General features: G+C 52.0%; 2 protein-coding genes across 5 annotated transcripts; both read left to right on the plus strand.

Moving 5' to 3' along the window:
* The first annotated feature begins 916 nt into the window (after positions 1-916).
* SACK1H (scaffolding CK1 anchoring protein H) lies at positions 917-89506 on the plus strand. Of its 4 annotated transcripts, none has more exons than XM_083145034.1 (5): positions 917-983; positions 36684-37169; positions 73498-73662; positions 84640-84764; positions 85501-89506. In XM_083145034.1, exons 2-5 carry the CDS (start codon positions 36717-36719, stop codon positions 88136-88138), a joined length of 3381 nt encoding a protein of 1126 aa, XP_083001160.1. In that variant the 5' UTR covers positions 917-983; positions 36684-36716; the 3' UTR covers positions 88139-89506. The 4 variants fall into 4 exon arrangements, with proteins under 4 accessions (XP_083001160.1, XP_083001159.1, XP_083001162.1 ...); XM_083145033.1 differs by lacking the exon at positions 917-983 and adding an exon at positions 2830-3096; XM_083145036.1 differs by lacking the exon at positions 917-983 and adding an exon at positions 6855-6875.
* A 17917-nt stretch (positions 89507-107423) lies between these two features.
* Positions 107424-111141, plus strand: LOC146079793 (forkhead activin signal transducer 3-like). Its single transcript, XM_083186436.1, has 3 exons — positions 107424-107906; positions 108922-109026; positions 110272-111141. Exons 1-3 carry the CDS (start codon positions 107637-107639, stop codon positions 110995-110997), a joined length of 1101 nt encoding a protein of 366 aa, XP_083042562.1. The 5' UTR covers positions 107424-107636; the 3' UTR covers positions 110998-111141.
* Positions 111142-126263: the final 15122 nt, after the last annotated feature.

A 126263-nucleotide genomic window follows, 5' to 3' on the forward strand; every position in this document is an offset into this window, starting at 1 on the left:
CACCCTCTACCCATGGCTACGCCCCATTTTAATTGATTTTTGGCTATGAGATGTTGGAGGGTATGGAAAAAGTTCTACAAATGCATGTCGACCTTTCACGCGTCAACCATTACCGCATTGGATCCCATGTGTACATAAAGGGAATGTACAATTAATATATAAAAGCATACCTCCCAACTTGTGTCCGGATGAAATAGCGTCCGAAAAGGGGGCGGGGCGTATGCAAATGAGGGCGCGGCTTATGCTAATTAGCCGCGACCTAATTTTCATACGAGAATAGACGCTGTGCGCATGCGCACAGCGTCTATTCTACTAGATTGGGGGGTCTCCCAACTGCCACCCCCCGCAGCGGGACAATGCCTGCCGCGGGTGGGACGTCGGGACAGGACCCGAAAATCGGGACTGTCCCGACGGAATCGTGACAGTTGGGAGGTATGTAAAAGTACCATACCTTTTATTTGGAGAACCCATAATGCACTGCACGGGGTGCACAATCTGCAGCTGCACCCTGTATGTGGATGGCGGGCATTGCATGGTTGCCATCCACTGTGTCATGCAGGAAGTGTTTGTCCTGCAGGAAGTGTTTGTCATGCAGGAAGTGTTTGTCATGCAGGAAGTGTTTGTCCTGCAGGAAGTGTTTGTCCTACATGAAGTGTTTGTCATACAGGAAGTGTTTGTCCTACAGGAAGTGTTTGTCATACAGGAAGTGTTTGTCCTACATGAAGTGTTTGTCATACAGGAAGTGTTTGTCCTACATGAAGTGTTTGTCCTACAGGAAGTGTTTGTCATGCAGGAAGTGTATGTCATGCAGGAAGTGTTTGTCATGCAGGAAGTGTTTGTCATGCAGGAAGTGTTTGTCATACAGGAAGTGCCTCTGCAGCCATTGTTCAGAAGCAGTATCACAGCAGCCATCTTGGATTTAAACTGAAGCAGCCAATTCCATGGGAGGTGGATGAGGCTCAGAGTGTAGCCATGCCACCCAGGTGAGTGGTCCTTGTTCTGGGGGTGTTTAGTGCTGCAGCATACCTCCCAACTTTGGCATTGCAGCAGTCGGGGGCGTGGCCTAATTTGGGGCGTGGCCTATACTCACGGCTCCCCCGCGAGGCCACGCCCCCATTTTGCCGCTATGGGGGCATGACCCAGAGGCTCTGTGAGCCTCTAGCCATGCCCCCAGCCCCCTGGCTGCGGGAATAGACGCTGTGCGCATGCGGAACAATGCCTGCCGCGAGTGGGACAGCGGGACAGGACCCGAAAATCGGGACTGTCCCTCTAAAATCGTGACAGTTGGGAGGTATGGTCTCCATTTTATCACTTTTAAAGCTTAGTGCATCTGGGCCATGGTGAGGGGAAGATCATGCAGTTTGCAAACACAGTGAGGGGAAGGTAATGCAGTTTGCACACCCAGTGAGGGGAAGGTAATGCAGTTTGCACACCCAGTGAGGGGAAGGTAATGCAGTTTGCACACCCAGTGAGGGGAAGGTAATGCAGTTTGCACACCCAGTGAGGGGAAGGTAATGCAGTTTGCACACACAGTGAGGGGAAGGTAATGGAGGTTGCACACACAGTGAGGGGAAGGTAATACAGTTTGCACACACAGTGAGGGGAAGGTAATGCAGTTTGCACACACAGTGAGGGGAAGGTAATGGAGGTTGCACACACAGTGAGGGGAATATGATACACATTGCACACACAGTGAGGGGAAGGTAATGCAGGTTGCACACACAGTGAGGGGAAGGTAATGCAGTTTGCACACACAGTGAGGGGAAGGTAATACAGTTTGCACACACAGTGAGGGGAAGGTAATGGAGGTTGCACACACAGTGAGGGGAATATGATACACATTGCACACACAGTGAGGGGAAGGTAATGCAGGTTGCACACACAGTGAGGGGAAGGTAATGCAGTTTGCACACACAGTGAGGGGAATATGATACACATTGCACACACAGTGAGGGGAAGGTAGTGCAGGTTGCACACACAGTGAGGGGAAGGTAGTGCAGGTTGCACACACAGTGAGGGGAAGGTAGTGCAGGTTGCGCACACAGTGAGGGGAAGGTAATGCAGGTTGCACACGCAGTGAGGGGAAGGTAATGCAGGTTGCACACGCAGTGAGGGGAAGGTAATGCAGGTTGCGCACGCAGTGAGGGGAAGGTAATGCAGGTTGCGCACGCAGTGAGGGGAAGGTAATGCAGGTTGCGCACGCAGTGAGGGGAAGGTAGTGCAGGTTGCGCACGCAGTGAGGGGAAGGTAGTGCAGGTTGCGCACGCATTGAGGGGAAGGTAGTGCAGGCTGCGCACGCAGTGAGGGGAAGGTAATGCAGTTTGCACACACAGTAGGGGAAGGTATTGCAGGTTGCACACGCAGTGAGGGCAAGGTAATGCAGGTTGCACACGCAGTGAGGGGAAGGTAATGCAGGTTGCACACACAGTGAGGGGAAGGTAATGCAGGTTGCACGCAGTGAGGGGAAGGTAATGCACACACAGTGAGGGGAAGGTAATGCACACGCAGTGAGGGGAAGGTAATGCAGGCTGCGCACGCAGTGAGGGGAAGGTAATGCAGGCTGCGCACGCAGTGAGGGGAAGGTAATGTAGGCTGCGCACGCAGTGAGGGGAAGGTAATGCAGGTTGCACGCAGTGTGGGGAAGGTAATACAGGCTGCGCACGCAGTGAGGGGAAGAGAATGCAGGTTGCGCACGCAGTGAGGGGAAGGTAATGCAGGTTGCACACACAGTAGGGGAAGGTATTGCAGGTTGCACACACAGTGAGGGGAAGGTATTGCAGGTTGCACACACAGTGAGGGGAAGGTATTGCAGGTTGCACGCAGTGAGGTGCTGCACCTAGGTGTGGGAGAGACAGGCAGATGCACTGGGTGAGAGTGAGTGGGGGAGGAGAGGGCTGGGTCAGCCTCAGGAATGTCTCTTTATCTGACAGCTCTGTAGTTACTGCTGCTCAGCAAACAGCGCAGCCTGCCAGCCTCTGACTAGTCACTGGCTCTGGGTGGGGTTACACTTCTCTTCCTGAGGGAGTCTGTCAGGGAGTGAGACCCAGGAAGAGACAGGCTCAGCTGCAGAGACCTCGCTCCCCACCACCTGCCAAGGTAGGACCCCGGACCCAGCACTTCCACAACTTCTCTGGAACTTTCCCTGTGTTGTCCCATTAGTGCTCTGCTCCCATTCAGCCTGCTGCTGCCGGTACTGTGTGTCAGCGTATTCTGTGGATATGTATATATGCTGCTGCTGCGGTGTCGGTACTGTGTGTCAGCGTATTCTGCGGAATATCTATGTATCTATGCTGCTGCGGTGTCGGTAATGTGTGTCAGCGTATTCTGCGGAATATATGTATCTATGCTGCTGCGGTGTCGGTACTGTGTGTCAGCGTATTCTGTGGAATATCTATGTATCTATGCTGCTGCGGTGTCGGTACTGTGTGTCAGCGTATTTTGTATCTACGGTGCTGCTGCGGTGTCGGTACCGTGTGTCAGCGTATTCTGCGGGATATCTATCTATGCTGCTGCGGTGTCGGTACTGTGTGTCAGCGTATTCTGTATCTACGGTGCTGCTGCGGTGTCGGTACCGTGTGTCAGCGTATTCTGCGGGATATCTATCTATGCTGCTGCGGTGTCGGTACTGTGTGTCAGTGTATTCTGCGGAATATATGTATATATGCTGCTGCTGCTGCGATGTCGGTACTGTGTGTCAGTGTATTCTGCGGGATATTGATGCTGCGGTGTCGGTACTGTGTGTCAGCGTATTCTGTGGAATATCTATGTATCTATGCTGCTGCGGTGTCGGTACTGTGTGTCAGCGTATTCTATATCTACGGTGCTGCTGCGGTGTCGGTACTGTGTGTCAGCGTATTCTGCGGAATATCTATGCTGCTGCGGTGTCGGTACTGTGTGTCAGCTTATTCTGTGGAATATCTATATATGCTGCTGCGGTGTCGGTACGGTGTGTCAGCGTATTCTGCGGAATATCTATCTATGCTGCTGCGGTGTCGGTACTGTATGTCAGCGTATTCTGTGGAATATCTATCTATCGTGTTGTTCTAGTGGTATTGAAATTAAATAGCAGAGAAAAGGGACATCCTGAAATCCTGCCAGGTTCTCTCTGCGTGATTTGTGAATCTGACTTTTATCTGCATTACTAGAAGCTTATTCTGTATGTTGCGTGACACTAGAACATACATGTCACTTATTGGAATGGTTCTTTCCATGTTTTCCGCATTTCCCTTTCTGGCACATGTAACTGTCAGTGGAACCAGAGGCTGGGGGAAGGCTGTGAGTCCGGGCCACCATGAGCGTTGGTGTGGGCTAGTTATCCCGACGCCATGGCACCGCTCAGATCTGGTCCGACTTGGCACTGGTGACAGTACAGGTTTTCATGATGTACTTGTTTAGCCAAACGTCCAGATCAGTAATGCAGGAGTAATGATTCCCTGCCAGTGACTGGTATATCTGCCAGCTGCGTGTGTGCACTATGACTATTATATACTGTATACTGGTATATCCCTGTATACTATTACAGTGTTTATTGTCTATATCTGAGCGTGAATTACGTGAGTGTGAGTGTGTGTGTGTGTGAGTGTGACCCTGGTAATTCCAGCAGGGCTGTGTGTATTGAGGTGTACACCAAGAGGTGACGTAGACCTGGGTTTTGGGGTAACTGCCCCTTATTCTGATCTGTGTAATACCCCAGGGGTGGTATTGGGGTATCCTGATCTTTGGTTTCTAGAATATTGTCCCACCCGTTATTTGCCCCATAGGGGTCAGGAACCCTCCGTTTATGAATGAAGGTGGCATTGTGCCCCGTTGTGCCAGGAGGAGACGGTGCAGAGAATTATCCAGGAGATTTAACGAGCGGTTCCCAGGCTGGCACCAGCAATTCCCTGTATAACAGGGGAGGGACCCTGCCTGATCCATCTCCTGATTATCACCCTCAGGTGGTTGCCCACATTGTCCTGTGGCTTATGGTTGGACAATGCTGGGACTTGTAGTTCTGCTGTGACGAGATACCCTATGTGTTGCTGCAGTATATATGTGTATGTATTATAGTTAGAAAGACGGCTATCTATAGATAGAGACCCAAATGACTGAGCAATTGCTGCGCTGCCTGTGGGCAGATTCTCCGGTGACTCATTAGGGGGAGGGGTGGCGGAGCGCGGTAGGACAGGTTAGCCCACTCCTCGCTCAGGAGACACCTCGGGCCCTGAACGCTGCCGTTTGGAATTGGATCGAGAAGCTCACGCTCATTTACCCGCCCCACGTGGAGGGCCGTGACCTCTTCCTGTGGAACGTGTGACTCTACGGGTGCTCATTAAATATGTGGTGATTAACCTGTTAGTCAGCGACCATCCCAGTCGCTCCCGCGGTGCGGGCACAGGAGGCGTTAGACGCGGGCACGTCCGCATCCTCCTGGCATACACTGGTTGAGGTTCCCTTATCCGAAATCCAGACTGTTCTGAGTGTGAGGGAGGTGGGGAAATGGTTATATATATATATATACACTGTATACATCCCCGGGGTGTGTGGGGAACATGAATGCATGGCGTGTGTAGACCCATCCCCAGATATCTCATTATTATGGTATGTAAATCCGCAAATCCGCCTGCTGCCAGCATTTTGTATATGGGAGACTGTAACGACACAAATCCCCATCCCGAGGTCCGCGCCCATTGCCGCGCTTGTACCTGAGATGTTGTGGACGTACACGCGATGCACTGGGAGTACCCACGTTCTATTTATGTCAGCTGCCATTCCAACGGCCGGGGAAAGCCTGTGACACTCCCAAATGCCTGGGGCCTGTCCATCCCCTTCTAAGCTGCCAGCGAAGGCTATCCTTCGCATGGTCTGTTCGCAAGGGGACCCCGCTCATGCGCACTGCGTATCGTGTGCATGCGCGTTTATTGGTAATCGGCAGGACTGCATGTCCGCAGCCATGTGAATGAATCTGAATTGGGTGGTGATGCAATTGTTTTTCCTGCATCTGCCACTAGATGGGGCCAGATATAACAATTCATTTGGTAGCGAGTGCCGGGGGGCTGGCAGAAACGTGTGAATTCTGTGGTTTGCGCGCCCTCCCGCTGCATCCTGCTATACCAGGTCCATTTCCGCAAGGCACTGACCATATCAACGGGCGCCCGGAATAATTGAATTGCTCTGTTAGGTCCACATTATTTAGCGATGCCTGTAAAACCATTCCCCCTCGCCATGCTTAACATAAATGGATGTCATAAGTTTCTTGATCAGCCACTCTTTATCTACTGAAGGGTGCTGATAACAGAGGACAATAGCTTGTGCATATTGTATATAGTATAATATGGTAAACCAGAGATACTCTGAAGCCACGGCCTGCACTGACCCATTGTCTCTTTGGATGGCCGGATTCTGCAGCCTCCATGGATTAAGGAACAATGGGCAATGATTTATTCTTCTCCTCCCAAGTGTCATCATAGCCCCATACAGTTGGAGTAGACTGCGGAACTGTCTATTGACTTTTCATTGTGCACAGAGCTGAGCGCTCGGCCTTCATCCTGTATCAGCGTCATCTCCTCCGTGTCGGCAGCTGTAGTAGTCGGCAGTAGCTCATTATGTATTCTATATTATCCATATACTCGGTGCTAAGAGTGTGAGTTGGGGACGGGGTAGGTGTACATACGGATATAGTTTGGTTTGGAGAAATTTTGCCTCCAATATTGAACTGAGGTTTTTTATTTTTTTTTGCCTTCATTTCCCAGATTTTTACTTTCTACCAATATCTATAATACATTTCCATTCTGTGATGTCATGAGGCAAAGCAGTTACCACTAAGTGGGCAGTGTTGGAGACAGCAACGGCTGCAGGCTCTGTGTTACTAGAGAAGAAGCTATACTGGAGGGACAGTAGGTGGCGCTGTGTCTTTGGTGGTTCCTTTGTAGTCTCTCTGTGTTGTGCACTCTTTAGTATAGAACAGTGGTTCCCAAGCTGTGTGCCTCTTACCCTGGGGTGCCTTGGGGGACATGCAGGGGTTCCCCAGGTTGGTAGTACAAGACCAGATCAGGTTATTTATGTCCAATATAATAGTGAAATTGTGGACACACAGAAGGGAATCCGGCCCATTACTGACCGTAAGGATGAGATAAACACAATTTATGTAACGTAATATTTGTTTCTGACTTTCTTGGTGAGATACCTTTACCCTAAGGGGTGCCGCAAAAACATTTCTAATATTTCAGGGTATTTTCATTCAAAAAGTTTGTGAACCCCTGGTCTATAATCTTCTTTGTAATACTTAATATGATTGTATGTCTTGTACTTGTCACAATATAATTGAATCTTGTATGTTTCATGCGACAGGTAACCGTCAGGATGATGTAATTAGTATGGCCATACACTTTGCCCTGCTGCCCGGTATATGGCGGCTTCATCGGGATACTCCCAGCTATTCTCTCCTCACTTCCTTACGGCGCCTCCTGCAGGAACAATAATAACAATGATACGGCGATAATTGTCTGTAATTCCCTGTAGAAAGCACAGAAACACACTGTTGTGATCCCCACTTCCCTTAGCAACGTGACCTGGCCACAGTTGGTGCACAGTTTATTGCCCTGTTTGCAGATGGATTTCAGCTATTTACACTGGATCACACAGAAGATTTCTGAGCAGCGTTTACAGTGCAGGAGGCGGCCTTTGTGCCTGGGCCAAGTGCATTGGCAAACGCTTCGTAGCTGCAGCTCATTGCATACAAAATGTGCTGTGCAATGTGCTGCAGGACGGGAGTTCCTCACACGCGGTTACATAGCAGCAGCAGCAGTGTGTTTCAGAGTCATTATCAGGCTGTATCGTTTGCAGCGTCTTCCATGAAGTCTCGGTTCCCCTCAGTGATTGTAATTAGGGAAATGATCTCTACAGTTCTACTTTAACACAACCAATAAATCTGCTTAATGTGAAGGATGGCGGCTCTGCGTTTCCATGTCAGCAGTATAATGTATGGGATACAATAGGGATAGCCTTAAAGCATGGCCTGCTTGTGATAGCAGGGAACCTGTGGGACATACGCAGGGTTAGTACATAGCGGAGCAATGCCATAGCTACCATACTCTGTGCGATTAGTGCAGACAATGGATGTATCGATAATCGGAAGTCCCTCTATACCCTGTATGCCAGCTAGCTTCATGCTGACCAGCCGATGCATCGCTCATTGTATGTCCGCTGGGCAGGTCTGTGTGGGCGACGGGCAGTGACGTAGAGGAATACTGATGGCGTGAATCTGGATCATGAGCTCCGCATTGCGCATATTGGTAGGGATGGTCCTGGTGAATTGCCGCCATAAAACAAGTAGCAGCCATGTTGTTGGAGACCTCTGCTATGGTGCACAAGATGGACGCAGCCTCTGCTTGTGGCTGGTTCTATATTGCCCTACTTACACCTGATATCCCAGCGATCACCCCTGTGGCCTGGGCACCTTTATAGCCAGTTATTAGGGGCAATGGGTCATTAGGTTTACACATGACATAGGTCGACACAAGCATTAGGTCCACAGTGGCTAGGTTGACAGTCAAATTGTCGACATGTGTTTTTCACTTTTTTTTTTTTGTCTCAAATGTCGACATGGACACTGTGAAAGCGTATCCCGTCCCTACTATTATATTCTCCCTCCACGCTGTAGTGGGTGGTAGGGCAGAAAACACCGCCTGTCGGCACATGTCGGCAAAATCACTGAAAAACCCCATGTTGACCTTGGACTGTCGTCGAAACCATTGCCAACCTAATGCTTGTGTCACCCTTCCAACCATGTCGACCTAGTTCATGTCTTGACCTAAGCCATGTTGACCCAATGCATGTCAACCTTTGCTGTGTCGACCTAACGGCTGTCTAACATTATCAGGTGTCGGTGACATTGTCTGAGACTATAGCGCCTCCTCTTATAAAGGATTGTTTCTGTGCAGGGTAAATACTGGCTGCTTTATTCCTACACTGCAATATAGGTACCCCATCCAAATCTAACGCTCTCTGCACCTGTTACATCTGCCCCACCTGCAGCATGGTGTAACCCAAGTCTCTCTGCATGTGTTACATCTGTCCCACCTGCAGTGCAGCATAGTGTTACCCAGGTCTCTCTGCACATGTTACATCTGCCCCCTGCAGTGCAGCACGGTGTTACCCAGGTCTCTCTGCACATGTTACATCTGCCCCACCTGCAGCGCAGCATAGTGCTACCCAGGTCCCTCTGCACATGTTACATCTGCCCCCTGCAGTGCAGCATAGTGTTACCCAGGTCTCTCTGCCCATGTTACATCTGCCCCACCTGCAGCGCAGCATAGTGTTACCCAGGTCTCTCTGCACTGTTACATCTGCCCCACCTGCAGTGCAGCATAGTGTTACCCAGGTCTCTCTGCCCATGTTACATCTGCCCCACCTGCAGCGCAGCATAGTGTTACCCAGGTCTCTCTGCACTGTTACATCTGCCCCACCTGCAGTGCAGCATGGTGTTACACAGGTCTCTCTGCACCTGTTACATCTGCCCAACCTGCAGCGCAGCATAGTGCTACCCAGGTGTCTCTGCACATGTTACATCTGCCCCACCTGCAGCGCAGCATAGTGTTACCCAGGTCTCTCTGCACATGTTACATCTGCCCCACCTGCAGTGCAGCATAGTGTTACCCAGATGAACCTGTTACATCTGCCCCACCTGCAGTGCAGCATGGTGTTACCCAGGTCTCTCTGCACATGTTACATCTGCCCCCTGCAGTGCAGCATGGTGTTACCCAGGTCTCTCTGCACATGTTACATCTGCCCCCCTGCAGTGCAGCATGGTGTTACCCAGGTCTCTCTGCACATGTTACATCTGCCCCCCTGCAGTGCAGCATGGTGTTACCCAGGTCTCTCTGCATATGTTAGATCTGACCCACCTGCAGTGCAGCACGGTGTTACCCAGGTCTCTCTGCACATGTTACATCTGCCCCACCTGCAGTGCAGCATGGTGTTACCCAGGTCTCTCTGCACATCTTACATCTGCCCCACCTGCAGCGCAGCATAGTGTTACCCAGGTATCTCTGCACATGTTACATCTGCCCCACCTGCAGTGCAGCATAGTGTTACCCAGGTGAACCTGTTACATCTGCCCCACCTGCAGCGCAGCATGGTTTTGTCCATTTTGATAACAAAGTTACCCTGCGGTCAGGTCTGAATTGGGCCCAAAGTGACGGAAACAACAGAACAGTAATGGCAGCGCCGGCGGCTGTGGTGCACGCCCAAATGGCGCAGCATTTCATCTAGTGACCACCAGCATGCAAAAGACCTGAATCCCCCCTGTAGATGTGTGGAGCAGCGTTAGCCTGTAATTATATAGGATGTATAAGGAATTGCCATCTCCGGTGACCGGTGACGTGGTCATTGTCCTGGCCAGCAAGCCGTTGTTCTATATAATGCACCCCGGGGGGGGGGTTTCCTGTGCTGTGCAGCCATGTAAGAAGAAAGCAGGAAATTGTTCAGGTCCTGTGTAATGTGGTCCTAGTGGTATATCAGTCCTAGAGGTATATGGGGTAGGATTACCGCCTCCTGATATCAGATAGGGCTGATACAGGAAAACATATCCCCAAGGGTTGTACTTCTCACTGTGCGGGACCTCGGGGGAGATGGATCAAACATCAGAGAGAGAGAGATAAAGTACCAACCAATCAGCTGCTACGTGTCATCTTTCCAACGCAGCCTGTAAGATTACACTTATCTGGGTACACATTAACCCTGTGAGCGCCAAGTGCGTTTGTAGTGATACAGAATCTATTTTTACACAACATTTTTTAATTTATATAACAAATGTGAGCGACGCCGGGATATTTACACATCTCACAAATGCAGGCACTCAAAGGGTTAAGCGATATCGTTCCTGATTGATATCGCTGACATTTTTCCCTTTCATGCCTTTATTGTTAACCTCTAAAATGAGGGTTTTTTTGTGCCACCCTGTACTTTATTTCTCTCCACTTTATTTCTCATCACATTTCCCCCTTAAAGACCTGACTTCTAATTAACCTCTTCCCTGTAAGACTTCTGCATCTGCTGTATCCTGTGACCGCCGGACTAGCACAGAATGCTGTTATGTTCTCTGGGGGTATGGGCTGAACCCTCTACCGGCCATCCTGCGAGCGGGTCCACTACCTGGGAGGTGTCGCTGCGGTGCGTCCGCTCGTACTGTGTAGTAGGTGGGACCGGCGGGCACTACCTGGGAGGTGTCGCTGCGGTGCGTCCGCTCGTACTGTGTAGTAGGTGGGACCGGTGGGCACTACCTGGGAGGTGTCGCTGCAGTGCGTCCGCTCGTACTGTGTAGTAGGCGGGACCGGTGGGCACTACCTGGGAGGTGTCGCTGCACTGTGTCCACTCGTACTGTGTAGTAGGCAGGACCGGTGGGCACTACCTGGGAGGTGTCGCTGCGGTGTGTCCGCTCGTACTGTGTAGTAGGTGGGACCGGTGGGCACTACCTGGGAGGTGTCGCTGCGGTGTGTCCGCTCGTACTGTGTAGTAGGTGGGACCGGTGGGCACTACCTGGGAGGTGTCGCTGCAGTGTGTCCACTCGTACTGTGTAGTAGGCGGGACCGGTGGGCACTACCAGGGAGGTGTCGCTGCAGTGTGTCCACTCGTACTGTGTAGTAGGTAGGCAGGACCGGTGGCCACTACCTGGGAGGTGTCGCTGCACTGTGTCCACTCGTACTGTGTAGTAGGCAGGACCGGTGGGCACTACCTGGGAGGTGTCGCTGCACTGTGTCCACTCGTACTGTGTAGTAGGCGGGACCGGTGGGCACTACCTGGGAGGTGTCGCTGCACTGTGTCCACTCGTACTGTGTAGTAGGCGGGACCGGTGGGCACTACCTGGGAGGTGTCGCTGCGGTGTGTCCGCTCGTACTGTGTAGTAGGTGGGACCGGTGGGCACTACCTGGGAGGTGTCGCTGCACTGTGTCCGCTCGTACTGTGTAGTAGGTGGGACCGGTGGGCACTACCTGGGAGGTGTCGCTGCAGTGTGTCCACTCGTACTGTGTAGTAGGTGGGACCGGTGGGCACTACCTGGGAGGTGTCGCTGCAGTGTGTCCACTCGTACTGTGTAGTAGGTAGGCGGGACCGGTGGGCACTACCTGGGAGGTGTAGCTGCAGTGCGTCCGCTCGTACTATGTAGTAGGTAGGACCGGCGGGAACTACCTGGGAGGTGTCGCTGCAGTGTGTCCGCTCATACTGTGTAGTAGGTGGGACCGGTGGGCACTACCTGGGAGGTGTCGCTGCAGTGTGTCCGCTCATACTGTGTAGTAGGTGGGACCGGTGGGCACTACCTGGGAGGTGTCGCTGCAGTGTGTCCGCTCATACTGTGTAGTAGGTGGGACCGGTGGGCACTACCTGGGAGGTGTCGCTGCAGTGTGTCCGCTCGTACTGTGTAGTAGGCGGGACCGGTGGGCACTACCTGGGAGGTGTCGCTGCGGTGTGTCCGCTCGTACTGAGTAGTAGGTGGGACCGGTAGGCACTAACTGTGAGGTGTCGCTGCGGTGTGTCCGCTCGTACTGTGTAGTAGGTAGGCGGGACCGGTGGGCACTACCTGGGAGGTGTAGCTGCAGTGCGTCCGCTCGTACTATGTAGTAGGTAGGACCGGCGGGAACTACCTGGGAGGTGTCGCTGCAGTGTGTCCGCTCATACTGTGTAGTAGGTGGGACCGGTGGGCACTACCTGGGAGGTGTCGCTGCAGTGTGTCCACTCGTACTGTGTAGTAGGCGGGACCGGTGGGCACTACCAGGGAGGTGTCGCTGCAGTGTGTCCACTCGTACTGTGTAGTAGGTAGGCGGGACCGGTGGCCACTACCTGGGAGGTGTCGCTGCACTGTGTCCACTCGTACTGTGTAGTAGGCAGGACCGGTGGGCACTACCTGGGAGGTGTCGCTGCACTGTGTCCACTCGTACTGTGTAGTAGGCGGGACCGGTGGGCACTACCTGGGAGGTGTCGCTGCACTGTGTCCACTCGTACTGTGTAGTAGGCGGGACCGGTGGGCACTACCTGGGAGGTGTCGCTGCGGTGTGTCCGCTCGTACTGTGTAGTAGGTGGGACCGGTGGGCACTACCTGGGAGGTGTCGCTGCACTGTGTCCGCTCGTACTGTGTAGTAGGTGGGACCGGTGGGCACTACCTGGGAGGTGTCGCTGCAGTGTGTCCACTCGTACTGTGTAGTAGGTGGGACCGGTGGGCACTACCTGGGAGGTGTCGCTGCAGTGTGTCCACTCGTACTGTGTAGTAGGTAGGCGGGACCGGTGGGCACTACCTGGGAGGTGTAGCTGCAGTGCGTCCGCTCGTACTATGTAGTAGGTAGGACCGGCGGGAACTACCTGGGAGGTGTCGCTGCAGTGTGTCCGCTCATACTGTGTAGTAGGTGGGACCGGTGGGCACTACCTGGGAGGTGTCGCTGCAGTGTGTCCGCTCATACTGTGTAGTAGGTGGGACCGGTGGGCACTACCTGGGAGGTGTCGCTGCAGTGTGTCCGCTCATACTGTGTAGTAGGTGGGACCGGTGGGCACTACCTGGGAGGTGTCGCTGCAGTGTGTCCGCTCGTACTGTGTAGTAGGCGGGACCGGTGGGCACTACCTGGGAGGTGTCGCTGCGGTGTGTCCGCTCGTACTGAGTAGTAGGTGGGACCGGTAGGCACTAACTGTGAGGTGTCGCTGCGGTGTGTCCGCTCGTACTGTGTAGTAGGTAGGCGGGACCGGTGGGCACTACCTGGGAGGTGTAGCTGCAGTGCGTCCGCTCGTACTATGTAGTAGGTAGGACCGGCGGGAACTACCTGGGAGGTGTCGCTGCAGTGTGTCCGCTCATACTGTGTAGTAGGTGGGACCGGTGGGCACTACCTGGGAGGTGTCGCTGCAGTGTGTCCGCTCGTACTGTGTAGTAGGCGGGACCGGTGGGCACTACCTGGGAGGTGTCGCTGCGGTGTGTCCGCTCGTACTGAGTAGTAGGTGGGACCGGTAGGCACTAACTGTGAGGTGTCGCTGCGGTGTGTCCGCTCGTACTGTGTAGTAGGTAGGACCGGCGGGCACTACCTGGGAGGTGTCGCTGCGGTGCGTCCGCTCGTACTGTGTAGTAGGTGGGACCGGTGGGCACTACCTGGGAGGTGTCGCTGCGGTGTGTCCGCTCGTACTGCGTAGTAGGTGGGACCGGTGGGCCCTAACTGGGAGGTGTCGCTGCGGTGTGTCCGCTCGTACTGTGTAGTAGGTGGGACCGGTGGGCACTACCTGGGAGGTGTCGCTGCGGTGTGTCCGCTCGTACTGTGTAGTAGGTGGGACCGGTGGGCACTACCTGGGAGGTGTCGCTGCGGTGTGTCCGCTCGTACTGTGTAGTAGGTGGGACCGGTGGGCACTACCTGGGAGGTGTCGCTGCGGTGTGTCCGCTCTTACTGTGTAGTAGGTGGGACCGGTGGGCACTAACTGTGAGGTGTCGCTGCGGTGTGTCCGCTCGTACTGTGTAGTAGGCGGGACCGGTGGGCACTACCTGGGAGGTGTCGCTGCAGTGTGTCCACTCCGAAGTAGGTGGGTTTAGAATCTTGGAGGTACCTGCCCACTACGCAGTGTCTGTATTAGATGGTTACTGCCGGTGAGGGGCAGTCCCTAGGAGTGGTGGCGTAAGCCCACTTAGGGACGAGTTACAACCCTCTACCAGTGACAGATATATGTGATGGCCCGGCGGAGCGAGGTCACTGGTCACACGTGATATTACACGGCCCGGCAATGAACCTCTAACAACACATTGACCTGACGCGTTTCGTTGAAGTTACGCGGAGTGTCATACATGTAGCACGCCACCCGCGCAGTGCGGTAATCGCCAGTAACTGGGGGTCATTGAGGCTTCCTGAGATATTGGAGGTTACAGGAGACACAAGATTGTCAGGAATGAGCCAAAGTTCATGTTCACATCTATAAATGACTCTTGTGCAGCGACTGTATGGTCGTAGGTGTCACGCAGGTGTACGGCGGACACTGGTCGCTATATACCGCTCCCGGCATATTCCCACCAATCATATGCAGCAAGTGATTACAGTGTCTACTGGGGCAATTCTCTCTGGTTCCTCTGACCCCGGTCCTGGGGCAATTCTCTCTGGTTCCTCTGACCCCGGTCCTGGGGCAATTCTCTCTGGTTCCTCTGACCCCGGTCCTGGGGCAATTCTCTCTGGTTCCTCCGACCCCGGTCCTGGGGCAATTCTCTCTGGTTCATCCGACCGCGGACACCGTCTGTGGCCCCTCTAACACTCAGCGTGAAGGCACAGCGCCGGGGTAAGTGCATGTTCTGTGCTTGAGGGGCAAACAGAAGTCTGAGGTGCCCACTGGGGTATATGACTCAGGAGTGGGGCATTGGGGCTAATTCACACCTGGCAGATGGACAAAACCATGCTGTGCTGCAGGTGGGGCAGATGTAACAGGTGCAGAGTTAGATCTGGGAGCGTTATTTTTGTTTATGTGCAGAGTAAATACTGGCTGCTTTATTCTTACACTGCAGGTTACATTTCAATTTCATTCCCCCACCCCCCCATTTCTAACTCTCTCTGCACCTGTTACATCTGCCCCACCTGCAGTGCTGCATGGTTTTGTACATCTGAATTAGGCCAATTGAATGGTGGCACCATGCAGGAGGGCCTTTGGCAGTTGGCAGTGGATGTGCCAGACTAAATACAGCTGGGCAGCATGCAGGTAGAGCAGCATTTAATGTCTGGTCTGGGATCCGCACCCAATGACTGGCCATTAGATTGTAGGAGAGTGGCACCGGCCAGTGGTACCTGAGCAGCGGCCCGTCTCTTAGTGTGATATTGGGGATCAGGAGTACTGTGGAAGTCCCACTTTAAGGAGGCGATTTAATTGCTGGTCCTGACAGGCGCGAGTAACTATGCCCACAATGCTCTCCGCGCCAGCTATGCCCAAATACACCAAGTGTAGATAAACTATTTGGCACAGCTGGAAAAATGGGCGATAACCGGGACTTTTCACCGCCTCAGGAGGGGACGAGGAGAAATAATGGGCAAAAATTGAATTACTCTGTCAGGTGCACAGTGCCAGAAGTCTGTCACCAACCCCCCCCCCCCCCCCCTCCTGTATTATGTTCCTGGCACTATACCTGAGTAATCTATGACTCTCAGCTGTTTTGGAGCTACAAGCCCCAGCTGGCCCTCTGGCAGGAAATGCTGGACTTTGTAGTTGCACCAGAGGCCCTGACTCCGGTACAAAGTCACTGGGTGACAGGGCTGTGGGCTAAAATCTGTGTCCGGCAGCACCTCGTTCCTCGATCCATCACTACCCCCCCGTTACTGACTCCACCCACTGCGCAGTGGGCAAGAAACCTGCTGCCACCACCACTGATATCCTACAGTTGTCACTTGGAACCACTTACTGCCGCCGTACCTCCTGGTTGGTGTCCTCCTGGTCCATCACCGTGGCCCAGACCGCGCAGAAAGCAAGTAGAGGGCGGAGCTTGGCGACACTGCTCGCAATCCAGAACAGCCGGAGAACAGAATAGCATATGCACTAATGTTGGCTGCGGGATACAAGATGCTTTTTGCTTAAAAAAGGCTCTTCCCCCTTACAGGTGGTGTTGGGGGTATCACAGCGTCCATGTCACAGATGAGACACATGTCAGGGGTCACATAGCAGGAGCACAGAGTACAACAGCACGACCCCCGACCTCCAGGGCATCTAGTATCTTACAACAAATACGTGTACAGCTGTAAACCATTTCCTCCTCCTATATACCTCCCAAACCAGTTTGTCCATAGCACGGTCTGATTTAGGATGTGTTGTTGTCACCAAACATACAGGAAATACCTTGCCCCAAGCCTGGGGGATACATAGGGACACAGCAGATCCCTATTGTCCATTTCCAAGGCTTAGGGTATTATCTCCGGCTGGAGCTGTCACCACTTCCCGCCCATAGCCTGACCATAACACTTCCAGCATTCTTACAGATGTAGCCGGCCTCTTCTTTAACTATCACCAGCCGCCAGGGGGCGCACGCACACAAGACGCTCGCGCACCCAGTGGCAACGGAGCTCCCCACGCCATCCGCCGCCTCCCCCGACGGTCCCCATCGCCGCCCCCTCCGTGAAGCGGAGACGGCCAGGGACCCGCTGCCCAGCCGCAGAGAGACTGGGATGCGTGTGAGACGAGGAGTCCCCGTACGCCAGCGCTCGCCAGAGGGGACGTTCTGGCGGGAGCCGTGCAAGGACAAGGGGCGCTCTATCTGTACGTTTGGGGTATTGCCGGATGTCGGAATTCCGTCAATGATATTCTAAGCGTTGCAGATGCCGACTAGGTCCCTTTTAAAATATAGCCTGTAATATACAACAGTTAGGAGCGGATTGGCTGGTACTTTATCTCTCTCACCCCTAATTTCCTTCCTGCCACAGCCGCCATCTTGGCCATGTAGGCAGGGTCTCCAGCCACAGTCCCGTGCGTTGGGTCCTCTCCTATTTCCCTCTATAGGTTCTCCTCAGCATCCACGTGGTCACCTTGTACCACTATACCGGGTAAATCTGATATCTCCGGCCCGCAATTACAGTGGCCATTATATAAGGGGGTTCTGGTCTATCACCCTGATGCTACACAACGCACGTTCCCAGGATATCGCTGGCGGTACCATAGGCTTTGCTGGGCCAGTATTGCAGGTATTCCGGCTCTGGCCTTTTATTTCCAGAAAAATATATATAAGAAAAATGTTAAAAAAACCTTAAGACCTTTTAAAAAGAAAAAAAAGTTCTCATTGAAGGCGTAAAGCATTTTTGAAAATGATTTTATTTCGGTGACAGTCAGGGTTACAGTACAAGTTATTCACATGGACGAACCTACACCTCCCATCGCCGCCGTTCTCACCGGGAGAAGATATGGGGTGCAGGCTGTCATGTTACAGGTTGGGTTTGAAAAATAACAGGTAGGAGCTGATTGGCTGGCTGTTTATCACTCTCCATTTTATCACTTTTAAAGGTTGTGACATCTGGCCCATTGTTCCCAGTTCTGGGAAGTGGCTGTATCATCCTGTTACTGGGATTACTGGGAGGAAGTCTCCTGTGCGTGGGGAACCGTCTTCCCTCATCATCAGACCTTCATCCCTGTTGCGCTCAGCTCCGATATACATCCTGTTAATACAAGCTCCCGTCGGACACACTGGATATTGGGGTTAGTGCTTCTTTAACTGGAAACCAGTGGAACGTGTTTGTGGGCAGGACGGCTGGGCCTGTACGGTGCTGTAATAACTTCCATGGAAATGTTGAGTCTGTAGGAACAGAGACTGAAATTGGGGGATGTGATGCGCTCGGCGCTGCGTCTGGAGGAGTATGCAGGGGCCTGGTGGGAGACCCTGTGCATGGATACACCAGTTGTTAATACAAGAACTCCTGTAAATGATCTAGATTTCTTTATTGCATGGCATGTTTTCCTGCAGCACTAACTAATTGCATTGTATAATCCACAGGTTCTCAAAGTCGGTCCTCAGGACCCCACACGGTGCATGATTTGGAGGTCTCTTCACAAGTGAAATAATTAGCTCAGGGTGGGCAACCCTCCCGGAATCTGGGGGACCCCCCCTGAGCCCCCCGAATTGCGGCATATACATGCCGCAATCCGCGGGTCTCAGAGGAGGGGGCGGAGCTAAAATGGCACAATCGTGTCATTTTAGCCCCGCCCCCTCCATGGATATCAGTCATTTCGCCTATTTCCCGTAATGGGGCGGGGCTTAATGACGTCACAGTCAAGCCCCGCCCCCCGATTGGGTAAGGAAAGTCTCCTCTCCAGGCTTCTCCCGGAGAGGAGCATTTAAAAGTCAGCAACCCTGAATTAGCTCCACATTTTAAAATGCATCAGTGAGTGATGAATGCACTTGTGCACCTGCCGGGAGACCTGGAAAACGCGAACTGTGTGGGGACCGAGTTTGAGAACACCTGGATCCATCCAGCTCCCTCTGTGCTCTCTAGCAGTGTATTATATCAGCAGGGAGGGCTGTCTGTATTGTATAATCCATCCAGCTCCCTCTGTGCTCTCTAGCAGTGTATTATATCAGCCGGGAGGGCTGTCTGTATTATATAATCCATCCAGCTCCCTTTGTGCTCTCTATCAGTGTATTATATCAGCAGGGAGGGCTGTCTGTATTGTATAATCCATCCAGCTCCCTTTGTGCTCTCTAGCAGTGTATTATATCAGCAGGGAGGGCTGTCTGTATTGTATAATCCATCCAGCTCCCTCTGTGCTCTCTAGCAGTGTATTATATCAGCAGGGAGGGCTGTCTGTATTGTATAATCCATCCAGCTCCCTCTGTACTCTCTAGCAGTGTATTATATCAGCAGGGAGGGCTGTCTGTATTGTATAATCCAACCAGCTCCCTTTGTGCTCTCTAGCAGTGTATTATATCAGCCGGGAGGGCTGTCTGTATTGTATAATCCATCCAGCTCCCTCTGTGCTCTCTAGCAGTGTATTATATCAGCCGGGAGGGCTGTCTGTATTGTATAATCCATCCAGCTCCCTCTGTGCTCTCTAGCAGTGTATTATATCAGCAGGGAGGGCTGTCTGTATTGTATAATCCCTCCAGCTTCCTCTGTACTCTCTAGCAGTGTATTATATCAGCAGGGAGGGCTGTCTGTATTGTATAATCCATTGTGCTCTCTAGCAGTGTATTATATCAGCGGGGAGGGCTGTCTGTATTGTATAATCCATCCAGCTCCCTCTGTGCTCTCTAGCAGTGTATTATATCAGCAGGGAGGGCTGTCTGTATTGTATAATCCATTGTGCTCTCTAGCAGTGTATTATATCAGCAGGGAGGGCTGTCTGTATTGTATAATCCCTCCAGCTTCCTCTGTACTCTCTAGCAGTGTATTATATCAGCAGGGAGGGCTGTCTGTATTGTATAATCCTTTGTGCTCTCTAGCAGTGTTTTATATCAACAGGGAGGGCTGTCTGTATTGTATAATCCCTCTGTGCTCTCTAGCAGTGTATTATATCAGCAAAGAAGGCTGGCTGTATTGTATAATCCATCCAGCTTCCTCTGTGCTCTCTAGCAGTGTATTATATCAGCAATGAGGGCTGTCTGTATTGTATAATCCATTGTGCTCTCTAGCAGTGTATTATATTAGCAATGAGGGCTGTCTGTATTGTATCATCCCTCCAGCTCCCTCTGTGCTCTCTAGCAGTGTATTATATCAGCAGGGAGGGCTGTCTGCATTGTATAATCCTTCTAGCTCCCTCTGTGCTCTCTAGCAATGTATTATATCAGCAGGGAGGGCTGTCTGTATTGTATAATCCATTGTGCTCTCTAGCAGTGTATTATATCAGCAATGAGGGCTGTCTGTATTGTATAATCCCTCCAGCTCCCTCTGTGCTCTCTAGCAGTGTATTATATAAGCAGGGAGGGCTGTCTGCATTGTATAATCCAGCTCCCTCTGTGCTCTCTAGCAGTGTATTATATCAGCAGGGAGGGCTGTCTGCATTGTATAATCCTTCTAGCTCCCTCTGTGCTCTCTAGCAATGTATTATATCAGCAGGGAGGGCTGTCTGTATTGTATAATCCATTGTGCTCTCTAGCAGTGTATTATATCAGCAGGGAGGGCTGTCTGTATTGTATAATCCCTCCAGCTCCCTCTGCTCTCTAGCAGTGTATTATATCAGCAGTGAGGGCTGTCTGTATTGTATAATCCATTGTGCTCTCTAGCAGTGTATTATATTAGCAATGAGGGCTGTCTGTATTGTATAATCCCTCCAGCTCCCTCTGTGCTCTCTAGCAGTGTATTATATCAGCAGGGAGGGCTGTCTGCATTGTATAATCCCTCCAGCTCCCTCTGTGCTCTCTAGCAGTGTATTATATCAGCAGGGAGGGCTGTCTGCATTGTATACTCCTTCTAGCTCCCTCTGTGCTCTCTAGCAATGTATTATATCAGCAGGGAGGGCTGTCTGTATTGTATAATCCATTGTGCTCTCTAGCAGTGTATTATATCAGCAATGAGGGCTGTCTGTATTGTATAATCCCTCCAGCTCCCTCTGTGCTCTCTAGCAGTGTATTATATCATCAGGGAGGGCTGTCTGTATTGTATAATCCCTCCAGCTCCCTCTGTGCTCTCTAGCAGTGTATTATATCAGCAGGGAGGGCTGTCTGCATTGTATACTCCTTCTAGCTCCCTCTGTGCTCTCTAGCAATGTATTATATCAGCAGGGAGGGCTGTCTGTATTGTATAATCCATTGTGCTCTCTAGCAGTGTATTATATCAGCAATGAGGGCTGTCTGTATTGTATAATCCCTCCAGCTCCCTCTGTGCTCTCTAGCAGTGTATTATATCAGAAGGAAGGGCTGTCTGTATTGTATAATCCATTGTGCTCTCTAGCAGTGTATTATATCAGCAATGAGGGCTGTCTGTATTGTATAAACCCTCCAGCTCCCTCTGTGCTCTCTAGCAGTGTATTATATAAGCAGGGAGGGCTGTCTGCATTGTATAATCCAGCTCCCTCTGTGCTCTCTAGCAGTGTATTATATCAGCAGGGAGGGCTGTCTGCATTGTATAATCCTTCCAGCTCCCTCTGTGCTCTCTAGCAATGTATTATATCAGCAGGGAGGGCTGTCTGTATTGTATAATCCATTGTGCTCTCTAGCAGTGTATTATATCAGCAGGGAGGGCTGTCTGTATTGTATAATCCCTCCAGCTCCCTCTGCTCTCTAGCAGTGTATTATATCAGCAGGGAGGGCTGTCTGTATTGTATAATCCCTCCAGTTTCCTCTGTGCTCTCTAGCAGTGTATTATATCAGCAGGGAGGGCTGTCTATTGTATAATCCCTCCAGCTCCCTCTGTGCTCTCTAGCAGTGTATTATATCAGCAGGGAAGGCTGTCTGTATTGTATAATCCCTCCAGCTCCCTCTGTGCTCTCTAGCAGTGTATTATATCAGCAGGGAGGGCTGTCTGTATTGTATAATCCATTGTGCTCTCTAGCAGTGTATTATATCAGCAGGGAGGGCTGTCTGTATTGTATCAGCCCTCCAGCTCCCTCTGTGCTCTCTAGCAGTGTATTATATCAGCGGGGAGGTCTGTCTGTATTGTATAATCCCTCCAGCTCCCTCTGTGCTCTCTAGCAGTGTATTATATCAGCAGGGAGGGCTGTCTGTATTGTATAATCCATTGTGCTCTCTAGCAGTGTATTATATCAGCGGGGAGGGCTGTCTGTATTGTATAATCCCTCCAGCTCCCTCTGTGCTCTCTAGCAGTGTATTATATCAGCAGGGAGGGCTGTCTGTATTGTATAATCCCTCCATCTCCCTCTGTGCTCTCTAGCAGTGTATTATATCAGCAGGGAGGGCTGTCTGTATTGTATAATCCATTGTGCTCTCTAGCAGTGTATTATATCAGCGGGGAGGGCTGTCTGTTTTGTATAATCCCTCCAGCTCCCTCTGTGCTCTCTAGCAGTGTATTATATCAGCGGGGAGGGCTGTCTGTATTGTATAATCCATTGTGCTCTCTAGCATGTATTATATCAGCGGGAAGGGCTGTCTGTATTGTATAATCCCTCCAGCTCCCTCTGTGCACTCTAGCAGTGTATTATATCAGCAGGGAGGGCTGTCTGTATTGTATAATCCATCCAGCTCCCTCTGTGCACTCTAGCATTGTATTATATCAGCAGGGAGGGCTGTCTGTATTGTATAATCCCTCCATCTCCCTCTGTGCTCTCTAGCAGTGTATTATATCAGCAGGGAGGGCTGTCTGTATTGTATAATCCCTCCATCTCCCTCTGTGCTCTCTAGCAGTGTATTATATCAGCAGGGAGGGCTGTCTGTATTGTATAATCCATTGTGCTCTCTAGCAGTGTATTATATCAGCGGGGAGGGCTGTCTGTATTGTATAATCCATCCAGCTCCCTCTGTGCTCTCTAGCAGTGTATTATATCAGCAGGGAGGGCTGTCTGTATTGTATAATCCATCCAGCTCCCTCTGTACTCTCTAGCAGTGTATTATATCAGCAGGGAGGGCTGTCTGTATTGTATAATCCATCCAGCTCCCTCTGTACTCTCTAGCAGTGTATTATATCAGCAGGGAGGGCTGTCTGTATTGTATAATCCATCCAGCTCCCTCTGTGCTCTCTAGCAGTGTATTATATCAGCAGGGAGGGCTGTCTGTATTGTATAATCCCTCCAGCTCCCTCTGTACTCTTTAGCAGTGTATTATATCAGCAGGGAGGGCTGTCTGTATTGTATAATCCATCCAGCTCCCTCTGTACTCTCTAGCAGTGTATTATATCAGCAGGGAGGGCTGTCTGTATTGTATAATCCCTCCAGCTCCCTCTGTACTCTCTAGCAGTGTATTATATCAGCAGGGAGGGCTGTCTGTATTGTATAATCCATCCAGCTCCCTCTGTGCTCTCTAGCAGTGTATTATATCAGCAGGGAGGGCTGTCTGTATTGTATAATCCCTCCAGCTCCCTCTGTACTCTTTAGCAGTGTATTATATCAGCAGGGAGGGCTGTCTATTGTATAATCCCTCCAGCTCCCTCTGTGCTCTCTAGCAGTGTATTATATCAGCAGGGAGGGCTGTCTGTATTGTATAATCCCTCCAGCTCCCTCTGTGCTCTCTAGCAGTGTATTATATCAGCAGGGAGGGCTGTCTGTCTGCGTTGATGCTGTCCCCTGATGATATGCAGACCGTGCTGAAGGGGATTTTGTAGTAACGGTTACTTATATTGCGCCAGCATATACTGTTGTGCTTCACATTTGGGAACAAAGGTTCTGATTCTGGTTGATTATGAGCATTGAAATGCTGGCCGTCGAGTGAGCGAATGCCTGCCCTGTACACTGGCGGGCATAGGGGCATGATATAGCGCTTGCAGATAAGTCAGTCAGAGCTTGGCACATGCGTATTTCACCCATAGGCATCCGCAGACCCGCAACATTGGTCTCCAGCGCGAATATCCTGGGGGCTGCGTTACTAAATTAGGCCCAAAATCAGGACTGGCTATTAACAGGCAGCCAAGGGCCCTGTTCGCAGACCATACATGCAGGGAAGGAGAGGTTCCCCCTGGGAGCAGGAGTCCGGCGACAGATGACTCCATTGCCCCGAGTTACACCTCTGCACCCATGTTAGACAGAATGTAGGTCCGGCGCTTGGTTTAGGAGGGTTCTGTAGCACGCGGCAGGGAGGGGGGTCCTTAATCCTGAAACATTCCTGCAGATTTCTCCGCGTCCCGTGGGTTATTATCCCCGTCTTGTGCCTGAGCTCTGCATAATCTTCCTGGGACTGTCATGTTCCATGGTGGGAGGTATCCGCTGACGATGGCGTCTCCCGGCAGCGCTGGTGATCCCGGCCCAGACTGGCGAATGTCCCTACTTTACTGATCATTGTCCGTATGTTCCGCTCTGGGCCAGGACATAAATGATATACATTTACCTTCTAGGCAGCGGCATTCATATAACGATGGCCGCCATTTTTCTGATGTCCCCTATTGCTGACATTGGTGCCTCCGTTATGGCGTGCCAGACTGCCGAGGTGCTTGGAGACGGTCTGGGAAGCAAGATGGCGGCCTTTGTATCCCAGCAGAGGGAGGGTGTTCCCTGTATAATGTGGGGGTGTGGATTTCTTTTTGCAGATACAAGGATTTGGGGTACGGGGGACTGCTACTGCTGGGTGTGTACATATCGCTCTCATTCTCTGAGCATCACACAAGTCACTATTTAGCACTGTGGTATTATTGGGGTCTATTTCCCATAGCAACCAATCTACTGCTACATAGATTACATAGATGTTATAGAAGGCACTTGGTCACTGCTACATGAATTGACCCCAATGTACTTCGCAATATACATGCACCCCCAAATTGCACACATCAATAGGTGCTATCATTCTGTGCTTAAAAATAAAGCGGAATACCGTGCTGATGCATAAACCACAGTAATAAACTGATTGCTGGTACCGGATGCCTACCCCGCTGGCCAGGCTGAGAGGGTCCGTACAGTGGTCCCTGGCTGATTGCTAGCACCGGATGCCTACCCCGCTGGCCAGGCTGAGAGGGCCCGTACAGTGGTCCCTGGCTGATTGCTAGCACCAGATGCCTACCCCGCTGGCCAGGCTGAGAGGGCCCGTACAGTGGTCCCTGGCTGATTGCTAGCACCGGATGTCTACCACGCTGGCCAGGCTGAGAGGGCCTGTACAGTGGTCCCTGGCTGATTGCTAGCACCGGATGTCTACCCCGCTGGCCAGGCTGAGAGGGCCCGTACAGTGGTCCCTGGCTGATTGCTAGCACCGGATGTCTACCACGCTAGCCAGGCTGAGAGGGCCCGTACAGTGGTCCCTGGCTGATTGCTAGCACCGGATGTCTACCCCGCTGGCCAGGCTGAGAGGGCCCGTACAGTGGTCCCTGGCTGATTGCTAGTACCGGATGTCTACCCCGCTGGCCAGGCTGAGAGGGCCCATACATTGGTCCCTGGCTGATTGCTAGCACCGGATGCCTACCCCGCTGGCCAGGCTGAGAGGGTCCGTACACTGGTCCATGGCTGATTGCTAGTAGCGGATACCTACCCTGCTGGCCAGGATGTAAGGGTCCCGTCAGAGGCACCAGGGTGGAGGAATGGGAATGAATGAAGGTGTACGGTGAATATAATAGTTACCCCGATCCTCTGCCCAATGACAGATGTCTCCCTAAAGAGCGTAGATTATGCCATAGAGATATAAAGTTGTCTGTGTCCTGAACATCACAGTGACCTCTTCAAAGGAGCGAACACTCATCTCAGCGGCGCAACTCCATTGAAGTTTTTAATGAGGGTTTGGGCCTAGAGTAGGGATTATGTGACATATAAGTGGCCTCCCTCCCTCTGTGTCACTGTCCCACCTATGGCTCCAGCAGTCCGCGTCTGACCATGTCCTACGGTGTATGTAAGCGCCACAGCCTGGTCATGCAGTCTCCGTGGCCGACATCCTGGGGCCTGTACCTGCCAGTGGTCCATGAAACCAGGACATGGGGGCAGAAAGTCTGGATGGCCATCTCCCCTCCACCTCTCCTGTTACACGGGGATCTACCGGAGTCCTTCAGCCCGTCCACTGGCTCCTGGAGCCGCTTTGCGGTAGGTCCGGAAGAGGCATGGGGGGGGGGGGGCCTTTGGCTACCGAGTGAAGGGGGGGGCCTTTGGCTACCGAGTGAAGGGACTACTAGACGTTTGTGGTGTATTGGGTTCTGTGATGGGATGTACTATTGAATCGTAGGCTGTGGGCTCAGCCGCATGTGTGTATCCTGCTCGTGTGTGTGTGCGATACCAGCGCATGTGCAGGACGTGTACTATGGACCACGCAACACGGTAACCCTGCTGTATCACAACACGCTATTAATAGATTACCAAGTTACACGCAGCATATGTGGAAAACTCCCATGTTAAACACTGCTGCCAGCTGTCACGTATAAGCCCGTACAGTCATATAGGAGATATATTGTTTCCAATGCACTCACGGTCATAGATCATCACAGGTGGTGCTCCCATCAGGCACATATTATTTCAATATGGTCCAAATCCACACAATTTGAAATCAGGGCACTCACCAAGCAGCAATATTTCAAGTGCTTTTTATTCCATCATAGTCAAGTTGTAGTAAGCCGACGTTTCGGGCCTGTTACAGGCCCTTAATCATGGCGTCCTGTGTCCACATAGAATGCAACTATATATATATATATATATATATATATATATATATATATATATATATATATATATATATATATATATATATATATATATATACACACACAGTGTATGTATAATATATTTGCATTGTAGGATCACCTTACATTGGGCACAGTAGTGTTATGTGGCCTGTGGTCACTTGCATTTTGCCGCGTTGTCTTGGATCCCGCCGGTATGTCAGTAATTGACCATCAGTATTTACATCCTGTACAACAGTGTCAGACAAGCGATTGTCAGTATTTCACATGTCGGTCAATCGTACTGAGCCCGTTCCCACTGTGATCTGGATCTGTATGTATGTGTGAGTGAGCACTCCGGCTACCTCCCCTGCCCGCCGCAGCATCTGCGGCTCTCCCAGCAGGTAGTGAAGGGGTTACAGGCCGGCGCTGGGAGACGCTGTGGGCCTCAGGTAGAGGCTGGTAGTGAAGGGGTTACAGGCCGGTGCTGGGAGACGCTGTGGGCCTCAGGTAGAGGCTGGTAGTGAAGGGGTTACAGGCCGGCGCTGGGAGACGCTGTGGGCCTCAGGTAGAGGCTGGTAGTGAAGGGGTTACAGGCCGGTGCTGGGAGACGCTATGGGCCTCAGGTAGAGGCTGGTAGTGAAGGGGTTACAGGCCGGTGCTGGGAGACGCCGTGGGCCTCAGGTAGAGGCTGGTAGTGAAGGGGTTACAGGCCGGCGCTGGGAGACGCCATGGGCCTCAGGTAGAGGCTGGTAGTGAAGGGGTTACAGGCCGGTGCTGGGAGACGCTGTATGCCTCAGGTAGAGGCTGGTAGTGAAGGGGTTACAGGCCGGTGCTGGGAGACGCCGTGGGCCTCAGAGGCTGGTAGTGAAGGGGTTACAGGCCGGTGCTGGGAGACGCTATGGGCCTCAGGTAGAGGCTGGTAGTGAAGGGGTTACAGGCCGGTGCTGGGAGACGCTGTGGGCCTCAGGTAGAGGCTGGTAGTGAAGGGGTTACAGGCCGGCGCTGGGAGACGCTGTGGGCCTCAGGTAGAGGCTGGTAGTGAAGGGGTTACAGGCCGGTGCTGGGAGACGCTATGGGCCTCAGGTAGAGGCTGGTAGTGAAGGGGTTACAGGCCGGTGCTGGGAGAACCCGTGGGCCTCAGGTAGAGGCTGGTAGTGAAGGGGTTACAGGCCGGTGCTGGGAGACGCTATGGGCCTCAGGTAGAGGCTGGTAGTGAAGGGGTTACAGGCCGGTGCTGGGAGACGCTGTGGGCCTCAGGTAGAGGATGGTAGTGAAGGGGTTACAGGCCGGTGCTGGGAGACGCTATGGGCCTCAGGTAGAGGCTGGTAGTGAAGGGGTTACAGGCCGGTGCTGGGAGACGCCGTGGGCCTCAGGTAGAGGCTGGTAGTGAAGGGGTTACAGGCCGGCGCTGGGAGACGCTGTGGGCCTCAGGTAGAGGCTGGTAGTGAAGGGGTTACAGGCCGGTGCTGGGAGACGCTATGGGCCTCAGGTAGAGGCTGGTAGTGAAGGGGTTACAGGCCGGTGCTGGGAGACGCTGTGGGCCTCAGGTAGAGGATGGTAGTGAAGGGGTTACAGGCCGGTGCTGGGAGACGCTATGGGCCTCAGGTAGAGGCTGGTAGTGAAGGGGTTACAGGCCGGTGCTGGGAGACGCCGTGGGCCTCAGGTAGAGGCTGGTAGTGAAGGGGTTACAGGCCGGCGCTGGGAGACGCTGTGGGCCTCAGGTAGAGGCTGGTAGTGAAGGGGTTACAGGCCGGTGCTGGGAGACGCCGTGGGCCTCAGGTAGAGGCTGGTAGTGAAGGGGTTACAGGCCGGCGCTGAGAGATGCTGTGGGCCTCAGGTAGAGGCTGGTAGTGAAGGGGTTACAGGCCGGCGCTGAGAGATGCTGTGGGCCTCAGGTAGAGGCTGGTAGTGAAGGGGTTACAGGCTGGGAGATGCTGTGGGCCTCAGGTAGAGGCTGGTAGTGAGTCACAGGGAATAAATGCAGGACAGGTAGAGGCTGGTAGTGAAGGGGTTACAGGCCGGCGCTGAGAGATGCTGTGGGCCTCAGGTAGAGGCTGGTAGTGAAGGGGTTACAGGCCGGCGCTGAGAGATGCTGTGGGCCTCAGGTAGAGGCTGGTAGTGAAGGGGTTACAGGCTGGGAGACGCTGTGGGCCTCAGGTAGAGGCTGGTAGTGAAGGGGTTACAGGCCGGCGCTGGGAGACGCTGTGGGCCTCAGGTAGAGGCTGGTAGTGAAGGGGTTACAGGCCGGTGCTGGGAGACGCTGTGGGCCTCAGGTAGAGGCTGGTAGTGAAGGGGTTACAGGCCGGCGCTGGGAGACGCTGTGGGCCTCAGGTAGAGGCTGGTAGTGAAGGGGTTACAGGCCGACGCTGTGGGCCTCAGGTAGAGGCTGGTAGTGAAGGGGTTACAGGCTGGCGCTGGGAGACGCCGTGGGCCTCAGGTAGAGGCTGGTAGTGAAGGGGTTACAGGCTGGGAGATGCTGTGGGCCTCAGGTAGAGGCTGGTAGTGAAGGGGTTACAGGCTGGGAGACGCTGTGGGCCTCAGGTAGAGGCTGGTAGTGAAGGGGTTACAGGCCGGCGCTGGGAGACGCTGTGGGCCTCAGGTAGAGGCTGGTAGTGAAGGGGTTACAGGCTGGGAGATGCTGTGGGCCTCAGGTAGAGGCTGGTAGTGAAGGGGTTACAGGCTGGGAGATGCTGTGGGCCTCAGGTAGAGGCTGGTAGTGAAGGGGTTACAGGCTGGGAGACGCTGTGGGCCTCAGGTAGAGGCTGGTAGTGAAGGGGTTACAGGCCGGCGCTGGGAGACGCCGTGGGCCTCAGGTAGAGGCTGGTAGTGAAGGGGTTACAGGCTGGGAGACGCTGTGGGCCTCAGGTAGAGGCTGGTAGTGAAGGGGTTACAGGCTGGGAGATGCTGTGGGCCTCAGATAGAGGCTGGTAGTGAGTCACAGGGAATAAATGCAGGACAGGTAGAGGCTGGTAGTGAAGGGGTTACAGGCTGGGAGACGCTGTGGGCCTCAGGTAGAGGCTGGTAGTGAAGGGGTTACAGGCCGGCGCTGGGAGACGCCGTGGGCCTCAGGTAGAGGCTGGTAGTGAAGGGGTTACAGGCTGGGAGACGCTGTGGGCCTCAGGTAGAGGCTGGTAGTGAAGGGGTTACAGGCTGGGAGATGCTGTGGGCCTCAGGTAGAGGCTGGTAGTGAAGGGGTTACAGGCTGGGAGATGCTGTGGGCCTCAGGTAGAGGCTGGTAGTGAAGGGGTTACAGGCTGGGAGATGCTGTGGGCCTCAGGTAGAGGCTGGTAGTGAAGGGGTTACAGGCTGGGAGACGCTGTGGGCCTCAGGTAGAGGCTGGTAGTGAAGGGGTTACAGGCCGGCGCTGGGAGACGCCGTGGGCCTCAGGTAGAGGCTGGTAGTGAAGGGGTTACAGGCTGGGAGACGCTGTGGGCCTCAGGTAGAGGCTGGTAGTGAAGGGGTTACAGGCTGGGAGATGCTGTGGGCCTCAGATAGAGGCTGGTAGTGAGTCACAGGGAATAAATGCAGGACAGGTAGAGGCTGGTAGTGAAGGGGTTACAGGCTGGGAGACGCTGTGGGCCTCAGGTAGAGGCTGGTAGTGAAGGGGTTACAGGCCGGCGCTGGGAGACGCCGTGGGCCTCAGGTAGAGGCTGGTAGTGAAGGGGTTACAGGCTGGGAGACGCTGTGGGCCTCAGGTAGAGGCTGGTAGTGAAGGGGTTACAGGCTGGGAGATGCTGTGGGCCTCAGGTAGAGGCTGGTAGTGAAGGGGTTACAGGCTGGGAGACGCTGTGGGCCTCAGGTAGAGGCTGGTAGTGAAGGGGTTACAGGCTGGGAGACGCTGTGGGCCTCAGGTAGAGGCTGGTAGTGAGTCACAGGGAATAAATGCAGGACAGGTAGAGGCAGGCTGTCAGGGAGGGATTATACATGCAGGACAGGCCTGGGATGGGGAGAATGTGCTCAGACAGGGATATCCTGACTGCATGTCCTCCCCTGCCATGGACTGTGCCATCCCTGTGGATTACCTGCATGCCCAATACCCCTGCAGCTCCAGGAGAAGGAGTCATTCCCATAAAGCTTGGGCTGGATGTATTAATGAGTGTGATGACGCCATGAATAATGTATCGCGCTCAGTTGGAAGCTTTGTACCAGGACCACCTGTTATACCTGCTCCCTGCCAGAGGTGGCGGGTCCTGTGCCTCCCTGCCGGGGGGTGGCGGGCCCTGTGCTTCCCTGCCGGGGGGTGGCGGGCCCTGTGCCTCCCTGCCAGAGGTGGTGGGCCCTGTGCTTCCCTGCCGGGGGGTGGCGGGCCCTGTGCCTCCCTGCCGGGGGTGGCGGGTCCTGTGCCTCCCTGCCGGGGGTGGCGGGTCCTGTGCCTCCCTGCCGGGGGGTGGCGGGCCCTGCGCTTCCCTGCCGGGGGGTGGCGGGCCCTGCGCTTCCCTGTCGGGGGGTGATGGCTGCCAGTGTGTGTAGGGGTGTCTGCGCAAAGGGGGGGGGGGGTGTTACATGTGCAGTCCCCCCCAGTCTGTAGCGCAGTATGTACTAAGTTCTGGCTCTCACACATCACTGCTCATTTCTGCCTGCGCCTGAAGCCTCTGAGTTGTTTGCGGGAAGATTGGGATTTTGGGGCGTTGGTATAAACCTTACTACATACAACTGGATCTAGAACACAGATTCTCAAACTCGGTCCTCAGGACCCCACACAGTGCATGTTTCCCAGGTCTCCTCGCAGAATCCAGTGAAATAATTGGCTCCAACTGTGGATCTTTTAAAATGTGTCAGTCAATAATGAGTGCACCTGCCGGGTGACCTGGAAAACGCGAGCTGTGTGGGGTACTGAGGACCGACTTTGAGAACCCCTGCACTATAAACCTGCTGTAGGAATATGCAGCGAGAATGAGACTTATTGTTGTGTCAACAGAAACTTCCCGGAATGAGGTTTGTGCACTTTGTACTGTGAGGTCGCAGTAAGTTTCCAGGAACCGTCCTGAGAGCAGCGGCACACGTGTAGCACACGGCCAGGTATGTACCATACATACAGACAGCTGCATCCAGGGACAGGACATGGACGCCATTATACCAGAGACCTGGGGTGAGGGCAGAGGGCCCTGCTCCTCAGTCTGTGTACACTGATGGCAGGGTAACTCTCTGTGCCACTCTCTGCATTCCTCCCATCTGTGCCCTAGGTGATCAGATCTAGGTGCCATACCTTAGAGAGGCACATGTCGCCTGGGACGTGCCTCGTGGCTCGCTCAGCCCTGTAGCTGCCTTGCGTGTTTTACAAGGCTGAGCTGTGAGTGCCATTCCTGCACTGACTGGTATTTAGGGCCCCACCCGCCCAGGAGCAAATTCCGGGTACACAGTACTGCTAATGCCTGACATTCCCAGGATGCTTTGTGTTCAGAGACGCCTGTCAGCGAGGCTTATTAACCACGTGTAAACGCTGTCCCGTTCGCATCTAGGCAATGAATGACACCATGGTGAAGACTATAACCCCCCACTGTGCCAGGACTGTACCACCATATCCACACAGCAGGGGGTGATGCAGCCGACCATACTACCGCTATGGTAGCCATACTGTGCATCATCCTTCACAGCTTGGAAAGCGCTGAAGCACAGTAGATGGCTAGGTTACCACACGTGGCCAATCGCAGCCACTATCCACGCACACTATCTGGCTGTGTCCTGTGGTTTTCTAAGTAGACCTCATCCCTCCTGGGAACCCTCCATTGGGAATGTCCCCCTGCTGTCCGGACAGTTGGACGATGTGGTTCAACGCGTTTCACTGGTTCACACGACAAGTGATGCTGCAACCAACACTGATGAAACGCGGCTGGCAGGACTGGGGGGACAAGGTTTAGGCATCTGGTGCCAATCCCGTAATCTGGTCAGTAAGGATGTGGGAGCCATGTGTCTGTCCTACTGTGCTATACTAATGACATCACTGTTTGCCCCTGCTGTGATTGGGTGGGCATCCCCTCCTACACTGTCAGCCAGATGGACCTCTGTGAAGTGGCAGTTGGGAGCTGATAGGCTGGAGCCCTATTTGTCACTCGTGATTAGTTTTATCACTGGTTGATAAATGAGCCCCATAATGTTCTCGGCCACCTCCCGTGTGCGGTGATGATGCTGTAACGTTGTGTTCTCAGCGCTGGGAGTGATGTTATATAGAGGAAGGCGGGAATGTTACATGCTGGCGGCACACACGTGTACTGGCAGGCCAGAGGAGATCGCAGAGCCGGTTGTACAGGAGATCAGGTTAGCAGCATACGCCCTCTGTGTAGGGGATGACAGTGCTGTGGATGACAATCATTCCTGACATAGTGACAGCTCTGAGAGCAGGCGATGGCTTCATCACATCTACACACTGTGGGCGATTACTGTGCCACAGGCCTCGGGGTGAGCTTGTTCTGCGCCACAGGCCTCGGGGTGCGCTGGTTCTGCGCCACAGGCCTCGGGGTGCGCTGGTTCTGCGCCACAGGCCTCGGGGTGCGCTGGTTCTGCGCCACAGGCCTCGGGGTGCGCTGGTTCTGCGCCACAGGCCTCGGGGTGTGCTGGTTCTGCTCCACAGGCCTCGGGGTGCGCTTGTTCTGCGCCACAGGCCTCGGGGTGCGCTGGTTCTGCGCCACAGGCCTCGGGGTGCGCTGGTTCTGCGCCACAGGCCTCGGGGTGTGCTGGTTCTGCGCCACAGGCCTCGGGGTGCGCTGGTTCTGCGCCACAGGCCTCGGGGTGCGCTGGTTCTGCGCCACAGGCCTCGGGGTGCGCTGGTTCTGCGCCACAGGCCTCGGGGTGTGCTGGTTCTGCGCCACAGGCCTCGGGGTGTGCTGGTTCTGCGCCACAGGCCTCGGGGTGAGCTTGTTCTGTGCCACAGGCCTCGGGGTGTGCTGGTTCTGCGCCAGGTGGCAGTGCCAGGGAGTGTTGCTGGCTGTACCCGCTGTGAGGTTCTGCTGTGTGACTGCACTGGGTGGGGACTGTATACATCTGTCATCCATGTGTCAGAATGTAGTCTGCACCTCCCCCAAAATTCCATTCATAAATCATAAATACTCTCATTGTAAACCTGCTCCACACCCTGATCCCGGTACTGACTGATGGGTCACCTGCGCTGGGGCTTGGCCGCACTACCCAGCATGCCTTGCTCTGACCCAGCGTGTCTGTAGGGATCTGCTCATATCTAGCGTGTCTGTAGGGATCTGCTCATATCTAGCGTGTCTGTAGGGATCTGCTCATATCTAGCGTGTCTGTAGGGATCTGCCCTTACCCAGCGTGTCTGTAGGGATCTGCCCTTACCCAGCGTGTCTGTAGGGATCTGCCCTTACCCAGCGTGTCTGTAGGGATCTGCACTTACCTAGCTTGTCTGTAGGGATCTGCCCTTACCCAGTGTGTCTGTAGGGATCTGCCCTTACCTAGCGTGTCTGTAGGGATCTGCCCTTACCCAGTGTGTCTGTAGGGATCTGCTCATATCTAGCGTGTCTGTAGGGATCTGCCCTTACCCAGCGTGTCTGTAGGGATCTGCCCTTACCTAGCGTGTCTGTAGGGATCTGCCCTTACCTAGCGTGTCTGTAGGGATCTGCCCTTACCCAGCGTGTCTGTAGGGATCTGCCCTTACCCAGCGTATCTGTAGGGATCTGCCCTTACCCAGCGTGTCTGTAGGGATCTGCCCTTACCTAGCGTGTCTGTAGGGATCTGCCCTTACCTAGCGTGTCTGTAGGGATCTGCCCTTACCCAGCGTGTCTGTAGGGATCTGCCCTTACCCAGTGTGTCTGTAGGGATCTGCCCTTACCCAGCGTGTCTGTAGGGATCTGCCCTTACCCAGCGTGTCTGTAGGGATCTGCCCTTACCCAGCGTGTCTGTAGGGATCTGCCCTTACCCAGCGTGTCTGTAGGGATCTGCCCTTACCCAGCGTGTCTGTAGGGATCTGCCCTTACCCAGCGTGTCTGTAGGGATCCGCCCATTACCCAGCGTGTCTGTAGGGATCTGCCCTTACCCAGCGTGTCTGTAGGGATCTGCCCTTACCCAGCGTGTCTGTAGGGATGTGCACTTACCCAGCGTGTCTGTAGGGATCTGCCCTTACCCAGCGTGTCTGTAGGGATCTGCACTTACCCAGCGTGTCTGTAGGGATCTGCCCTTACCCAGCGTGTCTGTAGGGATCTGCCCTGACCTAGCGTGTCTGTAGGGATCTGCACTTACCTAGCGTGTCTGTAGGGATCTGCACTTACCTAGCGTGTCTGTAGGGATCTGCCCTTACCTAGCGTGTCTGTAGGGATCTGCCCTTACCTAGCGTGTCTGTAGGGATCTGCACTTACCTAGCGTGTCTGTAGGGATCTGCCCTTACCTAGCGTGTCTGTAGGGATCTGCCCTTACCTAGCGTGTCTGTAGGGATCTGCCCTGACCTAGCGTGTCTGTAGGGATCTGCCCTTACCTAGCGTGTCTGTAGGGATCTGCCCTTACCTAGCGTGTCTGTAGGGATCTGCCCTTACCTAGCGTGTCTGTAGGGATCCGCCCATTACCTAGCGTGTCTGTAGGGATCCGCCCATTACCTAGCGTGTCTGTAGGGATCCGCCCTTACACAGCATGTCTGTAGAGATCCGCCCTTACCTAGCGTGTCTGTAGGGATCCGCCCATTACCCAGCATGTCTGTAGGGATCCGCCCTTACCCAGCGTGTCTGTAGGGGTCCGCCCATTACCTAGCGTGTCTGTAGGGATCCACCCTTACACAGCATGTCTGTAGGGATCCGCCCTTACCTTGCGTGTCTGTAGGGATCCGCCCATTACCTAGCGTGTCTGTAGGGATCCACCCTTACACAGCATGTCTGTAGGGATCCGCCCTTACCTAGCGTGTCTGTAGGGATCTGCCCTTACCCAGCGTGTCTGTAGGGATCTGCACTTACCTAGCGTGTCTGTAGGGATCTGCCCTTACCCAGCGTGTCTGTAGGGATCTGCCCTGACCTAGCGTGTCTGTAGGGATCTGCACTTACCTAGCGTGTCTGTAGGGATCTGCACTTACCTAGCGTGTCTGTAGGGATCTGCACTTACCTAACGTGTCTGTAGGGATCTGCTCATATCTAGCGTGTCTGTAGGGATCTGCCCTTACCCAGCGTGTCTGTAGGGATCTGCCCTTACCCAGCGTGTCTGTAGGGATCTGCACTTACCTAGCGTGTCTGTAGGGATCTGCCCTTACCTAGCGTGTCTGTAGGGATCTGCCCTTACCCAGTGTGTCTGTAGGGATCTGCACTTACCTAACGTGTCTGTAGGGATCTGCACTTACCTAACATGTCTGTAGGGATCTGCTCATATCTAGCGTGTCTGTAGGGATCTGCCCTTACCCAGCGTGTCTGTAGGGATCTGCCCTTACCCAGCGTGTCTGTAGGGATCTGCCCTTACCCAGCGTGTCTGTAGGGATCTGCACTTACCTAGCGTGTCTGTAGGGATCTGCACTTACCTAGCGTGTCTGTAGGGATCTGCCCTTACCTAGCGTGTCTGTAGGGATCTGCCCTTACCTAGCGTGTCTGTAGGGATCTGCCCTTACCTAGCGTGTCTGTAGGGATCTGCCCTTACCTAGCGTGTCTGTAGGGATCTGCCCTTACCTAGCGTGTCTGTAGGGATCTGCCCTTATCTAGCGTGTCTGTAGGGATCTGCCCTTACCTAGCGTGTCTGTAGGGATCCGCCCATTACCTAGCGTGTCTGTAGGGATCCGCCCATTACCTAGCGTGTCTGTAGGGATCCGCCCATTACCTAGCGTGTCTGTAGGGATCCGCCCATTACCTAGCGTGTCTGTAGGGATCCGCCCATTACCTAGCGTGTCTGTAGGGATCCGCCCATTACCTAGCGTGTCTGTAGGGATCCGCCCATTACCTAGCGTGTCTGTAGGGATCCGCCCATTACCTAGCGTGTCTGTAGGGATCCGCCCATTACCTAGCGTGTCTGTAGGGATCCGCCCTTACCTAGCGTGTCTGTAGGGATCCGCCCATTACCCAGCATGTAATGTATGCACAGTCCTACAGGGGGCGTCCTGGTTCTGAGGGTAATAACACTGTAATGATTTTGGTTCTCTCTTCCCTCTAGGTCCCGTCTCTCCCCTCCCTCTGGTGTAGACCCATGGCACGTCGGTCTCAGAGCTCGTCACAGGGGGAGAACCCGTTGGACCCCAACTACCTACCTCCGCACTACAAAGAGTATTATCGCATCGCTATCGATGTTCTTGCAGAAGATGGGGCAGCTGGGTACGAGCGCTTCCTCGTGGACGAGGGGGCACCAGAATTTTTATGTCACTCTGAAGTTGACCATATCACCAAATATCTGCAGAGACCCCCAGAGCCCACCCCGGAGAGCCTGTACTCGGACCCTGTGTACAGTGCAGAGGAGGACGATTGCTCTTCTGGGACTTACTGGCCAATGCACTCGGACACTGCGGCCCCAGAGCTGGACCTCGGGTGGCCAAACAGCTTTGGTATTCAAGGGACGGAGGTGACCACCCTGATACACCCCCCACCGCCGGATACCCCCAGCATAAAGGAGGAGGTCCGCAGGATGATCAGATCCGCTCAGCAGGTGGGAAACCGCACAATCCTACTACATGTATGATGTTCTGTGACGGGGCATGTTATAACACATGCATATGGCATCATGGCGTGTTATAATGTGTCCCACCTGTGTACATAGAATCTGCACTTCACACAAACTACACGTTCTGTCTATGCAACTATCTGCTCCCTGGTGTATTATAATGTTATGTACTAATGTGTGACTGCGGGAGGAAGCGGCAGGGGGCAGTAATGTGTGACTATGGGAGGAAGCGGCAGGGGCACTAATGTGTGACTGCGGGAGGAAGCGGCAGGGGGCAGTAATGTGTGACTATGGGAGGAAGCGGCAGGGGGCAGTAATGTGTGACTATGGGAGGAAGCGGCAGGGAGCAGTAATGTGTGACTACGGGAGGAAGCGGCAGGGAGCAGTAATGTGTGATATGGGAGGGAGCGGCAGGGGCACTAATGTGTGATATGGGAGGAAGCGGCAGGGGGCAGTAATGTGTGACTATGGGAGGAAGCGGCAGGGGGCAGTAATGTGTGACTATGGGAGGAAGCGGCAGGGGGCAGTAATGTGTGACTGCGGGAGGAAGCGGCAGGGAGCAGTAATGTGTAACTATGGGAGGAAGCGGCAGGGAGCAGTAATGTGTGACTGTGGGAGGAAGCGGCATGGGGCAGTAATGTGTGACTATGGGAGGAAGCGGCAGGGAGCAGTAATGTGTGACTGTGGGAGGAAGCGGCAGGGAGCAGTAATGTGTGACTATGGGAGGAAGCGGCAGGGAGCAGTAATGTGTGACTGTGGGAGGAAGCGGCATGGGGCAGTAATGTGTGACTATGGGAGGAAGCGGCAGGGAGCAGTAATGTGTGACTGCGGGAGGAAGCGGCAGGGAGCAGTAATGTGTGACTACGGGAGGAAGCGGCAGGGAGCAGTAATGTGTGATATGGGAGGGAGCGGCAGGGGCACTAATGTGTGATATGGGAGGAAGCGGCAGGGGCAGTAATGTGTGATATGGGAGGAAGCGGCAGGGGGCACTAATGTGTGACTGCGGGAGGAAGCGGCAGGGAGCAGTAATGTGTGACTATGGGAGGAAGCGGCAGGGAGCAGTAATGTGTGACTGCGGGAGGAAGCGGCAGGGAGCAGTAATGTGTGACTACGGGAGGAAGCGGCAGGGAGCAGTAATGTGTGATATGGGAGGGAGCGGCAGGGGCACTAATGTGTGATATGGGAGGAAGCGGCAGGGGGCACTAATGTGTGATATGGGAGGAAGCGGCAGGGGCAGTAATGTGTGATATGGGAGGAAGCGGCAGGGGGCACTAATGTGTGATATGGGAGGAAGCGGCAGGGGCAGTAATGTGTGATATGGGAGGAAGCGGCAGGGGGCACTAATGTGTGACTGCGGGAGGAAGCGGCAGGGAGCAGTAATGTGTGACTATGGGAGGAAGCGGCAGGGAGCAGTAATGTGTGACTGCGGGAGGAAGCGGCAGGGAGCAGTAATGTGTGACTACGGGAGGAAGCGGCAGGGAGCAGTAATGTGTGATATGGGAGGGAGCGGCAGGGGCACTAATGTGTGATATGGGAGGAAGCGGCAGGGGCAGTAATGTGTGATATGGGAGGAAGCGGCAGGGGGCAGTAATGTGTGACTGCGGGAGGAAGCGGCAGGGAGCAGTAATGTGTGACTATGGGAGGAAGCGGCAGGGAGCAGTAATGTGTGACTGCGGGAGGAAGCGGCAGGGAGCAGTAATGTGTGACTACGGGAGGAAGCGGCAGGGAGCAGTAATGTGTGATATGGGAGGGAGCGGCAGGGGCACTAATGTGTGATATGGGAGGAAGCGGCAGGGGGCACTAATGTGTGATATGGGAGGAAGCGGCAGGGGCAGTAATGTGTGATATGGGAGGAAGCGGCAGGGGGCAGTAATGTGTGACTGTGGGAGGAAGTGGCAGGGGCACTGATGTGTGATATGGGAGGAAGCGGCAGGGGGCAGTAATGTGTGACTATGGGAGGAAGCGGCAGGGAGCACTAATGTGTGAAATGGGAGGAAGCAGCAGGGGGCAGTAATGTGTGATATGGGAGGAAGCGGCAGCGGCACTAATGTGTGATATGGGAGGAAGCGGCAGGGGGCACTAATGTGTGATATGGGAGGAAGCGGCATGAAGCACTAATGTGTGATATGGGAGGAAGCGGCAGGGGGCAGTAATGTGTGATATGGGAGGAAGCGGCAGGGGGCAGTAATGTGTGACTATGGGAGGAAGCGGCAGGGGGCAGTAATGTGTGACTGCGGGAGGAAGTGGCAGGGGCACTGATGTGTGATATGGGAGGAAGCGGCAGGGGGCAGTAATGTGTGACTATGGGAGGAAGCAGCAGGGGGCAGTAATGTGTGATATGGGAGGAAGCGGCAGCGGCACTAATGTGTGATATGGGAGGAAGCGGCAGGGGGCACTAATGTGTGATATGGGAGGAAGCGGCATGAAGCACTAATGTGTGATATGGGAGGAAGCGGCAGGGGGCAGTAATATGTGATATGGGAGGAAGCGGCAGGGGGCAGTTATGTGTGACTATAGGAGGAAGCTGCAGGGGCACTAATGTGTAATATGGGAGGAAGCGGCATGGGGCAGTAATGTGTGATATTGGAGGAAGCGGCAGGGGGCAGTAATGTGTGATATGGGAGGAAGCGGCAGAGGGCAGTAATGTGTGACTATGGGAGGAAGCGGCATGGGGCAGTAAAGTGTGATATGGGAGGAAGCAGCAGGGGCAGTAATGTGTGACTATGGGAGGAAGCGGCAGGGGCAGTAATGTGTGACTATGGGAGGAAGCGGCAGGGGCACTAATGTGTAATATGGGAGGAAGCGGCATGGGGCAGTAATGTGTGATATGGGAGGAAGCGGAAGGGCCGTAATGTGTGACTATGGGAGGAAGCGTCAGGGGGCAGTAATGTGTGACTACGGGAGGAAGCGGCAGGGGGCGGTAATGTGTTATTTGGGAGGAAGCGGCAGGGAGCACTGATGTGTGACTATGGGAGGAAGCGGCAGGGGGCGGTAATGTGTGACTATGGGAGGAAGCGGCAGGGGGCAGTAATGTGTGATATGGGAGGAAGCGGCAGGGAGCAGTAATGTGTGACTGCGGGAGGAAGCGGCAGGGAGCAGTAATGTGTGACTACGGGAGGAAGCGGCAGGGGCAGTAATGTGTGACTGCGGGAGGAAGCGGCAGGGAGCACTGATGTGTGACTATGGGAGGAAGCGGCAGGGGGCAGTAATGTGTGACTATGGGAGGAAGCGGCAGGGGGCATTAATGTGTGACTATGGGAGGAAGCGGCAGGGAGCACTGATGTGTGACTATGGGAGGAAGCGGCAGGGGGCAGTAATGTGTGATATGGGAGGAAGCGGCAGGGGGCAGTAATGTGTGATATGGGAGGAAGCGGCAGGGGGCAGTAATGTGTGACTATGGGAGGAAGCGGCATGGGGCAGTAATGTGTGACTATGGGAGGAAGCGGCAGGGATCACTGATGTGTGACTATGGGAGGAAGCGGCAGGGGCACTAATGTGTAATATGGGAGGAAGCGGCAGGGGCACTAATGTGTAATATGGGAGGAAGCGGCATGGGGCAGTAATGTGTGACTATGGGAGGAAGCGGCAGGGGGCAGTAATGTGTAACTATGGGAGGAAGCGGCATGGGGCAGTAATGTGTGATATGGGAGGAAGCGGCAGGGGCAGTAATGTGTGATATGGGAGGCAGCGGCAGGGGCAGTAATGTGTGATATGGGAGGCAGCGGCAGGGGCAGTAATGTGTGATATGGGAGGAAGCGGCAGGGGGCAGTAATATGTGACTATGGGAGGAAGCGGCAGGGGCACTAATGTGTAATATGGGAGGAAGCGGCATGGGGCAGTAATGTGTGATATGGGAGGAAGCGGCAGGGGGCACTAATGTGTGATATGGGAGGACGCGGCAGGGAGCACTGATGTGTGACTATGGGAGGAAGCGGCAGGGGGCAGTAATGTGTGACTATGGGAGGAAGCGGCAGGGGGCAGTAATGTGTGACTATGGGAGGAAGCGGCAGGGGGTAGTAATGTGTGACTATGGGAGGAAGCGGCAGGGGGCAGTAATGTGTGACTATGGGAGGAAGCGGCAGGGGGCAGTAATGTGTTATATGAGAGGAAGCGGCAGGGGCACTAATGTGTGATATGGGAGGAAGCGGCAGGGGGCAGTAATGTGTGACTGCGGGAGGAAGCGGCAGGGGGCAGTAATGTGTGACTATGGGAGGAAGCGGCAGGGGGCAGTAATGTGTGACTATGGGAGGAAGCGGCAGGGGGCAGTAATGTGTGACTATGGGAGGAAGCGGCAGGGGGCAGTAATGTGTGACTATGGGAGGAAGCGGCAGGGGGCAGTAATGTGTGACTATGGGAGGAAGCGGCAGGGGGCAGTAATGTGTGACTATGGGAGGAAGCGGCAGGGGGCAGTAATGTGTTATATGAGAGGAAGCGGCAGGGGCACTAATGTGTGATATGGGAGGAAGCGGCAGGGGGCAGTAATGTGTGACTGCGGGAGGAAGCGGCAGGGGGCGGTAATGTGTGACTACGGGAGGAAGCGGCAGGGGGCGGTAATGTGTGATATGGGAGGACGCGGCAGGGAGCACTGATGTGTGACTATGGGAGGAAGCGGCAGGGGGCAGTAATGTGTGACTATGGGAGGAAGCGGCAGGGGGCATTAATGTGTGACTATGGGAGGAAGCGGCAGGGAGCACTGATGTGTGACTATGGGAGGAAGCGGCAGGGGGCAGTAATGTGTGATATGGGAGGAAGCGGCAGGGGGCAGTAATGTGTGATATGGGAGGAAGCGGCAGGGGGCAGTAATGTGTGACTATGGGAGGAAGCGGCATGGGGCAGTAATGTGTGACTATGGGAGGAAGCGGCAGGGATCACTGATGTGTGACTATGGGAGGAAGCGGCAGGGGCACTAATGTGTAATATGGGAGGAAGCGGCAGGGGCACTAATGTGTAATATGGGAGGAAGCGGCATGGGGCAGTAATGTGTGACTATGGGAGGAAGCGGCAGGGGGCAGTAATGTGTAACTATGGGAGGAAGCGGCATGGGGCAGTAATGTGTGATATGGGAGGAAGCGGCAGGGGCAGTAATGTGTGATATGGGAGGAAGCGGCAGGGGCAGTAATGTGTGATATGGGAGGAAGCGGCAGGGGCAGTAATGTGTGATATGGGAGGAAGCGGCAGGGGGCAGTAATATATGACTATGGGAGGAAGCGGCAGGGGCACTAATGTGTAATATGGGAGGAAGCGGCATGGGGCAGTAATGTGTGATATGGGAGGAAGCGGCAGGGTCAGTAATGTGGGACTATGGGAGGAAGCGGCAGGGGGTGGTAATGTGTGACTACGGGAGGAAGCGGCAGGGGGCGGTAATGTGTGATATGGGAGGACGCGGCAGGGAGCACTGATGTGTGACTATGGGAGGAAGCGGCAGGGGGCAGTAATGTGTGACTATGGGAGGAAGCGGCAGGGGGCAGTAATGTGTGATATGGGAGGAAGCGGCAGGGGGCAGTAATGTGTGACTATGGGAGGAAGCGGCAGGGGCACTAATGTGTGATATGGGAGGAAGCGGCAGGGGGCAGTAATGTGTTATATGAGAGGAAGCGGCAGGGGCACTAATGTGTGATATGGGAGGAAGCGGCAGGGGGCAGTAATGTGTGACTGCGGGAGGAAGCGGCATGGGGCAGTAATGTGTGACTATGGGAGGAAGCGGCAGGGGGCAGTAATGTGTAACTATGGGAGGAAGCGGCATGGGGCAGTAATGTGTGATATGGGAGGAAGCGGCAGGGGCAGTAATGTGTGATATGGGAGGCAGCGGCAGGGGCAGTAATGTGTGATATGGGAGGCAGCGGCAGGGGCAGTAATGTGTGATATGGGAGGAAGCGGCAGGGGGCAGTAATATGTGACTATGGGAGGAAGCGGCAGGGGCACTAATGTGTAATATGGGAGGAAGCGGCATGGGGCAGTAATGTGTGATATGGGAGGAAGCGGCAGGGGGCACTAATGTGTGATATGGGAGGACGCGGCAGGGAGCACTGATGTGTGACTATGGGAGGAAGCGGCAGGGGGCAGTAATGTGTGACTATGGGAGGAAGCGGCAGGGGGCAGTAATGTGTGACTATGGGAGGAAGCGGCAGGGGGTAGTAATGTGTGACTATGGGAGGAAGCGGCAGGGGGCAGTAATGTGTGACTATGGGAGGAAGCGGCAGGGGGCAGTAATGTGTTATATGAGAGGAAGCGGCAGGGGCACTAATGTGTGATATGGGAGGAAGCGGCAGGGGGCAGTAATGTGTGACTGCGGGAGGAAGCGGCAGGGGGCAGTAATGTGTGACTATGGGAGGAAGCGGCAGGGGGCAGTAATGTGTGACTATGGGAGGAAGCGGCAGGGGGCAGTAATGTGTGACTATGGGAGGAAGCGGCAGGGGGCAGTAATGTGTGACTATGGGAGGAAGCGGCAGGGGGCAGTAATGTGTGACTATGGGAGGAAGCGGCAGGGGGCAGTAATGTGTGACTATGGGAGGAAGCGGCAGGGGGCAGTAATGTGTTATATGAGAGGAAGCGGCAGGGGCACTAATGTGTGATATGGGAGGAAGCGGCAGGGGGCAGTAATGTGTGACTGCGGGAGGAAGCGGCAGGGGGCGGTAATGTGTGACTACGGGAGGAAGCGGCAGGGGGCGGTAATGTGTGATATGGGAGGACGCGGCAGGGAGCACTGATGTGTGACTATGGGAGGAAGCGGCAGGGGGCAGTAATGTGTGACTATGGGAGGAAGCGGCAGGGGGCATTAATGTGTGACTATGGGAGGAAGCGGCAGGGAGCACTGATGTGTGACTATGGGAGGAAGCGGCAGGGGGCAGTAATGTGTGATATGGGAGGAAGCGGCAGGGGGCAGTAATGTGTGATATGGGAGGAAGCGGCAGGGGGCAGTAATGTGTGACTATGGGAGGAAGCGGCATGGGGCAGTAATGTGTGACTATGGGAGGAAGCGGCAGGGATCACTGATGTGTGACTATGGGAGGAAGCGGCAGGGGCACTAATGTGTAATATGGGAGGAAGCGGCAGGGGCACTAATGTGTAATATGGGAGGAAGCGGCATGGGGCAGTAATGTGTGACTATGGGAGGAAGCGGCAGGGGGCAGTAATGTGTAACTATGGGAGGAAGCGGCATGGGGCAGTAATGTGTGATATGGGAGGAAGCGGCAGGGGCAGTAATGTGTGATATGGGAGGAAGCGGCAGGGGCAGTAATGTGTGATATGGGAGGAAGCGGCAGGGGCAGTAATGTGTGATATGGGAGGAAGCGGCAGGGGGCAGTAATATATGACTATGGGAGGAAGCGGCAGGGGCACTAATGTGTAATATGGGAGGAAGCGGCATGGGGCAGTAATGTGTGATATGGGAGGAAGCGGCAGGGTCAGTAATGTGGGACTATGGGAGGAAGCGGCAGGGGGTGGTAATGTGTGACTACGGGAGGAAGCGGCAGGGGGCGGTAATGTGTGATATGGGAGGACGCGGCAGGGAGCACTGATGTGTGACTATGGGAGGAAGCGGCAGGGGGCAGTAATGTGTGACTATGGGAGGAAGCGGCAGGGGGCAGTAATGTGTGATATGGGAGGAAGCGGCAGGGGGCAGTAATGTGTGACTATGGGAGGAAGCGGCAGGGGCACTAATGTGTGATATGGGAGGAAGCGGCAGGGGGCAGTAATGTGTTATATGAGAGGAAGCGGCAGGGGCACTAATGTGTGATATGGGAGGAAGCGGCAGGGGGCAGTAATGTGTGACTGCGGGAGGAAGCGGCAGGGGGCGGTAATGTGTGACTACGGGAGGAAGCGGCAGGGGGCGGTAATGTGTGATATGGGAGGACGCGGCAGGGAGCACTGATGTGTGACTATGGGAGGAAGCGGCAGGGGGCAGTAATGTGTGACTATGGGAGGAAGCGGCAGGGGGCATTAATGTGTGACTATGGGAGGAAGCGGCAGGGGGCAGTAATGTGTGACTATGGGAGGAAGCGGCAGGGGGCAGTAATGTGTGACTATGGGAGGAAGCGGCAGGGGCACTAATGTGTGATATGGGAGGAAGCGGCAGGGGGCAGTAATGTGTTATACGAGAGGAAGCGGCAGGGGCACTAATGTGTGATATGGGAGGAAGCGGCAGGGGGCAGTAATGTGTGACTGCGGGAGGAAGCGGCAGGGGGCGGTAATGTGTGACTACGGGAGGAAGCGTCAGGGGGCGGTAATGTGTGATATGGGAGGACGCGGCAGGGAGCACTGATGTGTGACTATGGGAGGAAGCGGCAGGGGGCAGTAATGTGTGACTATGGGAGGAAGCGGCAGGGGGCAGTAATGTGTGACTATGGGAGGAAGCGGCAGGGGGCAGTAATGTGTGACTATGGGAGGAAGCGGCAGGGGCACTAATGTGTGATATGGGAGGAAGCGGCAGGGGGCAGTAATGTGTTATATGAGAGGAAGCGGCAGGGGCACTAATGTGTGATATGGGAGGAAGCGGCAGGGGGCAGTAATGTGTGACTGCGGGAGGAAGCGGCAGGGGGCGGTAATGTGTGACTACGGGAGGAAGCGGCAGGGGGCGGTAATGTGTGATATGGGAGGACGCGGCAGGGAGCACTGATGTGTGACTATGGGAGGAAGCGGCAGGGGGCAGTAATGTGTGACTATGGGAGGAAGCGGCAGGGGGCATTAATGTGTGACTATGGGAGGAAGCGGCAGGGAGCACTGATGTGTGACTATGGGAGGAAGCGGCAGGGGGCAGTAATGTGTGATATGGGAGGAAGCGGCATGGGGCAGTAATGTGTGATATTGGAGGAAGCGGCAGGGGGCAGTAATGTGTGATATGGGAGGAAGCGGCAGAGGGCAGTAATGTGTGACTATGGGAGGAAGCGGCATGGGGCAGTAAAGTGTGATATGGGAGGAAGCAGCAGGGGCAGTAATGTGTGACTATGGGAGGAAGCGGCAGGGGCAGTAATGTGTGACTATGGGAGGAAGCGGCAGGGGCACTAATGTGTAATATGGGAGGAAGCGGCATGGGGCAGTAATGTGTGATATGGGAGGAAGCGGAAGGGCCGTAATGTGTGACTATGGGAGGAAGCGTCAGGGGGCAGTAATGTGTGACTACGGGAGGAAGCGGCAGGGGGCGGTAATGTGTTATTTGGGAGGAAGCGGCAGGGAGCACTGATGTGTGACTATGGGAGGAAGCGGCAGGGGGCGGTAATGTGTGACTATGGGAGGAAGCGGCAGGGGGCAGTAATGTGTGATATGGGAGGAAGCGGCAGGGAGCAGTAATGTGTGACTGCGGGAGGAAGCGGCAGGGAGCAGTAATGTGTGACTACGGGAGGAAGCGGCAGGGGCAGTAATGTGTGACTGCGGGAGGAAGCGGCAGGGAGCACTGATGTGTGACTATGGGAGGAAGCGGCAGGGGGCAGTAATGTGTGACTATGGGAGGAAGCGGCAGGGGGCATTAATGTGTGACTATGGGAGGAAGCGGCAGGGAGCACTGATGTGTGACTATGGGAGGAAGCGGCAGGGGGCAGTAATGTGTGATATGGGAGGAAGCGGCAGGGGGCAGTAATGTGTGATATGGGAGGAAGCGGCAGGGGGCAGTAATGTGTGACTATGGGAGGAAGCGGCATGGGGCAGTAATGTGTGACTATGGGAGGAAGCGGCAGGGATCACTGATGTGTGACTATGGGAGGAAGCGGCAGGGGCACTAATGTGTAATATGGGAGGAAGCGGCAGGGGCACTAATGTGTAATATGGGAGAAAGCGGCATGGGGCAGTAATGTGTGACTATGGGAGGAAGCGGCAGGGGGCAGTAATGTGTAACTATGGGAGGAAGCGGCATGGGGCAGTAATGTGTGATATGGGAGGAAGCGGCAGGGGCAGTAATGTGTGATATGGGAGGCAGCGGCAGGGGCAGTAATGTGTGATATGGGAGGAAGCGGCAGGGGCAGTAATGTGTGATATGGGAGGAAGCGGCAGGGGGCAGTAATATGTGACTATGGGAGGAAGCGGCAGGGGCACTAATGTGTAATATGGGAGGAAGCGGCATGGGGCAGTAATGTGTGATATGGGAGGAAGCGGCAGGGGGCACTAATGTGTGATATGGGAGGACGCGGCAGGGAGCACTGATGTGTGACTATGGGAGGAAGCGGCAGGGGGCAGTAATGTGTGACTATGGGAGGAAGCGGCAGGGGGCAGTAATGTGTGACTATGGGAGGAAGCGGCAGGGGGTAGTAATGTGTGACTATGGGAGGAAGCGGCAGGGGGCAGTAATGTGTGACTATGGGAGGAAGCGGCAGGGGGCAGTAATGTGTTATATGAGAGGAAGCGGCAGGGGCACTAATGTGTGATATGGGAGGAAGCGGCAGGGGGCAGTAATGTGTGACTGCGGGAGGAAGCGGCAGGGGGCAGTAATGTGTGACTATGGGAGGAAGCGGCAGGGGGCAGTAATGTGTGACTATGGGAGGAAGCGGCAGGGGGCAGTAATGTGTGACTATGGGAGGAAGCGGCAGGGGGCAGTAATGTGTGACTATGGGAGGAAGCGGCAGGGGGCAGTAATGTGTGACTATGGGAGGAAGCGGTAGGGGGCAGTAATGTGTTATATGAGAGGAAGCGGCAGGGGCACTAATGTGTGATATGGGAGGAAGCGGCAGGGGGCAGTAATGTGTGACTGCGGGAGGAAGCGGCAGGGGGCGGTAATGTGTGACTACGGGAGGAAGCGGCAGGGGGCGGTAATGTGTGATATGGGAGGACGCGGCAGGGAGCACTGATGTGTGACTATGGGAGGAAGCGGCAGGGGGCAGTAATGTGTGACTATGGGAGGAAGCGGCAGGGGGCATTAATGTGTGACTATGGGAGGAAGCGGCAGGGAGCACTGATGTGTGACTATGGGAGGAAGCGGCAGGGGGCAGTAATGTGTGATATGGGAGGAAGCGGCAGGGGGCAGTAATGTGTGATATGGGAGGAAGCGGCAGGGGGCAGTAATGTGTGACTATGGGAGGAAGCGGCATGGGGCAGTAATGTGTGACTATGGGAGGAAGCGGCAGGGATCACTGATGTGTGACTATGGGAGGAAGCGGCAGGGGCACTAATGTGTAATATGGGAGGAAGCGGCAGGGGCACTAATGTGTAATATGGGAGGAAGCGGCATGGGGCAGTAATGTGTGACTATGGGAGGAAGCGGCAGGGGGCAGTAATGTGTAACTATGGGAGGAAGCGGCATGGGGCAGTAATGTGTGATATGGGAGGAAGCGGCAGGGGCAGTAATGTGTGATATGGGAGGAAGCGGCAGGGGCAGTAATGTGTGATATGGGAGGAAGCGGCAGGGGCAGTAATGTGTGATATGGGAGGAAGCGGCAGGGGGCAGTAATATATGACTATGGGAGGAAGCGGCAGGGGCACTAATGTGTAATATGGGAGGAAGCGGCATGGGGCAGTAATGTGTGATATGGGAGGAAGCGGCAGGGGCAGTAATGTGGGACTATGGGAGGAAGCGGCAGGGGGTGGTAATGTGTGACTACGGGAGGAAGCGGCAGGGGGCGGTAATGTGTGATATGGGAGGACGCGGCAGGGAGCACTGATGTGTGACTATGGGAGGAAGCGGCAGGGGGCGGTAATGTGTGACTATGGGAGGAAGCGGCAGGGGGCAGTAATGTGTGACTATGGGAGGAAGCGGCAGGGGGCATTAATGTGTGACTATGGGAGGAAGCGGCAGGGGGCAGTAATGTGTGACTATGGGAGGAAGCGGCAGGGGGCAGTAATGTGTGACTATGGGAGGAAGCGGCAGGGGCACTAATGTGTGATATGGGAGGAAGCGGCAGGGGGCAGTAATGTGTTATACGAGAGGAAGCGGCAGGGGCACTAATGTGTGATATGGGAGGAAGCGGCAGGGGGCAGTAATGTGTGACTATGGGAGGAAGCGGCAGGGGGCAGTAATGTGTGACTATGGGAGGAAGCGGCAGGGGGCAGTAATGTGTGACTATGGGAGGAAGCGGCAGGGGGCAGTAATGTGTGACTATGGGAGGAAGCGGCAGGGGCACTAATGTGTGATATGGGAGGAAGCGGCAGGGGGCAGTAATGTGTTATATGAGAGGAAGCGGCAGGGGCACTAATGTGTGATATGGGAGGAAGCGGCAGGGGGCAGTAATGTGTGATACGGGAGGAAGCGGCAGGGGGCGGTAATGTGTGACTACGGGAGGAAGCGGCAGGGGGCGGTAATGTGTGATATGGGAGGACGCGGCAGGGAGCACTGATGTGTGACTATGGGAGGAAGCGGCAGGGGGCAGTAATGTGTGACTATGGGAGGAAGCGGCAGGGGGCATTAATGTGTGACTATGGGAGGAAGCGGCAGGGAGCACTGATGTGTGACTATGGGAGGAAGCGGCAGGGGGCAGTAATGTGTGATATGGGAGGAAGCGGCAGGGGGCAGTAATGTGTGATATGGGAGGAAGCGGCAGGGGGCAGTAATGTGTGACTATGGGAGGAAGCGGCATGGGGCAGTAATGTGTGACTATGGGAGGAAGCGGCAGGGATCACTGATGTGTGACTATGGGAGGAAGCGGCAGGGGCACTAATGTGTAATATGGGAGGAAGCGGCAGGGGCACTAATGTGTAATATGGGAGGACGCGGCATGGGGCAGTAATGTGTGACTATGGGAGGAAGCGGCAGGGGGCAGTAATGTGTAACTATGGGAGGAAGCGGCATGGGGCAGTAATGTGTGATATGGGAGGAAGCGGCAGGGGCAGTAATGTGTGATATGGGAGGAAGCGGCAGGGGCAGTAATGTGTGATATGAGAGGAAGCGGCAGGGGCAGTAATGTGTGATATGGGAGGAAGCGGCAGGGGGCAGTAATATGTGACTATGGGAGGAAGCGGCAGGGGCACTAATGTGTAATATGGGAGGAAGCGGCATGGGGCAGTAATGTGTGATATGGGAGGAAGCGGCAGGGGCAGTAATGTGTGACTATGGGAGGAAGCGGCAGGGGGCGGTAATGTGTGACTACGGGAGGAAGCGGCAGGGGGCGGTAATGTGTGATATGGGAGGACGCGGCAGGGAGCACTGATGTGTGACTATGGGAGGAAGCGGCAGGGGGCAGTAATGTGTGACTATGGGAGGAAGCGGCAGGGGGCAGTAATGTGTGACTATGGGAGGAAGCGGCAGGGGGCAGTAATGTGTGACTATGGGAGGAAGCGGCAGGGGGCAGTAATGTGTGACTGCGGGAGGAAGCGGCAGGAGGCGGTAATGTGTGACTACGGGAGGAAGCGGCAGGGGGCGGTAATGTGTGATATGGGAGGAAGCGGCAGGGGGCATTAATGTGTGACTATGGGAGGAAGCGGCAGGGGGCAGTAATGTGTGACTATGGGAGGAAGCGGCAGGGGGCAGTAATGTGTGACTATGGGAGGAAGCGGCAGGGGGCAGTAATGTGTGACTATGGGAGGAAGCGGCAGGGAGCACTGATGTGTGACTATGGGAGGAAGCGGCAGGGGCAGTAATGTGTGACTATGGGAGGAAGGGGCAGGGAGCACTGATGTGTGACTACGGGAGGAAGCGGCAGGGGGCGGTAATGTGTGATATGGGAGGACGCGGCAGGGAGCACTGATGTGTGACTATGGGAGGAAGCGGCAGGGGGCAGTAATGTGTGACTATGGGAGGAAGCGGCAGGGGCACTAATGTGTGATATGGGAGGAAGCGGCAGGGGGCAGTAATGTGTGACTGCGGGAGGAAGCGGCAGGGGGCGGTAATGTGTGACTACGGGAGGAAGCGGCAGGGGGCGGTAATGTGTGATATGGGAGGAAGCGGCAGGGGGCAGTAATGTGTGACTATGGGAGGAAGCGGCAGGGGGCAGTAATGTGTGACTATGGGAGGAAGCGGCAGGGGGCAGTAATGTGTGACTATGGGAGGAAGCGGCAGGGGGCAGTAATGTGTGACTATGGGAGGAAGCGGCAGGGGGCAGTAATGTGTGACTATGGGAGGAAGCGGCAGGGAGCACTGATGTGTGACTATGGGAGGAAGCAGCATGGGCAGTAATGTGTGACTATGGGAGGAAGGGGCAGGGAGCACTGATGTGTGACTATGGGAGGAAGCGGCAGGGGGCAGTAATGTGTGACTAGGGGAGGAAGCGGCAGGGGGCACTAATGTGTAGTATGGGAGGAAGCGGCATTGGGCATTAATGTGTGACTATGGGAGGAAGCGGCAGGGGCAGTAATGTGTGACTGCGGGAGGAAGCAGCAGGGGGCAGTAATGTGTGATATGGGAGGAAGCGGCAGGGGGCAGTAATGTGTGACTAGGGGAGGAAGCGGCAGGGGTAGTAATGTGTGGTATGGGAGGAAGCGGCAGGGGGCACTTATGTGTGACTATGGGAGGAAGCGGCAGGGGGCAGTAATGTGTGATATGGGAGGAAGCGGCAGGGGCAGTAATGTGTGATATGGGAGGAAGCGGCACGGGGCACTTATGTGTGACTATGGGAGGAAGCGGCAGGGGGCAGTAATGTGTGATATGGGAGGAAGCGGCAGGGGGCAGTAATGTGTGACTATGGGAGGAAGCGGCAGGGGGCAGTAATGTGTGATATGGGAGGAAGCGGCAGGGAGCACTGATGTGTGACTATGGGAGGAAGCGGCAGGGGCAGTAATGTGTGACTATGGGAGGAAGCGGCAGGGAGCACTGATGTGTGACTATGGGAGGAAGCGGCAGGGGGCAGTAATGTGTGACTAGGGGAGGAAGCGGCAGGGGGCACTAATGTGTAATATGGGAGGAAGCGGCATGGGGCAGTAATGTGTGACTATGGGAGGGAAGCGGCAGGGGGCAGTAATGTGTGACTGCGGGAGGAAGCAGCAGGGGGCAGTAATGTGTGATATGGGAGGAAGCAGCAGGGGGCAGTAATGTGTGATATGGGAGGAAGCGGCAGGGGGCAGTAATGTGTGACTAGGGGAGGAAGCGGCAGGGGCAGTAATGTGTGACTAGGGGAGGAAGCGGCAGGGAGCACTGATGTGTGACTATGGGAGGGAAGCGGCAGGGGGCAGTAATGTGTGACTATGGGAGGAAGCGGCAGGGGGCAGTAATGTGTGATATGGAAGGAAGCGGCAGGGGGCAGTAATGTGTGACTATGGGAGGAAGCGGCAGGGGCAGTAATGTGTGACTATGGGAGGAAGCGGCAGGGAGCACTGATGTGTGACTATGGGAGGAAGCGGCAGGGAGCACTGATGTGTGACTATGGGAGGAAGCGGCAGTAATATGTGACTATGGGAGGAAGCGGCAGGGGGCACTAATGTGTGACTATGGGAGAGAGCGGCAGGGGCACTAATGTGTGACTATGGGAGGAAGCGGCAGGGGGCAGTAATGTGTGATATGGGAGGAAGCGGCAGGGGGCAGTAATGTGTGATATGGGAGGAAGCGGCAGGAGCAGTAATGTGTGACTATGGGAGGAAGCGGCAGGGGGCAGTAATGTGTGATATGGGAGGAAGCGGCAGGGGGCAGTAATGTGTGATATGGGAGGAAGCGGCAGGGGGCAGTAATGTGTGATATGGGAGGAAGCGGCAGGGGGCAGTAATATGTGACTATGGGAGGAAGCGGCAGAGGGCAGTAATGTGTGATTTGGGAGGAAGCGGCAGGGGGCAGTAATGTGTGATATGGGGAGGAAGTGGCAGGGGCAGTAATGTGTGACTATGGGAGGAAGCGGCAGGGGGCGGTAATGTGTGACTATGAGAGGAAGCGGCAGGGAGCACTGATGTGTGACTATGGGAGGAAGCGGCAGGGGGCAGTGATGTGTGATATGGGAGGAAGTGGCAGGGGGCAGTAATTTGTGACTGCGGGAGGAAGGGGCAGGGGGCACTAATGTGTGATAAGGGAGGAAGCGGCATGGGGGCAGTAATGTGTGACTATGGGAGGACGCGGCAGGGGGCAGTAATGTGTGATATGGGAGGACGTGGCAGGGGGCAGTAATGTGTGACTATGGGAGGAAGCGGCAGGGGGCACTAATGTGTGACTATGGGAGGAAGCGGCAGGGGCACTAATGTGTGACTATGGGAGGAAGCGGCAGGGGGCAGTAATGTGTGATATGGGAGGAAGCGGCAGGGGGCAGTAATGTGTGATATGGGAGGAAGCGGCAGGGGGCAGTAATGTGTGATAAGGGAGGAAGCGGCAGGGGGCAGTAATGTGTGATATGGGAGGACGTGGCAGGGAGCACTGATGTGTGACTATGGGAGGAAGCGGCAGGGGGCAGTAATGTGTGACTATGGGAGGAAGCGGCAGGGGGCAGTAATGTGTGACTATGGGAGGAAGCGGCAGGGGGCAGTAATGTGTGACTATGGGAGGAAGCGGCAGGGGGCAGTAATGTGTGATATGGGAGGAAGCGGCAGGGAGCACTGATGTGTGACTATGGGAGGAAGCGGCAGGGGCAGTAATGTGTGACTATGGGAGGAAGCGGCAGGGAGCACTGATGTGTGACTATGGGAGGAAGCGGCAGGGGCAGTAATGTGTGACTATGGGAGGAAGCGGCAGGGAGCACTGATGTGTGACTATGGGAGGAAGCGGCAGGGGGCAGTAATGTGTGACTAGGGGAGGAAGCGGCAGGGGGCACTAATGTGTAATATGGGAGGAAGCGGCATGGGGCAGTAATGTGTGACTATGGGAGGAAGCGGCAGGGGGCAGTAATGTGTGACTGCGGGAGGAAGCGGCAGGGGGCAGTAATGTGTGACTATGGGAGGAAGCGGCAGGTGGCAGTAATGTGTGATATGGAAGGAAGCGGCAGGGGGCAGTAATGTGTGACTATGGGAGGAAGCGGCAGGTGCAGTAATGTGTGACTATGGGAGGATGCGGCAGGGAGCACTGATGTGTGACTATGGGAGGAAGCGGCAGGGGGCAGTAATGTGTGACTATGGGAGGAAGCGGCAGGGGGCAGTAATGTGTGATATGGAAGGAAGCGGCAGGGGGCAGTAATGTGTGACTATGGGAGGAAGCGGCAGGGGCAGTAATGTGTGACTATGGGAGGAAGCGGCAGGGAGCACTGATGTGTGACTATGGGAGGAAGCGGCAGGGAGCACTGATGTGTGACTATGGGAGGAAGCGGCAGGGGCAGTAATATGTGACTATGGGAGGAAGCGGCAGGGGGCACTAATGTGTGACTATGGGAGGAAGCGGCAGGGAGCACTGATGTGTGACTATGGGAGGAAGCGGCAGGGGCAGTAATATGTGACTATGGGAGGAAGCGGCAGGGGGCACTAATGTGTGACTATGGGAGGAAGCGGCAGGGGGCAGTAATGTGTGATATGGGAGGAAGCGGCAGGAGCAGTAATGTGTGACTATGGGAGGAAGCGGCAGGGGGCAGTAATGTGTGATATGGGAGGAAGCGGCAGGGGGCAGTAATGTGTGATATGGGAGGAAGCGGCAGGGGGCAGTAATGTGTGACTATGGGAGGAAGCGGCAGAGGGCAGTAATGTGTGATTTGGTAGGAAGCGGCAGGGGGCAGACATGTGTGATATGGGAGGAAGTGGCAGGGGCAGTAATGTGTGACTATGGGAGGAAGCGGCAGGGGGCGGTAATGTGTGACTATGGGAGGAAGCGGCAGGGAGCACTGATGTGTGACTATGGGAGGAAGCGGCAGGGGGCAGTAATGTGTGATATGGGAGGAAGAGGCAGGGGGCAGTAATGTGTGATATGGGAGGAAGCGGCAGGGGGCAGTAATGTGTGATATGGGAGGAAGTGGCAGGGGCAGTAATGTGTGATATGGGAGGAAGCGGCAGGGGCAGTAATGTGTGACTGTGGGAGGAAGCGGCAGGGGGCAGTAATGTGTGATATGGGAGGAAGCGGCAGGGGGCAGTAATGTGTGATATGGGAGGAAGTGGCAGGGGCAGTAATGTGTGATATGGGAGGAAGCGGCAGGGGCAGTAATGTGTGACTGTGGGAGGAAGCGGCAGGGGGCAGTAATGTGTGATATGGGAGGAAGCGGCAGGGGGCAGTAATGTGTGACTATGAGAGGAAACGGCAGGGGCAGTAATGTGTGATATGGGAGGAAGCGGCAGGGAACAGTAATGTGTGATATGGGAGGAAGCGGCAGGGGGCAGTAATGTGTGACTACGGGAGGAAGCGGCAGGGGGCGGTAATGTGTGATTTGTGAGGAAGCGGCAGGGGCAGTAATGTGTGACTATGGGAGGAAGCGGCAGGGGGCAGTAATGTGTGACTACGGGAGGAAGCGGCAGGGGGCGGTAATGTGTGATTTGGGAGGAAGCGGCAGGGAGCACTGATGTGTGGCTATGGGAGGAAGTGGCAGGGGGCGGTAATGTGTGACTATGGGAGGAAGCGGCAGGGGGCAGTAATGTGTGATATGGGAGGAAGCGGCAGGGAGCAGTAATGTGTGACTATGGGAGGAAGCTGCAGGGGGCAGTAATGTGTGACTATGGGAGGAAGCGGCAGGGGGCATTAATGTGTGACTATGGGAGGAAGCGGCAGGGAGCACTGATGTGTGACTATGGGAGGAAGCGGCAGGGGGCAGTAATGTGTGATATGGGAGGAAGCGGCAGGGGGCAGTAATGTGTGATATGGGAGGAAGCGGCAGGGGGCAGTAATGTGTGACTATGGGAGGAAGCGGCAGGGATCACTGATGTGTGACTATAGGAGGAAGCGGCAGGGGCACTAATGTGTAATATGGGAGGAAGCGGCAGGGGCACTAATGTGTAATATGGGAGGAAGCGGCATGGGGCAGTAATGTGTGACTATGGGAGGAAGCGGCAGGGGGCAGTAATGTGTGACTCTGGGAGGAAGCGGCATGGGGCAGTAATGTGTGATATGGGAGGAAGGCGGCAGGGGCAGTAATGTGTGATATGGGAGGAAGCGGCAGGGGCAGTAATGTGTAATATGGGAGGAAGCGGCATGGGGCAGTAATGTGTGATATGGGAGGAAGCGGCAGGGGCAGTAATGTGTGACTATGGGAGGAAGCGGCAGGGGCACTAATGTGTAATATGGGAGGAAGCGGCATGGGGCAGTAATGTGTGACTATGGGAGGACGCGGCAGGGAGCACTGATGTGTGACTATGGGAGGAAGCGGCAGGGGGCAGTAATGTGTGACTATGGGAGGAAGCGGCAGGGGGCAGTAATGTGTGATATGGGAGGAAGCGGCAGGGAGCACTGATGTGTGACTATGGGAGGACGCGGCAGGGATCACTGATGTGTGACTATAGGAGGAAGCGGCAGGGGCAGTAATGTGTAATATGGGAGGAAGCGGCAGGGGGCAGTAATGTGTGACTATGGGAGGAAGCGGCAGGGGGCAGTAATGTGTGACTATGGGAGGAAGCGGCAGGGAGCACTGATGTGTGACTATGGGAGGAAGCGGCAGGGGGCAGTAATGTGTGACTATGGGAGGAAGCGGCAGGGGGCAGTAATGTGTGATATGGGAGGAAGCCGCAGGGGGCAGTAATATGTGACTATGGGAGGAAGCGGCAGGGGGCACTAATGTGTGATATGGGAGGAAGCGGCAGGGAGCACTGATGTGTGACTATGGGAGGAAGCGGCAGGGGGCAGTAATGTGTGACTATGGGAGGAAGCGGCAGGGGGCAGTAATGTGTGATATGGGAGGAAGCCGCAGGGAGCACTAATGTGTGACTATGGGAGGAAGCGGCAGGGGCAGTAATGTGTGACTATGGGAGGAAGCGGCAGGGGCACTAATGTGTGACTATGGGAGGAAGCGGCATGGGGCAGTAATGTGTGACTATGGGAGGAAGCGGCATGGGGCAGTAATGTGTGACTATGGGAGGAAGCGGCATGGGGCAGTAATGTGTGACTATGGGAGGAAGCGGCAGGGGGCAGTAATGTGTGATATGGAAGGAAGCGGCAGGGAGCACTGATGTGTGACTATGGGAGGAAGCGGCAGGGGCAGTAAAGTGTGACTACGGGAGGAAGCGGCAGGGGGCAGTAATGTGTGACTATGGGAGGAAGCGGCATGGGGCACTAATGTGTGATATGGGAGGAAGCGGCAGGGGACAGTTATGTGTGAGATGGGAGGAAGCGGCAGGGGGCAGTAATGTGTGATATGGGAGGAAGCGGCAGGGGGCAGTAATGTGTGACTATGGGAGGAAGCGGCAGGGGCAGTAATGTGTGATATGGGAGGAAGCGGCAGGGGGCAGTAATGTGTGATATGGGAGGAAGCGGCCGGGACAGTAATGTGTGAGATGGGAGGAAGCGGCAGGGGCACTAATGTGTGATATGGGAGGAAGCGGCAGGGTCACTAATGTGCCACTACTGGAGGACTGCAAGTCTCAGCTCTTCCCATAGATGTCCCATGGGGGTCAGATCGGGGCCCCTGGAAGCTGCTAGGGAATAGTCCAATGTTTTCCTGCTTCCCATTCACAGGAGCTTGTAGCTGGGTGTTGGGTCATTATCCTGTTGGGGAACACTGACCGGCTACTGCATCAGACACTGGGCAATATATATCACTTCAAAATGCTGCCATAGTCCTGACGTTCATTGTGCCCTTCCCTGATACCAGGTACTCTGTGCCAGACACACAAGGCATAACCCAGCACCCCCCCCCCCCCCCCCCCATGTGTTTACCACTTCACTGCTCTCTCTGCAGACGTAGAGCTAATGTGACTCCTCTCCCAGAGACTTTGTGTCCAGATGCCAGTCTGGCCTTGTCATGCTGCTGGTTTCCCAACTAGAATCCTCCCGGGACTTCTTCCATGTAGCCACTGTCACTGATACAGTGTCGGATGCTGCCATGAGATACAGGTTTTCTGGTCTCTCTTTCATGTCGGTCTCACTAACGATCCTTCTGATTAGTCCTTCTGATTAGTCTGGGCCTGATTTTCCTCGTTTGGCCTCATCCAGAGGTTGGCTCCAGTCCCATGGACTTTAAACTTCTAAATAATATTTGCAGCTGTAGTCACAGTAATGCTGCCCATACACGCTGTGATCCCGGCGTGCGTTCTGGGCTACAATAGCATCCATCACATCAATATCAAGTACAAAAAGTATGTGCAGCACGGGAGCGCGCACCTCAAAGCACACATCGGACCCGCCGCGATCGCAGCGTGTATGGGCTGCTTAACATGAGGCTTCGCAAATGTGGTCTTACAACCTTTACCTTTAGCACGCTTGTCTGTAGTGTTCTGTCTGACCTCCTCAGTCAGCGCTCTCCTTCACGTTCTCTGGTCAGTGTGGTGCACACGATGACACCAAGCAGCACAGTGACATGAGGCTGCCCGGATGTGACCTTACAACCTTTACCTTTAGCACGCTTGTCTGTAGTGTCCTGTCTGACCTCCTCAGTCAGCGCTCTCCTTCACGTTCTCTGGTCAGTGTGGTGCACAGGATGATACCAAGCAGCACAGTGACATGAGGCTGCCCGGATGTGGTCTTACAACCTGTACCTTTAGCACGCTTGTCTGTAGTGTTCTGTCTGACCTCCTCAGTCAGCGCTCTCCTTCACATTCTCTGGTCAGTGTGGTGCACACGATGATACCAAGCAGCACAGTAACATCAGGCTGCCTGGATGTGACCTTACAACCGTTACCTTTAGCACGCTTGTCTGTAGTGTTCTGTCTGACCTCCTCAGTCAGTGCTCTCCTTCACGTTCTCTGGTCAGTGTGGTGCACACGATGATACCAAGCAGCACAGTGACATGAGGCTGCCCGGATGTGGTCTTACAACCTTTACCTTTAGCACGCTTGTCTGTAGTGTTCTGTCTGACCTCCTCAGTCAGCACTCTCCTTCACGTTCTCTGGTCAGTGTGGTGCACACGATGATACCAAGCAGCACAGTGACATGAGGCTGCCCGGATGTGGTCTTACAACCTTTACCTTTAGCACGCTTGTCTGTAGTGTTCTGTCTGACCTCCTCAGTCAGCGATCTCCTTCACGTTCTCTGGTCAGTGTGGTGCACACGATGATACCAAGCAGCACAGTGACATGAGGCTGCCCGGATGTGACCTTACAACCTTTACCTTTAGCACGCTTGTCTGTAGTGTTCTGTCTGACCTCCTCAGTCAGCGCTCTCCTTCACGTTCTTTGGTCAGTGTGGTGCACAGGATGATACCAAGCAGCACAGTGACATGAGGCTGCCCGGATGTGACCTTACAACCTTTACCTTTAGCACGCTTGTCTGTAGTGTCCTGTCTGACCTCCTCAGTCAGCGCTCTCCTTCACGTTCTCTGGTCAGTGTGGTGCACAGGATGATACCAAGCAGCACAGTAACATGAGGCTGCCCGGATGTGGTCTTACAACCGTTACCTTTAGCACGCTCCTCTGTAGTGTTCTGTCTGACCTCCTCAGTCAGCGCTCTCCTTCATGTTCTCTGGTCAGTGTGGTGCACACGAGGATACCAAGCAGCACAGTGACATGAGGCTGCCCGGATGTGGTCTTACAACCTTTACCTTTAGCACGCTTGTCTGTAGTGTCCTGTCTGACCTCCTCAGTCAGCGCTCTCCTTCATGTTCTCTGGTCAGTGTGGTGCACACGAGGATACCAAGCAGCACAGTGACATGAGGCTGCCCGGATGTGGTCTTACAACCTTTACCTTTAGCACGCTTGTCTGTAGTGTTCTGTCTGACCTCCTCAGTCAGCGCTCTCCTTCATTTTCTCTGGTCAGTGTGGTGCACAGGATGATACCAAGCAGCACAGTAACATGAGGCTGCCCGGATGTGACCTTACAACCTTTACCTTTAGCACGCTTGTCTGTAGTGTTCTGTCTGACCTCCTCAGTCAGCGCTCTCCTTCATTTTCTCTGGTCAGTGTGGTGCACAGGATGATACCAAGCAGCACAGTAACATGAGGCTGCCCGGATGTGACCTTACAACCTTTACCTTTAGCACGCTTGTCTGTAGTGTTCTGTCTGACCTCCTCAGTCAGCGCTCTCCTTCACGTTCTCTGGTCAGTGTGGTGCACACGATGATACCAAGCAGCACAGTAACATGAGGCTGCCCGGATGTGGTCTTACAACCTGTACCTTTAGCACGCTTGTCTGTAGTGTCCTGTCTGACCTCCTCAGTCAGCGCTCTCCTTCACGTTCTCTGGTCAGTGTGGTGCACACGATGATACCAAGCAGCACAGTAACATGAGGCTGCTGGATGTGGTCTTACAACCTGTACCTTTAGCACGCTTGTCTGTAGTGTTCTGTCTGACCTCCTCAGTCAGCGCTCTCCTTCACGTTCTCTGGTCAGTGTGGTGCACAGGATGATACCAAGCAGCACAGTAACATGAGGCTGCCCGGATGTGGTCTTACAACCTTTACCTTTAGCACGCTTGTGTGTAGTGTCCTGTCTGACCTCCTCAGTCAGCGCTCTCCTTCACGTTCTCTGGTCAGTGTGGTGCACACGAGGATACCAAGCAGTACAGTAACATGAGGCTGCTGGATGTGGTCTTACAACCTTTACCTTTAGCACGCTCCTCTGTAGTGTTCTGTCTGACTTCCTCAGTCAGCGCTCTCCTTCACGTTCTCTGGTCAGTGTGGTGCACACGATGATACCAAGCAGCACAGTAACATGAGGCTGCCCGGATGTGACCTTACAACCTTTACCTTTAGCACACTTGTCTGTAGTGTTCTGTCTGACCTCCTCAGTCAGCGCTCTCCTTCACGTTCTCTGGTCAGTGTGGTGCACACGATGATACCAAGCAGCACAGTGACATGAGGCTGCTGGATGTGGTCTTACAACCTTTACCTTTAGCACGCTTGTCTGTAGTGTTCTGTCTGACCTCCTCAGTCAGTGCTCTCCTTCACGTTCTCTGGTCAGTGTGGTGCACACGATGATACCAAGCTGCACAGTAACATGAGGCTGCCCGGATGTGGTCTTACAACCTGTACCTTTAGCACGCTTGTCTGTAGTGTTCTGTCTGACCTCCTCAGTCAGCGCTCTCCTTCACGTTCTCTGGTCAGTGTGGTGCACAGGATGATACCAAGCAGCACAGTGCCATGAGGCTGCCCGGATGTGGTCTTACAACCTTTACCTTTAGCACGCTCCTCTGTAGTGTTCTGTCTGACCTCCTCAGTCAGCGCTCTCCTGCATGTTCTCTGGTCAGTGTGGTGCACAGGATGATACCAAGCAGCACAGTGCCATGAGGCTGCCCGGATGTGGTCTTACAACCTTTACCTTTAGCACGCTCCTCTGTAGTGTTCTGTCTGACCTCCTCAGTCAGCGCTCTCCTGCATGTTCTCTGGTCAGTGTGGTGCACACGATGATACCAAGCAGCACAGTGACATGAGGCTGCCCGGATGTGGTCTTACAACCTGTACCTTTAGCACGCTTGTCTGTAGTGTTCTGTCTGACCTCCTCAGTCAGCGCTCCCCCTTACGTTCTCTGGTCAGTGTGGTGCACAGGATGATACCAAGCAGCACAGTAACATGAGGCTGCCCGGATGTGGTCTTACAACCTTTACCTTTAGCACGCTTGTCTGTAGTGTTCTGTCTGACCTCCTCAGTCAGCGCTCTCCTTCACGTTCTCTGGTCAGTGTGGTGCACACGATGATACCAAGCAGCACAGTGACATGAGGCTGCCCGGATGTGGTCTTACAACCTTTACCTTTAGCACGCTTGTCTGTAGTGTCCTGTCTGACCTCCTCAGTCAGCGCTCTCCTTCACGTTCTCTGGTCAGTGTGGTGCACAGGATGATACCAAGCAGCACAGTGACATGAGGCTGCCCGGATGTGGTCTTACAGCCTTTACCTTTAGCACGCTTGTCTGTAGTGTTCTGTCTGACCTCCTCAGTCAGCGCTCTCCTTCACGTTCTCTGGTCAGTGTGGTGCACACGATGATACCAAGCAGCACAGTGACATGAGGCTGCCCGGATGTGGTCTTACAACCTTTACCTTTAGCACGCTTGTCTGTAGTGTTCTGTCTGACCTCCTCAGTCAGCGCTCTCCTTCACGTTCTCTGGTCAGTGTGGTGCACACGATGATACCAAGCAGCACAGTGGCATGAGGCTGTCCGGATGTGACCTTACAACCTTTACCTTTAGCACGCTTGTCTGTAGTGTTCTGTCTGACCTCCTCAGTCAGCGCTCTCCTTCACGTTCTCTGGTCAGTGTGGTGCACACGAGGATACCAAGCAGCACAGTAACATGAGGCTGCCCGGATGTGACCTTACAACCTTTACCTTTAGCACGCTTGTCTGTAGTGTTCTGTCTGACCTCCTCAGTCAGCGCTCTCCTTCACGTTCTCTGGTCAGTGTGGTGCACAGGATGATACCAAGCAGCACAGAAACATGAGGCTGCCGGATGTGGTCTTACAACCTTTACCTTTAGCACGCTTGTCTGTAGTGTTCTGTCTGACCTCCTCAGTCAGCACTCTCCTTCACGTTCTCTGGTCAGTGTGGTGCACACGATGATACCAAGCAGCACAGTGACATGAGGCTGCCCGGATGTGACCTTACAACCTTTACCTTTAGCACGCTTGTCTGTAGTGTTCTGTCTGACCTCCTCAGTCAGCGCTCTCCTTCATGTTCTCTGGTCAGTGTGGTGCACACGATGACACCAAGCAGCACAGTAACATGAGGCTGCCCGGATGTGGTCTTACAACCTTTACCTTTAGCACGCTCCTCTGTAGTGTTCTGTCAGACCTCCTCAGTCAGCACTCTCCTTCGCTTTCTCTGGTCAGTGTGGTGCACACGATGATACCAAGCAGCACAGTGACATGAGGCTGCCCGGATGTGGTCTTACAACCTTTACCTTTAGCACGCTTGTCTGTAGTGTTCTGTCTGACCTCCTCAGTCAGCGCTCTCCTTCATGTTCTCTGGTCAGTGTGGTGCACACGATGATACCAAGCAGCACAATAACATGAGGCTGCCCGGATGTGACCTTACAACCTTTACCTTTAGCACGCTTGTCTGTAGTGTCCTGTCTGACCTCCTCAGTCAGCGCTCTCCTTCACGTTTTCTGGTCAGTGTGGTGCACACGATGATACCAAGCAGCACAGTAACATGAGGCTGCCCGGATGTGGTCTTACAACCTTTACCTTTAGCACGCTTGTCTGTAGTGTTCTGTCTGACCTCCTCAGTCAGCGCTCTCCTTCATGTTCCCTGGTCAATATGGTGCACACGATGATACCAAGCAGCACAGTGACATGAGGCTGCCCGGATGTGGTCTTACAATCTTTACCTTTAGCACGCTTGTCTGTAGTGTTCTGTCTGACCTCCTCAATCAGCGATCTCCTTCACGTTCTCTGGTCAGTGTGGTGCACACGATGATACCAAGCAGCACAGTAACATGAGGCTGCCCGGATGTGGTCTTACAACCTTTACCTTTAGCACGCTTGTCTGTAGTGTTCTGTCTGACCTCCTCAGTCAGCGCTCTCCTTCACGTTCTCTGGTCAGTGTGGTGCACACGATGATACCAAGCAGCATAGTAACATGAGGCTGCCCGAATGTGGTCTTACAACCTTTACCTTTAGCACGCTTGTCTGTAGTGTTCTGTCTGACCTCCTCAGTCAGCGCTCTCCTTCACGTTCTCTGGTCAGTGTGGTGCACACGATGATACCAAGCAGCACAGTAACATGAGGCTGCCCGGATGTGACCTTACAACCGTTACCTTTAGCACGCTTGTCTGTAGTGTTCTGTCTGACCTCTTCAGTCAGCGCTCTCCTTCACGTTCTCTGGTCAGTGTGGTGCACACGATGATACCAAGCAGCACAGTAACATGAGGCTTCCCGTATGTGGTCTTGCAACCTTTACCTTTAGCACGCTTGTCTGTAGTGTCCTGTCTGACCTCCTCAGTCAGCGCTCTTCTTCATGTTCTCTGGTCAGTGTGGTGCACACGATGATACCAAGCAGCACAGTAACATGAGGCTGCCCGGATGTGGTCTTACAACCTTTACCTTTAGCACGCTTGTCTGTAGTGTTCTGTCTGACCTCCTCAGTCAGCGCTCTCCTTCACGTTCTCTGGTCAGTGTGGTGCACACGATGATACCAAGCAGCACAGTGACATGAGGCTGCCCGGATGTGGTCTTACAACCTTTACCCTTAGCATGCTTGTCTGTAGTGTTCTGTCTGACCTCCTCATTCAGCGCTCTCCTTCACGTTCTCTGGTCAGTGTGGTGCACAGGATGATACCAAGCAGCACAGTAACATGAGGCTGCCCGGATGTGGTCTTACAACCTTTACCTTTAGCACGCTTGTCTGTAGTGTTCTGTCTGACCTCCTCAGTCAGCGCTCTCCTTCACATTCTCTGGTCAGTGTGGTGCACACGATGATACCAAGCAGCACAGTAACATGAGGCTGCCCGGATGTGGTCTTACAACCTTTACCTTTAGCACGCTTGTCTGTAGTGTCTTGTCTGACCTCCTCAGTCAGCGCTCTCCTTCACGTTCTCTGGTCAGTGTGGTGCACACGATGATACCAAGCAGCACAGTAACGTGAGGCTGCCTGGATGTGGTCTTAAAACCTTTACCTTTAGCACGCTTGTCTGTAGTGTTCTGTCTGACCTCCTCAGTCAGCGCTCTCCTTCACGTTCTCTGGTCAGTGTGGTGCACAGGATGATACCAAGCAGCACAGTGCCATGAGGCTGCCCGGATGTGGTCTTACAACCTTTACCTTTAGCACGCTTGTCTGTAGTGTCCTGTCTGACCTCCTCAGTCAGCGCTCTCCTTCACATTCTCTGGTCAGTGTGGTGCACAGGATGATACCAAGCAGCACAGTGCCATGAGGCTGCCCGGATGTGGTCTTACAACCTTTACCTTTAGCACGCTTGTCTGTAGTGTTCTGTCTGACCTCCTCAGTCAGCGCTCTCCTTCACGTTCTCTGGTCAGTGTGGTGCACAGGATGATACCAAGCAGCACAGTGCCATGAGGCTGCCCGGATGTGGTCTTACAACCTTTACCTTTAGCACGCTTGTCTGTAATGTTCTGTCTGACCTCCTCAGTCAGCGCTCTTCTTCATGTTCTCTGGTCAGTGTGGTGCACAGGATGATACCAAGCAGCACAGTGACATGAGGCTGCCCGGATGTGGTCTTACAACCTTTACCTTTAGCACGCTTGTCTGTAGTGTTCTGTCTGACCTCCTCAGTCAGCGCTCTCCTTCATGTTCTCTGGTCAGTGTGGTGCACACGATGATACCAAGCAGCACAATAACATGAGGCTGCCCGGATGTGACCTTACAACCTTTACCTTTAGCACGCTTGTCTGTAGTGTTCTGTCTGACCTCCTCAGTCAGCGCTCTCCTTCACGTTCTCTGGTCAGTGTGGTGCACACGATGATACCAAGCAGCACAGTGACATGAGGCTGCCCGGATGTGGTCTTACAATCTTTACCTTTAGCACGCTTGTCTGTAGTGTTCTGTCTGACCTCCTCAATCAGCGATCTCCTTCACGTTCTCTGGTCAGTGTGGTGCACACGATGATACCAAGCAGCACAGTAACATGAGGCTGCCCGGATGTGGTCTTACAACCTTTACCTTTAGCACGCTTGTCTGTAGTGTTCTGTCTGACCTCCTCAGTCAGCGCTCTCCTTCACGTTCTCTGGTCAGTGTGGTGCACACGATGATACCAAGCAGCACAGTAACATGAGGCTGCCCGGATGTGGTCTTACAACCTTTACCTTTAGCACGCTTGTCTGTAGTGTCCTGTCTGACCTCCTCAGTCAGCGCTCTCCTTCACGTTCTCTGGTCAGTGTGGTGCACACGATGATACCAAGCAGCACAGTAACATCAGGCTGCCCGGATGTGGTCTTACAACCTTTACCTTTAGCACGCTCCTGTGTAGTGTTCTGTCTGACCTCCTCAGTCAGCGCTCTCCTTCACGTTCTCTGGTCAGTGTGGTGCACAGGATGATACCAAGCAGCACAGTAACATGAGGCTGCCCGGATGTGGTCTTACAACCTTTACCTTTAGCACGCTTGTCTGTAGTGTTCTGTCTGACCTTCTCAGTCAGCGCTCTCCTTCACGTTCTCTGGTCAGTGTGGTGCACAGGATGATACCAAGCAGCACAGTGCCATGAGGCTGCCCGGATGTGGTCTTACAACCTTTACCTTTAGCACGCTCCTCTGTAGTGTTCTGTCTGACCTCCTCAGTCAGCGCTCTCCTTCACGTTCTCTGGTCAGTGTGGTGCACACGATGATACCAAGCAGCATAGTAACATGAGGCTGCCCGAATGTGGTCTTACAACCTTTACCTTTAGCACGCTTGTCTGTAGTGTTCTGTCTGACCTCCTCAGTCAGCGCTCTCCTTCACGTTCTCTGGTCAGTGTGGTGCACACGATGATACCAAGCAGCACAGTAACATGAGGCTGCCCGGATGTGACCTTACAACCGTTACCTTTAGCACGCTTGTCTGTAGTGTTCTGTCTGACCTCTTCAGTCAGCGCTCTCCTTCACGTTCTCTGGTCAGTGTGGTGCACACGATGATACCAAGCAGCACAGTAACATGAGGCTTCCCGTATGTGGTCTTGCAACCTTTACCTTTAGCACGCTTGTCTGTAGTGTCCTGTCTGACCTCCTCAGTCAGCGCTCTCCTTCATGTTCTCTGGTCAGTGTGGTGCACACGATGATACCAAGCAGCACAGTAACATGAGGCTGCCCGGATGTGGTCTTACAACCTTTACCTTTAGCACGGTTGTCTGTAGTGTTCTGTCTGACCTCCTCAGTCAGCGCTCTCCTTCACGTTCTCTGGTCAGTGTGGTGCACACGATGATACCAAGCAGCACAGTGACATGAGGCTGCCCGGATGTGGTCTTACAACCTTTACCCTTAGCATGCTTGTCTGTAGTGTTCTGTCTGACCTCCTCAGTCAGCGCTCTCCTTCACGTTCTCTGGTCAGTGTGGTGCACAGGATGATACCAAGCAGCACAGTAACATGAGGCTGCCCGGATGTGGTCTTACAACCTTTACCTTTAGCACGCTTGTCTGTAGTGTTCTGTCTGACCTCCTCAGTCAGCGCTCTCCTTCACGTTCTCTGGTCAGTGTGGTGCACACGATGATACCAAGCAGCACAGTAACATGAGGCTGCCCGGATGTGGTCTTACAATCTTTACCTTTAGCACGCTCCTCTGTAGTGTCCTGTCTGACCTCCTCAGTCAGCGCTCTTCTTCATGTTCTCTGGTCAGTGTGGTGCACACGATGATACCAAGCAGCACAGTAACATGAGGCTGCCCGGATGTGGTTTTACAACCTTTACCTTTAGCACGCTTGTCTGTAGTGTCTTGTCTGACCTCCTCAGTCAGCGCTCTCCTTCACGTTCTCTGGTCAGTGTGGTGCACACGATGATACCAAGCAGCACAGTAACGTGAGGCTGCCTGGATGTGGTCTTAAAACCTTTACCTTTAGCACGCTCCTGTGTAGTGTTCTGTCTGACCTCCTCAGTCAGCGCTCTTCTTCATGTTCTCTGGTCAGTGTGGTGCACAGGATGATACCAAGCAGCACAGTGACATGAGGCTGCCCGGATGTGGTCTTACAACCTTTACCTTTAGCACGCTTGTCTGTAGTGTTCTGTCTGACCTCCTCAGTCAGCGCTCTCCTTCACATTCTCTGGTCAGTGTGGTGCACACGATGATACCAAGCAGCACAGTGACATGAGGCTGCCCGGATGTGGTCTTACAACCTTTACCTTTAGCACGCTTGTCTGTAGTGTTCTGTCTGACCTCCTCAGTCAGCGCTCTCCTTCACGTTCTCTGGTCAGTGTGGTGCACACGATGATACCAAGCAGCACAGTGATTGAAGACATGTGTGATTCTAATTAACATATCACCATAATCCGATTATTTAATTTCTTTCCTAAGTGGTACCAGCCATATCCGCCTAGGACATTTGAGGATATCTTTGGGGAATAAGCAATGATTTCCCTGTATTCTGTGACACAGCAGATGCTGGTATTCCTGACTTCCCCATCTCTCGGGAGAATGTGTTACTGAGCTGTGTATAAAACACTGGGGAAAAAATGCAACGTGAGGGCACACATGGCAGAGCGGAGGGTACACATGGCAGAGCGGAGGGTACACATGGCAGAGCGGGGGGTACACATGGCAGAGCGGGGGGTACACATGGCAGAGCGGAGGGGACACATGGCAGAGCGGGGGGTACAAATGGCAGAGCGGAGGGTACACATGGTAGAGCAGAGGGTACACATGGCAGAGCGGAGGGCACACATGGCAGAGCGGAGGGCACACATGGCAGAGCGGAGGGCACACATGGCAGAGCGGAGGGCACACATGGCAGGGCGGAGGTCACACATGGCAGAGCGAAGGGTACACATGGCAGAGCGGAGGTCACACATGGCAGAGCGGAGGGTACACATTGCAGAGCGGAGGGTACACATTGCAGAGCGGAGGGTACACATTGCAGAGCGGAGGGTACACATGGCAGAGCGGAGGGTACACATGGCAGAGCGGAGGGCACACATGGCAGAGCGGAGGGTACACATTGCAGAGCGGAGGGTACACATTGCAGAGCGGAGGGTACACATGGCAGAGCGGAGGGTACACATGGCAAAGCGGAGGGCACACATGGCAGAGCGGAGGGCACACATGGCAGAGCGGAGGGCACACATGGCAGAGCGGAGGGTACACATGGCAGAGCGGAGGGTACACATTGCAGAGAGGAGGGTACACATTGCAGAGCGGAGGGTACACATTGCAGAGCGGAGGGTACACATGGCAGAGCGGAGGGCACACATGGCAGAGCGGAGGGCACACATGGCAGAGCGGAGGGCACACATGGCAGAGCGGAGGGCACACATGGCAGAGCGGAGGGCACACATCGTAGAGCGGAGGGTACACATGGCAGAGCGGAGGGTACACATGGCAGAGCGGAGGGTACACATCGTAGAGCGGAGGGTACACACAACTCAAGCAAGAAAATATCAAATGGGTACAAAAGTGTATTCTGCACGTTCTAATGCGCCGGTATGGAGGTCTGTGTACTAAGCCGTGCAGTGTGATAATGTAAGAGAGATAAAGTAACAGCCAATCCGCTCCTCACAGCTGTAAGAGGCTGCAAAGCTGCTATAGCGTGTTATTTATGTAGAGTATGTAATGGTCTGTTGGGTGTATGTTGGGGGCCACCATGTGTAATGGTCTGTGTTGGGTGTATGTTGGGGCCACCATGTGTAATGGTCTGTGTTAGGTGTATGTTGGGGCCACCATGTGTAATGGTCTGTGTTAGGTGTATGTTGGGGCCACCATGTGTAATGGTCTGTGTTGGGTGTATGTTGGGGCCACCATGTGTAATGGTCTGTGTTGGGTGTATGTTGGGGCCACCATGTGTAATGGTCTGTGTTAGGTGTATGTTGGGGCCACCATGTGTAATGGTCTGTGTTAGGTGTATGTTGGGGCCACCATGTGTAATGGTCTGTGTTGGGTGTATGTTGGGGCCACCATGTGTAATGGTCTGTGTTGGGTGTATGTTGGGGCCACCATGTGTAATGGTCTGTGTTAGGTGTATGTTGGGGCCACCATGTGTAATGGTCTGTGTTGGGTGTATGTTGGGGACCACCATGTGTAATGGTCTGTGTTGGGTGTATGTTGGGGCCACCATGTGTAATGGTCTGTGTTAGGTGTATGTTGGGGCCACCATGTGTAATGGTCTGTGTTAGGTGTATGTTGGGGCCACCATGTGTAATGGTCTGTTAGGTGTATGTTGGGGCCACCATGTGTAATGGTCTGTGTTGGGTGTATGTTGGGGCCACCATGTGTAATGGTCTGTGTTAGGTGTATGTTGGGGCCACCATGTGTAATGGTCTGTGTTGGGTGTATGTTGGGGACCACCATGTGTAATGGTCTGTGTTGGGTGTATGTTGGGGCCACCATGTGTAATGGTCTGTGTTAGGTGTATGTTGGGGCCACCATGTGTAATGGTCTGTGTTAGGTGTATGTTGGGGCCACCATGTGTAATGGTCTGTGTTGGGTGTATGTTGGGGCCACCATGTGTAATGGTCTGTGTTGGGTGTATGTTGGGGCCACCATGTGTAATGGTCTGTGTTAGGTGTATGTTGGGGCCACCATGTGTAATGGTCTGTGTTGGGTGTATGTTGGGGACCACCATGTGTAATGGTCTGTGTTGGGTGTATGTTGGGGCCACCATGTGTAATGGTCTGTGTTGGGTGTATGTTGGGGCCACCATGTGTAATGGTCTGTGTTAGGTGTATGTTGGGGCCACCATGTGTAATGGTCTGTGTTGGGTGTATGTTGGGGACCACCATGTGTAATGGTCTGTGTTGGGTGTATGTTGGGGCCACCATGTGTAATGGTCTGTGTTAGGTGTATGTTGGGGCCACCATGTGTAATGGTCTGTGTTAGGTGTATGTTGGGGCCACCATGTGTAATGGTCTGTGTTAGGTGTATGTTGGGGCCACCATGTGTAATGGTCTGTGTTGGGTATATGTTGGGGCCACCATGTGTAATGGTCTGTGTTGGGTGTATGTTGGGGCCACCATGTGTAATGGTCTGTGTTGGGTGTATGTTGGGGCCACCATGTGTAATGGTCTGTGTTAGGTGTATGTTGGGGCCACCATGTGTAATGGTCTGTGTTGGGTGTATGTTGGGGACCACCATGTGTAATGGTCTGTGTTGGGTGTATGTTGGGGCCACCATGTGTAATGGTCTGTGTTAGGTGTATGTTGGGGCCACCATGTGTAATGGTCTGTGTTAGGTGTATGTTGGGGCCACCATGTGTAATGGTCTGTGTTGGGTGTATGTTGGGGCCACCATGTGTAATGGTCTGTGTTAGGTGTATGTTGGGGCCACCATGTGTAATGGTCTGTGTTGGGTGTATGTTGGGGACCACCATGTGTAATGGTCTGTGTTGGGTGTATGTTGGGGCCACCATGTGTAATGGTCTGTGTTAGGTGTATGTTGGGGCCACCATGTGTAATGGTCTGTGTTAGGTGTATGTTGGGGCCACCATGTGTAATGGTCTGTGTTGGGTGTATGTTGGGGCCACCATGTGTAATGGTCTGTGTTAGGTGTATGTTGGGGCCACCATGTGTAATGGTCTGTGTTAGGTGTATGTTGGGGACCACCATGTGTAATGGTCTGTGTTGGGTGTATGTTGGGGACCACCATGTGTAATGGTCTGTGTTGGGTGTATGTTGGGGACCACCATGTGTAATGGTCTGTGTTGGGTGTATGTTGGGGACCACCATGTGTAATGGTCTGTGTTGGGTGTATGTTGGGGCCACCATGTGTAATGGTCTGTTAGGTGTATGTTGGGGCCACCATGTGTAATGGTCTGTGTTGGGTGTATGTTGGGGCCACCATGTGTAATGGTCTGTTAGGTGTATGTTGGGGCCACCATGTGTAATGGTCTGTGTTGGGTGTATGTTGGGGCCACCATGTGTAATGGTCTGTGTTGGGTGTATGTTGGGGACCACCATGTGTAATGGTCTGTGTTGGGTGTATGTTGGGGCCACCATGTGTAATGGTCTGTGTTAGGTGTATGTTGGGGCCACCATGTGTAATGGTCTGTGTAAGGTGTATGTTGGGGCCACCATGTGTAATGGTCTGTGTTAGGTGTATGTTTGGGGCCACCATGTGTAATGGTCTGTGTTAGGTGTATGTTGGGGGCCACCATGTGTAATGGTCTGTGTTAGGTGTATGTTGGGGGCCACCATGTGTAATGGTCTGTTTTAGGTGTATGTTGGGAGCCACCATGTGTAATGGTCTGTGTTAGGTGTATGTTGGGGCCACCATGTGTAATGGTCTGTGTTAGGTGTATGTTGGTGGCCACCATGTGTAATGGTCTGTGTAGGTGTACGTTGGGGGCCACCATGTGTAATTGTCTGTGTAGGTGTACGTGGGGGGCCACCATGTGTAATGGTCTGTGTAGGTGTACGTGGGGGGCCACCATGTGTAATGGTCTGTTAGGTGTACGTTGGGGGCCACCATGTGTAATGGTCTGTGTAGGTGTACGTGGGGGGCCACCATGTGTAATGGTCTGTGTAGGTGTACGTGGGGGGCCACCATGTGTAATGGTCTGTGTTAGGTGTACGTGGGGGGCCACCATGTGTAATGGTCTGTGTTAGGTGTACGTTGGGGGCCACCATGTGTAATGGTCTGTGTAGGTGTACGTTGGGGGCCACCATGTGTAATGGTCTGTGTAGGTGTACGTTGGGGGCCACCATGTGTAATGGTTTGTGTTAGGTGTATGTTGGGGGCCACCATGTGTAATGGTCTGTGTAGGTGTACGTTGGGGGCCACCATGTGTAATGGTCTGTATAGGTGTACGTTGGGGGCCACCATGTGTAATGGTCTGTATAGGTGTACGTTGGGGGCCACCATGTGATTATTACCGTGCTTGCGCTGTTTCTCCTCTGTCTTTCTGTTTCATTCTGCATGAATCTGTCCAGCACCTCCGGGACATCTGTGTGTCGGGCCGGTAAGAGATTTTGGAATAGTTTTGTTCCTGATGAACGATAAATTATACCTGAAATGTTGGAACTGCAATAGTCACTCAGCACCTAATGACGTGTTCTACGCCCGCAGTGCCGCCTGTATGTAGTCACTCAGCACCTAATGACGTGTTCTACGCCCGCAGTGCCGCCTATATGTATGCACTCAGCACCTAATGACGTGTTCTACGCCCGCAGTGCCGCCTGTATGTATGCACTCAGCACCTAATGACGTGTTCTACGCCCGCAGTGCCGCCTGTATGTAGTCACTCAGTGTCCTGCATATGGCTATACCAACAGCTGCTGCAGTGACCATGCTGTTCTGTATACTGGGGGTGGCATAGCGAGCACCTGCAGAACATTGCTCTGTTCCATCTCGCGTAGCCTAGTGATCTGCAGAACATTGCTATGTTCCATCTCACATAACCTAGTGATCTGCAGAACATTGCTCTGTTCCTTCTCGCGTAGCCTTGTGACCTCAGAACATTGCTCTGTTCCATCTCGCATAGCCTAGTGACCTGCAGAACATTGCTCTGTTCCATCTCACGTAGCCTAGTGATCTGCAGAACATTGCTCTGTTCCATCTCGCATAGCCTAGCCATCTGCAGAACATTGCTCTGTTCCATCTCCCTTAGCCTAGTGATCTGCAGAATATTGCTCTGTTCCATCTCGCATAGCCTAGTGACCTGCAGAACATTGCTCTGTTCCATCTCATGTAGCCTAGTGATCTGCAGAACATTGCTCTGTTCCATCTCGCGTAGCCTAGTGACCTGCAGAACATTGCTCTGTTCCATCTATCCTCTAACAGGAGCGGACAGATGTGTCCCATTCCCCAGTAGTGGTAATACCCTGTTGTGATCCTCCTCACCGCAGACGCTGCACATGTCACTGCTGCGCGCCGCTACTGACTGTAATTATATGCACAGCACTGACTGTAATTATATGCACAGCACTGACTGTAATTATATGCACAGCACTGACTGTAAGTATATGCACAGCACTGACGGTACTCTGTGTTCTACCCCTCAGGTGATTGGCATCGTGATGGACATATTTACAGACGTAGACATCCTCTCGGACCTCCTGGATGCAGCCGCGCGGCGTGTACCCGTCTACATCATCCTGGACGAGATGAACTCTCAGCACTTCCTGGACATGGCAACTAAATGCCGGATCAACCTCAACTTCGTGGAGGTAAGACCTCTGGGACTAGTGGGGGGCCCCGTATCGGGTTCTATGCTCTGTATCTGTACTGACGCGAAACGCGCAGAGACTATGAAACGCGTCAGCATCTGACACACAACACGGTCCCGGCAGTCAGTGCACTGGTCAGATGGTCCCTTATCGGGTTCTGTGCTCTGTAAATGTACAGACATGAAACACACAGACTATGGAACGCGTCAGTATCCGACACCACAACACGGTCCCGGCAGTCAGTGCACTGATCAGATGATCCCTTATCGGGTTCGGTACTCTGTAACTGTACAGACATGAAACACACAGACTATGAAACGCGTCAGCATCCGACACCACAACACAGACCGGTAGTCAGTGCACAGGTCAGATGGTCCCTTATCGGGTTCAGTACTCTGTAACTGTACGGACCTGAAATGCGCAGAGACTATGGAATGCGTCGGCATCTGACACCACAACATGGTCCCGGCAGTCAGTGCACTGGTCAGATGGTCCCTTATCGGGTTCGGTACTCTGTAACTGTACAGACATGAAACATACAGACTATGAAACGCGTCAGCATCTGACACCACAACACAGTCCCGGCAGTCAGTGCACAGGTCAGATGGTCCCTTATCGGGTTCAGTACTCTGTAACTGTATGGACATGAAACACACAGACTATGAAACGCGTCAGCATCTGACACCACAACACAGTCCAGGCAGTCAGTGCACAGGTCAGATGGTCCCTTATCGGGTTCGGTACTCTGTAACTGTACGGACATGAAACACACAGACTATGAAACGCGTCAGTATCTGACACCACAACACGGTCCCGGCAGTCAGTGCACTGGTCAGATGGTCCCTAATCGGGTCCTGTGCTCTGTAACTGTACGGGCATGAAACAAACAGACTATGAAATGCGTCAGAATCTGACACCACAACACGGTCCCGGCAGTCACTGCACTGGTCAGATGGTCCCTTATCGGGTTCGGTACTCTGTAACTGTACAGACATGAAATGTGTCAGCATCCGACACCACAACACAGACCGGTAGTCAGTGCACAGGTCAGATGGTCCCTAATCGGGTCCTGTGCTCTGTAACTGTACGGACATGAAACACACAGACTATGAAACGCGTCAGTATCTGACACCACAACACAGTCCCGGCAGTCAGTGCACTGGTCAGATGGTCCCTTATCGGGTTCGGTACTCTGTAACTGTACAGACATGAAACACACAGACTATGAAACGCGTCAGGATCTGACACCACAACACGGTCCCGGCAGTCAGTGCACTGGTCAGATGGTCCCTTATCGGGTTCAGTACTCTGTAACTGTACGGACATGAAACACACAGACTATGAAACGCGTCAGATCCGACACCACAACACGGTCTCGGCAGTCAGTGCACTGACCATATGGGGGATGTAGTGAGTCAGTTAGTACATTATAGGCCTCAACTTCAGTGGGAGTTAGAGATTGGGGAGCTGGTCCCAGAATGTGAAAATAGATTGCAAGCTCCAAGTAACCCAGTACAAAGCAGATCTGATTCACTTTTCTCGTACACACACACACACTTATTAATGTAACGCCAGGGAGAACATACACACTCCACACAAACGGAACCCCACACCTCATTACTGTGACCACTACATCGCTGTGCAGAGTGGTGAGAGGTGAGTTTCAGGTTCTGCTGTTGTCTCTGGATCTGCCGGTGTCCTCCCCAGACTAATAATGATGAGCCGGTGTCCCTCCCATGTTTACCTGCATTGTAATGACACCTTGTGCAGCGCGACGTCAGACCGCACCTCTCCCATACGCCACCTGTCCTGTTGTCCCAGAGACAGTGACTCACACCCTGTAAGTAGCTGGGGAATCGTAGTCACCCGGGCCCCATTGCAGATGATCAGCCCGCTGTACAGGGACCCGAGCGGCCGGAAGTGCGCAGTCCAGTACACTAGAGGGCACCCGTGGGATCTGTCGCCACAATACCTGGCTCTGCCCATCATGCCCCCTGATGTGTATGGTTGGTCAGGAACTGAGCCTATGGGGTGTACAATTGTGCATGTATGTGTGGGGGGAATAGGGGGGAGGGGGGGGGGGGGGCGGTTGCAATTCTGTTTTATGTCAAAACTTGCCGCCAACTCATAAGTGAAATTGTGTAAAATGTAGTTTTATAAATATCAGCCTGAATAATTTACAGACCTGGATGATTGTAACATCCAGTCCTACAAGGCAGCGCTGCTCTGTATCACCACCTGGTGGTCACTCCTAGTACTGCAACCTTCTGTATCACCACCTGGTGGTCACTCCTAGTACTGCAACCTTCTCTATCACCACCTGGTGGTCACTCCTAGTACTGCAACCTTTCGTTAGTCCTAGTAGGAAGCACAGCTCTGTATCACAACCTGGTGGTCACTCTCAGTACTGCAACCTTCCCGTTAGTCCTAGGAGGCAGTGCAGCTCTGTATCACCACGTTGTGGTCACTCCCAGTATTGCAACCTTCCCGTCAGTCCTACGAGGCAGCGCTGCTCTGTATCATCACCTGGTGGTCACTCGTAGTACTGCAAACTTCCCGTTAGTCCTGGGTTCTCAGACTGTCCTCACTCCTCTACCCCAAACTCCAAAGGATTTCCAGGTGTCCTCACAGAATATGGAATAATTAGCTGACCTGTGGATCTTATAAAAGTGAGTAATGGGTGCACCTGTGTACTTCCCAGGGGACCTGGTTGATGTGAGCAGTTTGAGGTCCTGGGGACAGAGTTTGAGGAGCACTGCTATTTTCATTTTCACAATTTTCCTCTAACTAAAGTAACTCCCTGCCTTGGAGGTTTGCCTGTTTAGGTTGTGCCCCACTATTTACCAGTATCCTATAGGCCCGTCCCATGCATACGGACATGTGTACTCTCCTGTGTTGGCTACAAGTGTGGTCTCATATACTTGTCATCACATTGTGCCATATACTGTAGCCACAGTGTCCGTGACTAAAACCGCATCACACTTCTCATCGCAGACTCTACGTCTTATATACGGCAATGCCCGGGTACCCAGTATCATTCTTTATTTCTTTATTTTCTTTATTTACAGCGTCTTATATAGCGCAGCAGATTCCGTTACAGCATCTTATATAGCGCAGCAGATTCCGTTACAGTGTCTTATATAGCGCAGCAGATTCCGTTACAGTGTCTTATATAGCGCAGCAGATTCCGTTACAGCATCTTATATAGCGCAGCAGATTCCGTTACAGTGTCTTATATAGCGCAGCAGATTCTGTTACAGTGTCTTATATAGCGCAGCAGATTCCGTTACAGTGTCTTATATAGCGCAGCAGATTCCGTTACAGTGACTTATATAGCGCAGCAGATTCCATTACAGTGTGTTATATAGCGCAGCAGATTCCGTTACAGCGTGTCTTATATAGCGCAGCACATTCCATTAGTGTCTTATATATCGCAGCAGATTCCGTTACAGCGTCTTATATAGCGCAGCAGATTCCGTTACAGTGTCTTATATAGCGCAGCAGATTCCGTTACAGTGTGTTATATAGCGCAGCAGATTCCGTTACAGCGTGTCTTATATAGCGCAGCACATTCCATTAGTGTCTTATATATCGCAGCAGATTCCGTTACAGCGTCTTATATAGCGCAGCAGATCATGTTACAGCGTCTTATATAGCGCAGCAGATCCTGTTACAGCGTCTTATATAGCGCAGCAGATCCTGTTACAGCGTCTTATATAGCGCAGCAGATCCTGTTACAGCGTCTTATATAGCGCAGCAGATTCCGTTACAGCGTCTTATATAGCGCAGCAGATTCCGTTACAGCGTCTTATATAGCGCAGCAGATTCCGTTACAGCGTCTTATATAGCGCAGCAGATCCTGTTACAGCGTCTTATATAGCGCAGCAGATTCCGTTACAGTGTCTTATATAGCGCAGCAGATTCCGTTACAGTGTCTTATATAATGCAGCAGATTCCGTTACAGTGTCTTATATAACGCAGCAGATTCCGTTACAGCGTCTTATATAACACAGCAGATTCCGTTACAGTGTCTTATATAGCACAGCAGATTCCGTTACAGCATCTTATATAGCGCAGCAGATTCCGTTACAGTGTCTTATATAGCGCAGCAGATTCCGTTACAGTGTCTTATATAGCACAGCAGATTCCGTTACAGCGTCTTATATAGCGCAGCAGATTCCGTTAGTGTCTTATATAGAGCAGCAGATTCCGTTAGTGTCTTATATAGCGCAACAGATTCCATTACAGTGTCTTATATAGCGCAGCAGATTCCGTTACAGCGTCTTATATAGCGCAGCAGATTCCATTACACTGTCTTATATAGCGCAGCAGATTCCGTTACAGTGTCTTATATAGCACAGCAGATTCCGTTACAGCGTCTTATATAGCGCAGCAGATTCCGTTAGTGTCTTATATAGAGCAGCAGATTCCGTTAGTGTCTTATATAGCGCAACAGATTCCATTACAGTGTCTTATATAGCGCAGCAGATTCCGTTACAGCGTCTTATATAGCGCAGCAGATTCCATTACACTGTCTTATATAGCGTAGCAGATTCCGTTACAGCGTCTTATATAGCGTAGCAGATTCCGTTAGTGTCTTATATAGCGCAGCAGATTCCGTTACAGCGTCTTATATAGAGCAGCAGATTCCGTTACAGTGTCTTATATAGTGCAGCAGATTACGTTAGTGTCTTATATAGCGCAGCAGATTCCGTTACAGCGTCTTATATAGAGCAGCAGATTCCGTTACATTGTCTTATATAGCGCAGCAGATTCAGTTACAGCATCTTATATAGCGCAGCAGATTCCGTTACAGTGTCTTATATAGCGCAGCAGATTCCGTTACAGTGTCTTATATAGCGCAGCAGATTCCATTACAGTGTCTTATATAGCGCAGCAGATTCCATTACAGTGTCTTATATAGCGCAGCAGATTCCGTTACAGGGTCTTATATAGCGCAGCAGATTCCGTTACAGTGTCTTATATAGCGCAGCAGATTCCGTTACAGTGTCTTATATAGAGCAGCAGATTCCGTTACAGTGTCTTATATAGCGCAGCAGATTCCATTACAGTGTCTTATATAGCGCAGCAGATTCCGTTACAGTGTCTTATATAGAGCAGCAGATTCCGTTGCACTTTACAAATGTTGACAACACTGAAAGAATGAACTAGGTAAAACAGACAGACATAGATGTTAGAGGGCCCTGCTGCAAGCTTACAATCTATAGGGACATAGGAGGGAAACACAAGGACAGGCACCAGTAATAGCATAGCAGTCCCACCAAGTTACAAGTCCAGAAGGGAAGCTATATAATACATAAGTGCCTCAGAGGGTTATGTGTGCGGTATATAAATATGATAGGCTTGCCTGAAGAGGTGAGTTTTCAGGGAACGCTTGAAAGTTTGGAGGCTAGTGGAGAGTCTTATTGTGCGTAGAAGGGCATTCCATAGGGTGGGAGCAGCAAAATGAAAGTCCTGTAATAGTGAATGGGAGCTAGTGATCCGTGCAGAAGAGAGACGCAGATCTTGTGCAGAGCGGAGTGGTCGAGATGGGAGATATTTTGTGATAAGTGATAAGAGATATAGGGGCCCATTTATCAAGCAATATTTGCGGCTAAATCCCCGAAAACACCCATTTTCGGGGTTTAGCCGCAAATATCAAGTATCACCTAAATGTATTAAAGGGGACCACAGCAGGAATCTCCGATCCCTGCTGCGATCCCCCCCTGCAGCGCCGCCGGCCGCATCCCCCATAGGTTTCTATGGGGGATGCAAAGCTACCCGATGTATCAACATCGTGCAGCCCTGGGCTATCGCCATTCTAATGTGGCGATAGCCCATTGTAGCCTATGGCTACATATAGCACTGCCCGAGTGGCAGTGCGGTCACAGGGGTCGGCGGGGGTCAGCGCATAACCGCGCATGCGCAGACCCCCCCGGCTTCGGGCTCTGGGTATCGCAGGGACAGGCTCCTTTTGGAGCCCTGTCCCTGCATCCCCATAATGATACATTCAGGCGGTATTAAAAGCAACCGCAATGCGATGTCGGGCGATGTCACCACGCCGGCATCGCACATTGATGATAAATGCGCCCCATATGCTGGTGCAGTATGGTTAATAGCTTTATATGCGAGTAGAAGTGTTTTATATTTAATACGGTAATATACAGGCAACCAATGGAGGGACTGGCAAAGCGGATCAGCAGAATACAGTACAGTAATGGAGGGACTGGCAGAGCGGATCAGCAGAATACAGTACAGTAATGGGGGGACTGGCAGAGCGCATCAGCAGAATACAGTACAGTAATGGAGGGACTGGCAGAGCGCATCAGCAGAGTACAGTAATGGAGGGACTGGCAGAGCGCATCAGCAGAATACAGTACAGTAATGGAGGGACTGGCTGAGCGGATCAGCAGAATACAGTACAGTAATGGAGGGACTGGCAGAGCGCATCAGCAGAATACAGTAATGGAGGGACTGGCAGAGCGCATCAGCAGAATACAGTACAGTAATGGAGGGACTGGCAGAGCGCATCAGCAGAATACAGTAATGGAGGGACTGGCAGAGCGCATCAGCAGAATACAGTACAGTAATGGAGGGACTGGCTGAGCGCATCAGCAGAATACAGTACAGTAATGGAGGGACTGGCAGAGCGGATCAGCAGAATACAGTACAGTAATGGAGGGACTGGCAGAGCGCATCAGCAGAATACAGTACAGTAATGGAGGGACTGGCTGAGCGCATCAGCAGAATACAGTACAGTAATGGAGGGACTGGCAGAGCGGATCAGCAGAATACAGTACAGTAATGGAGGGACTGGCAGAGCGCATCAGCAGAATACAGTACAGTAATGGAGGGACTGGCAGAGCGGATCAGCAGAATACAGTACAGTAATGGGGAGACTGGCAGAGCAGATCAGCAGAATACAGTACAGTAATGGAGGGACTGGCAGAGCGCATCAGCAGAATACTGTACAGTGATGGAGGGACTGGCAGAGCGGATCAGCAGAATACTGTACAGTAATGGAGGGACTGGCTGAGCGCATCAGCAGAATACAGTACAGTAATGGAGGGACTGGCTGAGCGCATCAGCAGAATACAGTACAGTAATGGAGGGACTGGCAGAGCGGATCAGCGAATACAGTACAGTAATGGAGGGACTGGCAGAGCGGATCAGCAGAATACAGTACAGTAATGGAGGGACTGGCAGAGCGCATCAGCAGAATACAGTACAGTAATGGAGGGACTGGCTGAGCGCATCAGCAGAATACAGTACAGTAATGGAGGGACTGGCAGAGCGGATCAGCAGAATACAGTACAGTAATGGAGGGACTGGCAGAGCGGTACAGTACAGTAATGGGGGACTGGCAGAGCGGATCAGCAGAATAAAGTACAGTAATGGAGGGACTGGCAGAGCGCATCAGAAGAATACAGTACAGTAATGGAGGGACTGGCAGAGCGCATCAGCAGAATACAGTACAGTAATGGAGGGACTGGCTGAGCGCATCAGCAGAATACAGTACAGTAATGGAGGGACTGGCAGAGCGCATCAGCAGAATACAGTACAGTAATGGAGGGACTGGCTGAGCGCATCAGCAGAATACAGTACAGTAATGGAGGGACTGGCAGAGCGCATCAGCAGAATACAGTACAGTAATGGAGGGACTGGCAGAGCGGTACAGTACAGTAATGGGGGACTGGCAGAGCAGATCAGCAGAATACAGTACAGTAATGGGGGAGACTGGCAGAGCGGATCAGCAGAATACAGTACAGTAATGGAGGGACTGGCTGAGCGCATCAGCAGAATACAGTACAGTAATGGGGGGGGGACTGGCCGAGCGGATCAGCAGAATACAGTACAGTAATGGAGGGACTGGCAGAGCGCATCAGCAGAATACAGTACAGTAATGGAGGGACTGGCTGAGCGCATCAGCAGAATACAGTACAGTAATGGAGGGACTGGCAGAGCGGATCAGCAGAATACAGTACAGTAATGGAGGGACTGGCAGAGCGCATCAGCAGAATACAGTACAGTAATGGAGGGACTGGCAGAGCGGATCAGCAGAATACAGTACAGTAATGGGGAGACTGGCAGAGCAGATCAGCAGAATACAGTACAGTAATGGAGGGACTGGCAGAGCGCATCAGCAGAATACTGTACAGTAATGGAGGGACTGGCTGAGCGCATCAGCAGAATACAGTACAGTAATGGAGGGACTGGCTGAGCGCATCAGCAGAATACAGTACAGTAATGGAGGGACTGGCAGAGCGGATCAGCAGAATACAGTACAGTAATGGAGGGACTGGCAGAGCGGATCAGCAGAATACAGTACAGTAATGGAGGGACTGGCAGAGCGCATCAGCAGAATACAGTACAGTAATGGAGGGACTGGCTGAGCGCATCAGCAGAATACAGTACAGTAATGGAGGGACTGGCAGAGCGGATCAGCAGAATACAGTACAGTAATGGAGGGACTGGCAGAGCGGTACAGTACAGTAATGGGGGACTGGCAGAGCGGATCAGCAGAATACAGTACAGTAATGGAGGGACTGGCAGAGCGCATCAGCAGAATACAGTACAGTAATGGAGGGACTGGCAGAGCGCATCAGCAGAATACAGTACAGTAATGGAGGGACTGGCTGAGCGCATCAGCAGAATACAGTACAGTAATGGAGGGACTGGCAGAGCGCATCAGCAGAATACAGTACAGTAATGGAGGGACTGGCAGAGCGCATCAGCAGAATACAGTACAGTAATGGAGGGACTGGCAGAGCGCATCAGCAGAATACAGTACAGTAATGGAGGGACTGGCAGAGCGCATCAGCAGAATACAGTACAGTAATGGAGGGACTGGCAGAGCGGTACAGTACAGTAATGGGGGACTGGCAGAGCAGATCAGCAGAATACAGTACAGTAATGGGGGGGGACTGGCAGAGCGGATCAGCAGAATACAGTACAGTGATGGGAGGGACTGGCAGAGGGGATCAGCAGAATACAGTACAGTAATGGGGGGGGGGGACTGGCAGAGCGGATCAGCAGAATACTGTACAGTAATGGTCGACAGTCATTAGGTCGACATGGGAAAAGGTCGACATGGTTCTAGGTCGACAGGTCATTAGTTCGACAATTTCTAGGTCGACAGCCAAAAGGTTTTTCAAGTTTTTTTTACCTGAATGTCAACACAGTCGACATGGACATAGTTTAAAGTGCACCGCATCCTCTCGCGTGGGTCGCTGCGCTCGCAAGCATTGGGCACAGTGCCTCGATGTGCTCGGCACACTATTTTATTCTCCCAACATGCCCTAGTGGATGGTAGGGCATGAAATACCACCGGTCGGCACATGTCGGCTCAAAAAACAGTGAAAACCCCCATGTCGATCTTTTTACTGTCAACCTAGACACTGTCGAACTAATGACCTTTCAACCTAGAACCATGTCAACCTTTTCCTATGTTGACCTAGACCCATGGGTACTTGTTTCCTAGCACGGCGCCCATTGTATACCACTAATTAAGGGATGCGATGGGACCCAATTTTCGGGTCCTAAGACCCGCACTGTACAATTTTAATATCGTGTCGCATTGCATGCCATTACCATGGCATGCGATTATTAATTGTACAGGCATCCTGATGGGTGATTACTATGCACCCCCATTGTTAATGCCACCCCCACTATCAATGCCAACCCGAAGCGTGGTGAGCGCAGCGAGCCCGCGAGGGGCGGCGGTACGCGTCCTCCAACCTTTTCATACCCCCACTATCCACGTCGGCGTGGAGTTGATTTTATACAGTGTTGCGAGCGAACGCGGAATACATGTGAAGTAATCCGCGTCCCCACGCGGGGTTGACGGCGCTCGCCACGCTTCGGGCTCGGTGGCTCGCTGCGCTCGGCACACTATATAAGATCAACTCCGCGCTGACGTGGATGGTGGGTGTATGAAAAGGTCGGAGGAAGCGTACCGCCGCCCCTCGCGGGCTCGCACTCGCCACGCTTCGGGTTGGCATTCATAGTGGGGGTGGCATTAACAATGGGGGTGCATTTAACATAGTAATCACCCATCAGGGTGATTGTACAATTAAAAAATCGGGTCTGTTCGCATCGCATGCGATGTGATGAAATCGAAACGATGGCATACGATGAAAATCGTGGGCGCCGTGCTAGGAAACAAGTACCGACCCATGTCGACCTTTTCCCATGTCGATCTAATGGTGTCGACCTAATGACTGTCTACCATCATGCTGTAGAGTAGACCAAATGACCGCATCCTGACTGTACATAGCTGACACTTCAGCAGCTGAATTAGGGAAAAGAATCACATATAAAATTGTATTTATATGGAGAGCGGCTTGCCGTGGGGCTGCCGGGGACCCCCACCTTGTGTGCAGACCACCCCCCACATGCCATTGCTGCGTCTGTGAGTCAGGTGTGCACTGGGCCTATGTGACACCTCGGTGGGGTCAGAGCAGAGCGCTCGTCAGGTGTATAATATCCTGTCTGCGCTCCGCCCAATGATAAGTTATACGATTAGGTGGAGTTGGGATCATTACTGTAATTACAGACGTGGGAATGATCCGGCTGTACGCTGCTTTGTATCAGATAATTAGTATGGTCCTGTTAGCCGTGGGCTCATGCTGAGCGTTTCATAGATAGCACAGTACTAACTGGCACTGCCCATGTGAGGCCGGCAGCCAACAAATCCGACTGAGGAGATATTAGTCGTTAGGTAATTGTGTGATGACTGTATTCTACATCAGGGTGGCATTGCCTGCGGGCCCTCGGTGGCTCTCCCCATCCCCAACAGTTCTGATTGGTACAGTTTGTCCTAATGTCTGTTGTTAAATTGGACACAGGTCTGATCTATTGGGGGGTGTCCCCGGGGTCTGCTGCCCCTCGGGTGTCCCACGGGGTCTGCTGCCCCGAGCGGTGGAAATGATTCCTGCTGCTTTTTAATCTGAGACGTCTCTTATTTCTCCCGCACAGTTCCTGAGAGTGCGCACGGTCTCCGGACCCACCTATTTCTGCAGGACAGGAACCACCTTCAAGGGGAACCTGCTGGAGAAGTTCCTGCTGGTGGACTGTACGGTGGTCCTGAGTGGCACATACAGGTGAGCAGCATTTACTGCCTGGAATACCCACCTTCTAGGGTTACACACGTTGACGCTGTGTTCTCACGTTGTACTTGGAATATATTTAGGTGTGATAGCGCTATAATTAGCTGCGGTTAATGTATGTAAATGAGTATATTATTGTTAGATAATTGAGGCTTTATGGTAATTGCCTCTATAATTAGGATTAGAGGACGATGTGCCGGTTGTGTCATCACCGGTTTCTTACTCTCAGCCGGATCATGATTCTTCCTTGATGAGTTGAGATGATTGTTTGCTGGATATTTGTATGGGTGCGGAGCGTGCGCAGTCACACGCCACTGAATGCGTCCGTCCCACGTATGACTAAATGCTCCGGGATCACGCGCGCCGCCGGTGTGAGAACTATATTAGCACCAAAATGGCTCTCTGTTCTCCTATATGTTTCTTTTCCGTGATTTAAATAGAAGACGGTACTTAGATGTGACCTCATACACTTACCGGTAACCTCAATACGCATTGCGGCCCAAGGCACCAGGCGCAAGTGATCTCGGGTCCTGTGCAAAGCGGCTTCCAAACCTGAACCTGCATTGATGAGTTTTATATGCAACACTTGTATAAATGTGTGTGTGTGTGAGACGCAAAGCACAACAGAACGTGGCATGGAAACAATGGGTGTGGGTTTGACAGTAGTTTGGTCTACACGTGCAAGACTGTACTATGGTAGTAATGGATCTATGTTCTTCTCTTCCCTCAGCTTCATGTGGTCCTTTGAGAAGATCCACCGCAGCATGGCTCACATCTTCCAAGGCGAGCTGGTCTCAAGCTTCGATGAGGAGTTCCGCATCCTGTTTGCCCAGTCTGACCCCCTCATTCCTCCTGAGAATGCTTTGGCGAAAATGGACAAGCCATACATGGGAATGGTTCCTTTTGCCGGCCCTCGCCCGTATGATCGAAAGCTTCACTTCATGTACCCCAGGGACGACGGCTCACAGAATTCTTACCCCTCCTTTGGAGTAGACCCCGATAGACACTATTTCCAGCCATTCCGCAGAGAAGACGTGAGGAACGCCATGGACGTACCTGGCATGAGAGCGTACGGGCAGAGGTTTCCAGAGCCGATGCAGATGGATAAACAGCCAATGTCTTTCATGCAAAGCAAGCAGATGGAGATGGATGCCTATAAGAGGCACAGCTTTGCTGAAGGCACGTTCGAAAACTATACAGCCTCTAAGCAATACTCTAGGCAAATGTTCATGAACGCTGACAATAATGAGTACCGCATGCAGTCAAGCCACTTTCAGAAAAGTCAGTTTGTACAAATGGAACGGCCTGGGCGGACTCAGGGACTGTTTGAAAAGATCAGAGGAAACCGCCAAGGCCTACAAGATATGGATGACATGGACTCCAGGTTTCCTCATTACAAGGCTTTGCAAGGAGAAAGTCACTTAGCTCTTGAGGGTCCTCACACAAGACTTGGTTACAACCCTTCCAATTCTTCCCGAGAGGTCATACATGGTTCTGACCAGATGATGCATGGGGGAGAAGGACGCTTTGGGCAAAGGTCACTGCAACGCCAGAAATTCATGTGCCAGATGTCACCCACACAAAAGCAGGGCAATGAGCAAAAGCAGTTTTTCCAGGACCAAGACAACGATAAAAAACTCCAAGAAAACAAGCAAGGTTTGCGCAGCTGGCGGATCTCCTCGTACCTTAGCGGCATTCAGCCAGACCAGGAGGAAGAAGGCTTGCTGGTACCCATAGATTCGGAACCCTTCGAGGACTCCCTAGTACCAGTGGACAAACCAGCACCTTCAAGTGATACTTTTCTGAAGTTCTCTGTTGATCCAATCCCTCCATACAGACCTTTTATGACTCTTAATGATGCCCCCATGCCAGTAGAACCAACCAAAGAATTAGCCATAGTTGAGAAGGAGAAAGAAGAAAGTTCGTTAGCACGGCACGATTCTTTCCGGTCAAGGACTAATCCATTGATCCAAAGAAGTTCCCGGCTAAGATCATCACTTATATTCAGCAACTCAAAGTTAGAACTTCACAATTCCACCGCTGATGCTGTTCAGGTTCTTCAGAAGGAACAAAGTGTCAGTGAGGTGATTAAGGAAAATGAAGTTACGAAGACCTCCTCCTCTAAAGTGGCCGAGATCCTAGAGAAGTACAGAGGTGTCAACAAAGACAGCGAGGTCACTACGGTAATGCAAGCCAAAGCCTCCTCTAAAGTCATTGAGCAGGAGACGGAAGATGGACAGAAAAGAAGCACGGAATCTTTGGCATACAAATCTCTAGAATCCAATCTGCTGGATAAAGATTCCTTTAGCCGGACCTATTTGGAATCTCAGTATCGCTCTTCCGTTACATCTCAATTCCAAGACCTTTTTAAAAAAGAGTCACATTCTAGCTCTTTCACCAGGATGGAACAAAAGGTCTCGAATATCCAGACAATAGAAAGCAAAAAGCCTGCTCTTCCAGAGACCAAAGATAGTGGACCCATTATCACTGAAGTGGTTGAGCCGCCAAATACACCAGTAATGGAAGTGCAAAAGCCCCAGACCATAGCTACCTCTGGCCTCAATTTTGGAAATGCTCTAGAGAGTATGTCTCAAAACCCAACACCTGTCAGTCCCTTGGCCAAGTCAGAGGAGGAATTGGCAAAAGCTGATCAGAATCCCTTTGAGTTTATGCGAAGAGGGTCCATGAAGCTCAAACAGTTTTTGCAATCGAAAGCGGAGAAGAAGGCAGAAGAAGAAGCTGCATCCGATGCAGCTAAAGTAGAGAAACAAAATAATGCACTGAAGCGACTTTCTAAAACAGACAGCCTGGAATCTACACCTGTGGTGGATGGGGAAGAGAAGACCACTAAGTTACCATCTGTTTCTCCAAAGTCTACATCTACTTCCCAAAGCCGGTTGTCCGCCTCAACCTCTAATGTCATCTTCAGCAGTAACCTACGTGATGACACCAAGGTGATCTTGGAGCAAATATCTGCCAATAGCCAGAAAAACAGGGCTGAGATGGCCAAGCAATCACAAGCTCTGACCACAAATGACACTGAGGTGGCAACGCCAAGTAGCACCAACTCATCAGTAGCCAGTGAGGACTCTGCAACCACTGCAGACTCCGCCTCCGTAAGCAGGACAGGAAGCTTCTTAAGCAGAAGCCGCTTTTCACGGCCTTCCCCAACCTCCCCAGAGGATAGAGACAATCTGCTGAAGCGGATGGAGAGCATTAGGAAAGAGAAACGAGTCTACAGTAGGTTTGAGGTATTTTGCAAAAAAGATGAACAGCAGAGCAACACGGAGGAGAATGACGATGACTCGAAGGATAAGAAATTGGGAAAGTTAGTGCCTAGAATTTTAGGAAGTCTAATTAAGAAATGACCAGAAATACAATGTAGACTTTTCCATTCGGTGCCAATTCTACTTCAGTCTACTGAGAACTCTTGTGCTTTAATTGCCAGTTGAGGCGTTATCTGGGCAGCCTGATTTCCGTTCCAGAGGTGTCCAAAGACCTCAATTCTTTCAAATTTATTCCAACAGATTGAAAATGTTATGTACAACAAAAGAAAGTGTTCAAACTACTGACTTGATCCTACAGAGACAATTAAGATGTTTACTCTGAGAACAAATGAATGGAGATGATATTGTAAAATTGCCTAAGAAGCTTCCACTTCTGCCTGGGTGACGACGCAGAGCAGTTTGTCCATGACAGGGTTTTATACCGTCTTTGTCTTTCTCTCTTCTTGTCTTCATGTTACTGTGCTTTGTATAGTGGCAGCATACACAGAAGATACCCCAGACCTTCAGCCAGGGCAGATGTAGTTGCCCCTCCAGTGGGTGTGGAGATACAGTGCTCACAACTGCCATACACCCATCGCTTGCTCTAAACACTAATACCTGCACATTAATTTATTCGGCATTACTGTCATTAACAAGTTAAACGGTACCTTTTAGATGATAATAATAATAATGGGGAGGTTGTAGAAAGTATTGGGGGGAAAAGCTAATTTGGGGTGCACTGCGGCATACCCTAGTTTTATATACAGAGGATGAAGCACTGAACAGTCATTACTGGGTTTAACAATCCCTATTTTTCTACATTTTGTAAATAGCAATTTATATATAGAATTTCTTAGCAGTATGTGAATTATGCTCCTTACCAGACAGATGGAACTATCGCTGTCACATGATGACATCATAGAGTTATGTGACATAATTCAGGGGCGGCCATTTTTAGATTTTTACATTTTTATCTGTTGAATGTGCAGATTCTGGGTGTTTTATAATAACCTGGCGCACCGATGTAGCGGAACCGCCAGCAACAGTTCTGCTGTCTGTTACGCAGTCTGTGGGTGCCCAAAGCTAATGTCTCTTATTGGCTGTGTCACATATTTCAGGTTTATAAAGGAAATCACTTGAAAGTGGGAACACGCAAAAATTTCCAGAATCCATTTACGCAGCACACTAGTTATACCAAAACATAGCGGGCAGCTCTGCGAGTGGGCGTCAGCCAGGCGGTCCAATGGTTGCTGTCACCTAGTAGCACATCTCCCCCCGGCATCGGCTGTATGCGCACTGATTGTCATCACTACTGACCCGATGGGGTTCCGATTACAGCAGCCCGGTGTGCCGGGGGGATGCACAACTTACAGTCATTATCTTTTTACCGTTGTTTTTATATGGTGACCAAATGAAACCTGTCTGGTGTGAGAGGATATTTAAAATAAAGCTCTAACTGTACAACAAGCATTAACTGTCATGGGCTCATTGATTGCAGTGTACTTTCTTGCATTCCCTCATTCTTCCAGCAGGGGGCAGTGCAGGATCATCACTTATAGCCAACAACAGATGGGGCAGATGGTTTATTTATTTATAGTTTCTTATATAGCGCAGCAGATTCCGTTACAGCGTCTTATATAGCGCAGCAGATTCTGTTACAGTGTCTTATATAGCGCAGCAGATTCCGTTACAGTGTCTTATATAGCACAGCAGATTCCGTTACAGCGTCTTATATAGCGCAGCAGATTCCGTTACAGTGTCTTATAGAGCACAGCAGAGTCCGTTACAGCGTCTTATATAGCGCAGCAGATTCCGTTACAGCGTCTTATATAGTGCAGCAGATTCCGGTACAGCGTCTTATATAGCGCAGCAGATTCCGTCACAGTGTCTTATATAGCGCAGCAGATTCCGTTACAGCGTCTTATATAGCGCAGCAGATTCCGTTACAGCGTCTTATATAGCGCAGCAGATTCCGGTACAGCGTCTTATATAGCGCAGCAGATTCCGTTACAGCGTCTTATATAGCGCAGCAGATTCCGTTACAGCGTCTTATATAGCGCAGCAGATTCCGTTACAGAGTCTTATATAGCGCAGCAGATTCCGTTACAGTGTCTTATATAGCGCAGCAGATTCCGTTACAGTGTATTATATAGCGCAGCAGATTCCGTTACAGCGTCTAATATAGCGCAGCAGATTCCGATACAGCGTCTTATATAGCGCAGCAGATTCCGTTACAGCGTCTTATATAGCGCAGCAGATTCCGTTACAGTGTCTTATATAGCGCAGCAGATTCCGTTACAGTTTCTTATATAGCGCAGCAGATTCCGTTACAGCGTTTTATATAGCGCAGCAGATTCCGTTACAGCGTCTTATATAGCGCAGCAGATTCCGTTACAGTTTCTTATATAGCGCAGCAGATTCCGTTACAGCGTCTTATATAGCGCAGCAGATTCCGTTACAGTGTCTTATATAGCGCAACAGATTCCGTTACAGTGTCTTATACAGCGCAGCAGATTCTGTTAGTGTCTTATATAGCGCAGCAGATTCCGTTACAGCGTCTTATATAGCGCAGCAGATTCCGTTACAGCGTCTTATATAGCGCAGCAGATTCCGTTACAGCGTCTTATATAGCGCAGCAGATTCCGTTACAGCGTCTTATATAGCGCAGCAGATTCCGATACAGCGTCTTATATAGCGCAGCAGATTCCGTTACAGCGTCTTATATAGCGCAGCAGATTCCGTTACAGCGTGTTATATAGCGCAGCAGATTCCGTTTAAGTGTCTTATATAGCGCAGCAGATTCCGTTACAGTGTCTTATATAGCACAGCAGATTCCGTTACAGCGTCTTATATAGCGCAGCAGATTCCGTTACAGCGTCTTATATAGCGCAGCAGATTCCGTTACAGTGTCTTATATAGCGCAGTAGATTCCGTTACAGTTACTTATATAGCGCAGCAGATTCCGTTTCAGTGTGTTATATAGCGCAGCAGATTCCGTTACAGTGTGTTATATAGCGCAGCAGATTCCGTTACAGTGTGTTATATAGCGCAGCAGATTCCGTTACAGCGTCTTATATAGCGCAGCAGATTCCGTTACAGCGTCTTATATAGCGCAGCAGATTCCGTTACAGCGTCTTATATAGCGCAGCAGATTCCGTTACAGCGTCTTATATAGCGCAGCAGATTCCGTTACAGCGTCTTATATAGCGCAGCAGATTCCGTTACAGCGTCTTATATAGCGCAGCAGATTCCGTTACAGCGTCTTATATAGCGCAGCAGATTCCGTTACAGCGTCTTATATAGCGCAGCAGATTCCGTTACAGCGTCTTATATAGCGCAGCAGATTCCGTTACAGCGTCTTATATAGCGCAGCAGATTCCGTTACAGTGTCTTATATAGCGCAGCAGATTCCATTACAGCGTCTTATATAGCGCAGCAGATTCCGTTACAGTGTATTATATAGCGCAGCAGATTCCGTTACAGCGTCTAATATAGTGCAGCAGATTCCGTTACAGTTTCTTATATAGTGCAGCAGATTCCGTTACAGTGTCATATATAGCGCAGCAGATTCCGTTACAGCGTCTTATATAGCGCAGCAGATTCCGTTACAGTGTCTTATATAGCGCAGCAGATTCCGTTACTGTGTCTTATATAGCGCAGTAGATTCCGTTACAGTTACTTATATAGCGCAGCAGATTCCGTTACAGCGTCTTATATAGCGCAGCAGATTCCGATACAGCGTCTTATATAGCGCAGCAGATTCCGTTACAGCGTCTTATATAGCGCAGCAGATTCCGTTACAGTGTCTTATATAGCGCAACAGATTCCGTTAGTGTCTTATACAGCGCAGCAGATTCTGTTACAGTGTCTTATATAGCGCAGCAGATTCCGTTACAGCGTCTTATATAGCGCAGCAGATTCCGTTACAGTTTCTTATATAGCGCAGCAGATTCCGTTACAGCGTCTTATATAGCGCAGCAGATTCCGTTACAGCGTCTTATACAGCGCAGCAGATTCCGTTACAGTGTCTTATACAGCGCAGCAGATTCTGTTACAGTGTCTTATATAGCGCAGCAGATTCCGTTACAGCGTCTTATATAGCGCAGCAGATTCCGTTACAGTGTCTTATATAGCGCAGCAGATTCCGTTACAGCGTCTTATATAGCGCAGCAGATTCCGTTACAGTGTCTTATATAGCGCAGCAGATTCCGATACAACGTCTTATATAGCGCAGCAGATTCCGTTACAGCGTCTTATATAGCGCAGCAGATTCCGTTACAGTGTGTTATATAGTGCAGCAGATTCCGTTTAAGTGTCTTATATAGCGCAGCAGATTCCGTTACAGTGTCTTATATAGCGCAGCAGATTCCGTTACAGCGTCTTATATAGCGCAGCAGATTCCGTTACAGTGTCTTATATAGCGCAGCAGATTCCGTTACAGTGTCTTATATAGCGCAACAGATTCCGTTACAGTGTCTTATATAGCGCAGCAGATTCCGTTACAGCGTCTTATATAGCGCAGCAGATTCCGTTACAGCGTCTTATATAGCGCAGTAGATTCCGTTACAGCGTCTTATATAGCGCAGCAGATTCCGTTACAGCGTCTTATATAGCGCAGTAGATTCCGTTACAGTTACTTATATAGCGCAGCAGATTCCGTTACAGTGTGTTATATAGCGCAGCAGATTCCGTTACAGTGTCTTATATAGCGCAGCAGATTCCGTTACAGTGTCTTATATAGCGCAGCAGATTCCGTTACAGCGTCTTATATAGCGCAGCAGATTCCGTTACAGCGTCTTATATAGCGCAGCAGATTCCGTTACAGCGTCTTATATAGCGCAGCAGATTCCGTTACAGCGTCTAATATAGTGCAGCAGATTCCGTTACAGTTTCTTATATAGTGCAGCAGATTCCGTTACAGTGTCATATATAGCGCAGCAGATTCCGTTACAGCGTCTTATATAGCGCAGCAGATTCCGTTACAGTGTCTTATATAGCGCAGCAGATTCCGTTACTGTGTCTTATATAGCGCAGTAGATTCCGTTACAGTTACTTATATAGCGCAGCAGATTCCGTTACAGCGTCTTATATAGCGCAGCAGATTCCGATACAGCGTCTTATATAGCGCAGCAGATTCCGTTACAGTGTCTTATATAGCGCAGCAGATTCCGTTACAGCGTCTTATATAGCGCAGCAGATTCCGTTACAGCGTCTTATATAGCGCAGTAGATTCCGTTACAGTGTCTTATATAGCGCAGCAGATTCCGATACAGCGTCTTATATAGCGCAGCAGATTCCGTTACAGCGTCTTATATAGCGCAGCAGATTCCGTTACAGTGTCTTATATAGCGCAGCAGATTCCATTGCAGTGTCTTATATAGCGCAGCAGATTCTGTTACAGCGTCTTATATAGCGCAGCAGATTCCGTTACAGCGTCTTATATAGCGCAGCAGATTCCGTTACAGCGTCTTATATAGCGCAGCAGATTCCGTTACAGCGTCTTATATAGCGCAGCAGATTCCGTTACAGTGTCTTATATATCGCAGCAGATTCCGTTACAGTGTCTTATATAGCGCAGCAGATTCCGTTACAGCGCCTTATATAACGCAGCAGATTCCGTTGCGCTTTACAATGGTAGACAGTGATAAAACAAACTGGGTAACAACAGACAGATTGGAGGTAGGAGGGCCCTGCTGCAAGCTTACAATCTATAGGGATATAGGGGGGAAACACAAGGACAGGCACCAGTAATAGCATAGCAGTCCCACCAAGTTACAGGTCCAGAAGGGAAGCTATATAATACATAAGTGCCTCAGAGGGTTATGTGTGTGGTATATAAATATGATAGGCTTGCCTGAAGAGGTGAGTTTTCAGGGAACGCTTGAAAGTTTGGAGAGTGGTGGAGAGTCTTAATGTGCGTGGAAGGGCATTCCATAGGGTGGGAGCAGCCCGATGAAAGTAACTTTTAGTTAGTAACTTTTCTGGGTTTTATATTTCTATATAATGCTATGTAATTGCTCACCTATAAAAGCACATTCTGCTGTGAGCTTTAGACCAGATAGCATGCCTGGAATCAAACATTAATGCAGCGGTTCTCAAACTGTTGGTCCTGACCCCAAAGTGGGTCCCGACTTTCTCAGCATGGGGTCACAACTCCATGTTGCTGACCATCAGCCTAATGACTCTTCTAATCTCAGTCAGTGATTCAAGGAGTTGTTGAATTGTCTGCTGTTTTAGACTCCTCCCATCATTTTGTGGCTCCCCAATGCTGCCATGTAGGTGCTGTGTGATGACCTTCTGCAGTAACTTGCTGGGGTCCTGTCATTATTTTTACTGTCTAATGGGGTCCCAGAGCAAAATAGTTTGGGGACCCCTGCATTAATGTAATAGCTATGTATATTGTAATAATTTTGAGCAATAGTGTCAGGACCTGCAGAAAAGTGATGTCTTACAAATTTATATTTATATGTTTTTTTTATTTATTTGATTGATTTGAAATTAATTTGAAAGTAATGTAAAGGACATCACACACTTAGGGTGCTGAAGACACTATTGTGGGTATATATATATTTTGTAATTTAAAAGTCCTTTATTATAGTGGTCCGCTATAATAAAGGACTTTTAAATTACAAAATCAGTCTGTGAGAGTACTTGTTTGCATTGGACCTTGGCGTTCTCTGGATGGCATCGCAGCAAGCTTTACACAAGCAGAGTGCCGGGAAAATCGATTAAGGAGACCAGGAGACTGGATTAGTTCCCAACGTTTCGAGGCACTTAGCCTCTTTATCAAGATGTCCAGCACAACCACAGACTGCAAATAAGCCCCGGATGCCTCCACAGATCAAAGGATATCTAAATATTGCAGAGAAGCAAATGTAGCACTCCAGGCTTCAATAGGTTAAAACTTACCTTTTAATGGTGCAAATAAGGCAACGTTTCAATGCCAGCGTAAATATATATATAATATAATATAATGACGAGGAGACAACAGGCACCTGATATTGTTATTAATAAAAACCAATCATTTATAAATGATTATGTTGTGCGTACCAAATAATACATTTTTCAACATGTGGATAAAGATGACTTCCTTCAAATACTGTGACGATATATATCCCACTATGGGTGCAAAGGTCGTACCCATGGCTGTGCCACACGTTTGCAAATAAAATTTTAAAAATATATAAAATGGTCCCAAAAAAATGTAAAATAATTCTGTGTCAGTATAATAATAATATCACAGATAAAATTGACATAGGCTGCTGATAATTCTGGGTCATTTCTTCAAGGTTTCTCTGCACGCCTGGATAGCTTTTTTATGTTCTATCAATGTATATAGTGAAGAAACATCTATAGTTGCCCAAATGTATGTGTCTTTCCATTGGACATTTTTCAGAAGTTGAAGAACACTGATGTCAGATAATACAGGAGTTTATTTGTTTTTAAGAAATACATCTACATATTCTGAGCAGTGGGCTGTTAACGAGTCTATTCTGGCTATGATGGGTCTAACATTTTTTTTCCCGGTTTTATATATACCCCCCCTTTTTTTTTATGTGCAACCATACATGCCAATAATTGTATAAATACTTTTACTTCTACATGGTAACCTTCACGTTTTGAAAAAGCTAAAGTTTAGTGGGCTATACGTCATCACAGTATTTGAAGAAAGTCCTCTTTATCCGCATGTTAAAAACTTCATTATTTGGTACGCACAACATATTTATAATTTAGTAGCTGACCCTCCTGGCGTTGCCCGGGAAAACCTTGGGGTTTTTATCATTTCCAAAATTTCTGTGATCACTCCTGCTCTAGAGGAGGTAAAAATTCAGAGGCCTTATTTTATATCTATTATTATTGTGACCCATATCTCCTCATATCCAAAGGGATCTCATTGATCTCTCCTATGATATGGTTTGGGATGGTCATTGCCCCTGATGAAGTCCTTTTAGGATGAAACGCGTTGGGTACTTCTTCTAGACCGTGATATCTAAGGACACCCCACTTCCTGTCACAGTCCCTACCTGCACTGTACATTATAACGTGGCTGCTGTATATTATAATTGATTACGTGGAATGTTCCTAACGCTGTTACAGGTAGATACCATTAGCTGCAAATCAGCGGCCATGACCTCATGCACTTAGTAGGGATCACACCCGGAAGCTCCGGGCGCTGCTCAGTAGGGATCATACCGTGCAGCTCCTGGCACTACTCAGTAGGGATCACACCAGACAGTTCCTGGTGCTGCTCAGTAGGGATCACACTGTGCAGCTCCTGATGCTGCTCAGTAGGGATCAGACCGGGAAGATCCCGGCACCACTCAGTAGGGATCACACCGGGCAGCTCCTGGTGCTGCTCAGTAGGGATCACAGTAGAACGCTTCTAGCATCACTCAATAGGGATCACACCAGACAGCTCCTGGCACCACTTAGTAGGGATCACACCAGGCAGCTCCTGCCACCGCTCAGGGATCACAACAGGCAGCTCCTGGCACTTCCCAGTAGGGATCACACCAGACGGCTCCCGGCACCACTCAGTAGGGATCACACCAGGCAGCTCCTGGCGCTGCTCAGTAGGGATCACAATGGGCAGCTCCTGGCACTTCTTAGTAGGGATCACACCAGACGGCGCCTGGCACCATTCAGTAGGGATCACACCAGGCAGCTCCTGGCACTTCCCAGTAGGGATCACACCAGACGGCTCCCAGCACCGCTCAGTAGGATCACACCAGGCAGCTCCTGGCACTTCCCAGTAGGGATCACACCAGACAGCTCCTGGCACTTCTCAGTAGGGATCACACCAGGCAGCTCCTGTCACCGCTCAGTAGGGATCACACCGGGCAGCTTCTGTCACCGCTCAGTAGGGATCACACCAGACAGTTCCTGGTGCTGCTCAGTAGGGATCACACTGTGCAGCTCCTGATGCTGCTCAGTAGGGATCACACCGGGAAGATCCCGGCACCACTCAGTAGGGATCACACCGGGCAGCTCCTGACGCTGCTCAGTAGGGATCACAGTAGACCGCTTCTAGCATCACTCAATAGGGATTACAACGGGCAGCTTCTGTCACCGCTCAGTAGGGATCACACCAGGCAGCTCCTGTCACCGTTCAGTAGGGATCACAGCTGGGGGCTCCTGGCACTTCCCAGTAGGGATCACACCAGACAGTTCCCTGCACCATTCAGTAGGGATCACAGCTGGGGGCTCCTGGCACTTCCCAGTAGGGATCACAACAGGCAGCTCCTGCCACCGCTCACACAGCCAATAGGAGGTTGGTTCCATTTATCTCCCCAGGGGCCCGGGGTTCTCCAGTTACACTATTAGATCTGTCCTTATATTAGTAAGATACAATCTCTGTGTATGGGTAAAAACCAGACCCAGACGGCCGAACCGGACATCAAAATGTGCAGCCCGGAGCTTGCAGCATAGGGGGTGTCCTGCCCGGGGGATCTTCACGTGACAGCTGTCACCACGGAGAGGAGGGGGAGATTAAAGTCTCCCTGTATGGTCCGGGCATGTAGCAAGAACTGGACCATACGGGGAGGCTGTAATCTCCCCTTCCCCATGTGCCTGGTGATGGCTATCACAGGGACCCCCTTGGACAAGGCACCCCCAGGACAGGACACTGCAAGCTCCGGAATGCAGAGTTTGATGACCGGTCCGGGGTCGGTTTTTACCTAGTCCCACAATCTCCTCCTTATATTGTAATAGTTATCCCATGGCACCATACTCCTGTGCCCACTGCAGCAGCATTCCATGCACAGGTAAGTAGTGCACTATGGGTAACGGGTGCGTCAGGTACGTAACACTGCAGCATCCACAAGGTGGCGCCCTAACCCAGTGATCAGAGAGCTCATTGTGGTCCTGCTACAGGGGTGACGCTGCTGTGGCTCATCCACAGGCAGAGGCACTGCGGCTTCCTGACCTTATAATGGGACAGTACAACTTGGGGATCACACTGCACCCATATAATTACTTACCCCACTGGAGTCGCAGCTGCCATTTCCCTGGTGATTTGCGTATGTTCAGTAAATATGTCCCTGGGAATAAGGAGTGGGAGCCATTTTCCTGGAGACCAGCACAGAACACAGCGCTGCGGCAGCTGACAGCGGAGGGCCACACAGAGCATGTGCGTGCCCCCCTCTCCAGGGGAGCCGAGAGAGGGGGGGAGCGGGTACTAATTACCCGGGCCCACACTTGCTGAAGGGGCCCCGCAGGGGCCCTGGTCTGACCCCTCCCTTCCCCCTCCATCCCTCTCGGGTAGCAACAGTAGCACACACTTCTACAGCATGTGCTGTGCTGACAGCAGGCTCAGCATGAGTGTCTCACTGACAGCGTGAGAGGTCATGCTGAGCCTGCAGTCAGCACAGCACATGCTGTAGGTGTGTGCTGCTTCTGAGATTACAGTTTTTAGAGTTTTCTTTCACCCTCCTCTAAACATTTTGGGGGCGTGGCCTAAGTGTGGGAGGTTCCCACAACACACACTTAGGCCACGCCCCCCAAATTTTACCGGGGCCCGGCATTCCTCTCGGCTGCCCTGCCCCTCTCAATCCGCCCTGGACAAGGTACCAACCAATCAGCTTCTTTAATGTTACTGGCTGTGTTTGGGTGGGATGCCTGGGTACCGCTGCAGAGGAGTTTGCCAGCTTTTGCTGGTAATACCCTATAGAAGCCTATGGGCTTCTCTCCGTCACTGATCCCTCCTAGTATGTCCCGCTACGGGGCCGTCACATCGCACATGTGTAGAGGGACTCCCGGGTCTCAGACCTGGAAGTTCAGCACCAGAGCCACATCGTAAAGGACCGCTGTTATCGTAAGCGTTGTCCTTGGCATTAACCATGTCGGTGGTATGCCCGGTAAATTCTCAGGCTGAGCTGTGCTGCCAGCGTGGGTTTGCCCGAGAAATTTCTGGGCATGCCACCACCTGTACACCCCCAGCCAGTCCCGACTCCCAACCCCAAATCAGGGTTCCCCTGCTGCTGCCATTCGGGAAAGTTCTGGGCTGCTTGAACCCCCCCCCCCCCATGCCTGGGTGCCTGGGGTGGGGAGTTGGGACTGGCTGGCAGTGAGCAATGAGGTCCCTAGAGGTGGTGCCCACCTATCAGTTATTAGTCACTGTAAGTTCGTATTTCTGTAGGTTTGTCCTGCCCCAGAAAAACCACCACTCAAGGGGTTAAATATGTTACAGCATCTGCGACTAGTAAGAATGTGTTACCCGGTGGAGAGGGGCGCGGGTGTTAGAGCACTCTCCTAGCTTTGACATAATCACCCCACAACCGTTACTTAGTGAACGATATATCGGATGATACGTCTCTTAGTGTGTAGCCAGCTGTGCGCTGTACTGTGGAGTCCTGCTACAATGTTACAGCACTATAGAGATCGCATTGTATAAAGGGGGGGGGGGGGGGGGTGCACAGGTGTGTATATTAGTAATATACAACACACAACTGTGTGACTAATAACTAGTAATACAATCCCAGGGATGTCGTCCCCTTAGTACATATGAGCTTACGGTGTACGACAGAGGCCTGTACGCCCACATCTGCATTAGAATGAAGCTTCCGGGAGGGTCTCTGCTGTTACTAGAACTGTATCAGAGTTTGTTTTGGGCTCTGTAATCCCCCCCCCCCAGGATATGGTCATTAGGTCTACAACAACTAGGTCGACAAGCATTGTGTCGACATGGGTCTAGGTCGACCCAAGCATTAGGTCAACATGGGCTAGGTCGACAGTCAAAAGGTCGACATGGGGGTTTTCACTGTTTTTGAGCTGACATTTGCCGACAGGTGGTATTCCATGCCCTACTATCCACTAGGGCGTGCTGGGAGAATAAAATAGTGCCGAGCGTAGCGGTGCCCTTCAAACTGTGTCCATGTCGTCTGTGTCGACATTCGGGTCAAAACACAGTGAAAAACCCCATGTCGACCTTTTGACTGTCAACCTAACCCATGTCGACCTAATGTCATGTCGACCTTGCTGCATGTCGACCTAGTGGTGTTGTAGACCCAACATCATCCGCCACACATCACACTAACGTATACGATTAATAACACAAAGGACAGCTCGGCGCTGTGCAGCGGGTCCCCCCTCCCTTCCTGCACCCTTACCCGGCTGCTGCTGCTGGGCCAGGGCTCCACCTCCTCCTCATCTCTGCACCCGGAAGGAGGAGGTCACTGGTCCGGGCAGAGGTGAGAGTGGGTGGGGGGGCTTCTATGGGGTTACGCAGAGCCGGCGCCTCCACTAGGCAGGTCTAGGCATTTGCCTAGGGCGCCAGCCACTGGAGGGTGGTGCTGAGCCGCCGAGGAGAGGTACCATAGAAAGCAGGGAGCGGGGCAGCAGGTGAGTCAGTGAGCTTCCCTGGACACGGGGGGTGCGGGCGCCCACCGCAGTATCGCCTGCACACACCCCTGTGCTGTAGTATCTTCCGCACCCTCCCTCACCCCCCGGAGCGCGGGTAGTGCCCGCTGAAATCCCTCCCGGAGCGCGGGTAGTGCCCGCTGAAATCCCCCCCTCCCCCGGAGCGCAGGTAGTGCCTGCTGAAATCCCCCCCGGAGCACGGGTAGTGCCCGCTGAAATCCTCCCCCCGGAGCGCGTGTAGTGATGAAACTCCCCCCCAGAGGGGAGCGGGCAGGGGACTTGCACCGGCCCTGGGGTTACGCCATCTGAAACTGGCGTACCCCCCGCGGTGAATGGAGATAGTAGAAGAGATGTAAGTGGGAGTGAGTAATGCATGTGGATGAGAGATGCAGAGCGGAGAGGTCGGGCCACGCTGCACATGCGCAGAGGGACGCCTGGGACCCGAAGTCCAGGGAGTGCGCTGCATCACAAATTACAGCTCATGTGCGGTACCCGGTGGAGGGCGCAGAAAGGGGCGGCGGATGTTAGAACATCCCACCATTTATAAGATAAGAGAAGAGATGCACATTGGTATAATCTGGTTTATGGCCTTGTGTGTATTTTATATTGAATACGGTAGAATACCAGGAATACAGGTAACCAATGGCGGATCCGCAGACGTCTGGTGAGGAAGATTGGCCTCGCAGCTGCATTCATGATGGATTGTAGGGGTGACCGTCTGTATTGGGGACTATTGCAATAAGCAATGTGTGATATGATGGGTGCATGGATTAGAGTGTTAGCAGTGTCCTGTGTAAGGTATTATGGATATATTAGATGCATGTAACATGATTTAGAGACAGATTGAATGTGAGGAATAGAGGACAGCTCAGGATGACCCCTAGGCAGCGAGCTTGAGGGGTAGGGTAGATTGTTGTATTCTCAGTGGTGATAGAGATATCAGGTTGGAAATTACTGGTGGGAATATAAGTAATTCTGTTTTGGAAATGTTGAGTTTGAGGTGGCGAGGTGACATCCAGGATGAGGCGGCAGAGAGACATCAGTGCCAGTAGATGTGGTACAGACCGAGAAAAGCAGAGAACCCAAGGTCTCCTAGAGATAGAGGAAGGAGGTGGAATCAGGGAATGTACACAGCACAATAGCACTCACACCTAGGACCATGAACCCATGGGACCCCCCCCCCCCCCCCCCCGCACCCCATTCCTAGCCATAATGAGGCAATTGGAAGCTGTGTATTTGCTTAATTGGACCAATAATTACATGTCATTATTGGAGTGAAAATCTGCTAAGTGCTGAATAAAGATGTGGGACAGGTAAATGGGGTGCTCTATGGATGAGACAGGTAAATGGGGGTGCTCTATGGATGGGACAGGTAAATGGCGCTGTATGGAGGGGACAGGTAAATGGGGGTGCTCTATGGAGGGGACAGGTAAATGGGGGTGCTCTATAAAGGGAACAGGTAAATGGGGGTGCTCTATGGATGGTACAGGTAAATGGGGGTGCTCTATGGATGGTACAGGTAAATGGGGTGCTCTATGGATGGGACAGGTAAATGGGGTGCTCTATGGAGGGGACAGGTAAATGGGGGTGCTCTATGGATGGGACAGGTAAATGGGGGTGCTCTATGGATGGGACAGGTAAATGGGGGTGCTCTATGGATGAGACAGGTAAATGGCGCTGTATGGATGGGACAGGTAAATGGGGGTGCTCTCTGGATAGAACAGGTAAAAGGGGGTGCTCTATGGAGGGGACAGGTAAATGGGGGTGCTCTATGGATGGGATGGGTAAATGGGGTGCTCTATGGAGGGGACAGGTAAATGGGGGTGCTCTATGGATGGTACAGGTAAATGGGGGTGCTCTATGGATGGTACAGGTAAATGGGGGTGCTCTATGGATGGTACAGGTAAATGGGGGTGCTCTATGGATGGGACGGGTAAATGGGGTGCTCTATGGATGGTACAGGTAAATGGGGGTGCTCTGTGGATGGTACAGGTAAATGGCGCTGTATGGATGGGACAGGTAAATGGGGGTGCTCTGTGGATGGTACAGGTAAATGGCGCTGTATGGATGGGACAGGTAAATGGGGGTGCTCTATGGATGGTACAGGTAAATGGGGGTGCTCTATGGAGGGGGCAGGTAAATGGGGGTGCTCTATGGATGAGACAGGTAAATGGCGCTCTATGGAGGGGGCAGGTAAATGGGGGTGCTCTATGGATGGTACAGGTAAATGGGGGTGCTCTATGGATGGTACAGGTAAATGGGGGTGCTCTATGGAGGGGACAGGTAAATGGCGCTGTATGGATGGGACAGGTAAATGGGGGTGCTCTATGGATGGGACGGGTAAATGGGGGTGCTCTATGGATGGGACGGGTAAATGGGGGTGCTCTATGGATGGGTTAGGTAAATGGGGGTGCTCTATGGATGGGACGGGTAAATGGGGGTGCTCTATGGAGGGGACAGGTAAATGGCGCTGTATGGATGGGTTAGGTAAATGGGGGTGCTCTATGGATGGGACAGGTAAATGGGGGTGCTCTATGGATGGGACGGGTAAATGGGGGTGCTCTATGGAGGGGACGGGTAAATGGGGGTGCTCTATGGATGGGACAGGTAAATGGGGGTGCTCTATGGAGGGGACAGGTAAATGGGGTGCTCTATGGATGGGACGGGTAAATGGGGGTGCTCTATGGATGGTACAGGTAAATGGGGGTGCTCTATGGATGGTACAGGTAAATGGGGGTGCTCTGTGGATGGTACAGGTAAATGGGGGTGCTCTGTGGATGGTACAGGTAAATGGCGCTGTATGGAGGGGACAGGTAAATGGGGGTGCTCTCTGGAGGGGACAGGTAAATGGGGGTGCTCTATGGATGGTACAGGTAAATGGGGGTGCTGTATGGATGGGACAGGTAAATGGGGTGCTCTATGGAGGGGGCAGGTAAATGGGGGTGCTCTATGGATGGTACAGGTAAATGGCGCTGTATGGATGGGACAGGTAAATGGGGGTGCTCTATGGATGGGACAGATAAATAGGGGTGCTCTCTGGATGGGACAGAGAAATGGGGGTGCTCTATGGATGGGGCAGGTAAATGGGGGTGCTGTATGGATGGGAGAGGTAAATGGGGGTGCTGTATAGATGGAAGAGGTAAATGGGGGTGCTGTATAGATGGGACAGGTTATTGAGGGTGTAATGTCAATGGGGCAGGTAAAATCTTGCACCTAATTTAATATTATTATGGTTTATTTATATGGTGCCACAAGGGTCCTGCAGCGCCTGACAATATGGAGAAGTGAAAAACAAGAAAATAATGAATTACAGCAAAAGGGAATATAGGACAAGTACATGGAAAATAAGGAGAGTTCCATCAGGGGACAGGACACTGACGCAATTATCAGGGTGGCAGAGATATGAGGAGAGAGGACCCTGCTCGTGTAGTAGTGGTGCACTTGCTGGTTACATAACCCCCTGTGTTCCTGTGAGAGTAGGGATACGTCAGGTGTGATCAGCCCCCTGCGGAGGGAGAACACTGGGACAATAGAGTGCTGATGAGTTAGTACAGGGGTCTCTCATGGGGAAATGACTGTAAACAAGCAGCAGCCTGGGGCTATGAGGTGGTGCAGTAACCGGGAGGGGCACTGATTGTGTCACTATTGCCTAATTAGCTGCTTTAGTTGTGTAAGAAGTCCTGTATGTGATGGATCCGAGTGTAGTGGGTGCTGCAGGCTTATAGCACATTAAGGGGGTATTTTGGGTTCTACTGTGTATCACATCCAACATCTACCCCAATTACACACTTATATGGACGACTTCTGAAATCGAATCTTTATTTGAGACACAGATGGAGCCCCTCTCTCTGTTGCAAGGGCAGGTGATAGAATCGCCAGCCCTCGCCATCCGCCGGAAGCGCTGCCGTCCGCCGCTTCCCCGTCGCTGTTCGCTGGTCCCCACCGTCTCCCCGCACCCAAATGTAACCCTGCCCGTCTCCCTGAAGCGGAGACGAGCAGGATTCACGTCCCCCCGCCGCACGAATACTGGGACGCGTGTGTGTGTGAGACGATCACGTGTCCCAGTCAGATGGCGCGCCTCTCCGCCTGCGGGGACATTCTGGTGATCCCTGGCGCTGGCTGGGAGGCGCTCCATCTTTATATACATTTCTTTTCTGCAGGTCCTAACACCTGGAGACTGGCAGGGTGCTGCCGCCCAGCCACCGGCTGAATGGGATGCGCGTGCATGTGAGGTGCTCGTACGTCCCAGTCTAATGGAGTCCCTCTCCGCCAGCGCTCACCAGTAGTAGTAGTAGTACGTTTATTTATAAGGCGCTGCAAAGTGTCCGCAGCGCCGTACATAGCAAACAAATGACAAGGTAACGTACAGGGTGTGTTGATAAAATACAGCATAAATAGGGGTATAGATGGTAGAACTAAAATCAGCATCAGTTCAGAAGTAGGTGTCAAAATTGTCGAGGAGACTGAAGATGAAGTAGAGGAAGGGAAGAACAGGACAGGAGCACAGGTGAGGTAAAGAGGTAGGGTGAGTACGTGAGGAAGGAGGGCCCTGCTCATAAGAGTTACCAGACTAAAAGGAGGTGGGTGGACGAACGAAAAACAATAGGATAAGTAGGAACGTCCTGCCGAGTGCATTACCTGAACTGACGACGGGGCCTCCGTGCTCCGAAACGTTTTCCCTGCACTAGGAATAAATATTCCTGTTTTTTCACCCTTTGAACAAGCCTCCGAGTGCCACTTATTTGATTGCTATATATATATATATATATATATATATATATATATATATGTGTATATAGGACTTGGTAATCTAATAATCAGGCGTGAAACACCAGGTATCCTGACAAAAGTTTTAAATAAAACTGAAACGTTGCTAATTCCTGGTGTTTCACGCCTGATTATTAGATTACCAAGTCCTTTGAGTGCCGCTGAATCTACCAACTCCATCTCTGGAACTTCTTGGAAGGCAACTGGGCATCTTACACCAATGAGGGACTGAGTGCCGGTGACAACCCACACTATGGGCCTTATTCTAGTTCACTCTGACAAAATCCTTCTTAGATGGACAAAACCATGTGCTCTGCAGGTGGGGCAGATGTAACAGGTGCAGAGAGAATTAGATTTGGGTGAGTTATTTTGTTTCTGTGCAGGGTAAATACTGACTGCTTTATTTTTACACTGCAATATCGATCTCACTTTGAAGTAAAACCCCACCCAAATCTAACTCTCTCTGCACAAGTTACATCTGCCCCACCTGCAGTGCACATGGTTTTGTCCATCTAAAGCCCTGTACACACGCTTAGATTTGCTTTAGATTTTCTATTCGATTTGGCATTAGATCTGTACTTTTGCATTCGATTCAATTTCGATTTCACAATGTAGGCACAATGTACTCATTCGATTTACTGGATCGAATTCGATATTTCCTTGGCTGCACGGTAGATCTTTCTATTCGATTTTGAGAAAACGGGAGCGCGCATCGAATCGAATGCAGATCGAAAGTGTCCTAAAAACCATTCAATGTGGACTCGATTTTGCTTCTATAAGCAAAATCAAATCGAAAACAGGGAAAAATCTAAGCGTGTGTACAGGGCTTGAGAAGGATTTTGTCAGAAAGAGTGAACTAGAATAAGGCCCTATATGTATATATATCAGGTGACCTCAGTGATCTGAGTGTATTTATTTCAGTCGCCAAATCCACATGTGCCAGTTTCTGGAGGAGATATTATGTTTTATTGGGGTGTGGCATAAATACCCGACGGTCGGAATTCCGACTGCACAGCGTGGGGAGCGCAATGAAGCCCCCTGCGGGCTCGCCACTCTGCGGTTACGGTGGCTCGCCACCTATTTTATTCTCCCTCTATGGGGGTCGTGGACACCCATGAGGGAGCAGTCGGGATCCTGACTGTCGGGGAGCCGTCCGGCACCCATTTTAATGAGCTGGAGCACTACGGTGGATGTGTTGATGATACGAGAGTGCCTGTCTATCTGGTTTGGATATAATACTATGTATTATTAGGAATATATATATATATATATATATATATATATATATATATAAAAAAGAGAGTTTGTTTAGACTGGCACTGTCCCCAAATGTTCCAACTTACGTGGGTGCCTCCTGATGCTTTGTAATCACACAGTACATACACACTGTGTATTATTAGGAATATATATATATAGGATTCGGTATGAAATCCCGACGGTCAAAATCCCGACGGTCATAATACCGACAGCAATTGACATAAAGTCAAAATCCCGACATGGTCAAAATCCCGACATTTAAAATCCCGACATGGTCAAAATACCGACAAGGTCAAAATACCGACATTTAAAATCCCGACAAGTTCAAAATACCGACACATAGAATGTAGACAGGTGAAAAAGTCAACATGACTTTCGGGCGACAGCTCGCGAGGTCGATATGGGCTTTTCACAGTTTTTTTACCTGAATGTCGACACAGTCGACATGGACACAGTTGGAAGTCAACCGCAGCCCCTCGCATAGCTCGCTGCGCTCGCAATGCTTCGGGCACGGTGCCTCGCTACGCTCGGCACACTATTTTATTCTCCCACCACGCCCTAGTGGATGGTAGGGCATGAAATACCGCCTGTCGGCACATGTCGGGTCAAGAAACAGTGAAAAACCCATGTCGACCTCGCGACCTGTCGCCCGAAAGTCATGTTGACTTTTTCACCTGTCTACATTCTATGTGTCGGTATTTTGAACTTGTCGGGATTTTAAATGTCGGTATTTTGACCTTGTCGGTATTTTGACCATGTCGGGATTTTAAATGTCGGGATTTTGACCATGTCGGGATTTTGACTTTCTGTCAATTGCTGTCGGTATTTTGACCGTCGGGATTTTGACCGTCGGGATTTTGACTGCATCCCATATATATATATATATATATATATATATCTCTATCACACTGTGTATTATTAGGAGTAAGGAAGTGCTTAGGGGTGACATACACAATGCAGGGTATACACAATGAGGGGCTGCTATACACAGTACATATACATAGTGTATACACAATGAGGGGCTGCTATACACAGCACATATACATAGTGTATACATAACAATGCCCATCACGCCCAGGTGAGAGAGTTACTATACCAGCAGCAGCTTTGGGCATGGGCCATTTACATAAGAAAGCACTAGGTGGGGGACCCTGGGCTACATCTGCCGGCCGCAGTATCACAGGACACACACTGCTCCACCTGAGGACATCAGTCAGACATGACCTTCGTGCTGAGCCCCTGGGAGACCACCTATGTGCCCGCCTTTGACTTCCCATGCATGGAGCCCCTTCTTCTGGAGGAGAACAGTCCCAAAGAGGGTGGTAGGGTCCTGAGGGAGGCAGACTCCACCGCGGAGCTGAAGAAGAAGGACAAGGCCAGTGTGAGGAAGAAGAACTACCAGCGCTATGCTAAGCCCCCCTACTCCTACCTGGCCATGATCGCCATGGTCATCAGGTCTTCTCCCGAAAGGAGGCTCAAACTCTCCCAGGTGATTGTGGGGTGTTACTGGGGAGTGCGGGGGATTGTGGGGTGTTACTGGGGAGTGCGGGGGATTGTGGGGTGTTACTGGGGAGTGCGGGGGATTGTAGGGTGTTACTGGGGAGTGCGGGGGATTGTGGGGTGTTACTGGTGAGTGCGGGGGATTGTAGGGTGTTACTGGGGAGTGCGGGGGATTGTAGGGTGTTACTGGGGAGTGCGGGGGATTGTGGGGTGTTACTGGGGAGTGCTGGGGATTGTGGGGTGTTACAGGGGAGTGCGGGGGATTGTGGGGTGTTACTGGGGAGTGCGGGGGATTGTGGGGTGTTACTGGGGAGTGCGGGGGATTGTGGGGGGATTGTGGGGTGTTACTGGGGAGTGCTGGGGATTGTGGGGTGTTACTGGGGAGTGCGGGGGATTGTGGGGTGTTACTGGGGAGTGCGGGGGATTGTGGGGTGTTACTGGGGAGTGCTGGGGATTGTGGGGTGTTACTGGGGAGTGCGGGGGATTGTGGGGTGTTACTGGGGAGTGTGGGGGATTGTGGGGTGTTACTGGGGAGTGCGGGGGATTGTGGGGTGATACAGAGAGACTGTGGAGTGATACCAGGGGTGTGCTGGGGATTGTGGGGTGTTACTGGGGAGTGCGGGGGATTGTGGGGTGATACAGAGAGACTGTGGAGTGATACCAGGGGTGTGCGGGGGATTGTGGGGTGTTACTGGGGAGTGCAGGGGATTGTAGGGTGATACACAGTGACTGTGGGGTGATATGAGGGGAGTAGGGGGGGGGGGGTGATACCAGGGGTGTGCGGGGGATTGTAGGGTGTTACTTGGGGAATGCAAGGGATTGTGGGGTGATACCAGGGGAGTTTGGGGGATTACAGGGGTGGTGGGTCTTCCATGTAACACAAATCTGGGTGATAGGGGTTTGGGGGTGTGCTGGGCCTGGGAGTTACAATCTCCCATTACAGGGGGTATAGCAATGAATTTGGCTTCCGTGATTAATGTCTGACTGTCTCTTTGTACCCCCAGATTCTGGATGGAATCAGCACCCTGTTCCCCTTTTTTCGGGGAAACTATCAAGGGTGGAAGGACTCGGTGAGACACAACCTGTCCTCCAATGGCTGCTTCCGAAAGGTGAGGAGTGGTGGGGTATACGGGGGAACTGTCCTATAATGGTGGGGTATACGGGGCACTGTCCTGTAATGGTGGGGTGTACGGGGGCACTGTCATGGAATGGTGGGGTATACGGGGGCACTGTCCTGGAATGGTGGGGTATACGGGGGCACTGTCCTGTAATGGTGGGGTATACGGGGGCACGGTCATGTAATGGTGGGGTATACGGGGGCACGGTCATGTAATGGTGGGGTATATGGGGGCGCTGTCATGTAATGGTGGGGTATACAGGGGCACTGTCATGTAATGGTGGGGTATACGGGGGCATTTCCCTGTAATGGTGGGGTATACGGGGGCACTGTCATGTAATGGTGGGGTATACGGGGGCACTGTCCTATAATGGTGGGGTATACGGGGGAACTGTCCTGTAATGGTGGGTATACGGGGGGCACTGCCCTGTAATGGTGTGGTATACGGGGCACTGTCCTGTAATGGTGGGGTATACGGGGGCACTATCATGTAATGGTGGGGTATACGGGGGCACGGCCATGTAATGGTGGGGTATACGGGGCACGGCCATGTAATGGTGGGGTATACGGGGGCACTGTCATGTAATGGTGGAGTATACGGGGCACTGTCATGTAATGGTGGAGTATACGGGGGCATTGCCATGTAATGGTGGGGTATACGGGGGCACTGTCCTGTAATGGTGGGGTATACGGGGGCACTGTCATGTAATGGTGGGGTAACCAGTGACTTTATACAGGTTTGTAATGCCGGGTTGCTGGACCCGGTAAGCCCTTTCAGATTGCACCTATTACCGGGTAGAACTGGCAACAAACCGTCATGAACCCGGTAATTAGGTACAATCTGAAAGGGGTAAAAGCCAAAATTGCTCAACGACCATATTGCACCATGTGTACACACCCCAAAGCCGCGTACACACAGGGCGACTCATCTAAGGAATGTGGCCCCATGTGGCCCCCTTGTGATCCTCTCTGTTTATAGATAATAATTAAGCCTTGCTCTGGATGGGACTGTTTGGTGGAACTGTCTCTAAGCAAGTGCGTAACTACCATAGGTGCATGGTGTGCAGCTGCTATGGGGCCCAGAGCGGAAGGGGCCCATCTGTACTATCTAACTAATATGTGTTACATACATTTATCACCATCAGTTACTAAATAGGGGCCCTTACGACCTTTTGCTATGGGGCCTACGAATATCTAGTTACACCTCTGTCTCTAAGCTCCTCTGATTGTTCTGCAGGTTCTGAAGGACCCACTGAAACCTCACGCTAAAGGGAACTACTGGACCGTGGATGTTACCCAGATTCCGGCAGAGGCCATGAAGCTCCAGAACACGGCTGTTACCCGGCAATACATCTACCCGCATGACCTGTCCCCTTACATCATCCAGGGGCGGCCGTACCCATCCCTAGGGTCCTACCACAATCATCTGCAGAGAGACAGAGCTCCCATCAGAGCCGAACCAGAGCTTCAGCCCCCGCCACCGACTCAGACACCACCTCCAGCCCCGCCTCACCCTCCAGCACCTGCTCCACCTCCAGCCCCACCTCAGCCTCTGCATATGGACCCAGCAGTTGCCTTCCCAATGATTCTCTGGAATCTTCCCACATCTTACTCCAAATGTGTGGCCCCCAATGTGGTGGCCCCTCCCAGTATCCACCCGCTCCTGCTGTACTCCAACTTCCCGTCCCTCCCTCTGTATAACTACATGCCCGCTCCTTACACTGGCACCGCCTACCCAGAGAGGAGGGATGCCTTCTCCCCCAGCCTACAGCCACCGACGCCCCTCCCACAGCGACCAGCCGAAGTCAGAAACTCTTCCACTGATTTCCCCCCAAATAAAACAGTGTTTGATGTCCCGGCATATTCCACGCACCCGGGGTACTTAGCCCACCAGAGTGTGTATGGCCACCCCATGGCACACATTGGCAGCCCCCTGGCTGGGTATAGGCCTCTGGGATACTGACTTGTTGTTAGGCCAAGTGATGACACTTTAGTCCTTAGTCCGTGCTGGCACTTGGCGCCTCCCTGCGCCCCCAGGAAATGGAGATTCCCTCTTATCCTATTGTCTTATCCGTCTCATTCTCTCCTCCATCATGTAAATAAATGTTTCCCCCACAGATTGGTGACTATGCATATTCTATAGTACACATCAAGGGGGAGACGTACCAAGCCTTGGGAGATATAGGGGGAGACGTACCAAGCCTTGGGAGATATAGGGGGAGACGTACCAAGCCTTGTGAGATATAGGGGGGGACGTGCCAAGCCTTGGGAGATATAGGGGTAGACGTGCCAAGCCTTGGGAGATATAGGGGGAGACGTACCAAGCCTTGGGAGATATAGGGGGAGACGTACCAAGCCTTGTGAGATATAGGGGGGGACGTGCCAAGCCTTGGGAGATATAGGGGTAGACGTGCCAAGCCTTGGGAGATATAGGGGGAGACGTACCAAGCCTTGGGAGATATATGGGGAGACGTGCCAAGCCTTGGGAGATATAGGGGGAGACGTACCAAGCCTTGGGAGATATAAGGGGAGACGTGCCAAGCCTTGGGAGATATAGGGGGAGACGTGCCAAGCCTTGGGAGATATAGGGGGAGACGTGCCAAGCCTTGGGAGATATAGGGGGAGACGTGACAAGCCTTGGGAGATATAGGGGGAGACGTGCCAAGCCTTGGGAGATATATGGGGACGTACCAAGCCTTGGGAGATATAGGGGGAGACGTACCAAGCCTTGGAGAGATATAGGGGAAGATGTACCAAGCCTTGGGAGATATAGGGGGAGACGTACCAAGCCTTGGAGAGATATAGGGGGAGACGTACCAAGCCTTGGAGAGATATAGGGGAAGATGTACCAAGCCTTGGAGAGATATAGGGGGAGATGTACCAAGCCTTGGGAGATATAGGGGGAGATGTACCAAGCCTTGGGAGATATAGGGGGAGACATACCAAGCCTTGGGAGATATAGGGGGAGACGTACCAAGCCTTGGAGAGATATAGGGGAAGATGTACCAAGCCTTGGAGAGATATAGGGGGAGACATACCAAGCCTTGGGAGATATAGGGGGAGACGTACCAAGCCTTGGAGAGATATAGGGGAAGATGTACCAAGCCTTGGAGAGATATAGGGGAAGATGTACCAAGCCTTGGAGAGATATAGGGGAGATGTACCAAGCCTTGGGAGATATAGGGGGAGGCGTACCAAGCCTTGGGAGATATAGGGGGAGACGTACCAAGCCTTGGGAGATATAGGGGGAGATGTACCAAGCCTTGGGAGATATAGGGGGAGATGTACCAAGCCTTGGGAGATATAGGGGGAGACGTACCAAGCCTTGGGAGATATAGGGGGAGACGTACCAAGCCTTGGGAGATATAGGGGGAGACGTACCAAGCCTTGGAGAGATATAGGGGAGATGTACCAAGCCTTGGAGAGATATAGGGGGAGATGTACCAAGCCTTGGGAGATATAGGGGGAGACGTACCAAGCCTTGGGAGATATAGGGGGAGACGTACCAAGCCTTGGGAGATATAGGGGGAGACGTACCAAGCCTTGGGAGATATAGGGGGAGACGTACCAAGCCTTGGAGAGATATAGGGGAAGATGTACCAAGCCTTGGAGAGATATAGGGGGAGATGTACCAAGCCTTGGGAGATATAGGGGGAGATGTACCAAGCCTTGGGAGATATAGGGGGAGACGTACCAAGCCTTGGAGAGATATAGGGGAGATGTACCAAGCCTTGGAGAGATATAGGGGGAGATGTACCAAGCCTTGGGAGATATAGGGGGAGATGTACCAAGCCTTGGGAGATATAGGGGGAGATGTGTCAAAGCTCACAGATATGAGATAAAATGGAAGGCGATGAATTACTAGCCAAGCCAACTCTATGGTTCCAGCCAGAACCGTTCCTATGCGGATCACTGAAGAGGCTCATACAGTATGTACCATTGTCAGCTGTGTTTACTTGGTCTGTTTCTATCCCACAGTTCCCAGTCCAGCTGAGCACAGGTAACCCTTCCGATGGTCCGATGAGCACAGATAACCCTTCCGATGGTCAGCTGAGCACAGATAACCCTTCCGATGGTCAGCTGAGCACAGATAACCCTTCCGATAGTCAGCTGAGCACAGATAACCCTTCCGATAGTCAGCGGAGCACAGATAACCCTTCCGATAGTCAGCGGAGCACAGATAACCCTTCCGATAGTCAGATGAGCACAGATAACCCTTCCGATAGTAAGCTGAGCACAGATAACCCTTCCGATAGTAAGCTGAGCACAGATAACCCTTCCGATAGTCAGATGAGCACAGATAACCCTTCCGATGGTCCGATGAGCACAGATAACCCTTCCGATAGTCAGATGAGCACAGATAACCCTTCCGATAGTAAGCTGAGCACAGATAACCCTTCCGATAGTCAGATGAGCACAGATAACCCTTCCGATGGTCAGCTGAGCACAGATAACCCTTCCGATAGTCAGCTGAGCACAGATAACCCGATAGTCAGCTGAGCACAGATAACCCTTCCGATAGTCAGCTGAGCACAGATAACCCTTCCGATAGTCAGCTGAGCACAGATAACCCTTCCGATAGTCAGATGAGCACAGATAACCCTTCCGATAGTCAGATGAGCACAGATAACCCTTCCGATAGTAAGCTGAGCACAGATAACCCTTCCGATAGTAAGCTGAGCACAGATAACCCTTCCGATAGTCAGATGAGCACAGATAACCCTTCCGATGGTCAGCTGAGCACAGATAACCCTTCCGATAGTCAGATGAGCACAGATAACCCTTCCGATAGTCAGATGAGCACAGATAACCCTTCCGATAGTAAGCTGAGCACAGATAACCCTTCCGATAGTCAGCTGAGCACAGATAACCCTTCCGATAGTCAGATGAGCACAGATAACCCGATAGTCAGCTGAGCACAGATAACCCTTCCGATAGTCAGCTGAGCACAGATAACCCTTCCGATAGTCAGCTGAGCACAGATAACCCTTCCGATAGTCAGCTGAGCACAGATAACCCTTCCGATAGTCAGCTGAGCACAGATAACCCTTCCGATAGTCAGCTGAGCACAGATAACCCTTCCGATAGTCAGCTGAGCACAGATAACCCTTCCGATAGTCAGCTGAGCACAGATCACCCTTCCGATAGTCAGCTGAGCACAGATCACCCTTCCGATAGTCAGATGAGCACAGATAACCCTTCCGATAGTCAGATGAGCACAGATAACCCTTCCGATAGTCAGATGAGCACAGATAACCCTTCCGATAGTAAGCTGAGCACAGATAACCCTTCCGATAGTCAGCTGAGCACAGATAACCCTTCCGATAGTCAGATGAGCACAGATAACCCGATAGTCAGATGAGCACAGATAACCCTTCCGATAGTCAGATGAGCACAGATAACCCGATAGTCAGCTGAGCACAGATAACCCTTCCGATAGTCAGCTGAGCACAGATAACCCTTCCGATAGTCAGCTGAGCACAGATAACCCTTCCGATAGTCAGCTGAGCACAGATAACCCTTCCGATAGTCAGCTGAGCACAGATAACCCTTCCGATAGTCCGATGAGCACAGATAACCCTTCCGATAGTCCGATGAGCACAGATAACCCTTCCGATAGTCAGCTGAGCACAGATAACCCTTCCGATAGTCAGCTGAGCACAGATAACCCTTCCGATAGTCCGATGAGCACAGATAACCCTTCCGATGGTCCGATGAGCACAGATAACCCTTCCGATAGTCAGCTGAGCACAGATAACCCTTCCGATAGTCAGCTGAGCACAGATCACCCTTCCGATAGTCAGATGAGCACAGATAACCCTTCCGATAGTCAGCTGAGCACAGATAACCCTTCCGATAGTCAGCTGAGCACAGATAACCCTTCCGATAGTCAGCTGAGCACAGATCACCCTTCCGATAGTCAGCTGAGCACAGATAACCCTTCCGATGGTCAGCTGAGCACAGATCACCCTTCCGATAGTCAGATGAGCACAGATCACCCTTCCGATAGTCAGCTGAGCACAGATCACCCTTCCGATAGTCAGCTGAGCACAGATAACCCTTCCGATAGTCAGCTGAGCACAGATAACCCTTCCGATAGTCAGCTGAGCACAGATAACCCTTCCGATAGTCAGCTGAGCACAGATCACCCTTCCGATAGTCAGATGAGCACAGATAACCCTTCCGATAGTCAGCTGAGCACAGATAACCCTTCCGATGGTCAGCTGAGCACAGATCACCCTTCCGATAGTCAGCTGAGCACAGATCACCCTTCCGATGGTCAGCTGAGCACAGATCACCCTTCCGATAGTCAGCTGAGCACAGATAACCCGATAGTCCGATGCCGTTTATATCACAACGTTGCGCTTCTTCCCCCACTGAGACCATTCTTAGCTCGATGTCTTCAAGGCTATGTGGATGGCTGAAGTACAATGTCAAGGTCAATAGTTTTCATACTCTACCATATAAAAATGATTTAGAGGTGATGCACACAATAATTATAATAAGCTCGGCTATCTCATACGGAGCGATATCAATGTTCTCAGTATATATACTGGTCAAGAAAAACTAGCCCACCAACCAAGGGGTGTTACGCAGGTGAGAGGTGTTACGCAGGTGAGGGGTGTTACGCAGGTGAGGGCTGTTACGCAGGCGAGGGGTGTTACGCAGGTGAGGGGTGTTACGCAGGTGAGGGGTGTTACGCAGGTGAGGGGTGTTACGCAGGTGAGGGGTGTTACCCAGGCGAGGGGTGTACGCAGGCGAGGGGTGTTACGCAGGCGAGGGGTGTTACGCAGGTGAGGGGTGTTACGCAGGTGAGGGGTGTACGCAGGCGAGGGGTGTTACGCAGGCGAGGGGTGTTACGCAGGTGAGGGGTGTTACCCAGGTGAGAGGTGTTACCCAGGTGAAAAGAAATACTAGATAGTGTGATATTATTAAAAAAATGTTAGAATGAGCCCAATAACTATTATAGTATGCCACCCGAAGCAAAACAGCCACACCAACCCATGGGGAGCAGTGTCTCAAATTAATCCCTAAAACTGACAAACTACAATTGCGCCCAGACCTTACTCATCTGGGCCCGGAGCTCACTCATCTGCGCCCGGACCTCACCCATCTGCGCCATGAGAGGCCAGTGTGGTGGGAGCCCTGAGAGGCCAGTGTGGTGGGCGCCCTGAGACGGTGGCAGGCAGGGAGATGGAAGTCTCTCTGCCTGCCCCAGAGCGTATGTGGGGGGGAGGTGGGCTCCCCGGGTGCCAGGCAGCACAGGCTGCCCCCCGGGGGTGCCAGCAGGGGACCGGGTATATTGTGCATATGTAACGATCGGGTGCAGTGAATATATGAATATCTAATGAGCGGCTCGGCTCCGGCGCCCCCTGCTGGCTGGCTGCTGTGTAAAAAAAAAAAAAAAAATAATAATTAAATATATATTCATGTGCTTACAGCACATGAATAAAAATAGCATGCCCCTCCTCAGAATAAAATTCCAGATTTCTTGACACCAAATGTAAAAAACAAAACACTTTATTTTAAAAGTTCACATTCCACTTCTCCATAAAAAGATAGCGATTGCTACTCGGTGAATCATGGCGAAAAAAACCTTGAAAAGTATTCGCCATCTGGTCATTGAATAGGGTGATTTACCGTTTTAGTCAAAAATTCACCAAACAGCACAAATTCGCCATAAAAACATGGCGAATCAGCCTCATGACTCCTCGTCAGACAGTGCAGCAGCGTCATGTGGCCTCAGCAGCACAGTGTGTGGCTGCCGGCAGATGGCTGGGCCCCCACAGCTCTAAACATATTTAGGCCCCTCACTGGCCTGCACACGTTAAAACAAGGCTGCCTGCCTAGTGGTAGCTCCGCCCTGTATGAGCCATGACTGTGCTCCTGCACATAGGACGTCTCAGGCTGTGACATAAAGCTACTTAGCCCTCAGATGCTGATGCTGTATAACATGTGACCAATGACTGACAGGCTGTACGTCCACTATTAGTGATGCGCATAACGTTATCTCCTCTCCAATGTTTAATAATGACTCTTTATAGCTGTGAATAATGTAGCTCTGGTCATAAAACACTTGTCCTGGGGTTACACCATTATTGGGGATGCAGGCTCATGTCCCAGCTATGCAGTGTTGGCGCGGCTGCGTGGGCTGGCAGCATCCATGAATTGCAGTGTGAGCATCTCTGCAGCCTTGTCTCCTCTCTGGTCACTGGGCAACAGTGGCGTAACTATACATTTTTCGGTACTTGTTTCCTAGAACGGCGCCCACGATATTGATCTTAGGCATCGCAAGAAAAAAAATCACATCGGTCGCATCGCATGCGGCCAAAACATCGCATGCGATGCGACCGACCCGATTACCGATTTTACATAGGGAACAATGTTAAATGGCACAATTGACCCGATTTCACATAGGGAACAATGTTAAATGGCCCACAGACCCCAAATAGCCACCCTGAAGTGTGAAATGCCCCCCCCCCCAATTGTTAACGCCACCCCACGATCAACGTTAACCCGAAGCGTGGCGAGCGCAGCGAGGCCGCAAGGGGCGGCGGTACGCGTCCTCCGACTTTTTCATACCTCCACTATCCACGTCGGCGTGGAGAATAGAAAGTGTGGCGAGCGCAGCGAGCCCGAAGCGTGGAGAGCATAGCGAGCCCCGTGAGGGGACGCAGATACCTGTGAAGCCCGCGAGGGGACGCGTATAGCTGTGAAGGTATCCGCGTCCGCTCGCCACGCTTCGGGCTCGGTGGCTCGCTCCGCTCGCCACACTTTCTATTCTCAACTCCACGCCGACGTGGATAGAGGGGGTATGAAAATGTCGGAGGACGCGTACCGCCGCCCCTCGCCACGCTTCGGGTTGGCGTTGATTTTGGGGTGGCGTTAACAATTGGGGGGGCCATTTCACACTTCAGGGTGGCTATTTGGGGTCTGTGGGCCATTTAACATTGTTCCCTATGTGAAATCAGGTCAATTGGGCCATTTAACATTGTTCCCTATGTAAAATCGGTAATCGCGTCGGTCGCATCGCATGTGATTTTTTGGCCGCATGCGATGCGACCGACGCGATTTACATTTTACCATGCATTTCTATGTAAAATCGCGGACATCGCATCGCTTGCCATTATAATGGCATGCAATGCCTGCGATGGGCGCCAATCTAGGAAACAAGTACCCATTTTTCTCCACCAGCGGAATTTTTTTTAGGTGCCCCCCCCCCCCCCCAAAACAAACAAACAAACAAACAAACAAAGAGGCAGAGAGAGAGAGCAGAGGTGAAAGGGTAGAGGGGAGGAGAAAGTCAGAGAACAAAAAAGAGAGAGAGGGGAGATGTGTGTGTGTGTGTACTTACTATCTCAAGCGGGTGGTGTTTTTCTACATCAGCGCTGGGTCTCCTTAGCGGTGCCAGCTTCTTGGTCCCCTCAGTAGCGCTGGCTCACCACATCAGCGTCAGTGTCCTCAGCGGCGCCGGGTTGCAGTCTCATCAGCGCTGTGAGCCGCCGGGTTTCCAGTACAGTGCCAGCAATGGTCGCATCAGCGCTGTCAGCCCCTGGTCTCCGCACACCGCCAGCCAGCGATGTCCGCTCCTGATCTCCTGACTCCCGCACAGCGCCAGCCGTGACACAGACAGCTTCAATTATTCACGCCGGGGCTGGCTCACGTGACTGCAATGTCAGTGAGAGGGGAGGAGAGTAGAGGCTCCGACGGCGGAGGGGTAGAGGAAGTATGGGGCGGCGGGGGCAGGGGAAGAATGGTCTTAGGCTATGTCGTTTCAGTGCGCCCAGCTGGTGCTGGCTCCCCCAAGCTGCCGCGGGGGCTGCCTCACCATAGCTACGCCACTGCTGGGCAACTGCCACATCTGATGCTGCCTCCTGATCCTGCTCTGTCATCCGCTGTACCTGATGCCTGCTGCTCCCCCAGACTTACATACCCTCCAACATCTCATGGGTAGAAATCGGTACAAATCTGGAAAGGGGTGTGGCCACTGGTAAAGGGGGCGTGGCCAGAATACACACACACACTCATTCTACAACATCGATACACATACCACATTTTTTTTAATGATGATCATGATCCAATGTTACCTACATTATTTCCACAAATGCTGAGTACTGTAGGTGGTCACCAATGGCACGTTACTAATGGCAGTGTGCCCCATGAATAAAGCATGGCCAGCGTTATGTGCAATGGGCTCTCTCTGCCCCGGCACAACTAGGACATGCTCTAGTACGGCTTCTCCCCTGAGGTGACACTAGGAGCTTCCTTACCGTGACCTCGGATTGTCCATGGCACCGGAGAACAGCTCTTTCACTGGGTCAGAGCAGGAGATGCTCTGGGCAGCGGCCGCCATCCTGCAGATAGCTGCTGGGGAGATGCCGTAGGTGAAGGAGTTCAGGCGGCCCCAGCGCTGACAGATGTGAGGGGAGCACCGGTGAGCGCATCCTCCGCTTCTGCCAGCTCCTGTCCCAGCACAGGCATCTCCTCATCCCCCCGTAGGACGGCCATAGGACACACCGCCAGCAGAGGTGGCGAGGCCCGGCTGCTGCTGTGCTGGAGCTGCAGTAAGCGCATGGGAGAGAGAGAGCAGGAGACGGTGAGCCCGGGGCATGCTGTGTGCGGGCATGCTGCTACACCTGCAGGGCTCTCCTCCTCTGCTCCCGCACACTCCAGCAGGGGTCGCCCGTCCAGAGAGATGTTGGTGAGGAATGAGTAGGGTGACCAACTCATCCCTTTATTCCGGGACACATATTAATTACACAGGTTCTGTGGCAGTTTAAAACCAGGTGAAAGCCAGCCACAGAACCTGTGTAATTAATATGTGTCCTGGATTAAAGGGATGAGTTGGTCACCCTAGGAATGAGAGAGTTACTGCCTCCTTACGTGCTCCAGGCTGTGGCCACCTGGGGACTGCATGGGACCCGCAATCATTATCCCATTGTGCGCCGTGTTGCACCTTGGGAGTTGTAGTCTTGTTTGGCAGCTCCGTTTCAAGCTTCCTGCGGAATAGCCGGTGGTGGGAAACTACAACTCCCAGAGTCCCCGTGGCCTCTGAGAAGTGAAGGAAGAACGTGCCTGTCAAGCGCTGGGCTGAAGGCTAGAAAACCGGTACAATCAGTACAGTTGGGGGGTATGGACTTAGCAACTCCCAACCCTCCGATCACTGTCCGCTTCCCTTCTCAGTGCAGTTCTCCCATACAGGACATTACTGGGGGCAGACTCCTGGTCAGTCTCTGCTGTAAATCAGGTAACCAATCACTGCTGAGGTGACAGGGGCACAGCTCTTATCACTCTGATTACCTCTGGAGACAAGCCCCTCCCCCTCCGGGTGGAGCTGTTCTATGTATAGCTCTTGCTATCAGTTCCCCCCTGTCCACTGCTCAGTCCACGTGCTCCCTCCTCACCATAGTTGCCAAGTCAGCTTGAAACAAGCGGATTTGGGCTTGTTTTTTTCGTGAGTTGCTTGTTTTTTTTGATGGTTGCTTGTTGCTTGTTTTTTGGGCTTATATTTTTTTTTAGTAGCTTGTTTTGGGCTTGTTTTATTTTGGGTTTGGTGTTGATTTTCTCTGTAATTCAGTTATTCAGCACAGAGATAAGGGACAAACACAGGTGAGAACTAGGCTATAGAAATGGTAATGACTCCCATTATCTATGTTGCTGCTTGTGTGTATTCAGTAGGGCTAATCTGATTTTAACAATGATGCTTGTAGTAAGATTGTTATATCTTTTCTTAAGATGTCCACACATGGTACAATTTAACAGGTGCGATGTGCGCTCCCGCGCACATTGCACAGCACAAAAAGTATGTGCTTACTAGATTGCATTGCATCTCATTGCATTGCATTCAAAACGCATGCGATCTAGTACAAAACGTACAGCGCCTGTCGCACCATGGGCGGGATGTACTATCCTATTTCGCCATGTTATTTCATGTTTTCCGTGGCGGCACAGTGTTCTCTAATGTATTAATAAGGTTTCCCACACAAAAAAATCGCATCTCTCCTACATTGTGAGATACCGCGAGTCTTCCGTCGTGGTATTTCCAGCCTATTCAAATGTACAGATCGCGGACTCGGGTGTACTAAGAGCAGCCGCGGAGGACAATAGAGATTTTAATTTCGCTATATATACACCTGGCGAATTTGCAAAGTATAGCACTTTTCCTTTAATTTATTCACAAAGCAAACAGCTTAAAAAGCAGATGGCACAGAACTGTGCTCCCTGCCATCCTCTGCGCTCAGCCATCCACTCTCACCCGTTCCTGTGCTCCCTGCCATCCTCTGCGCTCAGCCATCCACTCTATCACCCGTTCCTGTCCTCTCTGGCTTTTACTGTGCATGACAGCATCCACAGATGGGGATGCGCATGCACAGCAATCATGCAGCCAACTAGACTAGTGGATTGCATTCTCAGCTGCGACCGCAAGTAACATAAAAAAAGTTACATACGGGGAAGACGAAGGCGGGAACGCCAGGAACGGGCTGCGAAAGCAGCGCGAGCAGACCGTTACAGCAATGTGGTAAATAGTACATCCCGCCCCATGTATGGTAAGTATTTCTCATTAATGAGGCGAAGCAGGAAGTGTTATAGTATTCTTTAAAAAACAGTTTTGTACCCACTGTCATTCCTTTTAGTACATCCCGTTTTGGACTGATAAAATATCATTGTAAAGACATTGCATGTAGATTGTATAAATAATACGTAAAATATCTATCTATAATCCAGTGGTTCCCAAACTGTGTGCCGTGGCTCCCAGGGGTGCCTTGGGACACTTGCAGGGGTGCCCCAGGTTGGTGGTCCAGGACCAATTCAAATTATTTATGATCAATTATTTATTTACAAAACCAGTGCTGTTGGCTGCCAATTTTAAAATATGTGTACAAACAGAAGCAAATCCTTCCCTTTGCCACATAACAGAATCTAAGAAGCACATATAAACACAATCTACTTAATTTTATATATTTTTTGGGGCCCTAGGGGTGCCGTGGAAAAATCTGATACTCTAGGGTGCCGTGATTCGAAAAAGATTGGGAACCTCTGCTATAATCAAATGTAAGTTGGGCTTGTTTTTGGGCTTTTTAGGATTAGGTTGGGCTTGTTTTGGGCTTGTTTTTTAGTCATCAGTTGCTTGTTTTACGTTTCAGAGTTGGCAACACTGCTCCTCACATATCACTCACTGCTCTTGTGCAGTCAGTATAACAACACTGTCATATAAAACTCTATAGGTCTTTACATATTGAAATACTGATTTTCTAGTTCTAATCACTAATCAAGTATTTAATATATAACCACTATACATATGGTTACATACACTGCTTGATGGACCATAGTTACCTCTCCTCCTGCATTCTGCAGGAGACTCCCTGACATAGCAGCAATCTCCCTCTCTCCCGCATTAGTCTAGCAATCTACCTCATGCCACCTAGCCCACATTACACTGTTATAGTTACCTCCCCTCCTGCATTCTGCAGGAGACTCCCTGACATAGCAGCAATCTCCCTCTCACCCTCATTAGTCTAGCAATCTCCCTCATGTCACCTAGCCCACATTACACTGTTACATCATAGGTACCTCCCCTCCTGCATTCTGCAGTAGACTCCCTGAAATACCAGCAATCTCCCTCTCTCCCTCATTAGTCTAGCAATCTCCCTCATGTCACCTAGCCCACATTACATTGTTACATTATAGTTACCTCCCCCCCTGCATTCTGCAGGAGACTCCCTGACATAGCAGCAATCTCCCTCTCTCCCTCATGTCACCTAGCCCACATTACACTGTTACATCATAGTTACCTCCTCTCCTGCATTCTGCAGGAGACTTCCTGACATAGCAGCAATCTCCCTCTCTCCATCATTAGTCTAGCAATCTCCCTCATGTCACCTAGCCCACATTACACTAATACATCATAGTTACCTCCCCTCCTGCATTCTGCAGGAGACTCCCTGACATAGCAGCAATCTCCCTCTCTCCCTCATTAGTCTAGCAATCTCCCTCATGTCACCTAGCCCACATTACACTGTTACATCATAGTTACCTCCCCTCCAGCATTCTGCAGGAGACTCCCTGACATAGCAGCAATCTCCCTCTCTTCCTCATTAGTCTAGCAATCTCCCTCATGTCACCTAGCCCACATTACACTGTTACATCATAGTTACCTCCCCTCCAGCATTCTGCAGGAGACTCCCTGACATAGCAGCAATCTCCCTCTCTCCCTCATTAGTCTAGCAATCTCCCTCATGTCACCTAGCCCACATTACACTGTTACATTTTTGGGAAAAAAAGGAATGAGAGACAGATACAGTTACATTGAATCATCAGCGCCATTTCCCAGCACTTTACCAAGTATAGTAGCTCTTTCTGCTTTGGGATCATCTACATTTGGATATAAGTAATTTTATAAGGTTCCTCTCAGATGTAGCAGTGCACACCCACGCTTCTAGGGGCCACGGTCACAATCTCTTTTCATAATCTCTCCATATATGGAACTAGATACGCCCTTTGGGAGGAGCATGACACGCCCCCTCAATAGGGCTTTGGGCAAAATTCTACTACCAACTATAATCTCCATAAAACTAGTTTTCAAAAGTAGGCAAATATGGCATGGATTAGTGCAGTGGTTCCCAAACTGTGTGCCGTGGCACCCTGGGGTGCTTTTCGGGACTTGCAGGAATGTCCTGGGTTGGTGGTACAAGGCCAATTCAATTTTATTTATGCCCATTATAATAGTTAAATTGTGGACACAGAAGGGAATCCGGCCCATTACCACATAACGGACCCTAAGGATGAGATAAACACAATTTATGTAACTTAATATTTGTTTCTGACTTTCTCCATGAGAAATCTTTAGCCTAAGGTTTCTGTGAAAACCTTTCTGATGATTTGGGGTGCCGTGATTCAAAAACTTTGGGAACCCCTGGATTAGTGTGTAATGTGTATATGTGGTGGATAGGTGTGCTGTGTGTGTACTGTATGTGTGTGAGTGATGTGTGTGTGTGTATATATATCTGGGTGCTGACGGTGACACTCTCGGACTCGGAAATAAGACAACAGATGCCCCAAAGGTGGTTCAATGTTTCAGTGCCCAGTGCACTTTTATCAAGAACGGCAGATCTTAGTGTGCATACTGTATGTGGTAATGTGTGTGTTTGTGTGTAGTGTTTATTGCTATGTGGTGGTGTGTGTGTGTGTGTGTATGTGGTGGTGTGTACATTGTGTATATGTGTGGGCAGGCATTCCCAACCAGGGTCCTCAAGGCACACCCACAGTGCAGGTTTTGTCCAGGCTTGAGCACAGGTGACTTAATTAGTATCTGAGGGATTCTGATTAAACCATCTGTGCTGAAGCCTGGACATCACTAAAACCTGCACTGTTGGTGTGCCTTGAGGACCGTGGTTGGGAATGCCTGGTGTAGGGTGATTCTCATTGACTCTGTACGCTGCAAAGCTCACAGCTAACAGAGTCCTGGTGATGCTGCCCACCAAATAACCCCCCCCCCCCCCGCGCTGCCGTTTCACCACGCAACCATGCAAGGCATCAACCACCCTCCCCGGCACACTGCATCCCGCCCACATTTGCATGGGGAAGCCCACTGCCCCCTCCTTGTGCGAGCACCATGCGAAGGCGCCCACACAGATGCCCTGCACATGTCCACATGAGAATTTGCGGATGCGCAGAGACTTACCATTGTCCCCCGATGTAACCAGAACCCGGCCCTGTTTGTGTATATGTGGTGGCGCGTGCAGGCTATGGCGCCAGCCACTGGAGGGCGGAAGTTGGAGCAGCTGTCCCCCCCCCGGATGGGATGGAGGTGAGCATTAACCACCGGGCAAAGCATGAACATTTTCCCCATAGGATAACATGGGACACACTAATTCCGACGCTTGCCAGTCCCCCTCCGGCATCACAGAGGCACGTGGTTGATCTCATTTAAACCCAAATAACTCGGCCTCCAATATGATACATATGGGTCCATATGGATCAATTGCTTCCGGAGATATTGCGGGTAAACTGCTGTTTTTATTTCTGAAATGTAATTTCATGGCTGTTTATGTTCTTTGAGGGCAGATTTCTCTGGAACCAAATGGTCCAGATTCATGGGACCAAAATCATTCAAAGCCAAAGAACTTCAATATGATTTTGGTCATACGAGCATGAAACTGCTGGCAATGAGCATGGAACCCCTGGCATTGAGCATGTAGGTAAGCAGCACTTATGTAGCATCATTTTTAATTGGTGCTGGATGGGATCCCGACAGTGATTAACCCGACGTCGGGATCCCGACTGTTAAAACACAGACGGCCGGGTTCCCGATGGCCACTGGCTATTTTCCCTCATGGGGGTCCACGACCCCCATAGAGGGAGAATAGAATAGGTGGCGTGATTAACAATGGACTGGGTGGGCTTTGTTGCGCTGGCCCCACTGTCTGAGTCCGGCCAGTCGGGATCCCGACTGTCGGAACGGCATACCACATCCATTTTTAATAGGCATTATGCTGTTTGGCAGAATACGTAATGGGCATTATGGTGTTTGGCATAATACGTAATGGGCATTATGGTGTTTTGCATAATACGTAATAGGCATTATGGTGTTTGGCATAATACGTAATGGGCATTATGGTGTTTGGCATAATACGTAATGGGCATTATGGTTTTTGGCATAATACGTAATGGGCATTATGGTGTTTTGCATAATACGTAATGGGCATAATGGTGTTTGGCATAATACGTAATGGGCATTATGGTGTTTGGCATAATACGTAATGGGCATTATGGTGTTTGGCATAATACGTAATGGGCATTATGGTGTTTGGCATAATACGTAATAGGCATTATAGTGTTTGGCATAATACGTAATGGGCATTATGGTGTACATTTTTAATGCGAGCCTTTGGCGCACAATGTCCCTTGTTATACAGCATATTGTGAAATTTGACACCCACTTTTCCGGAGCGCGCCTTCAGCACCAGCACATATTCATCCTTCAATGTTGATGACACGGTGGGCCTTTGTAGCTTAAATGCCAGGGCCTATTTTCCCATTCCAGCCCTCTCCCTGCTCTCCTCTCTCTCTCGCTGCTCTCTGAGCATGTACACTTGCACCACTAACACCCCATTGCAAAAACCTCTCCTATCATGGTGCCCCCCCCCCTGTCATTTTCTCCTGGATCCACCCCTGGCATTATGTATTGCTATATGTGGTGGTGTGTGTACTGGGTGTATATAGGCGGGG

The sequence above is a fragment of the Crinia signifera genome, chromosome 5 (genome assembly GCF_055691185.1).
Source record: "Crinia signifera chromosome 5, ASM5569118v1, whole genome shotgun sequence".
In the NCBI taxonomy this organism is placed as follows: domain Eukaryota; kingdom Metazoa; phylum Chordata; class Amphibia; order Anura; family Myobatrachidae; genus Crinia; species Crinia signifera.

What these genes read in the sequence shown, in the direction of transcription:
- LOC146079793 (XM_083186436.1), top strand. Translation starts at nt 107,637, where the DNA reads ATGACCTTCGTGCTGAGCCCCTGGGAGACCACCTATGTGCCCGCCTTT. An exon ending in GGAGGCTCAAACTCTCCCAG is followed by an intron (nt 107,907 to 108,921) that starts GTGATTGTGGGG and finishes TTGTACCCCCAG; the next exon opens with ATTCTGGATGGAATCAGCAC. An exon ending in CCAATGGCTGCTTCCGAAAG is followed by an intron (nt 109,027 to 110,271) that starts GTGAGGAGTGGT and finishes ATTGTTCTGCAG; the next exon opens with GTTCTGAAGGACCCACTGAA.
- SACK1H (XM_083145034.1), top strand. Translation starts at nt 36,717, where the DNA reads ATGGCACGTCGGTCTCAGAGCTCGTCACAGGGGGAGAACCCGTTGGAC. An exon ending in TCAACCTCAACTTCGTGGAG is followed by an intron (nt 73,663 to 84,639) that starts GTAAGACCTCTG and finishes TCTCCCGCACAG; the next exon opens with TTCCTGAGAGTGCGCACGGT. An exon ending in GTCCTGAGTGGCACATACAG is followed by an intron (nt 84,765 to 85,500) that starts GTGAGCAGCATT and finishes CTCTTCCCTCAG; the next exon opens with CTTCATGTGGTCCTTTGAGA.